The 144,179-nt window shown below is 35.9% G+C and overlaps 2 protein-coding genes across 3 annotated transcripts in view; both read left to right on the top strand.

Annotated features, from left to right (window-relative positions):
* The first annotated feature begins 28,700 nt into the window (after positions 1 to 28,700).
* LOC121424693 (disintegrin and metalloproteinase domain-containing protein 12-like) lies at positions 28,701 to 138,150 on the top strand. 2 transcript variants are annotated; one of them, XM_041620438.1, is made up of 21 exons: positions 28,701 to 29,103; positions 51,237 to 51,352; positions 78,298 to 78,374; positions 84,118 to 84,196; positions 84,797 to 84,873; positions 88,761 to 88,870; positions 96,444 to 96,580; positions 105,663 to 105,734; positions 106,130 to 106,299; positions 108,023 to 108,107; positions 108,603 to 108,745; positions 109,996 to 110,167; positions 110,841 to 111,011; positions 113,514 to 113,631; positions 114,146 to 114,248; positions 114,799 to 114,997; positions 115,561 to 115,638; positions 116,095 to 116,212; positions 118,062 to 118,130; positions 135,200 to 135,341; positions 135,684 to 138,150. In XM_041620438.1, exons 1-21 carry the CDS (start codon positions 28,926 to 28,928, stop codon positions 136,507 to 136,509), a joined length of 3,240 nt encoding a protein of 1,079 aa, XP_041476372.1. In that variant the 5' UTR covers positions 28,701 to 28,925; the 3' UTR covers positions 136,510 to 138,150. The 2 variants fall into 2 exon arrangements, with proteins under 2 accessions (XP_041476372.1, XP_041476373.1); XM_041620439.1 differs by lacking the exon at positions 118,062 to 118,130 and having other exon boundaries at positions 28,702 to 29,103.
* Positions 138,151 to 141,320: 3,170 nt separating this feature from the next.
* Positions 141,321 to 144,179, top strand: part of LOC121425348 (tripartite motif-containing protein 2-like) — a 5,591-nt gene continuing 2,732 nt past the window's right edge. Inside the window, exon 1 of the mRNA XM_041621376.1 lies at positions 141,321 to 144,179. This exon is cut by the window's right edge and continues 2,732 nt beyond it. Within this exon, the coding sequence (XP_041477310.1) occupies positions 141,489 to 143,576 (2,088 nt within the window). The 5' untranslated portion in view covers positions 141,321 to 141,488 and the 3' untranslated portion in view covers positions 143,577 to 144,179.

Below are 144,179 nucleotides of genomic sequence, written 5' to 3'. Positions count from 1 at the left end.
CATAGATTAAAAGAAAATTGGTCAAAATTAAGAAAAAGTTTGTGTTTTCAGAATTAGATTCATTTAAATTTAGATTATATTTTCTCCCTATTCACCTAGGGTTTCGTATGATTTGACTCGACTAGGAGTATGCAGATAAGGAATTATTTTAGCAGTCCATATAACTGAGAGATGATCCATTCATCATATAAAACTAGGATATGCAAGCAAAACTTGTTTACAACAAGAATGTAGTGCATCAATCAGATGAACACCGGTAACTCAAATAAATACACCGATGAAAGGATGAAAATAATAACAACAAATTGCATTTAATACATCAATCAAAAATCCAACAAAGGAGGATGACAGGTAAATACAAATAAATAAAACTCAAATGTAATTGTGCAAATAAATCTGCAAAGCAATTAACCTGAAGGGAAATCAATTACATGTACATTCCTCATTTAAGATCTGTCAAACTGACATTCACTCTTCGTTGACTTTGAAAAGATGAGAAATTGTAAATATTTATTATCTGAGTTGTTTATTTACAGTCTCGTTAGGAAAGACTGGCAAGATCGCAAGGAATTTCATCTCGTCATAAATTTTCTTTTGAGCGGTCTTGAAATATAAGTTTTTGTGTCCTGAAAAAAAAAATATTATTACTGCTACTTGAAAAACTACTGGTACCATACTGCAAAGAGAATGCCACCCCAGTCACCCACCCTCGGATACCCTTTTCATAAACCCATCCTCCAATTAGCCGCCTAAGAGTAATGCGGATAATTCAATAACAAGTGGAATGCCTCTGGCCGTCTCACCTGCATCACGCGGTTCAATATAGCAGCAGTGCTGACTTTGAAAACTACTCTAACTCGCACAAGATGTTCAGTGATACATGGTTACTCTTATGTCCACTTTTTATGAACTAGACCAATAAACTTACAGAGATATGGTGGTTATTCAACAAAAAAGCCCAACATGGCCAAAGTTCATTGACCTTACATGACCTTTGACCTTGATCATGTGACATGAAACTCGAACAGGATGTTCAGTGATACTTGATTACTCTTATGTACAAGTTTCATGAATCAGATCCATAAACTTTCAAAGTTATGATGGTAATTCAACAGATACACCCAATTCGGCCAAAGTTCATTGACCTTTGACCTTGGTCATGTGACCTGAAACGCGCACAGGATGTTCAGTGATACTTCATTACTCTAATGTCCAAGTTTAATGAACTAGACCAATAAACTTTCAAAGTTATGATGGTAATTCAACAGATACCCCGATTCGGCCAAAGTTCATTGACCCTAAATGACCTTTGACCTTAATCATGAGACCTGAAACTTGCACAAAATTTTCAGTGATGCATGATTACTATTATGTCCAAGTTTCATGAATCAGATCCATAAGCTTTCAAAGTTATGATGGGAATTCAACAGATATCCCCAATTCGGCCAAAGTTCATTGACCATAAATGACCTTTGACCTTGGTCATGTGACGTGAAACTCATGCAGGATGTTCAGTGATACTTGATTAACCTTATGTCCAAGTTTCATGAACTAGGTCCATATATTTTCTAAGTTATGATGACATTTCAAAAACTTAACCTCAGGTTAAGATTTCGATGTTGATTCCTCCAACATGGTCTAAGTTCATTGACCCTAAATGACCTTTGACCTTGGTCATGTGACATGAAACTCTAATAGGATGTTCAGTAATACTTGATTAACCTTATGGCCATGTTTTATTAACTAGGTCCATATACTTTCTAAGTTATGACGTCATTTCAAAAACTTAACCTCAGGTTAAGATTTGATGTTGACGCCGCCGCCGCTGTCGGAAAAGCGGCGCCTATAGTCTCACTTTGCTTCGCAGGCGAGACAAAAATTGCGTTCACAAACTCCGAAAATAAGCCGCATTATTTTTACGAGCACCCGTCCTGAAAAAGGCGGATAATCTTCATGACAACTGGACACGCCCCCTCCGATGCAGTTGTGTTGGAAAAGGGTGACCTTGTGACCGCACCATGGCAATTATCCGCATTATTTGGAAATGCGTTCATAAACTCAAAATCTTGTCCCGATGCTGCTTATGCTTATTATGCGGATAATAGCAGCATCAAAATAATGCGGATAACTCTTGTCCTCCTCCTCCAATTTTACGACCAAATTATGCTGCTATTAGCCGCATAATTGGGTTTATGAAAGGGGTATGAGTAACTACCCCTAATAAAAAGTACCAGAAACATGGTTTGGGATTGTCTATCAAAAATATTACAATGGAATCAAAAACCTGAATGAATATGCATAATTGAAGAGGGGTACTGTTTTGAATGATCCATTTTCATAAAAGCAGGGAGATTGGAATCAATGTGATGAGAGCATTATTTTTTTTTATTCATCAATTATATATTTTAGTTTTATTTACAGTGTATCATGTGATACTTGACTATTGAAATACCCAAAAACCTACAAACCACATCAGAACTTTATTCTATAGAATAATTATTCAGCAATACTTTTAAAGCAAAGGGAAAGTAGTAAGTCATCACGGAAATGATTTTTAACAAATAACAGGCCCACCAGATTACCCATAATCCTTTTCACAAGACCAACAATGAGAAGGCATTCTGAAGCAGTCCAGCCCATTACTATTCTAACCTAAACATCAAGGGGAGCATTTCACAGGAAGTCAGCTTTTTTCACAAACAGATGTTAAAAGCTACTGAAATCCTTGCATCTGATTGGCCAAGAAAAAAAAAGGCAGGGAAAATCACTGGCAGAGTGCTTCATGAAACACTCCCCTTACAAACATGTCAGGATGGTAAGAAAAGATATACAAATCTTGTGTCATGTCCTTCCGGAAGAGAGGAGACACATTCAAAAATAAACAGATGAAACATAAGGCGACAAGGTAATTAATGTAAGACCTTTCTCTCTTGCCAATGTCTACTTTGAGCACATTGTGGAATCCAGAAGGCTTGCAGCTTCAGACATCATAAAGAGATCATTTAAATTGTATTTATGGCTTGATTTATTTGTAAAGATCCAAATGAAAAAGGGGTTATGAAGTGAAAAGACACAGACTTCTTCTACTCTAGGCCAATAATTCATTGGGAACGGATGTCTCACTTTTTAAGCGGAGATTCTTGACAATAGTATTTTTCCTCTCTCTTGATTTCCCATGTTATTTCATGAAATAAGCAAAATAGGCCTATATGCTGTGAATTTATGATTGGTAAGTATATGACCAATAAGAATAGAAAAAGGTCCTCTAGGCACCATCCTCTTGAAACTTTGTAAAACTTTGAACAAAAATAAAAATACAAAATTCAGGTCAAGTCAATCTATCAAAGGAATTCATTGTATTTTCTATCATTATAGCAAAATTATTAATATTCCACTTTGTAAAAATGAAATGGACAATCAAGAGACAAACAAATTGATAACTCAATTTACTTGACTGTTAATTGGTCATATACACTAGAATTAAATTTTAAGAAAATCTCTTATAACTTTGCCTAGTTCTTGAAACTTCGAAAAAATGTATTTATTTTTCCATTGGAATGTGGAGTATTGGGGGGTTTGGGGTTTTTTTTCATTATAAAAAAGAACAATGTTTTGATTCAGCCAAAACAAAATACACAATGACATGCAAGCTTTGGTAAATGATTTCTCACTTCAATGTATAGCCTATGGGTAATGAAAACATTTTTTCAAGATAATCTTTCACAAGTTCCTAGTTCTTAGAACTTGGAGAAAAATCTGAAAAACTATTTTTTAATAAAGAAAGATTTTTTTTCCTGTCACTCAGTTAACAAAATTAATGTCTCATTGATCAACCAATTCATTCACTGGAATGGAAAGCATAAATATTTTTTCAATCATTGCAAAATGATTAATGTATTCCTTCTGCCAAAATAGAACCACCTTTTACCATGTAATAACCGAGAACTCATTTCTAACTTTGATTTTTAAAGGTCTATATTCAGGTCCGAAAAATCATTTTCCAAGAAATGTACTTGTACTGAAGTATTCTTTACTATTCATGCATGAATTCGTCTACTTGTTATTCTTTCACCAAGTTACATTAAAGCAAAGTAGGCCTACATACTTATAAGTTGCACCAATGAATGCTATTGTATCGAGATCTTGTTTATTTGCGGAAACCTTACTCTTTGAAATCATTTTAATGTAAGCTGAAAAAGTTCCACAATACACAGATACACTTATGTGGGGCTGATCAATCAAGTTTGTTTTTACTATTCCCTTGTAGGTGTTTTTTTTTCCCTTCATTTCTTTGACTTTGAGATTGCAAGTGAATTTCATACATTGGAAACAAGCTACAACTAAACTCCAATAATTTCAAGGATCTAAAATATATCAAGGGTTGCTTATAAGTTACCATAGGTAACTTCGGAATCCTTGATTTTGATTGGCTGTTGATTAGCGTTACCATGGTAGTGACCATTGGATGGCAAAGTAACCATAATAGTATTTTTTTTTATTTTATGCAATGGGGCCCAGATCGGCTATGAACAGTGACCAGCAGTCCAGCACAATATTGGATTTATTTTCAATCCAAAGGAATACCTTTTAAATCTGAAAATATTTAGTTTATTCTAATCAAATCATAAGATTAAGCTTAAAATCTTCTTAGGAAAAGTTTATTCGAGGGATTAGAAAGAAATCCAATGTTCAAATTGAAAAAAAATCAAAGTCAATCTGGATTCAGTTTTAATCAATAAAATTTATAGCATACATGTAGGCCTATGAGTCCGAACAATGAATATCAAGAAATTATATGACTCACTCCAATAGAGATGTAATGAATAAATTCCTCTATAACACCAAAATTGGCAACACTTTCCTCCTGTTTAGCTCATTACTGTGTCCTGATAAATGGAGTCATCTTGGTACCTGACTCACGCCATTTTCAATGTGTCACGTTGGTAACGATTAAACGATTTCTTCCATGTGGCTACCCTTTTAATCGTTTTACAGAATTTTGAGCGATTCAAAAGACAACTGTTTGCGAATATGCTGTGAACAAAAGAGTAATTTACTTTAAAAGCATGGTAAGGTCTTTATCAGAGGATCATAAAGGTCATCTTATCTTTAGATACTGATGAGAAAATAAAATATTATTACCTGAATGAGGCATTTTGGAGACATGATATAAACGCGTATTTTGTCTGTCTAACTGATTAACTCAACATAAACTACGTCACAATGGCTCGGTCAGCGATCAGCTGAATGACAAGTGACCATAATATTTGTACACCCCTCCTCAAAAAGAGTAATTTTCCTACTGCACTTACGTACAATAATTAGCGGTCCATAATATCCGTATTCCGAGCTCATCAATCCCCAGCGCATTTTTGGATGCGTATAAAGAGATACGCTTCATAAGGATCCGCGCACTAACAATATACGTCATAATAAAGACAACGCTGGATCCGAGCGCTTGTAAGTACGTCATAATGGTAAAGTGCAGAATCAACACTAGAGGCTTGACCAAGTAAGTCCAACAATTTAGTTATATAATCTATCAATATGTTAATTTAATGTACCAGAAAGTGTTGAACAGGTAATAATAATAATATTGACTGGTGTTACTTTCGGGAGATACCAAAAATAATTCCCTCACTAAACCCATATTGCCCTCGTCTTCGACAATATGAGATTAGTTTGGGAAATATATTTGGTATCTCCCTCAAGGCCAGTCAATATTATATAAATATCACAAGAGATGAAAAGTTACATGTACATGTATCTACATGTAAACTAAAAGTAGAATCCTCCTCACTCCCTGGCAAATTTTTGTAAATATTGTGCAGCCCAAATTTATTAAGAACCCAGAAATGTGCTCTGGGTTTGCTCAGCACAAAAAAAAAAATAATGGTGCAAATGATGAAAGATGATAGCAAAATCATGATCTAAAATTTATTAATTGAATAGTTTCAACTTCAACAACATTCAATTTCAATGGATCAAACAGAATGAATACAGAGAAGGGAGCTGTAGCGGCCAGGATTGATTTCATAAACATATCTCATTTCTAACTGTCATAATGTGGATGCTATGGAATTCAAAGATAAACATTCAGGAGAAAATATTATGATAGAAGCCTCAGTTGTATATTCTTTATTTATTCAAGCACTGGTTCCAAGATATTTTCTGGCTTATTTTTCAAATAAAAAATTTAATGTATAATACCCCTTTTATAAACCCAATTATGCGGCTAATAGCAGCATAATTTGGTCGTAAAATTTTAGGAGGACAAGAGTAATACGCATTATTTTGATGCTGCTATTATCCGCATAATAGCAGCATCGGGACAAGATTTTGAGTTTATGAACGCATTTCCAAATAATGCGGATAATTGCCATGGTGCGGTCACAAGGTCACCCTTTCCAACACAACCGCATCGGAGGGGGCGTGTCCAGTTGTCATGACGATTATCCGCCTTTTCCAGGACGAGCGCTTGTAAAAATAATGCGGCTTATTTTCGGAGTTTGTGAACGCAATTTTTATTGAATTATCCGCATTACTCTTAGGCGGCTAATTGGAGGATAGGTTTATGAAAAGGGTATAAGAAATCCACTTGTTGAAATCCAGCACATTATTCAAACTTCCTGAGCAAGCCTTCAACACTCAATCTTCCAAGACAAGAAAGGCAAATGACTACTTAAACAAATGCGAATAATGCAAAGATTCTGTAATTTGTGCACCAACAAATTTTTGAAAAATGAAACTGTCCGAGGTTCAATCCGGCCATGGTAACTTCATATGTGTAGGCCCTTGAGCAAGGTATTTGAATAATCAACAATGCTATTTTCCCTGAAATTATCACATGGAAATGCTATATGGTACTGATGAGTGCATGCCAGGTCTAAAAAATAAATGACAAGTTTATATAAAATTCTGCCAAACACATGTTATTAATTTATTCATTGTCAGATACTTAAGTCAGGGTGAGATCTTTTGATGACAGGGTTCTATAACTATCATTATGTGTCATTTCTCTAAATCCATTCCTGGCCAACTGTAGAAAAGAGGATACAAAACAGACAAAATAAACATATTATATCCTAATTAATAGTGTCTGGCAAAGCTTACATGTATTTAGGAGCGACTTGTGTAGATCTATTTTCTTTTTTGTCATCACACTTTTCATCATATAGGCCTACCATTTTTAACGTAGAAACGTATCCTATACATGTACTTGTACATGTAGGCTACATATAGGTCCATTTGCTCAAATCGCTTTTCAGAGCTGTACAAAATGATGAATCGGGATGAAACCAAGCAAAGCATATATTTTCATTAACAACAGATCTAAATTGTAAAGCAGAACAATTTCAATTTATTCAGATTACATGCAAAGAACTAAATGCTAGGTCAACATATAGCCCTTTATACGTGATATCAATAAAACAAAGAAATCTGTGCTCCCCTGTTGACTGGCCTCAATGCCCCTCTCACTGTCCTTTAGAGATGTGTTATGCCCTTTTTTTTATTTTTCTAATTTTTTGTTGTATTCAGGTTGTAATAAATACTCCTTGCCCTAAAAAATATTGCAATTTAAGGTGTAATCATACATGTAACTGCATTTAATCATAGATCTACTATATACTACTAATAATATTAATGAGGCACCGATTTTAATATCTAGTTGCCTATTCCATGGCGTACTATACATTTCCCGGCTGTAGCTCCAGTTGCTAATGGCGCTAGGTGCATTAAAGGAATTAATCCTGCCGGGTACCCATTCACCTCACCTGGGTTGAGTGCAGCACGATGTGGGTAATTTTCTTGCTGAAGGAAAACTAGCCAAGACACCTACTACAAGTAGTATGTCCATGATCTAATGAGCAAGCAATAATATGTACAGATGAGTATGCCCTGCAGTAATTTTTTTTGGGGGGATGAATCATACATTTTTAAAAATATCATGCCTGTCTCTCTTTAGTACATTTTTCATGTTTAATTGATCGTTCTTTTTTAAACAATGAATATAGCATTTCATGAGCAATGTTACTTCATCAATCAATATCAAGTTTCCAATACCAGGGCAAACACTGTATTTCTAAATGTGATTTCATACCTACCTAACGTGAAAAAAAATGAATAGATAACTTACACTCAGGCCTTAATCAACTATTAACTTCACATCTACATTGTAAACTATTTTTTTAACACTCCAAAATGTCTTTCAACTTTAGATAAATTCCTGCAAAGTTCTTGTAATTTTGACAAGTACTGAATAAAATAAACCTTTATTTCTGCATGAAGTACATTGCTTTTGACACTGGCAAAATGTTTTTTCTCTTTTTTTGAACGGGTAGGTGCAAAAGTACTCCACATCCCAACTAGCTTTTGCAGCACATATATCCAGTTACATTGTACATGTCCAAAAACTCTTCTGAATTATTAACAGATACCCTGGGATGTATGAGATGATTATCCTGTTAATGGCCTCAACAGATATACGATCATCTCAACAAAATGCTTCCAAATCAGAAAAGAACTGTCTAAATCTAGAAGCAGATCTATGAGAAGGCCTCTTTGTTCTCGTCAGTACATGGTCTATTAATTCCCGGTTTTGGGCCTGAATCGATGACGATTTCACCAGATGTATGATGATCCATCACGTCCAGACAAACTACAAATTAAACTTTGATAGTGGCTTGATTAAAGGACAAGTCCACCCCAACAAAAACTTGATTTGAATAAAACGAGAAAAATTCAACAAGCATAACACTGAAAATTTCATCAAAATCGGATGTAAAATAAGAAAGTTATGACATTTCAAAATTTCGCTTCATTTCACAAAAACAGTTATATGAACGAGCCAGCTACATCCAAATGAGAGAGTCGATAATGTCAATCACTCACTATTTCTTTTGTTTTTTATTGTTTGAAATATTAAATATTTTGATTTTCTTGTCATTGTTATGTGAAATGAAGTTTCATTCCTCCCTGAACACGTGGAATTCCATTATTTTAACATTTTGTGCTTCAGGAAAGGAGGTCCTATTTGTCAAATTTGTAAAAATTGAAATATTGTATAAATATAATTCAAACAATAAAAAACAAAAGTAATAGTGAGTGAGTGACATCATCAACTCTCTCATTTGGATGTAACTGGCTCGTTCATATAACTATTTTGTTAAAAATAAGCGAAACTTTGAAATGTCATAACTTTCTTATTTTACATCCGATTTTGATGAAATCTTCAGCATTGTGCTTGTCTGATTTTTCTCTGTTGATTCAAATCAACATTTTTCTGAGGTGGACTTGACCTTTAAGTGAGTTGGTGGTGCTAAGAGCAATACTCTACTGATTTTGAAGTATGAACATTGTCTTCTGGGAGAAGCATGGACCGTAATGCTGATTACCAAGTTAAATGCTTCCCATTTTTGCCAATACTAAGCTACTTTCGCAAAATAAAAATAAATGCCCTCTGACCAGTCTCTGGCCCTCCCCAAATAAAAAAAAACAATAACAAACCAAATAAAAGCATAAATAAGTATTAAAAAAAATAGATGAATAATGAATGAATTAATATATAAACAAATAAGAAAAAATACATACAAAGATATTTTATAAAGGTACTTCCACGTTTCTGAAACCATTTAGAAAATGATTTCAGGGAAAACAGTATTTTCAATTAATTCCACACGATACTTCAAAGTAATGTAAAAAGAGAACAATTATCTTTCATAGTGCTTAAGACAGAATATCATTTCCAATTCAAAAGATCATCATCAATACATAATTTTAATTGCTTCAATAATGGCAAGGTGATTGGATAACTGTTTACCGAGGCCTTCATGGATCTATAGATTTATATTACTTCAATACTTCTAGTACATGTACACGTAGTTAATGTTTTAAATATTCACTAGACCTAGACCTTAAATCAACCTTCCCCACACAACTGCTTTCTAATTAATCACCAAGCCTCATCAAAAGATCATTCACCCGAAACATTTGCTTCGACGCTCTGCCTACCGATCCCGCTTGCAACGCTAATAGACGGTGTCGCACCCTGGTTCGCATTCTTCACGTGTCCCTAGGAAGCACAGCGGGGCGCCCACACTGCTAGCAGACCGATTAACAGTGTCATTTCTTCCAAAGCTCACAGAATACGCTTTCAGACCATCTCGATCCTCAAAAATACACGAGTGGTGTTTCACTAATATTTAAATGAGACTTTTGGTCATGTTTAAATGTTTGCACACACAGCATTTAACGCTTGATTCTATCAATCAATAATGTACACGTATGTAGTGGCGTGGGGCCTCTTACCGTGATCTGAGCATAGCAGCGATGCCTTATTTTATTATATACCACACTCAAATTTGTGAAACCCTTGTCTGCTCAAGATGTTTTCTCTGATCTTCATGTACCCCGATCAGAAATACTAGGTATTTTTTTTCAAATGTGAAAGCAAATTACTTGTGATATTCCTGAAAGAAATTGCCAGCTTAAAAGTAGGTAAAGGTCTGTGAAATTTTGCAGCCTGTATTTTTTCTAAGGTTGTGGATATTTTCACAGTGTGAAAGCAAAGTTTGATGTACCGCTAACTCTCTCCATCCCAGCAAGTAGCTGGGTGTAGGCGCAATAAGGCGTTTGGGTTGCTAGCTAGCTGAGCTGGCAATTTTGAATCTTGTGCCTCGTCTGCTACACAGACCATACTGCCCTCAACACCCTTGCTCATAAATCTGAGACAAAAAAATCACCCTGAAAAGGTCTTGTTCATTTGGGTACGATATCATGAATCCATTGCATAATTATCAGGTATTTTAAGACCTGAAATTTTTTGGGGGGTATTTGGCAATTGTGTCGGTATGAAACAACCGATGGAAACACTCCTGGGGTAACAAGTCATTTAATTTGTAAAAGGTGCCAAGCAACGGACTGCATCATGGATCATGCATTTCTTAATAGGGAGCCTATAGAATACTTAACTCAGTTTTAATGAAAGGTCAGCAATGATATTGTTGAGAGTGATAGATCTTGCTATGAATAAGTTTAAATTTTTAAGTATTGTAGCCTTGATATACGCAAATCTACATATCATAGGCGTTCATCTGAACCGTCATATCAGTCAATTGTGATTAAAAAATTGATTTTGAGATTTTTGCAGAAAATAAAAGTACAAGTCCTATTCTATTCATAACTATCCTAGACAGGAATTTATTGTAGTTTCTGAGATATGAGGGGATTTTCATGACGATGCCATGCAAATTGTTGATAAAATTTGCGAATCCCTTACGAAACGTGTACAGATGCGCACTGAATACGCAAATGCACGGTCAGCTAAACCGTCATACCGGCACTGCATTAACTTTGCATGTGAAAATGCGATACAGCATTTTAACTGATCACACACATTGAAATCGCGGTTAGGGTTATTGTATCCCCTATGGTGCTTTTGTACAGGGGAAATCTAATACCCTTTTCATAAACCTATCCTCCAATTAGCCGCCTAAGAGTAGGCCCGGTTTGAAAGTCCATTTTTGATGCACGTGTACACGGCGTGTTTTTCGGTCGTGTACACGTTGTAAACACTGAGTGAGAGTGAGTTCAGAGTTACAGTATGTTTTCGGTGTTTCCTACATGTAGCCTAAGTCACGGTTTAAAGCTTACCTGAGAAGTTAGAAGTATCAATCCACAAAAATTGGTGCAATTAAAAAGTTTACTCAGCTTAGCAGCGCATTAAATTAATAAAGAATGCAAAAGTAAATCAGTGCAGGGCCCTAGTTAGCGCCGACGTTCGTTGCATGCGCATTTTGCATACTGTACCGTACATGCATGCACAGATCACTGCAGAATTAAGTGTAACTGAAGTTATCGATTGAATTTCGTTATTTTATTGCCAATTTGAGGAGCGTGTGTTTGTAGGCTTGTAGCATATGTTTATGAGCGTATAACACGTAACTGGAGCAATGATCGCTGTCGCAATTGGTGATTCTCAAATTGGCTCTAAAAGTGATTGAAGATCGCGAACGCTTTCGAGAGTCTCGTTAGGTGTTATACGCTTATACACATGTGCTACAAGCACTGATCTCTCCCCTACCTGGATGGGAACAATAACGCTGATTGGCCTATTCCGTGTTGAAGCACCGGAAGTTGGTACCTCCGCACGCCGAGTTCCCCCAAAAAAGCCAAAATCGGAGTAGAGTCTGGTACACGGCAATAGTGTCAATTCTTAATTATACTTACCAAATCAACTCTTATAACAGCACTTTTCAATGTCAATTTATACCTGATACAAAGTATAAGATGTCGTCCTGTGCCACGTATAATTGCACTTATTGTGACGACCGTGGAAACAGAGAAAATGGGATTACTTTTCACAGATAAGACAAGCTGGTGAACTGCATAGTTGTAAACTTTATGTAGTCCCATGTGCTCAAATACATGTGTGGTAATTCTAAATTACCAGAGCAAGTTTCCAAAACTTTAAAACTCCGGGGGGGGGGGTTATCGATTGTTGTGATTTCTCTGGAAGCGTGATGAATTCAAACCATGATTCAAATAAATATTCAGTTTATTGATATTCACAAATGTCACCAAGTTTTATGAGTTTATCAGTCATGTTTGGACAGAAGAATATCACGACTAAGACACGAAAATCATTGACTGACCGTGTATAGCATGTATTGAATCTGCCGTTTCGGAGGAGTTTTAAAAAAAATAAATTTGCAAAGCATATAGATCCTGACCGAAATAGACTGATTTTTGGAACAAGGACTGGATCTACAAGGTATTCTGAAAATTATTTATCTTTTATTTGTGAAAGGAAAAAAAATACAAGCTATAGGTACATGTACGGTATGCTTTAGGGGGCTTATGTAACTTGTGGCATGTGAATTTGTGATATTTCTCTGTCAACAATTTTTAGATCGAATTATTTTTTCCAAGAACACTTTTTTTTTAAGTACGTAAAAAAAGACATTAAGCTACAGAGACGGATTTACAGACTTCAGAAATTTCACAGAACTTATTTTGAGATGCCGAATGTCTTCAAAGAAAAAATGTCTCGGTGGAGCAAAAAAAAAGGGGGGGGTTATCAACCAGAAATTTATGGTGACGCAATAAAAATAATCTGACAAGCAAAAAAGGTTATCAACCCAAAATTTAGGAAGGGATGAAAACAAAAGAAATAATCTGACAAGCATCACAAAAGGGTTATCAACAAGAATTTCAGGGCGGACCACAACGATTTTAGGGGGGTCCATCTGAATTTAGGGGGGATGCAGGAAAAAAATTGACAAGCAATAAAAAGAACAAAAAAAAGTTGTCAGCATAAATTTTGGGGGGTTGGTCCCCCACCTAAAATTTAGGGGTACAGGACGCCCCCCCCCCCCCCCCGCTTCCGCTGCCGTGTATATGAACAAACTGGGTAGAGGATAATTGAAGAGGGTCGATCGATGTGACAGAAGGAAAGAGAGAGAGAGAAGGTCAAGTCCACCTCAGAAAAATGTTGATTTGAATCAATAGAGAAAAATCAGACAAGCACAATGCTGAAAATTTCATTAAAATCGGATGTAAAATAAAAAGTTATGACATTTCAAAGTTTCGCTTATTTAAAAAAAAAATTGTGCCAGTTACATCCAAATGAGAGAGTCAATGATTTTACTCACTATTTCTTTTGTGTTTTATAGTTTGAATTATACAATATTTCAATTTTTACGAATTTGACGTTTAGGACCTCCTTGCCGGAAGCACAAAATGTTAAAATAATGGAATACCAACCGAGATGTGCATATAACTGTTTTGTGAAATGAAGCGAAACTTTAAAATTCCATAACTTTCATATTACATCCGATTTTGATGAAATTTTCAGGGTTATGCTTGTTGAATATTTTTCTTTTTATTCAAATCAAGTTTTTGTTGGGTGGACTTGTTCTTTAAAGGGCGAGTCCACCTCATGAAAATGATTATTTGAATAGAGAGAAAAACACAATAATGCTCAAAATTTAATCAAAATCAGAAATAAAATATGAAAGTTATATTTTTAAAGTTTCACTTAAGCGATGAATTTTTCGGTGTTACACTTGTTTGATTTTTTTTTTTGGGGGGGGGTGGGGTAGACTTAAATTAAAGGGGGGTTCAAGACTTCAAGCCCAGTGTTATAAGCCTTCATAACCTAGAAAGTCCTCGCCATATCGATCGTTATTTGGAAAACCTCCAAAGTACCCCAAGACAAGTCAAGGATTTCATCCATCTTCCGTAGGTGAGAAAAACACCAACCCCTTCAAAATTATGTTTCCGAATTGTATACTGGGAAAGTACCATGGTTTCAAAAAAATTGCGAATTCTGGCACCTTAAATATATGAAGTTTTGTATAAAAGCAATGAGTGCTTCAGTGTGCAGACAGCTAGCGTATCGCTCACAATGCACATGCTAATGGAGCGATCGCGTTCCTTTTGGGGGAACTGGTATGGCGGACAATAGAACTCGCGGGCTTCAAACAAAGGACCCTCCCCGCATATCCAGTTAGGGGAGAGATCAGTGGCTACAAGCCTACAAACACACGCTTCTCAAATTGGCAATAAAATAATGAAAATCAATCGATAACTTCAGCTACACTCAATTCTGCAGCGATCTGTGCATGTATGTACGGTACAGTATGCAAAATGCGCATCCAACGAACGTCGGCGCTAACTAGGGCCCTGCACTGACCGGAGCATACCCATTTCGTGTGGTACAAAAACTTGAGTCTCCAGAATAAATGTGGATTAAATCGGCAATTTTGGAAGGTTAATTGAAATATATTGACATATTAGTGATTAAACATGTGCAGTGTCTTAGAACTAAGAAATAATGTGAGGCTGTGAGCTTGTTCACTGAATTTACAGTCCCACGCAAGCTTTATGCAGATGCTACCGTGTACACGGTGATGGAATTTAGTACACGTGTACTGACTTGACCGTGCGTGTACACGTGTACACGTGTACCCGAAACGGGCCTACCTAAGAGTAATGCGGATAATTCAATAAAAATTGCGTTCATAAACTCTGAAAATAAGCCGCATTATTTTTACGAGCACCCGTCCTGAAAAAGGCGGATAATCGCCATGACAACTGGACACGCCCCCTCCGATGCGGTTGTGTTGGAAAAGGGTGACCATGGCAATTATCCGCATTATTTGGAAATGCGTTCATACACTCAAAATCTTATCCCGATGCCGCTATTATGCGGATAATAGCAGCATCAGAGTAATGCGGATAACTCTTGTCCTCCTCCAATTTCACGACCAAATTATGCTGCTATTAGCCACCTAATTCATAGTAATTGGGTTTATGAAAGGGGTATAAACCGCTCAAACCAAAATTACAAGCATGGAGCTCTTTCCCAACATTTTCTCTATTCCTTGGTTTTGTATAAAACTAAAGTTCTAGCAATGAATATGTTGTATTAAATGCTGGGGAACTAAGTGTGAAAATTACAGTAAACTTTGAAGTAGATTTTCTCTGCAATGTGTGATACCACGGCTCAGATGACCGCCAACGATTTACATGTAGGAGCCTATATCAACGTGATGGGCAATTCCCCAACGCTCATTCTACCATACATCACTATACTTAATGAAGGTCAAGTCCAACTCAGACAAATGTTGATTTGAATCAATAGAGAAAAATCAGACAAGCACAATGCTAAAGATTTCATCAAATTCGGATGTAAAATAAGAAAGTAATTACATTTCAAAGTTTCGCTTATTTTTAACAAAATTTTTAACAAAATAGTTATATGAACGAGCCAGTTACATCCAAATGAGAGAGTCAATGATGTCACTCACTTACTATTTCTTTTGTTTTTTTATTGTTTGAATTGTACAATTTTTCAATTTTTACGAATTTGATGATTAGAACCTCCTTGCCTGAAGCACAAAATGTTAAAATAATGGAATTCCACGTGTTCAGGGAGGAATGAAACTTCATTTCACATGACAATGACAAGAAAATCTAAATATTTCATATTTCAAACAATAAAAAACAAAAGAAATCGTGAGTGAGTGACATCATCGACTCTCTCATTTGGATGTAACTGGCTCATTCATATAACCGTTTTGTGAAATAAAGCGAAAATTTAAGATGTCATAACTTTCTTATTTTACATCCGATTCTGATGAAATTTTCAGTGTTGTGCTTGTTGAATTTTTCTCTTTTTATTCAAAACAAGATTTTGTTGGGGTGGATTTGTCCTTTAAGCCTATACCTAGTTAATGTATACATTAAAAATATTACAATAGAGCTTGTTTTACTACACAACCTATAATTGTAGACATTGTTTTGAAGCATCCCCCAGGCCCAGACTACTTTTAGAACTCATCACCAGGCTTCAGTCAAAATTAATTATATTGTTTAAAATTTACAATGAACCCTACCTACTTTATGAGAATATACTGTACAGTACTCTTTTTGCAGGGCATTTTGGAGGGTGGGTGTGATTTGCCCAACCCTCCCATGTAATTTTCTGTCCCCTCCACCCCTCCCTCTCAATTTTTCTCCCTCTTTCTCCTTGATTTTTTATTTTCATTTTTATATATATATATTTTAATATATATATATATATATATATCTATATATCACTCTCAGCTCTCTCTCTCTTTCTCTCACTTTCCCTCCTCTGATATTAATACCATCATCATCTTCCTACAGGTCAAATCATCCGATCAGCATGACGTCTGTAAAACTGAAAAAAAGTGAGTTTTCTCATCACTGCTGACCTTGGGAATGAACATCAACACTATAAAGCCATTCCTTTTGAAATCATTTCCAGTTCATAGAACTATCTCCAACCATGCACCGCACCAGTTCATGATCGTCTCTACTTGTATACTTCATCACACGGTGTACAATATTCATTACCTAAATGATTAATACCCCTTTCATAAACCCAATTAAAATGAATTAGGCGGCTAATAGCAGCATAATTTGGTCGTAAAATTGGAGGAGGACAAGAGTTATCCGCATTACTCTGATGCTGCTATTATCCGCATAATAGCGGCATCGGGATAAGATTTTGAGTTTATGAACGCATTTCCAAATAATGCGGATAATTGCCATGGTGCGGTCACAAGGTCACCCTTTTCCAACACAACCGCATCGGAGGGGGCGTGTCCAGTTGTCATGGCGATTATCCGCCTTTTTCAGGAAGGGCGCTCGTAAAAATAATGCGGCTTATTTTCGGAGTTTATGAACGCAATTTTTCTTGAATTACTCTTAGGCGGCTAATTGGAGGATAGGTTTATGAAAAGGGTATAAGAAGCCCATTCATGAAAATAAAAATGACAATATCTCTGTACTTAGCATGTCGGCCTACTGTACATGTACGACGCCTACATTCATTGTAAAATCCTCATACAGTAGCTGATTCATACGGAAGGTGAAAGTGGGTACACATAGGCCTGTATATGATATTAACTTACAGAAAAGAGTAAGTGTAATACCAGCGAGAGGTCATTCATTTTGTTCCTCTGATCCCTTGTACTTCTATTGATATACATGTAGGCCTATATGGAAGCAATAAAGTTCTGGTGGGAAAACTACAAATCACAAATCCTTTTTTTTGTTATCACCAATAAAAGATGGAAAAAAGCAGTCAGAGTAGTTTTACAAATGTAATATAATGCCTTAACACCTATTTTAATATGGTTGCAATCATACCAGCTTGCCAATTGCATGTGTACAAGATCCATTTGGTTGAATTACAGAAATATTTTAGCACAGAATCTGATTTCAAATTTCATTAAATCATACAAATTGCAGTAATTGTTTCAAAATCATTATTCTGACTAAAAAGATAAAACTTTTTCAGAGAAATTTTAATCTTTAATTGCAGTAATTATGTTTCAGAATCATTATTCTGACGAGAACGTTAATGAATTAACTTCATTACAGAAATTTTAATCTTTATTGCTATTGTACCCGTATGTATACCCATGCGATGAACTTGGGTGATCAGAATGGAGGGAGGAAACCAACGCACATGCCTTGAGACCTGAGATGCACCTGATCTGTATACATTTAGCATTTCCTTTCCAGCTAATAAGATAATTGCTTATCGCCCTCGATGTGATCCTTGCACTGCTGTGAATTACTTCCTGTGAGCCGAAGAAGACGTTGCTAAGTTCAAGACAACCAACAAAGGCGGAGGAGACTTCCTAAGACTCTTTGGAGAATTTTAATTCTTGAATTGTGATTGATCATTGCAGCTTTTCTTGGGGCCTGTTGCAGAATGAGTTGCAATCAAACACAACTCAAGAAATCAAACATAAACTGATTATCAACCAATCAAAAGCAGGCATTTGGCACATGTGATTGATTTTTTTTTTTCATTTGTGTTTTAATGCAACATTTTAGCTGCAATGGGACCATGGGGCCTGTATCAAATATGTTTGCAAAGGATTGTCATTTGCAAAAATAAAAGAACGATTCTGATTGGCCAGTGATCACTATTTTAACATAATGTGTATGCAATAACCATCTTGATTGGTCATTGTCATCTAGCGATTGATTGCACACTTCTGTACAATGGAGCCCAGTGTTTCTTGTTAATTGTATTTCTTTAAAACATAGTTCTAAAAGTTAGTTTTTAAAAAGTTCCATTTTCATAGTAATACAACAGGAAATGTAGGACGTGGTGTGTGTGGTATTTGGTAAAGTAGAACATGGGTACCAGTGTGAATTAAACAGACTCACCGGCCCGTATCCTGAAGTCGAGTTTAACTTAAACTCAGGTTTAAAGTTGTTGTTTAAGTACTGATAGCCAATTGTTACATAAATCACTAACAGTAGAGATATCATTTTTCAGCTAATTTGGCTCTCAAACCAAGAAGTAACATCATGGACTGACTTTTAAAACACATACAAGTCTTGACTTAAAGGAAAGAAATTAATCCTGTCAGTGCAAGGAATCCATGACTTCAACAAACACAACATACATGTAGATCACACACCTCTAAAATACACCTGTGCCCCAAATCTTAGAATTGGTTACAAATGATTACAAAACAGGTTTAATATACTGTTCTAAAAGTTCATAACATCACCTGTTCTGAAAGAGAGTCTTACAAAATCCTCATACCATTTATGCTTCAATTGTTTTCAACAAAAGTCGGTTCTGCCTAACAGATACAATTTATTTACTCTGCTTCAAGTGGTTGAAGATTTACATAGGATTTGAGAGCAATGTCAATATTGGATCGCAATTGAGAGAGAGCAAACCCAGTACGAAGCATGCACTTATACCCCTTTCATAAACCCAACTAAAATGAATTAGGCGGCTAATAGCAGCATAATTTGGTCGTAAAATTGGAGGAGGACAAGAGTTATCCGCATTACTCTGATGCTGCTATTATCCACATAATAACGGCATCGGGATAAGATTTTGAGTTTATGAACGCATTTCCAAATAATGCGGATAATTGCCATGGTGCGGTCACAAGGTCACCTTTTTCCAACACAACCGCATCGGAGGGGGCGTGTCCAGTTGTCATGGCGATTATCAGCCTTTTTCAGGAAGGGCGCTCGTAAAAATAATGCGGCTTATTTTCGGAGTTTATGAACGCAATTTTTATTGAATTATCCGCATTACTCTTAGGCGGCTAATTGGAGGATAGGTTTATGAAAAGGGTATTATATGCTTTTCACACTGCATTTCCTTAACCCCATACTATCCTTAACCCCGGAATATCCTTAACCCCATACTATCTTTTTTTTTTAATTCATACTGTCTTTCTTAACCCCATACTAATTGGTTAGCCGGGGTTAACGCCTTAACCCAGGGCAATCACACAGCTCATATATATTGATGATTTTACCATACAAAGCGAGAGTAACGTGCAATTTCGACTTCTGTGATTGGCTAATGCTTAGCCCCACTTTTGCTTAGCCCTGTTTTGTTTCACACTGCACCTCTTAGCTAGCACCACAATAAGCTGACTTACCCTGCTTTTTTGCAGACTCTCTTTCAGAACAGGTGATGTTATGAACTTTTAGAACAGTATATTAAACCTGTTTTGTAATCATTTGTAACCAATTCTAAGATTTGGGGCACAGGTGTATTTTAGAGGTGTGTGATCTACATGTATGTTGTGTTTGTTGAAGTCATGGATTCCTTGCAATGACAAGATTAATTTCTTTCCTTTAATCAAGACTTGTATTTCTTTTAAAAGTCAGTCCATGATGTTACCTCTTAGCTAGCACCACAATAAGCTGACTAACCCTGCTTTTTCGCGGGGCCAGATAGTACCGTACTATTTACCATGCTAGCTCACTTTGCTAAAATGTAGTGTGAAAACGAAGTGGGCTAAGTTTAACCCCAGGAAATTGGTGGGGCTAAGACCTCCCCTTCGCCCCACCAATTTTCTTGGTTTAAGGGAAAAAAGTGCATTGTGAAAAGCACAATAGACACTGTTCTCGCTACCTTCCTAAAACTAGTTTAGTTGAAACTAGTTTAAGGTGTAATGAGAATGTTCGGTCGAAGCGATGTAGTTTTACTGGTTTTAGCGTAAGTGAGGACACAACCGTTCTTCGGGAAGCGATCTTCGCACATTTTGAGCTCCCTATTCCACAGGACAGATGTAGAATACCTACGCTGCAGTTTTAAAATTTGCGCGAAACGTGTCACCATACTGAAAGCGTTTCCATAGTAACAAGATCGCTTTTCGTGAAGTGATTTTTAAAACCACTTTTGTGTTATCACATGGGAACATGAGCAAAGCGATCTTCCGAACTGGTTTCCTGAACCGGTTTCCAGTACACCAGTTTTAGAAAGCGTAATGAGAACAGTGTCAGAGTCAATCAAAGCCTACATCTTGCTGTAAATACACTTCTAAGCTTTTTCGATATACCGGTATTAGTAATACCGTTCGGTATGAAAGTCATACCGGTATGGATACCGCCGTTGAAATTTCAATACCGAAATACCGTCATACCAAAAGTTGAAAATATCATACCGGTATTTTCTTCTGTATTGTCGTTTATGGGTATTTTTACAGTAAAATTAAGCCAAAACAATAAGTTCTTTGGTTCTCTCAATGTATTTAATGAAATCAGAATCCAATAATCTAACCTCGAAATGAATACATCGCCCCTAACTACCGGCTGAGCTCCGTTAGCCACTGCATGAGGCCTCGGCCCCACCGCTACTGATACTGGGGTGCATGTCGGCTCAGCTCCATGCACGAGTACACAGCTACAGTAAACAACGAAGTCGACCGAGACGGAGAGCATTTCATGAAGAATTTTTTTCAGTGATTTCAACAACAGATTTGCTTTCCGCCAATCACATGCGAGGGTTTGGTAGCTTGTAACATCCCTCTACACAAACAAAATCACTGACAAAACTCTTTTTGAAACACTCCCTAGCCTGCCTTTTGACCACGTGGTGTATTGCGGGCTTCAACAAAGTATCAACCTTGGCTTGGGGCGTTGACAAACCACAGGGATTAACACTTGTTTTTTCTTTATGCAATTTTTTTTTTCTCGGACTGCTCTTAACTTGTATCAATGGGAATGTCCACTGAGTTTTTTTTTTTTTTTTTTGGGGGGGGGGGGGGTGCTGTGCATTGACAGACAAACCACAGGGATTAACACTTTTTTTCTTTATGCAATGTTTTTTTTCTGGACTGCTCTTGACTTGTTTCAATTATGACAAGTTTACTTTTATACTATAAGCCTGCTACAAAAATCGTCTGACCCCCCCAAAAAAAAATAAATAAATACATAAAGAAAAAATAATACATTAATGAATAAATAAATTAAATATGAAAATAAAAAAAAGACAGAAAATGTTGATAACATTAACAGGAAAAAAATGTTACGCCATCCCTCTTTGTTTATTTTGATCTGTGAAGTGATCGTATAAAATGGAAGAAAGTGGCTGAGAATATTTGTGTGATTTGTGATGGGTGTTGTATCCGTTTTGTGCATGTGCGGTCATGAATGAAATAAAATAAACTATTGGATTGATTGTAATTCAAATTTATGATGGTCTCGTGGCGTGATAAGATGTTGATCAACTAAAATTTGGCATGTGTGAAAGATGAAATTGACAAAAAAGAGGGGAAGATCGAGATTCGGAGAAGAGGAGGATGTTGATTGTTCATGGTAAGAGAGGGGTGGTGACAGGGAGAGAATGGGCCGATGGGAAAGAGAGAGTGAAGAATTAAGGGGCTGGGGAGATAAAGAAAACAAAAGCAAGAAAAATGAGTGAGAAAGAGGCAGCCAGGGGATAAGAAGTTTAGGGGGAGAGTTTTACTTTTAGACAACGTGGAGATTCACAAGAGGGGGGGGGGTCAACACAATGGACATTTATGAGAAAAGTTATTTACGAGACGTCAAAATTTGAGGTCAACAAACTTTGAACCTTCGACGAACACGTGTTGATGTGAGTGGTAAACAAAAGGGGCGAATCTGAATGTGAATGAGTGGGGCCAGATCGATGAAGGGAAAATCACGGATATATCCTTGACAGTTTTAGCGGGAATTTTGGTGCTTGGAAGTTAGGGCATGTACACACGTTTAGCAAAGTAAGTAGCAGTGAGTTTGTGCGGTGTAGCATTTGGCAACTTGACTTATTGATTTCGTACCATGTGCTTGCTGAGATAATTTTGCACACATGCACAGGTAATTCACAGCTCTTATTGGGGAGAGAGCATGATCGTATAACATTTGGTAAAGAGAAAGTTTTTGTCAATGAGAATGGACCATGCTGAGCATTCCTCAGCTGACCACAAGCATCCCCTCTTTATCCGAGGCCATATCAGGGCTAAACAAACATTGGTCACTGTTTGCACAATAAATTGGGAATTTAGTCGGTATTAGTCGGTATACCGGTATTGAAGCTATTAGTAATACCGGTATTGAAAATATCAATACCGAAAAAGCTTATACACTTCTATTCAGTTTATTACAGTCAGTCACATATTTTAACTGAAGTAAAAACTATATCACATAATATACAAGGATGTGAAAACAAACTAAAGTAAAGAAATGAAACTGAGTAGGCCTATATGTTTCCTTTTTCGGATGAAAATTGCAATCTATTCATATCCTATATCCACCCTGTAGGTGAATGCATTCAACATGTGAGAAATGATTGCCAAGGCATCTGATGAACCATCCTTGTCATAAGTGGTTATTCCATGTAATTTTTCATGTGGAGGGACAAAGAAAACGAATGAACATTGAATATGGATATTTAGGGAGGCCCCACCCCTACAAAAATCAGCAATACAATAGGCAGTACATCAGCAATTAACAAAATGATGTGAGCCTTGGGAAGAAATAGGTCTTTATATCAATAATAGCATTTAAACATAAAGGAATATTTTTCATAATGCAGCAGTAGAGGAGAAAATTCACATATTAGCTCTTTTAAATTGTGAAATCTATATTTATTTCTTTTGCTATGTTGAACCTGATGACTGAATTTACTTCTGTACTGCTCAAGTGACTGAACAATAGTTTTACTGACTCAGACCATTATCCTAGCTTCACATTACCAAGTATGACCCTGACCTAAATCACAATGTTACTGTTCTGAACATCATCAAACACTGACCATTAATGCAGATGTTTGTTGTTTTTGCATTCAGTAAGGTTTGCAAAAGGCAAATGTACATCATGTTAAGAAGAATTTTAAGAAATGGAGGCTATAAAATGAAGATAGAGGAGAAAGGGCCAAAATTTTTGCAAGGGATGAATTAGAATTATAAAATAAGTTACCTCTCTTTGGCACAGGGCTACAAACCATTGTAAAGAGTGAAAGGGAGTTGAATACTGTGTCTACCACAGAAAAAAAAATCCAGTGACTTTCACTTAAATCATATTAGAAGTTGCACAATGTCAATAGCCTTACAAGAGAATTTGAACCAGGAATGAAGCATTTCCATTGTTTCACTGAGTGATCACCCCATAAATTGGGCAACTGCTTTTCATGAAAAAAAAAAACACCAGCGAATCTTTCCTTAGGTACTGTTCAGTCTGTTCCTAAAGGAATTTCAGAGATTAAAACACAGAATCATTTTGTCAAAATAGATGGTACAATCTCATTTTTTATCAGATTGTTGGTAAATGAACAATTGACCAGCTAGAAAATGGTTTTCCAGACCTACATATAACAACATGAGATGATAAAAACAAGTGCTAACGTTAGGAGTTCTGGAGAGTACTCTTCACTCAGGGGGGGGGGTAAATCAGTATTTAACGTGTGTACCGTGGTTGAGACCCCTTTTTCAACCTAAATTTCCATTCCAGAGCATCACCAATGCTGGCAGCCATAGAGATTCCCATTTTTTTCCGATTCCGGAGACCCTCAAATTTGTAATTTCTCACTCCAGAGAGCGCCCGTTGTGATCTACTCAGCCGGTAGGAGCTCGATCAGCGTGGAGCCCTTATGTTGGCCAATCTAGGCTCCCTGCACCCTAAGCTAGCTTGCGCTGGCCCGATATGAATCTAGCAAGACGTGCGTGCATGTTTTTTGCATAGCCGCAACCGATTATGCCTACGATCTAATCATTTAATGAGTTCTGGAGACCCATTTTTTATATGGTCCGTTTTTAGCAATCGTTGATCCAAGAGCCACTCCGGAGACCCTCATTTTAAGACCAAGATTAAATTCAAGAGCCCCCTTGTTTAAAGTTGGCGCAGCATACAGATATCGTGTTATAATTCGAGTACACCCCGCTCCGGGCTTGACTTTTGTTCATGATTTATTTTACTCTCCTGATTCCAGCATGGATTCCAGGCAACCCCTAATTCCAATGTTCAGCAGCTAGTGTACAGAGATGAACCAGCACATATCAACAATACAATCACTACAAAAGAAATGATACAATCAACATTGCAATAAAAATATAACACCACACTGCAACAATTCAGACGCATAGCCGCATAGAGCAGAGCCACATCGACGTCGTCGCCTAGCCCGCCGGCGGCGCAAATCATTCAAAACCCCACATACGTCCGGCGCACATCATTTACAAGTTCACTCGATTTACTCCCAAGAATCAAGCAGGACATTCATCAGAAATTGTTTTGAATTCTTACCTATACTTTGAACTTCAATAATCGGCATCCATACTGCCAAAATAAAGATGATTTGGAGATACATGGTGATGTTTATCTTCTTCGGCTTCGTCGTAGACCACCATTCAGAAATCAGCTGATCTTCAAATAAGGCGCGCGTGTGTACAATGCAATGCCAATGAATGCTAGCTAGCTAGCTAAGCGCTCGAGCAATGCAAATAAACAGACCGAACGCTCGCTCAAAATTGTTTCTGTGACACCAACGCCTCCACATCGATGACGAGCATCTCTTGAAGCAGCTCGCATCACTTCCAAGAATAATCTTGCTCATCATGACCTCACCCAACACATTTTTCTTTTATTTTATTGCGTACATGAGAAAAAACAATTGCAAGTAATTTGATAATCCTGTTTCACTGTTTTATCTACATCGACGCATTGGCAAAAGGAATCAAGTGACACATCAGTCAAATTTTAGTTATTGTTGTTTCCTAAATTAACAATTACACCCTTTGTATGTTGCACGTTCAGGCAAAATTTGGGGAATAAATGATCTATCTATGGAAAGATATTGAAGAAAATATGCTCTCTGTAAATGACGAACACATATTGCTCATATACAAGTGATACTTTTATAACTTGCTTCTATTTGCCAATGTACGTCTTGTGTTGCCGCTTCGAAGTGCAGGGACCATCCCCCCCCCCCTTCCGGAGAAAAGGTGTAACAATTTTGAAATAAAAAAATAGATCCATATCAGTTTATTACTAAAAGTAACCCAGCTATGAGGTGGATAATAATATTAAAGCAATCAGTAATAATCACCCAACGAAAAGAAAGTAGGAAAATGAGAAGGAATGTCTTGAGAGGAAGAAAGAAAGAAAGGACTTGAGGAAGGAAGGAAGGAAGGAAGAAAAAAAGAAAGAAAGAAAGAAAAAAAAAAAGAAAGAAAGAAAGAATAAGAAATAAGAGAATATTGACAGAGCGAAATAGAGTTGCCCAAAGTGCTCCATGAGGGTATGTGTCCAACCAATATTGAGCATTTCTTTGGGGCATTTTTATTTATCCAGTGTGATGAAAATTTGCCCATTCTAAAGTAATTGCTGCTTATTTTTTAATCTTACTGGACAATGCTTCCCGCATCAATGTTAAAATACTGCCCCAAATATCACCCTAGCTCTTGGTGGTGAAAAAATAGTAAATATTTTTTTTACAATGAAGGAATGAATGAAGAGAGGGGTGTAAGAAAGAAAGAAAAGAATACATAGTTCGAATAATGGAAAAATCTTCATGACTGAAAGAAGTGTGCAATAAAAAGAAACCCCAAAAGAAAAGAAATTGAAAGGGTGACGGATGAACTGAAAATAATATGTAATGCCGAAACATGGATCGACGCCCCTGGATTAGTCTGCAGGCACAGACACTGATTGAAACTTTGATCAACAAGTGGGTCTCCACGCAAAGACTATATATAGCACTACAAAACTTGCAGAGGGGCTTATACACAAGGCATGAATAGGCTGTACATTCAGACCCGTAACTCGAATGAAGGGTTTGCACAGCAGACTGAATTATGCATGGCCCTAATGGAACCATGTATTTCAAATGGTAAAAAGTTTGAAAAATAATAATATCATCATGATAATCAACAAAGGAATCAACTTGACAGTCATGAATAATAAATATTACCTCTTTATAGTGTATTTATTTTGAAATTTCAAGTGGCACTTTTAGAGAGTTTAAACGAAATGAAGCGTGAAAATGTTGAAGTACCAAATAAAGGATATAGGCCTATAATGGGTAAAAATGATAGTTTTTCATTGTTAATTCTTAAAACAAAATACCTTTTAATACATCAGAGTGATTGTTTGTGAAATTTTGGGCATGTGGACGAATATATAAATACGAAAGTTTTTACCCAAAAATTTCAAATATAGATTCTTGCATGTGAAGTGATTTGCAGGGAATTCGAATGTTTTTTAAAAGTATATACTCTATCTATTCTTGGATGTTTCATTGATTTGGTTTGTGATGTTTTTTCCAGGATGAATTTAAATTTGGATTTACACAACTATCTGCAATCCGAAAAAGGAGTGAATTCAATTAGCTTTACACCTTTCATATTGCAAAAAATACACCATTTAGAAAAAAAATGATGCATTTTTTAAAGATGCAAATTTTTTTTGTTTAAATGAGTATAATGATCGGGCATTAGAAGAGAGAGACCTTTGTGATCAACTTAAACAAAATAATTGAGCCAAATAACAATTGTGTTGGTGAATAATGTTATCTGATGAAAACTAATGAATAAACTCTACCAAGATGTTGCTATATTCTCACAAAATAATGATTTGGTAATTTTTTTCAGGGGGGGTCGGATACGTTTTGACAAGCAGATTGGTTGATTTTATCAATTCTTTTTAAGAGCGTAGATTTCAACAAATCACAAAAGTGATTTATGAAATTGACTCTTCACTCTTTTTTACATAAAAAAACGAAGATTGTCATATATTTCTCTCATTAATGGTTATTTTATTATGAACTATACGCATTTCTAAAAGTTACATTAGCATGTCAAACGAAAAACAATACTATGGATGTCAAGCCTTTTCTCTTTAAAAATTACATTTCACTTGTCTTGCAGCATGCATGCTTTGTACTTGCAAGAGATTCAATTTTGTTGGCCGAAAACTTCCAATTGATCCTCATAATATCTCAAAATGCAGGTCCTACAACTCTATGGAATGCTGTCTTTGAATCGTGTCAATTCATTAGGCGTAAATTACACACATTTTTCTTTTGATTGTCCATGTTTAGACATTATTTTCATAGTCCGCCCATACTTTTAATGATATACAGCCGTTGGATGTATGATAACATGCATGAGTAGGATTATTTTGTTAATTTATTATACATATATTTCAGTTTTTGTAAGTATTGTTCGCATGCTTGTGTGGCATATGTTTTGTTTGTATACCCCCCCTCTTTTTTTTTTGGGGGGGGTGACAAAAGGCCTAAAAATAGGTAGTTAACGAAAATAATATTCTCCATTTTGATTTATATCACGTCAGAGTAGGCGTATATTCAAGTTGAAGTGCCTAAACAATCAACCATGAAATATAGGTCAGATTTTGTTGTATTATGTAAGGTAGTAATTGATTTATCAGATTTCAAGGATTGTTTACGCCAACTTGAAAGAGCAAACATAGTCCTCTAACAAATATTATTTTCTCCACTAGCTTATTTAATTATAACAATATTTTGGCACTAGTATGGCATAACGTGGGCGGGCCAATTTTAATTTTTGACAAAGTGTTGTATATACGTGGGCATTGGAATATTTTGTTGAAGGAAAATTAATGATTTTGTACAAAATATCAAAATGTTTGGATTTTGTCGGCTCAGTTCTATCATGGACCTAGGTTCATGTATTGTAACACCTGTTCTTGAGACCGAACGCCCTCCGAACGCGTAAGACTTGGATCACATTGATATCAAGGAAACGCCGGCAATAAAACGATGTCACCTCTATGACTCACTTCCTTTCGTCCTGGTACCTATCTTTTAATGGTCAAAGAAAGGAAATAATTGTTTTTCTGTAAAGAGGTGATAAAATCGTTTCGCGGAGACAATTTGAAATCATTCTAATTGTTTAATTCTCTCCTGACCAGACTCATAAAAGTTTTCATTCCGAGTTTTGTCTTCGAAGAAATACTGTGTTGTTTTTGACGAAAGGTGGCGTACTTTCAAAGAAATAAACGGAGGATCAGCTGATTTCTGTTTACATTTCGATCGTGTGTGCTAGCTGTCCATTGAGCTGCTGCTGAGAGCATGAGCCAGAGAGCGTGGCGATCGTGATTCACAGATTCGTCATTCGATGTGTACACAGCACATGCGAGTTTTCTTACATTCTTTCCCTGTGCACTGCCATAGTTCTCACACAGCGACAGGTTACTCGGGCCTGAAAATGGATGGAATGAAACCACCATTTAAAGGATATCAAGTTGTGATTTATTTGCTGGTTGGAATACTATTGAATGCAGATAATTGCTCAGGTAAGTCGCAAACATTGTCATGTTACCAGTGCCTTTGAAATGAATGATTTTGTTGTGAATGTGAGTTCAAGAACGTCGGAAGCGAGTTCCCTGCTTTCGCGTGCCGAAGACGGAAGGGGTAAAGCCTTACGCAAATTACGGGAAACCGCTGGACTGGGCGATCGTCGACCCATGGTCGACCAGTGCAGTGGTGGAGTGGGTGGTCTATTGGTTGTATCGCTGGAAAGTTGATAATTTACTCGTTGCCACGTTAAAACTTCTCAGACAGCTTCAGGAGTGTTGAATTGTGGATAACATCGTGTTATAGAAAGTTTGAGAAAAGTTCTATTTTGTATTTGCAAGCTTAATCTGTTGTTAATTTCGTTTTCAAATTACAATTTATGTTTCTTGATTTTTTTTATTCGTAAATTTAATCCTAATATCATTTTTATACATATTTAAAGTTACTCTTATTTTTTTAGTATAGGCCTAATATTAAAATTACAGTTGTAATAGTTTTATGAAATAAGTAGGTTGCAAGCCCTACATGCAGATTCTGTAGAAGTGTGCATTTGTGAATAAGATGGTGCTTGTTAGATGAAAAAAATGGACTAAAATGTAAGTCAGGGAAAAGAGCCTAGGCTACATACATGTACATGTAGTACATGTACACTGACTGGTAATGTTTTTCTTATTGGCAAATGTTGCACACTTACATATACATGTATTGTCTTGACATCTTACATGTATGACAACTGACAATCCAGGAAAAACAAGCTTTGATATCAGGCCTGTTTGATATTATGAAGAAAAAAAATCTCACTGAAGAAAAGTTATGCCTCAAAATATTAAGGCAGTGCAGATTGTAGATGATTGTGTCAGACTGGACTCAACTGTAGTTGCATCAACTTCTTGGAAGTAATGAAGAATAGGATCATTCATTGATTAAATCATTTCTGAGCTGGACAAACACAAGATGGATACTTCGATAGGTCAGTTAGAAACAGGATGGCCTTTTCTGGCACTTTTTTGGTCACGGGTCATGTGGTTCAAACCCCAGAATTTCAAAGGAGATGAACCTTCATCCATTGACAGTATTCTTATCCTGTTATCCAAAATTCTTAATGCCTTGTGTGTCTAGTACAATGGAACAATTTGATCTCAGTCTGGATCATTATATCATGGACCTGGTCCATGATTATATCACCCTTCATTGTTTGTACTTCAGAGGAAACTAAAACCCCTTTATGTGTGCACTCACGTGGAAATCTAACCACTGAAAGCTTTGTAGGTAGTGTGTCTAATTGAGGATAACTGTGAAAAGTTAACTTCATTGTTTAAAAACCACAAACTTTGCAGTTAATAGCAATAAGAGTTATGGATGCTGTGGTTTTATGACTCATTGAAAGTTTGAAGTCCACCAACAAGTTATCTTTCAGAGAATGTCTTGCAATTAGTCAACGTCATGATATTCATGCTGGTCTATATTCACATTTTACAGAGACCGACATGTACTGTGTACATGTACATACATACTTTACAGTGTAATGCAATGGGTGATTTCAAGTTCGGTGTTGGTGTTAGTGTTGAAATTTCGGTTGCTTCCCCTAGCTCCAAAACTTATTCAGAGCTTGTAAAACTGATCCAGATCACATTATTGACATCTCAACAACTAGTGAGTGACTTTTGGGGACCATCCTGATTTTATGTTTGGTGATATAATCATGTAAAAATTGACCCAACACCAACACCAAAAGGTCAACACTGAACTTGAAATCACCCAATGTATAAATATTAATTTGCTTATTTTTTGTTTAGTGTGATGGTGATGATCTGCAGATGTTACATGGACATACAATCAAATAGCCAAGGGATTGGTTTAGTAGACCATATAAACAATAGTTAATTTTGGTTTTGAACATGTAATTTAATTCTGCCTTGTACCCATTCACCTTACGTGGACTGAGTGCAGCACAATGTGGGTACAATTTCTTGCTTAAGGAAAACACACCCTAGCTAGGATTCAAACCTGTGCCCCTGTGATTGAAAGACAATAGTCAGAACCACTAGACCATGGCAACCAAAGCTGACCCAAATCATGAATATGGATTTACAAAGATAATTTGTTTCAACTACATGTAGTATCAGCAAATCAATGTGTCAACTTTTTAAAAAATACATAGAATTCATATAATTGAGTTTTAACAAAATTCTTTAGACTTGTCATTGTAAACCATCTGTTATAATAGAATGGCATATCTCATGTTCAACTGAGCATGTCTTGCAAGCTTTAATAGTAATGGTAATGAGTCGATAAGGACCTACATGTACTGTACCAGCAGAAATGTTGTTATTTATGTTAACTTTGCTCTACTCAAAGTTTTTCTTTATTCAAGGATTTGTCTGTATATTTAGCTCTCAGTTCGTACATTTATTAATTTTTTGAACAGTTTGACCAAATGTAGGCCTCATGATTTAAAGTGACTATTTTTTAGTAGAAAAATAGTGAATAAACTGAATGAAGAATGGATGTTAAAAAGACAATGGTGATAAAAAGACAAATAGATGTGTGAGTTATATAAAGTAATTTTGTGAATAGTGGTCTATCTGAATATTCTACAGTATCTTGTCTGTAAATACTTTGAAAGTCATCCACCCAATGTAGTATGTCTCAACTAAACTTGTAATAAATTTAGAGCATTAAAAATTAGATGAGATGGATTGTACCTGTATTCATTACTTTTAATAAACAGTATAAAAAATATTGACAGCTTAGTCATATACGAGTACCCTTTTCAATTTGTTGAAGTACACTGTATGTCTCAACATTCTTGTCTTTCTGCCAAGCGTGTGCATGACATGATACTATATTTGCCAATTGATACATGTGCATGTATTCATGTATTGCTTAATAGTACTCAATACCACTACTTGTAGTCGTAAACCATTAATCACTCTTATGTCTTGACTCTTTTCTATTGTGTAGTCAAACATGTTGAACCAGGAGAATTTTTAAAAACTACATAGGCTTACAATTTGTTATGGAACAGTGATTGGTTGGTTGCATCAAACTCCTGAAGAAAATGACATTTCCAACATTTGTGTTTCATTAAAATCAATACATTACCAGTGAACTTGTGGTTTGAAATGGACCACACCTTCCCTCCATGGAATTTAATGGATAATTAATTCCTTACACTGTATCATTTATGGCTTATAAAGTCATATAGAATTGAAGTGATATTGTAATTGAAATAATCACATACATACAGTACATGTACTTGTACTGCATTAGTACTTGTGTGTCAAATTGGCCTTCCATAACACAAAAATCAATTATGTATTTATGTTACCTGACCCTTTTAAAAGTGAATTTCTTCACATATACTTGGTTTGTGCCTAAACCCAATTGTTACAAAGTTGAAAAGAAACCATTTTTTCAAACTCTGGGAGACCAATGAAATATAGTGCAAAAGACACTATTATCTGTGACCTCTTGGGATAAAAGAATATGCGATTCTCTGTCCTTACCTAATGTTTACCCTGACGTCATTGTGAGAAACTCCCAATGCAATGGCTTACGCATAATTTTCAACAATACATTATATTGCTTCAGCTGGCAGATACAATGAAAGGAGAATTTGCATTCATGTGTGTGTTTACTTTGAAAGAAAAATGGACAATACAGTATGTAGGCTACCTATCTGGTATTTGGTAAGTTTTGAAAAGTAGATTATAAATCTTTTCCGTTTGAGGATTTTGATGAAGTAAATTACTTCAAAATCAGTCAAACCCTTCAAGGATATTGGTTTGTATATATGAGAAAACAAAGCAGCATGACAATGAAAGAGCAGCTTCTGTCCAATGTACCAAAAGTTTGAAAGTTATTGAAATAATGTTAAACTGAATGAAGTTTTGAAACAGAACTGAATTGAATAACGCCATACATGTAGTAGCTCCCCGGTAATATTTTGGGTAATAACTTTCTGTCTTCTGTTTGCTGCTTAACCATAATTCAAGTAGAAAGTTGATGTAAAATGTTTGTATTGATGTGGTGAGTGACTAGTCCCCCCCCCAATGTGCTGTGTTTTATACAAGAACTTGTACAGTATGTTACGATAGATTATACAATGTTAAGTACGTCATCAGAGCACTTGTATTTCATGCCTAGCTCAATATTGATTCTACGTCTGCCCTTTAGGAAGTCAACAAATTTTAGGGCTGCCAGTTTTTGGAGTAAACATGTTTGGGACAGTTGGGGACCATACATGTATGAGTGCAAGAGAGACAGACAGAGACAGGGCGAGAGCAAGAAGAACAGAGAGAGAGGGGGGGGGGGTGCTGTTATTTTTAAATATTGTAAGAAATTAAAAACCAAGTCCATATCAACAGAACTATCTTAAAGTTGAACAGATGGAAAACAATAACAAGCATGAGAATTAATTGTACCAAAGTCGCCTTAAATTTTGGCTAATTGAGAAAAAAATGAGAGAGAATGTTTCAAATGATTGGTACAGGAAAATAGAACTAGGGTTGTGCATGAAGGCTGAAGCCATGCTGAAAGTTATTTTGAGGAATTTTTGAGCAGCTTTATAAGACACCACCAATATTGGTGTACACTCTTGGATGTGTCAATATTATTGAGTGGAAGAAAGTAACATTCTCAACTCTGTTGATAATCCTTCAATATTTGCTTGTGGCTTTTAACACATTACTTTAAAATAAACTCAGAATTTAAGACTGACTGGCACCATTGTACATAAAACCAGCTTTGGAACTCAAACATAGGGTGCAGTAATTTAGGATTATGTTTAATACTCTATGATGGCATGTATGGGGAGGGGGATGCTGCTCTTGTCCAGTCTCTTGTCCTTTTGAGTGACAAGCAAAAAAAAATGTTATTAAAAATTTTAAGCATGTTGTTGAAGCCCATCACTCTAACAACCAAACTTTTCAACTTTTCAACTTTTAAACAACTGTTTAAATTATTAAACAACTGTTAAAACTTTTAAAAAACTGTTTAAATTTTTAAACAAGTTGTTTAAAAAGTTTTAACAATTACAAAAAGGTTTAAACAACTTATTAGAGTGAAGGCTTAAACCATGTGTATTTTTTTACTGTGTACAAAAGCTCCTGAATGGGGTTGTGGGTTAAACCGTTAAAGTATTATTTTTAATAGGCCTACATTACAGATTTACAGTGTACATTGTACACTGTACAGTAGCGTTATTTTGAAATTGGTGCACTGCCAGGTCATGCAGCCAATTTGTGGGCCCAACAGTAGACTTTGTAGAAAATTGCATGTAGGCCTACATATGCACATGTATTTCCAGTCAAGAGCAGGTGGAATGGAAATTGCATGATTAATAAATGAACAGATCATAGTTTACAATTCAAAAAATGAATATTCTTTGATCCAGAATTAACTTACATCACATTTCTGCTTGGATGATAAGGCCCATTTTCACTTCCATAATATGCATGACATTCCCCAGACAAATATTTGTTATGGCTCTCAAGGGGGGGGGTCATGGGCTGGATCCACCACTCCCATTTACATACTACAGTGTATTTGAGTTTAGTGGGTAATGAGGCCATTAACATTTTTGAGAAACTATTTAGAATTTAGGTTTCATTTGGCTTTCTAATATTTACATGTACATACTCGACCATCCTTCTTGTGCATACATGGATGCTGATATGACACTTATGATGATGGTATTGATAGTTTAAACATAGAGCTATTAATAGCTCCATGGTTTAAAGCTTACAGTATGTACCGGTATACCATAGGCTAGATTACAATTGGACACTAAAAATATCACAACTTGGCATTGGCACTTGGTACACTTTTTTTTATAAATGGAATTCCTGTACCATCTCAGACCCTCAGTCTGTATACCCAAAATGCTTAATTTTCAATGGTTTCAATTAGCACTGTGTTCAGATTTTCACCAGTACTGACCGCACAGAAATGTTAGTGCTAACAACACGCTAACAGAGGCCCTGTTACAACCAGTATGTCGCAGCGATGCCTAATGTTGCAACAATGCATTCATACGTACGTACACATTGAAATAAATGTTTGGCTTCCCAATCCAAAAGATGTAACTGAGCTTACATGTACCATTAGGGCTTCTTCAGGCCACTAACATATCTTTGCGGCCGGCACAGGTTGTTTCATAGAACATGTACATGTATGACTGCCTTTCCTTTAAAAACAGACCTGTATTGACATGGACAATTATGAAGTTCGGTGTAACCCATGTCTGTTCATTGACAAAGCTAATTGACTGTTACTCTGGTATGAGTTGACCTTGTTGGTTTTTAATTATTCAAAACTAGTCTCACACTCTTAATACCAGTAGCAGTGACTGCATGCACACCAGTGGCGTACCTATGATTTTCCACAGTTGGGGCAAAACCGGTCCAAAAATTTGACTCGCAAAAAAAAAGTTTTCAATCAAAAAGGTCTTCAATCGTACCAGAAAAAATTTTGACAATCCCCCCCCCCAAAAGGTCTTCAAGCTTGTCAGGGGGGGCAGGGATATGTCTTTTGCATGGGTTGTGACTCGTCGGGGGGGGGGGGCAGACTGCCCCCTCTGCCCACCCCCCCATAGGTACGCTAGTGATGTATACATGTAGATAAAACTCTATGCAGAGAAACTCATACTGTATGAGCAGGCAGACAGGATACATTTGGTAAGTAAAATGAAAAAGGATATGTCAAACAATAAATTTTATGAAATCATTTCAACATGAATACATACATGTAATGCACATGTATTAAAAGAACAAATAATATATACACAAAAAATGTATAATATAGTTTGCTATTTTATCCCTCAATTGTAAATTTAATGATTTAATATTCCTGACTCACGATGATGTGCACATTGAAAAAGGAAAAATCAATAAATGAAATTAATTTGTCTTTCCATGCATTTCAACTGGCCCACGGGCCCATTTGTACTACTGTACAATTGATTCTTCAAATGCTTTTTGATTTTTATCACATCTTTGAGGCTAGCATATGATTCTTTTGTTTGAACACCTGCCAAAATTCACAGGCAGATGTTAGCTATTGTCACCTGCAGATTGTCCCTTTTATAAGATTTGTAAATATTGAATATAGAGGCAGAATATTAATTCTGTTGTATGGACAACCTCTTCTTTTTGCCGAGGAAATATATTAAAGGAATGTGCAACGTGATGTGCACATTATGATTCATACACTGTAAAAACTGTGGTGTTAAAACTGACACCAGTTGGTGTTAATAGGGGACCACACCCTGAGGTGTTAAAATTACACCATAGAGATTGAACATAACACCGAAGAGTGTAAATGTAACAACCAAAGGTGTTGTAATAACAACTATGGGTGTAAAACTAACACCACCAATTTAACACCGGTGTAAAACAACTGGTGTGGTCCTCTACATGTATGTACACCGGTTAACACCACAGTTTTTGCTGTTTATGCGAGGAAATCCACTGTGACATTTTATATTTTTTTTACTTAATGTCCTGTAAAGTTGTTATTGCTTTTAATTAGAAAATAAATGAAGCACAAAGGCTACTTAAGAAAAAAAAACAAAACAGCGTTTGTTTCATCAATACCATAATACTTTCGAAAAAAGAAAAGGATGTTTGTCTTTATATTATTAGTATTACACCATAATACTCGAAGGTTTCACCAAAATTTATTATAGGATAATTGTACATGTAGTCCTTGATATTGAAATGTTGTAATTTTGTATTGTCACATGGAAGCTTATTGATTTATGTTATATGTATTATCTGGAAATATTAATATAACCATGTTTTTCTATGTTAATATGTTTGAAGCTCTCAATAAAAACTAAAATTACATGAAAGAAAAAAAGTACTTGTAGTACAGGGGCGGTATTCTGAAAGCTCAATTAGCGGTCAATTAGCGCTCAATTAGCATTTTGGTATTCTGAAAAGTCACTTAAGTGCCCCTTTCCTTATTTGGCAGGGTTGCGTTGCGCGCACTTGCAATAGTACGCGTTATGACCGCGCGAAGACTTAATTGAGTAGTTACGAGACTTTTGGTATTCTGAAAAGTCTCATAGCGCTCAATTAACGGACTTTCCAGTGGAGAAAGATAATGGTGATAAGAGGTCCATTAAGTCTCATCATATCTTGCTAAATGTGGCTTTCATTTCGAATAAATATCATCAAATCGGTTTAATAGTAGGAGGAAGGAAGAGAATAAAGGAGAGAGAGCTAAAAAGGGAATAGAACTTAAAGAGAGAAAAGGTGGTGTACACTGTTAGAAAATTTATCCTTAAACTAAAAGAAGTTCCTGCAGCAGAGTCTCGAGAATACCTGTAATCTTACCAGATTGCGTAATCTTACAGGAAATTGGTATTTGGTGTGTGTAATCTTACAAATTTCCTTAAATAAAACACTCTTTTCCCCTTTTTCTAACAGACCTGTTCTGTTAAATTGCAGAAAAATTCCTGTTTCATGAATTTAAAGAATGATTCTGGTATTGCTTTCTGCAAAATCTTCTTTTATTTTTCTGTAAAATCAGGTTTTTTTTAACAGTGTATAAACAAGTAAAATAAGGAATGGCCTAGGGATTATATTTGGTATAAATTAGAAAAGGGGGAAAAGGAGACAGAAATATTTGTGTACGTATAGGGAAAACATGAATATTATTTTCTATATTTTCTTTTATTATTAGCATCATAAACTATTTTGTTTTCGCACACTTTTTACAATAATGAAATTGCCAAATCACGGTAGATGCAGCAATGTGCAGGGGTGAATTAAACCTTGTTTCTGACAATGAAAAAAGTAAGCATAGACCCCTTTAGTATTTAAACGAATATAGAATAAAATACAAAAGAAAAAAATAGTGAGTGATGCCATCGTTTACCCCACCTATAAAAACCTGTGTCATAACGTTTGTACTTCAAATTTCAATAAAATTTCGGCTTTTTTAAAATTATGCTTGTTTGATTTTTAAAATATGTTTATTCAAATTTTGTTGGAGAAGATTTCTCATACAAATGAAAAGTATGTAGTTTTTTTGAATAAGTAGGAATTAAGTTAAAGAAGAACCCCCCCCTATCATGGCCCCGAGACAGAGGCAAATAAAATATTGTAAAAGAAAAAGAACGGATAGCGGGTTGTGAAAATCAGAACGCGTTGGAAAAAAGAGAAAAGCACAAAGATACAATTAATGAGAGAGAAGGGGAAAAGACAACAGTTGATTTTAACAACATAACGAACCTCTAATCTCCGATGCAAATATGCTTAAGCATTATTTTTCAGCAAAAATTCTTTGTATCAAGATCGTGGTGCAGTGCACCTGCAGCAGCCGGGCGCTGCGCTGCAAGGCAGCAAAGTGAAGAGACACTGCGCGCTAGGAGAAAAATTTACGTTGTAAGAGCGCATTTGATTGGCTAATTCGGCTCAGTAGGGGAGTGGCCTAAAGGGACTTAATTGAGCGCTAATAGAGTTTTCAGAATACGAATTAGGAGGTACATTAGCGCTCCATTAAATGGGTAACTTAAAAGGATATTTAAGTGGAAACTTACGAGACTTTTCAGAATACCCCCCCAGGTATGTGGTTACTATAGGAGTCATTCATTATACAAGTACAGTGGACAGAAAATCCCATGGATATACAATGACCATTACCAGTAGAAGCATGTGGCTACCAAACTAGCTAGAAGTCTGTTTTGTTACTAGGCAGGAGATTTAATTGTCCGGCATGGCAATTTCGTAAGGCAATATTTGTTGCCATAGCAACGTCACAACCTACCTCTGCAGGCAGTTGCAATAATTGGATGAAGTTTTTTGTGGTCATTTATCCTCTAGGACATGTCATTTTTTCTTTGCATCGTACATGTGTATGCCTTTTGAGTATTTTAAACTTTTTTTCTGTCATTTCTACAAATTATAAGTACATTTACAGCGGAAATAGAGTTTCCTAAATTGAACTAAAAAAGTCAACTCCTCGTGTACTCCAAGACTAAAGAGACTTCTCATTTTGAATTATTGATAAGTACGACAAATGGCACTTAGGATTTTACTCTTAACACATCTTACTAGTCAATTTTGTCTTCGCAGATGCAGTTGCTATGGTAACATATTGGTGTGAATGTATTTTTTTACCTCTCCATGCAATTTACAATGCTTTCTTTGCTGCATTTTAAAGAGCTCTTGACAGTAGCAATTATTATGCTGGACATCCGGTCTGGCTACACTCAAGGGATCATTGTATAGCATCACTGTCACACCAACAAAATCGACTCCAAACTCAATACGTTATTTCCATTGATATACTGTATGATAAACCTCTTATCATACATGATGCACCATGGGATGGTTTGGATCGGTTTTGTTGGTACATGTACAGTACATGTATGACAGTAGCATAAGGATGCTCTCAGTTCCAATAATCTATCTAATAAGCTACATGTAGAGACCTTGTTTTCTGTTTTATTTTTCTAAAAAGCCAATTCAGTGTTCTTCACTATTCTAATTTCTGAACATCACATTTTGTGTTCTTCGTTGACACGTACAAGTGTACAAACTTACAATAAACCAATTGTAAATTATAGATTTATCTGAGAAAAACATGAGATTCCATTCAGATAAAGATTGGCAAACAGATAGGTTTGATGGGCAGATTTGTCTCTAATAATTAATGTGCAGTTTGTTTTATTGGATTTTGCCCTGATTACTATGATTTTTACTGATTGATTGAAATAGTTAGGCCTGAACAAAATTTCATGAAATTCTGTGAGTTCTGTGTCCTTCATTAATAATAATTATGTGAAATCACAGTAAACTAGTTCTCTGATATATTATATTCACACTTTAATACCTAATCAAGAAAATGACCCCAAATAACCCAATACAGTGTACATTCACACCTGCCTGATTTAGAAAAAGTTATGATTGACCTCAAATTATATCATTCTCCTTTTTCACACTTCTATACAATTTCATGAGTTTAATAATGCAATGACGTCACATCTTCAGATACATTCTATGGTTACTTGATACATTTACCTTGTGTTCTGGTTCTTGAATAATTAATAACAAAATCTTTGATGGTTTAAATTGAACTTTTAATGATAAGGCACTTTACTACCGGTACATACTGTACATGTATGTATGCTGCCTCTAATGTGCACGTGTGGGGCACTGTGTGGTATATGAACATATGGTAAACATACAGCTGGCTCATGATTGATAATGTCTTGTCAATGAAGAGCAAAATGATTAACTTTTGCTGTCAATGTACTTCTCCCTCTGCAAGTCACATATTCCTCTGTCATATTCACATGCACTATAGTCTATACACCCACGATTTCATACAGTACATGTACCTCAATTTTTGCTACACTGTGGTTCCAATTACATGGTATCATCATTTATCATATATTTTAAATTCAATTCAGTTAAAAATGGTCTTTATTGATAATCAAACATGTCAACAATCAAACATGAAAAAAAAAACAGCAGGAGTTGAAAACCATGTTTACAAGCTGGTGTTGGCACAATTAAATGCAGAGTAAAAACCATAGTAACATGCATTAAAAAGGCGATACATTTATAAGTTAATACAATTTAGATAAAGCATAAAAGCAATGAATGAATGAATGAATGAATGTAACATAATGGCAGACTTGAAGGAGAGGAGACTGACACTTCTCTTCTTGCATATTTAGGTAGGTACTACTAGGTAGACTAGCTTAGCCGGTGTTATATCCATGTAGGAGAGCCTTGAGCACCTAACGAGGTGGATATGTGCGCTATATGATAAATCCTATATTATTTTTATTCTAATGATTATTTTTTAATCGTCTTTTCTTTTCCTCATAGTTTAAATGCTGTATGAATAAAGGAAATGCTACACAATAGTAACAGAAGAAATATTTTTTCAATATCTATAATCAAGTTTTTGGGATAATACACTGTAAAAACTGTGGTGTTAAAACTGAAACCAATTGGTGTTAATAGAGGACCACACCCTGAGGTGTTAAAATCACACCCTAGAGATTGAACATAACACCAAAGAGTGTAAATGTAACAACCAAATGTGTTGTAATAACACCTATAGGTGTAAAACAAACACCACCAATTTAACACTGGTGTAAACTAACCGGTGTGGTCCTCTATGTACATGTACATGTACACCGGTTAACACCACAGTTTTTGCTGTGTAGAAAGCTCAAACATGTCCTAACTGCTTTTTAATTTTGCAGTGTATAGGAAATTTCCAGGGCTCTTTTCATAATTTCACCACATTTTAATTTTTTTCCTGCGGGCCTGATTAAAAATCGAGAAGATATACCAACTATGTTAGGACTAGATCTTTCTTGCAAAGAGGCAACACTCTATAAAGAGGATCTGCATGCAAGAGGGATGAATACCTCTTGTGTAAGTGGATTTTCAGTAAGGTGATACCGGTATTGATCAGTATTAATCGCTTCCAATGCGCCCTGTGTCCCGAACATTGTTTACATCTATCAGAACTAGAGTGGGAACTTGAGATGTTTGGGCGGAGGAAGGCACGATTGCGCTAAAGGTCACTGGGAATAAAGAGGACTTGGCAATTGTGACGAAGATACCCTTTTAATCAGCGTTTCTAGGAGTTGGAGTGAAACTTTAAAACGGAGAGAAGTTGTAAAATCCTATCTTTAGTTTTGGTGAATCCCCCCCCCCCAAGTGAATGTCGCTATTCTCTTTTATTACCTGTTTATCAATGCATGTGCCCCAAAATAGTTCAGGTGTGAAGGATATAAAACTAAATTGTGTTTTATTGGATAAATTTACTGAGTTAAAATCAGATTTTAATTCGATTGGATGCCCAATCAAAATAGAATATCTGAATATTTTTGTCTTGTTCGTAGAAAACACATTTTCATGCATTATACATGTAGGCTGAAATTTTAGGATACATGTATATTATTTTGTAAGTAGTTTTCTAACATCCATTACTAAATACATCTATGTAAAGTAAATTTTCAGACAGCTAGTATTTTGAATAAAAACATCAACAGAGAGACGATGCTAGATTTAAATTGAAACCCTAATGGCTGGAATAAATGTGATATTGAAATTATAATTGGTAAAAATATTAAATGTTTGATGATACTCGAAGATATTTCACATTACCGTACTGACCCTTTATACCAAAGCAAAAGAGGGAAATATTTAGAAAATGTTCTTTTTTTCACTGTCATGTAATTTTTATCAATATTTGGAAAGTTTTTCAGCAACCTTTTTTAATCAGTGTTTCTTTGACTTGGTATAGTGGGAGACAAATAGAATTTAAAAAAAATCTGAGGAGAAAATAGAACAATCCATTTTTTTTACCAGGTATGTATTTTGGTAAGCTTTTCTGTGACCTTTTCAATCAATGTTTATTTGATTTGGGAGTGGGAGACAGAGTGGAATAAAATGTATCAGTTGTGAACACGAAAGATGTACAATGTAGGAAGGTTGAGAAAATGTTGTTATTTCACAATTATGTAATAATATCCCGTCATGGTTTGCTTTTCAGTGAACTACATGTAAATGGAAAGAAGCTGAATGCTTGTCCAAGACAGAGAAAGAGAGGGGATGATTTAAAGATAAATTCCAGTATTGGTAACGATCTCAAAATGAGTTTTTACAGTTCTTCTAATATAATGACCACCCAAGTGTCTGTTTGTATGAATAAAAAATATGTGCCAAAGGATTCTGGAAGAAATTGTGTAATTGCTGAGAAATAAGCAAAATAAGCGCGGATTTGGTCACTTCCGTCGGGTCTTTATTCCAGCAATAATAATACACTGTCCCACGTGTGCCTATCTGTGTTGTTGATCTTCAGTGTGAATATTTTTCGGCGTAGATTTCAAGATTTCACAAAGTTCAGTTTAGGTAACTGTACCAGATCTAGATCCTCGATGATATACTCAGAGCTGCCAAGTAGTACGATTTTTTCCGTATTTCATACGGAAATCAATTTAAAATACGGCAGTACGCTTTTTCATGATAAAATACGGGAAAAAACAAATTAAAGAAGAAAAGGTATTCCGTGTGTTGCTGCCCTCTACGTTCAATGAATTATGCTTTCATCAAGGCTTTCCGATTAGAATTTTCGATATCCTCGCGAATCAGTGCGGATGACAAGTTCCGAGCGCACGCATGTAGTTTACGTTTACAAGCGCAAAGCAGCGGCTGAAATCGCGATATTTTGCGACTGGTATCGAATACGTCTGTAAGGATGATGACGTCATCCAAGATGGCAACTTACGTTGACCGACGGAAGGATCGAAGATGACGATGTTTCGATCATAATTTGAAACGAATTAGCCGTAACTGCGGTCTACGGTACGATATTTCTGAATTTCATACATTTTTCCGTAAATATGGATGCAATTTCTTTTTCATAATGTGATATTTTATGATTTTATGTGCAAAAAACGATCGAAAAAAAACGGGTTTCCGTCGAATGTTAGATCTAACGTTACTGCTAATACGTTGTCTGTACGTACGGGCCTCCAAATTCTTCAGTCTATGTATGGGTGAATCAGCCAACGCAGTTCAGCGGAACAACCAAAATCTAGACTGAAGCTTTCGGTCTCGTGTGCGACGGTGTGGGGCGCAAAATAATGTAAGAAGTGATCGAACTTTGCCATTATGCATGCATATTTATCTCATGGTAAAAATACGGATTTTTGGGTCAAAATACTGATTTTGGGGGATAAGAATACTGAAAATGCAAAATACAACTTGGCAGCTCTGTATACTGACAATTAAACCTGGTTTTACAGACTTTCTCATGAAATCAGTGTTTATTGCAACTAGTGGCATTTCTCTTTAAGTTTCAGTTTCCATTGTATTAGGAGCTTGATTACAGTTTTCAAAGTATTTAGAATCAATATGGCGATAATATTTCATATAACCAAGTCCTTGGAGAAATCTCCACACCTTCTCTTGTAATTTGAGCAGAAACTCGACTGTGCTGCTTTTTCCCCTTCTTTTTTCAACATTTGGAATCATCAAAACCAAGACAAGAATTGGGATTTCCCCTTATCTTTTAGAGGATGAGAGCGAAGAAAATATCAAGGATTGTGAATTGATCTAGTTCTAAGTGGTGAAACATCTACATTGAATAAATATTTCTCATTGATGTAACAGGAGACGGAAACAAATAATGCTCTTTGTTATGTTGTTTGGAATAGCTGCAGCATTGATTAGTCCCCGGGGGGGGCACTCGACCAAAAAAGTGGTGGGGGTGTGCCGCGGGCGAGACAAAAAACGGGGGCCTTGGAGCGGGCTTATTGTAAAAAGGAGGGTCCTCGGAACGGGCTTCGGAACGACAAATGTTTGTGAAAACGGGGGTCCTTGGAACGGATCGCCAGCGTGTGAGTGCGTATGCATCCCTATGGAACGGTCATGTGTGCATGATGCAGCTAGCGCGGCCTCCGCCGGGGGAGCTCTGCGGCCGCTTTTCACCAAAATTGCGGCTCATTCAATGCGATCGGAGCGGCGTAACGAAAAATATGCGAAGCTTTGGAGCGGATTTCTCTCTTCTTTTTTCTCGATAAGAAGAAAATGCTATGCCTTGGAGCGGCTTTCTTTGTTCTTTTTCTCAACAAGGCAAAAGTGCTATGCCTTGGAACGGAAATTTGAGTGTGAAAATGGGGGTCCCCTCCGCGGCACATACCCACTATGCATTATATACTGAGTGCCCCCCCCGGGGATTAGTCTTATCGAGTCTTGCATAAAAGAATCTCAGGAGATACATGTACATACTGTCATACTTATTGTACATGAAGCAAATTTGTTTAGTTGATATCCTCAATTATGCAATTTACTTTTTTTTTCAAATTCTTACATTCCTTTCATTTTCTTATTATTTATATATAATTATTCAATTGGTACCTGGTCATAATGAAATACATATAAAAACCAATTAATTAAATTTCATATAAATCCTAAATGTTTAATAAGATATACATGTGTATTCTAAGGCTTTATAATCAAGTAATTGTATTACAAATGATATTTTGTTTACAAATGATTTAATAAGGTATTTAATTTCTTACTTATTGAATATCAGACACCTCTTACATGTATCTTGAATAGCATTTGAAGGTGAAAAATAGTCACAGTTAGCGATCGGTCTGAGTGATAATTTTGCGCTTGATTCACAAGTTCAAGGTTCACATCACAATACAAAGGGACCACACTGCTTTAACCAGGATCCTCTCCTACTGGTACAGCATAATTATATCCATATTTGGAGTTTGTGAAAAATGATGTCATGTCCTTGTCATTATAAAACTTGACATCTTTTTTTTTCTGGTTATTTTCATTCTTTCCTGGCTTGATTTCAAGAAAAGGACGTGATCTACATGTACATCCTCTTCATGTTCAATATTTAGAAAATGAGCGGAAGTACATGTAGAACTTTAGCAAGTGAGTTTGAGATCTTTGATCGTTACACCAAACAGCCTGTAAGATTTTTCAGGTTTCTATAACCTACATGTATCTATGGTACATTTATAATAATAATTATATTTACCCAGGGAGCTACTTCAGTTTTGAAAACTGTATACCCAGCTGGCCTTGTTTAACATGATAATATGTCATCCCAGCTAATTGGCTTGGCTACCTATTTGCTCAAGCATTTGAGGAATTTATTCCTACTGGTTATCCGTTTACAACACCTGGGTGGAGGGTGGCAAATGTAGATAAATGCCCTGACAAATGATGGAAGTGCTGCAGTGGGCCAGGATTCAAAACTTGGATCTCCTGGTTCCCTCTGAAGATATGGTGTGAAAGTTGGGGTTGTGATAAGGTTTCAAAATGTTCTGAGGATTAGGAGTAAAGTTAATATTAGTTATGAAGTTTGGGTTTTTGTTTGACTTAATAATTTGTGGATATTTTGTTGGAGCAAATGTCACACATGTAGGAGCAAATTTCATGGAACCCTGCAATGTACATCTACAATGTATGTGGTTTGTACTTTGTTCCCATCTTGTGGACCCCCTTTTCAATGTTTGATGGTGAAATCACCCCGGGGTTTGTTCCATCTTTTGTCCCTGTTACACAAAACCTAGAAAATGATTGTAAGAATGATTTTTGCAATTGATGGCACTCACTGCAGTCAATGCATAAATTATCATTTGCAATCAAAAATTAAGTCTCTGATTAATTGCTAAAAAGTCAAAGTAGTTGTGGTGCCTTTATCTGGCCAGGGTTTGTTTTCTTCTTGGATATTTTCCTCAGGGTGCTGCGTAATATCCGTTGAATCAGCAGCATGTGGGGGTGAAAAACGGATGATTTTTTTTTCTTTTGCTTGCAGTAGATGCAGCTACATGTACATGCATTGTGACTAATGACAAACACGAAACGCTAACTACATGACGGGTCATGCCAATGATGACTCACGCATGAATGTGCTATGTTACTTATCTCTTGCTCTTTGGTTAAAGAGAAAGTCCATCCAGATAATAGCATTTATATAGGCACTAAAAGTAGATACAGCTACACATTTTGTTTTTAATACAATTGCATAATTATAGAGGATAACCTGAAGGGCCGTTGTAGAAATTAGGGTGAGAAGTGCCCTTTGCCCCTCGCCAGGTGTCCCTTGCAAACATTTGCGCTGCAGGTGTCTTGATCCATGCATGTATGTGAAAGGTGGAGATCTGCTTGGAGACCAAGTTCAACAGTTTCTAGTGCAGTCTAAACCAACAAAGCCTTGACTTCATTGTCACTTGAAAAAAAGGGATATCTGCGAGTGGCATCTTCAAGAGAAAAGAGAACAATGAGATTGTTTGCTATGAAGTTCTCCTTGCCAATACAGCCACTGCTTTCCTTGAGTAACATTTTCATAGCATTGGAAAGATTGGACAAAGATTTTTCTTTTGTCATCCCAAGACATCATAGCATTTGAAAGTATGGAAAAGTCAATTTCGAAAAAAAAAAAACGTATGTGATATTGAGCATGAAACTTAAAAATAACATCCATACTGTATTAAAGGACAAGTCCACCCCAACAAAGAGTTGATTTTAATAAAAAGAGAAGAATCCAACAAGCATAACACTAAAAATATCTTTAAAATTGGATGTAAAATAAGAAACTTAATAAAGTTTTGCTTAATTTCACAAACCAGTTATCTGCATATTCTGGTGGGTATGCAAATGAGGAGACTGTTAACATCATCCACTCACTATTTCTTTTTTAATTTATAATAATAATGATAATATAGGATATTTATATTGTGCACATATCCACCTTGTTAGGTGCTCAAGGCGCTCCTACATGTATATTACCCAGCTTAGCTAGGCGTTCACAGCGCATACAGCTTCTTGAGGAATTACTTCCTACCGGTACCCATTATATGAATTAGGGGATATTCTATTTTCTCCTCATTGTCAAGTGAAACAACAATTAATTCCTTCCTGAACATGTGAATTTAGCATTGTTTAATACTACTTGTATACGATTCAGTCAAGTTGGTCCTTTTTGTCAAATCTAGAAAAAATGAAATATTGTATAATTCAATCAATAAAAAAGAAATGGTGAGTGAGGGACATCATTGACTGTCTAATTTGAATTGTGCATATTACTGTTTGTGAAAAATAAGCAAAATTTTTAAAATGTCATAACTTTCTTACTCTGCATCCGATTTTGATGAAATGTTCAGCGTTTGCTAGTTTGATTTTCTCTATTAATTCAAATCAACATTTTTCTGGGGTGGACTTGACCTTTAAGAATAGAAGTTATCATTTGGTCATGTGTATCCCAATGCAAATCATATGACATCATAATTGTAGAACAAATGTGAAACTGATTATGAAACTCACCAATCTATTACTTTACTACATTTCAATTCGGTTGTTTTGTATGAATTACATAACGTATGAAAAAATACACAAAAATGTACATGTAGTAGAACCCCCCTGCCCCTTCATTTATCAATTTTTACCCCCTGTCACTACCTCTCACTTTCTCTTTCTATCTATTTTTAGTTTCAATTAACTGATACTTCTATGCATTTTCCCTCCATAATGCTCCTTGATAAAGAAGCCTATAAAATGTAATCATTTTGAGATATTATCATGGTACCACTGCCAAGATAGCAAGCACTCAAGCTTTGTCAGATCAAATATTGAAACGGTCTCGGCGGCAACGTCTGGGATCTCGGAGGAAATGTCAAGTGCTGTGAAGGAGCATTGGTTTGGTGATCAACCGATTTAGCTCACAAATAGAGAGCATCTCATGATCTCAGATATCAATACTGCAAATTCAAAGATATTAAATTTTCAAGATGAAAAGGAGGTTGGCATTTCTAAGAAAATGGTTACAATTACTTGGGAATACATTTCATCTCAAGAATTGAAGACACTTGAAACAAGAATTATGATTTCCCTTATGAACGGATCTCGTTTTCCCTCAAGAAATCTTCATATTTATGGCGAAGTCAATAAAAAGGTGGTGAATTTCAAAGAGTTCTTCAATAAAAGCTATTTTGAATGATTGATTTCCCCCCTTTGATATCATTGATTATAATGTATATTTTGAGAAGCTAAAATAGCTATAATCTATATTGGAGCATCATTGAAATTCAGTGTATTATTTCAAGGCATATGTAATTCAGAATATATGTACATGTACACACTACATGCATATTCACATCTTCTAGATCATATAATATTAGTGAAAACTTGTTCAGGTCCCAAATTATTATTTTTTTTCACATTCAAAGTTATCACACCTTTCTGAACCAGACAGAGTTCTTGTTATATGAACTTTTATAAGCCAGCAATATAACCATTTCATTCCTGTACAAAGGATCTTGCCTCACCTAAAAAGTTCTTGTAAATTGTGTTCACATTGCTAAAACCCCTGCAATACTGGATAAATCATTGTTTAACAGTTGTTATTTTTTTGGAATGAACCTACTTGTACCTGTGAGTAAAAATATACAGGATTTTATTTTGAGATGTACTTCAAGTACATCTCTTTAGCACTGTCAAAATGCCACCTGTTTTTTGTGATCTGTTGGATGCGAAATTTCTTCATGTTCGTAATTTTCTCCAAGTGAATTCCTGACATTGATGAGATCTGAGTGCTTGATCAATCTGAGCATGTTGTTGAATAGAGAAAACGACCCTTAATCATAGTCCCCTAGTCCAATCAGGTCATTTCAAAAGGTTGAAGGGAAGTCTACAAGACATTGTCATCATGTTCACATAAAACCGTTGAAGTTAAAGCTGACAAAAATTTAAGTTGACAGCTTTTGGCTGTGTAGTGCTACATTGCACAGTAGTTAAAAAAAAATGGAAAAATTATGTTTTGATCCCATATGCCCGGGGGGGGGAGTAAAAAAATGTGTTCAAAGGGGTGTTTTTTCAGTTTTGGCTGTGTGTGCACATAATGGTATCAAAAACACAGATTTTCAAAGCAAAGGGGTACGTGTAAATGTAGTTTTGAAAATCGCAGGGCCAAACATAGGATTTTTTTTTCCAAGGCTTTTAAAAAAAAAGCTAAATGAGTTTAGGGAAATTTTTTTTCCGAAGCTTTTTCCCTGGGGTCATATTCTGGCAACAGATTGTGTAAATAAAGCCTGCGGAAAAACTCGTTTTGGGGGTGTTTGGAAGTAATTTGGCCATGCGTGTGTACAGTAATACATTTGACTGCCCCGCCCCACACTTGAATGCTTGACTCTAATACATAGTAGTACATAGTTTTCATTACAATCCTGAAATCTGGTTCTGGTACAGTCTCAGTTTTGCATGAAATTCAAAACTGCAGCATACATGTAGGCATTCTACACACAACATGTGTGAAGATCGCTGGGTTGTGTCTTCACTTATGCTAAAATCTGTTCAAAGAGATCTTAAAAACTACTTTGCGAGGTGGTTTTCCGAACCAGTTTGGTAGATTGCTTCGACCGTTCTCATTACATGTTAAACTACATGTACACTGTACGTAGTTTCCACTAATCTAGTTTCTAGTAAACTTTGTTTTAGGATAGTAATAAGAACAGGGTCTAAGTGTTTGAAGGTACAATATTTTTTTCGTATAAGAGTATTTAGAGTAAAACGTTTAGGTTCCCAAGTGAACATAACTCACATTGGGTCTCTTGTGAATTAAGCATCTTCAGTGGAGCCATGCATGATGATGCGATCTTATCTTGGTCTCCTTTCTTGTCGTCATGGAAGCAAGTGGACTGAATCAGAAGTCATGGATTATTTGGCAATGGTGGCGATAGGCTTGATGGATTCTTGATCTAAACGGACTTTGGATAGTAAACTCTTGTCTGCTTTGAGGGACATAAAATGTACATAAATGTAAAGTCACAAGCGCCAAAGAGCTTTAAAGATTCTTGCAAGCAGAGCTGTACATGTAATGCATGTTTATTGAATCGTTTTTTTCCATGTACAGAAGAAATGTGTGTCATTTCTTACAGTGCACATTTTCTAACACAAAAAGGTAAGAAGAGTTAACAAAATTAAGATACAAAAGAGAAGAAGATTTGGGTCAAAAGAGAGTGAAGTGTAGTAATGATAAAAAAGCTGGATTTATGAAGTGCTTTTTGCCTGTAGAAACAAAGCGTAGCTATAAGTACCCTAAATTAAGCTTGAGTTCCCACTTCACCAGGTATCCATTCGCCTCACCTGCATTTAGTGCAGCACAACTTGGATAAACTTGGTAATGAAGACAAATGTGCCTTAGCTGGTATTCTAACCCACAACCTGTTGGAAAGATGAGAGTCAGAACAACTAGACTATCATGCATTATTCATTAGACTATCATGCATTATTCATGTAGGAACTGCTGCTTTATTGTAATCACATCAGGAAGATGAATGTCGCAATATATTAATTTACAAGTTATTCACCAAATTTTTATACAACTATAGCTTTCTTTTTATTCGATTTGGGCATTTTCTCCCCATTGCATGATCATGTGGAGTTGAGTTCAGACTTCACAGTGGCATGACCTGCAACAACGCTCTTGAGAATGCTCCCTAGAACGTTCCCCAGGCCTTAATCCGATCATTGCCTCTCATATCTCTCAGCAATCTCTTCTTATTTACAAGTTTCCCCATCTCATCAACCCCCTTTTCCTTTCTTTTCTTTCTCCTTTTCTACAGGTTACAGGCTACCAGGAGGACAAGAGGAACAACTGGGGACATTATTGAACTACGACATCGTCACACCGTATCGTTTAGCTGGCAGGGAGCGAAGGCAAGCCCATACAATTACTCAGGTACCATAGAGATTCCTCATCTCCGTTTCATTTAGGGGCATGACTAAGTGCAGTGGTTGATCGCTATTAAATACTGCATGTGCTGGCGATCGATTAAAATGGGGAGTACTTAAATCAAGAGTGCATGGTTGTCTTTGAGGGAGATCAGAGTTTATGCTGTGGTAATAATTAGAATATAATTATATAGGAAGTAGTATGAAAAGGCCAGCTTTAATTATTTTTTTAATATCATACAAACCTTTTCATTTCCTGAATGAATCAAGAAATTATATTGATTTTCTATTTCGTTCTTTACAGGCCTGGTACTTTATGCCTATATTTTTTTTCCAAAGAGAAAGGATTATATTGCACTAAAGCAAAACACTTGAATTGATCCTCTGTCATTCAGATACATTTACAGGCCTATTGTATCGCAATGAAACTGGAAATGTAGCAATCAATAATGAAATTCCTCAACAAATACCATGAGCCTGATACTCCAGTGAGTTAAAAGTAATATCTACATTCAGGAATTTACCCCAAATAGTCGAGATCACAAGAGTACAGACCCCACACTAAAAATTTTGTTCATAAATTCGGAAATAATTTGTACTATTTTTACAATCGCAGCAACAAAACTGCCCGTATTATTACCACGGTAACTGGGCGAGATGTGATCTTGATGTTTGGTAAAATCTTTGTGCACGCAGTGCAGTGCTGTGGCAAACATGAAAGTTTGTGGGCAGAGACCCAGCTATTTGAGACTCCCATTCGTGTATTTAAAGATGGATCGGGTATGCCTATAGCATACTTGCCAACCATTCCGATTTTGGCGGAATCATCCCGATTTTTTATTGCCAATTCCGCATTACGAATATCAACTCCATAATTCCGATTTTCATTAATTTTTACATTGATGATATTGAAAAAACGGCTGGAGCGAAGGTTAGACCAATCTGAAGCTTGCGGACACCTGGATATCGCGATATCCCAAATAGCATTATTTTTCCACTAACTGAACACACTCTTGTACGTAGTTTTTCACTTTGCCTATCTGACATGGCGCACACATTGCAGAAGCGCGTGCAAACACAGCTAGAGCGACAACACGTGCAATTACAATGCATGCTGCGACGTCGCGAGCGCGAGTATACCTCGCTGCTAACCCAGGGAGCTTCGGCCTGTGCTGGGTTACCGACGGGCCGGAGTTCCGTGGGTTACCGTGCTGCAAGTGCATACATGTACGTGTTCAAACGTAAGATCCAGCTCAATGATCGTCGGATTCCGTGAAATTTTGAAGCCAAAATTACAAATTTAGTGTGTGGAAACTGGATACCGTCGCCAATGCGGGCTACTCCCCAATGCGTCGTTTGGATTGTGAATGTGAGTTGTGACAATTCCGATCGTTATACAGACAGTGCAGTGGGCAGTGACTGAGTAATGGTACCTAGCCCAGTCGCGGCCCGCCCACTTCGCGGGTCGGAGCTCCCTGGGTTAGTGAGTACCGTACCGGTGCATTTGCAATTGCATAAGTTCATGTGTAAGTGATACCATGGTCACATTTGTTCTATGGCGGCCGTACGGCGAGTCGAAAACAGCCGTTTTATCAATTTTGATTCAAACCACCTATATGTAGTTGGACAAAAAATGTTAAAACGGCTGTTTTCGACTCGCCTTACAGCCGTCGTAGAACAAATGTGACCATGGCATTACATATGCATTTAGACTGTTAGTCTGTTTTCGTGAAAGCCAAAAATTATTTAGAAATACAAGGAGTATTCTGAGAAATATCCAGTTATTATTGTAATGGAAATACATGTTTTTGAAGTAAAAAATATGGTACAATTTCATGAAATGAATCTTGTTGGTTTTCCTGTTGATTTTCCTGTTTCATATTTCATTACTTTGGGACAAAATTAAGATATTTTTCTTCTTTGTGGACAGGTAAAAGGCACTTTAAAAGTGAAGGAAAGCCCTCCATTTCATGTTCTAAAATTCCCAAAATTTCTAACCGTGGCAGGGGGGTACCCCCACACCCTTCCCGCGCAAAATGTCACACGCTCGTTACTCTGCGTGAAAAATTGATTCCTCTTTTTTTTCTTCTAAAGATGGCAAGTATGCTATAGTGAAATGCAGAATGAGTCCTAATAGCAGCACTTGAATAGTCTGGACTTGGATCTGGACTACTGTGGTCCTCTCCCTTTCAAAAAATAGAAATAGGACTAGTTTCCAAACAGTCTGCACCCTTAAACCTATGAAAGGCATTCAAGAAGTCAAGACTTTGGATGTACATTGTAGCTATGTCAGGTAGTCTACAGGCACAGACCCCAATTAAAACTTTTATCAATTAGTGGGACTTCACACAAAGACTAGAACATATAAAACTTGCTATTTCAAGTATATGAGTCATTGTAGACTTTGAATTCAGACCCCTTAACTGGAGTGAAGGGTTTGCACAGCAGACTATACATCAGGAGGTGTGTGTTAAAAGAGAAAGGAAGGAGCTTTAAAGGGGAAGTTCACCCTGACAAAAAGTTTATTGTAAAAATAGCAGAAAATTTAATGAAAAATATTGCCGAAGGTTTGGGGAAAATTCATCAAATAATTAAAAAATTATTAGAATTTCAATTATTTGATTTGTGACGTCATATGCGAGCAGCATTCCTACATAGCGAATGGTAAAAAATCAATGAAATGTCATTTTCTCAGAAAATTGGAAATGGTTTTCACTGTAACTTTTGTATATCAATAGAAAAATCGTTTCACACCCGATCATGAAAAGAAAACAAAACTAAGTCATCAGGAACCATACAAAATTTGAAATTTATGCATTTTATATTACATAACACATGGGACAGCTGCTCGTTTATGACGTCACAAATCCAAAACTTTGAACTCTAATAACTTTCTTACTCTTTAACGGATTTTCCTCAAACCTTCACCAATATTTTTTACTATTTTTTCTGCTATTTTTACAAGAAAGTTTTCTTCAGGGTGAACTTCCCCTTTAAACAGCTCCTTGGAGAAAGAAAGTGAAAGTGAGGAAGTCACGGGTCTTTGACTTCTTCTTGAGACATTCCTGGCATGCTTGGTGGAAATATTCTTGTGAAATTTCCAAGAATCTCCTGACACCATGGCAGTGCAGGTACACTATATTTCAATACTTTCACACTAGCTGGATCATAAAAATTTTCAGAAAATTGTTCAGACCTCCAAATACCAGATGATTTACTTATAATTCATCACTTTTCTGAACCAGAAAAAAAAGTTCTTTTAGTCATGAGGCTGCAACAAGACTCAGCAATTCCAATTCAAAGGATAGGAATAATCAAACATTCTTTTTTCTCACATGTTCTCAAAATTTGCCTTCACCATTTGGCTATATCATCAGAACCTTTGAAAAATCTATGAGATTATTTTCAGGCATTTTCTTCTGGGGATGTAAAAATATTATAGGACATTTCCTTCCACATTAGCCTGGGAAGTATCTCACCTTCCTGAACTAACAAAGTAACTGAACTTTTAGTGTTTTGATTGGCACAAAATTCTCAAATCTGAAAATACCATATTTTTTTCAATGGGCTGGTGTTAATGCTTCTAGTGCAATGATATTTCTCTTACAAAAGTGCATTGTCAATACATTGTACACTATTGAATAGGAAGCTTTTAAAACTATGTCAGTGTCAAGGTTAAATGATATTGATATTTCAGCCTGTCTAAAGCTTCGGTAAAGGGTCAGTAAAGGGAGTCATACATGCCAATATTACAAAATTGTGGTGGTCATTGGATATTATGTTTTCTGCTAGTTGGATTGAAAATTCGACTAAAATAATTGATTTTCAGCACATTGTTGTGTGATATATAAATTTCATCATTCTGTGTTATATTTCTTATTTTTTTACTGAAACTGAGAAATATGTGTGCTTCTAAGATGTAGGCCTAGGCTTAGCCCAATCTTGTGCAAAATATAAAGGTACTTTACAATCTTTATTGAATGTAGTTAAGGGCATTCTGCTTATTGGAGTAAATTAGATTCCCTTTTCTTGGCCAGAAAGCCTCTTTACAGTTTTATCTGAAATGATCTGATATCTTAAATATGATTTATTACTCAGGAATGTAGGGTAAGTCCAATCAATTACAAGCCCCTTTTAAACTACCTTCACCTAGTTCCTTCAAAGCTCCTAGGCACTCCTCTGACTTCCAGGGAACATGTGTGGGATAAACCCTTTAATGTTTTTTTTGTGTGAAGGGATGTCTGTAGGACCGTCTGCACCATCCCAAGTTTTCAAATTAGCACGCTATTTCTGATCCGACAAATTATCCCGATCTGAACAATCTCGAGAATATTTGCAATGGAGACTCAATTATCACGCTAGTTCGTAGGATTAATCTCGAGATTGCAATCCCAAGTCAACTTGGGATTATTTGCAAAATAGCATGCTATTTTACGAATTATCGCACTAATTCGTAGGTGCAGATGCACTCAGGATTATTTATTCACGGCGTCAGACCATAATGAATTGATGCCTCGCTCGAGCAGGAATCGCTCTTCTTGCGATGGTGGAGACGGGGTTTCTTGAATCTCGAGATTAATTGTGAAGTGGGCTAATCGGGCTAAAATCTCGAGATTAAGCAAACTCGGGATGGTGCAGCACTGCCTTGTCACTTCTGTTTAGCCAGCATAATGGTGATATAGTAAGCTGTTTTCACATTTCGTCACATTTCTTGATATTAAGAATTAAAAGAATTTGATTACTTGTTTTGTATAGAACGCATTGATATCAAGAAATACTGTACAAGTATGATTGAATTAAAAATCAGCTCATCATACAGAATGCGACAAACCTTGCAATTTGACACTTGCAAAGTACCAGGAGGTTTTGTAAGATATTGCTGATTGTTCTTGCCTTTAAATTGAATGAAATAAGAGAATGACCTCAAATGAATATCAAAATCAAGGATGATTGATGTCAAGTGCACTTTTGTATTCAGAAAAAAAAGAATGCCCATGAGCTTAGATTTGAAAGCTGTCCAATGCAAATCAGCAGGACATTCACATTTTCCTTTCAAGAACCTAGCATGTTCCAGTAATTACCCCCTTGGCGGAAATCCAGTGGAATGCTTCTGTAATTTCTTCAGGAAGGTTACATGTATGTGCTAATCCGGTGGTCAAGTGATACTTCCCATGTTCTAATTTTATAGACTGAAAGGTAAAAGAGGCAAAGTTCAATAATCTTATTGAAATGCATTCCAATAACGACCAACAACTACACGGTAGGCCTACGTGTTGAAATATTCATTTGCCTGTTTTCTGAAACTTCATGCTTAAATTGCTTACATTATGGGAAGCCAAAACTATCATAATTATGTTTTATTAATACTACAGTGTATGCTACTTATGTTTACTGTGATCTTTTCTGGTAAATTGTCAATTCGTCCACTCACCACATGGTCTACCTTCATTTAGTCTAATGCCATTCCATCCATCAATATTTTGTCTTACAACCATTTGGTCCAATAAACATTTTGTCTAATCATCACTTGGTCTAATTACCAGTTGGTCTAAGACCATTTTGTCTCATAACCAGTTGGTCTAGTAGACAGCACCCACAATTAGACCATGTGGATATTGGAAAACCTGATGGTAGACCAAATGACAGGAGACGAGTTGGCAATTGGAATTAGACCAAATGATTATAAACCCTCCTTTTCCTTGTAGTTTAAGAGTGTGAAAAATCATTTTTATTACGACCATTCCCAGAAATTATGCATAACTTGAGTTTCAAGCATTAACTGATTAATTGAACCTGAACTTTTATAGTACATTAATGTTGCAAATGGCTATCTATATAACCACCACTTAATGAGACCACAGTTTGAATTTATCAGAGTTTGGCCATTGTCACTTAGGGACCTGGGAACGATTTTTTCAGTGGGGGTGCTGAAATCTCTCCTCAAAGGTGGAGGGGGGGGGGAGGATGGAACACAATTGAGTTTTCCATAATTACACACACACCTCTAAGGACACCACACACACCCAGCCCCCCCCCCCCCCATATATATGTACATACATATAAATGACAGTCACTTCTTAGCTTTTTTTTTATAAAAGAACATAGATATATAATTAGAGCGCGGAGCGCAAGCTATTTTTTTTTTTGGGGGGGGGATTCATGTATTTTGTCCTGAACAAATTGAACATTTTGAGCAATGTTTGTGGTCCTAAACAACATGCATATGTAACAAATAATAACTGCGAAAGTGATCAGTGCGAGCAGATATATTTTGTATACGTTCTGATAGAAAGGAAAGTGGTATAAGGACTGTTTGCAGTTACCCATTAAGACGATACATATATCAACAACCAAATAATGCAAGCGCGAAGCGCGAGCTGAAATTTTGACATTCAGACCTAAATACTGGACATTCTAAGCACTTTTCTAATAATGAAGAGGATAAGTATATAACTATACAATTGATGCGAGCGCGAAGCGCGAGCGGAAATAAAAATGAGATTTCAGACCTAAATACGGGACATCTTAAGCACTTTTTAAATTACGAACAGGGTAGGTATATAACTATACAATTGATGTGAGCGCGAAGCGCGAGCTGAAAATTTTGACATTCAGATCTAAATACTGGACATTCTAAGCACTTTTCTCATAATGAAGAGGATAAGTATATAACTATACAATTGATGCGAGCGCAAAGCGCGAGCGGAAATAAAAATGAGATATCAGACCTAAAAACGGGACATCTTAAGCACTTTTTAAATTATGAACAGGATAGGTATATAACTATACAATTGCGCGAGCGGAAACAAAATTGAGATTTCAGATAAAAAAAAAAACATTCAAAGCACTTTTCTAATAATGAAGAGGATAGGTATACAACTTTAAAATTGATGCGAGTGCGAAGCGCGAGCGGAAACAAAATTGAGATTTCAACAAAAAAAAATGAGACATTCTAAGCACTTTTCTAATAATGAAGAGGATAGGTATATAATAATACAATTGATGCAAGCGTGAAGCGCGAGCTGAAATAAAAATGAGATTTCAGACCTAAAAACAGGACATCTTAAGCACTTTTCTAATCATGAACAGAATAGGTATATAACTATACAATTGATGCGAGCGCGAAGCGCGAGCGGAAACAAAATTGAGATTTCAGACCTATAATTGGGACATTCTATTTATGTTTTGTAAATCAAGAAAATGATGGGTAATAATGTGAGCGTGAAGCGCGAGCAGAACATTTTTGATATTTGACCAGATAAAGAAAAATCAGATGATAATAAGAATAAAGATTTGATCAAAATCTGACAAAGAATATAAAAATTATTGCATTTTAAAGATTAGCATTACTCCGGTGAAACAGTTTTAAACATGTCTTCATTAATATTCAACAAGCAAACTGATGATGTCATATCCCCACTTGTTCTTTTGTATTTTTTTTTTTAATATTTTCCCTTCAAGAACCAAAAACAGTTGAATTGACAACTGATTTAGTCTATTAGATATTCTTTTCTGCAACTCATTATATGGGAGAGATATCATTCACACTGGTATGAAAAATGAAACGATTTTTTTTTTCACAACACAAGAAACATGATAGTGGGGATGTGACATGTTCAACCCACATAGGCAGAAATCCCAGAGGGGACAGGGGGACGTGCCCCCCTACCAAAAATACATTACTTCACAATCGAAATAACACCTTTTGGACTAAGTGATCTTACATTTTGGGTGAAAAACTTTTTTTTTTCTTTTTTTTTTGCTTGTCATATTTTCCAGGCCCTGGTCCCCTTATCTTTGTGGACAGATTTCCGCACATGTCAACCCACCTATTAAATATTCATGACAACATGCATATCACCATTTTCATAAAATATTGCTAAACTTTAGAATTATATAACTTAAATTAGATTTTCATAAAATTTTATTTGATATAAATATTTTCAGCCCAGAGTAGCCCCAAACAAGCTGCGTATAAAACATGCGTGTGTGTGTTTAAAGTTAGACTTAGTATCTGGGCAGTGTAAATACATTTTTTATTATAAAAATCAATAATGCGAGCGCGAAGCGCGAGCAGAAAATATTTATTATTCCGATCTGAAAAAGGATGAATTTAAGCACTATTTAAGCTTTGTGTCGGATAATTCTGAAGGGGGGGGGGTGGGTTCTACAAAACGTGGTTCATTTTCATTACATTTCTGTCATTTATCAAATTACCACTAGATTTCCAGGAGGTGCTGCCTATGGAAAATAACACATGCAGAATCCCCAAAATTTTGGTGCTTCACCCCCAGCACCCCCGCTTCCCAGCGCCATGGGCAGGGCGAAAAAGACTGAAATTTGATTTCTATTGTCTGACTTGTAATTGTTAATACAAAACACGGGCGGTCGAGCGCATGTCCTCACTTAGAAGTTTCAAGTCAGCCACACCTATGTCCCTCCCTGCTATCGAGTAGTGTGTAAACTATGGATATCACGTATCGCGCGCCACTACGTCTGTATCGGAGTGCCGAGCGTGATTGAATCGCGTCATAGAAGGGATGTTATTGGAGTATGTGAAAGACTATGTAAATAATTTGCAATTGTCGGATGTGATAATTATGTACATCATAACATAAATGAAAAAAACACAAAGGGAACCTGATTTCGTGGGGGTGCTGCCTATGGGAAATAATACACGCAGCACCCCCAGGAAAATTTATGGGGGTGCTTCAGCACCCCCAGCACCCCCGCTTCCCAGGTCCCTGTTGTCACTTAAATGAAATAGGGCACCTTACTAAACGTCCATATGTACCAGTTTTACCAGAATATTACGGGGCTTTAGTTTTCTGTGACGTGCCATGTGGACGTACGAGATTAAGGAATTTTGGGAGCACTGCGCATGCGCGAAGTAATCTGTGACGAGCCTTCTCGTTCACTGACCAAATCTGTGACTCGTATTTGAGGGTTTTGACGTTCGGTGTCATAGTGCTCGAACGAGCGCTAGTTCGTACATGATGACGTCATCCCAGCTTGGCAAAAATGAATGAAGCCGCATCAACACTCGAGTTTGGTTGATTCCGCAGGGCTGGTAAACTGCAAATTACTGCTTGTTACCAGCTTTTCCATTACATTTAGTGTGTCCTGTTTTCAGACACTACATATCCGATAGGTAATTGATGTTTTATTTCCAAACAACCGTGTTTTTTCGGCTTTTTGCGCAAGAGTGCAAATAGTGCACCCACAGTCGCCCCACTGGTTCGTAGCGTGATGCTACGCCTGATTCTCCGGCCAAGCATCGGCCCACGGCCCGCTCGCTATCACGCTGGTATATGCTGTGGCGTGGTACGGGTACGTCGACTTAAATCAAAACTGTTTTCATCAATGTACGAACGTGATACTGAACGAGCGGTGTCACCACTTCCGGTGAACTAGGAATACGTTGCAGTCGCAGACAATCTAAAGCCCCTTATTAATAATGGATCAGGTTTCAACAAGATACATGTACAGTAGAGGGAATATTTATGACACGTAAAAATGACTCCCATCTAACTAACTGAACTAGCTTTCTACGAACTTGTCATTTCAGTACCAGCAGGTGTACCTAAACTGTTCTATACCAGTTCTGTATCACATTATCATCAGTATTCGAGACGGGCAAACTTTGATTATTTGATATTGGTGCTCCAATGCATGGGTACATTCAGTTGTAGAATTAAGGTGAAATAACAGCAGAAAATCAATGATTAGGTGTACTTTTACAGTGAGTGAAGGGTTGTTCAAAATAAGTCGTAGTGCTTTAGAAACAAACACTTAATTTGTAATTTTGCTATTGATTCCAAGGTAGTTACATTTGATCGCACTAGCCACAAGCTAGTGAAGTCGATAAACACCCCTGAAAATAAGATTAATGTAAGTTTGAAATGATACAGTTGTAGTTATTTCATATCTGTGGTAGATAACCAATGACCCCATTCACTATTAAATCAGCGACATCATGTAGTATAGGGTTAATATTTAGATTAACCTTTGAATTAATGGGGTTTTTTAGGAGGGGGGGGTGTCTTTCAAAGGCATTTTTTTCACAGTTTCGTGTATGCATTGTAAAGGATACAGTAGAGAGGACTTGTTTCTACAACCGACAAGAAATTGATTAAACCATGATTGTAGGGTAAAATACGTGTTGATTAAAACTCAAGTCCATATTGTGTCGCTTTGGCTGGTGAAGTCTGCTGTGTTAATGAAGTCCATATGAACAGGGTTTGTGATGTTAGGTTCTATTCTCAAGTGTTTTGGAAACAGATTGAGATGAAAGGAGGGAATGGTAGGATGGATCATTGATGAGAACACCTATTGGGTGCTTTTATACCCTTCTGGTTGGGAGCAAATGCAATACATTATCAGGTACGTGTATTTTTGTCCGACAAGATGTCAGATCTGACATTTCTTCTTATTTTTGATTGGCTGAGAAGCACTGTTGCTGTGGTAACTCTCAGATAACATATCGGACAATTTTGTTCCTGATCCTGCAGGAGCTCTTGTTATTTATAGGTATTTTTCATTTGGATGGGTAGGAAAGCATCCAATGATTGGGTTTCCTCTCTAATGGTCAGGCCTGAGATTGAAGCAGGATGCATTCCCTTGAAGTCTTCTTCAAATGTTTACATGGTGAAGAAGCTGCAGCTGCAATGCAAAATAGGTCAGTTTGTTTGTCCTCATGTGTAAAAACATACATGTGCTACAAGGTACATGGTCCATCATGGATGAAATACCATGGGAATATGAGATGAAATAGATAGTCAATGAATTTCACCGTCAGCTGTTGTATGCTACTGAAATTCTTGCATATCATTGGCTCAGAACGAGTTAGTGTCTATTTTGTTTCATGAAACTCCCTTGTAGGTCAACATGTTTTATTTTTTAAACAGAATAAACTCCTAAATTCCCTGATCGAGGACCCTCTGGTTCGATCCTTTTATGTGGCATGCCAGGGTAGCATTTCATGAAACAAAATGGAGATTTTCATTGAAGATTGTTTTAAGCTACTGAAATCGTCGCATTTGATGGGCTCTGAACACTTTTACTCGGTGAAGATAACTGATGAGCTGCACTGCCCAGGCCCACACAGAGGATGCAATGTGCATCGTTTCAGTGAAATTGCAACATTTGCTCCTGCGACAATTGCTCCTCCACTTATTTCTCTGAAGGTACAGGATTAGGGTTGTGATAGGTTTTTTTCTGTGCGAAATGATGCGTGGACTATGATTACATTTAGGTCATATACTTAGCTAATACCTCAGTTAAATCTGCTGTACGGTGGCAAGTCGAAAACGGCAGGTTTAACATTTTTTGTACATAATATAAGTGGTTTGAATAAAAATGAATAAAACAGCTGTTTTGACTTGCCACAGGGCTGCCATTGAGCAAATATGACTAGGCGGTTTCAAACCGCCTCGATCACAAGAATCCCCGTTAAATTACGAGAACTTTTTAAGGCTAAAAAATACCTGTTAATTATTCCTGCATTCACACCGCCCCGAAACACATCCTTCGGGATAAGTTCCCGAAGTTACGAGCATGCGCAGTGTGGTCTGATAAGCAGGCAAGGCGGGAGATTCAAAATCACTTGCCCAGCAGCCACCCACACCGCCGCGCCCAACGACACGCTGGGATAAAAGTTCCCGTAATTTGCTTTCACATCGCCAAAATACCTGCGACCTTGGAAAAATCCCCACGAAAGTTCTCGTAATTTCGCCAAGTACCTACTATTTAGCGGGTATTTTCTTTCGGGGAAATTACGCGTAGTTTGCTTTCACATTACCAAAATACCTGGTATTTTCTGATCGGGGTAAATTTCCCGATCAGAGAATACCTGGAACTGGCGAACTTCGAGGCGGTCTGAAACCACCTACTGAGATATTAATGTGTGGGATTTCTACGAGAGCAAGTGTTGCAGCCTTGCAGGAGCAAATGTTGTGGAACTCAGCCATTTCAGCAGTAAAGGGTGTCTGTCTGGGGAGCAATAAATAGAATGCTTGAATGATATATTCATGGTTTCTTGATGAGAGTAGAAGTATGGAAGGCACTTGAACTTTGCTGCAGAGTCAACGAATCAATGGCAGAAGCATTCAAGGACACCGGGTTCATAAACAGTCCACTCATATTTCTTTTGTTTTTAATAAGCCCTGGTAATGACCTTAATGTGACTCCTTGATATAGGCCTACATGTATATACAGGAGGATTATACTGCAGCATTCAGCCTCATGATTGTGTACTTTTCTCAGTGTGTAACTGAAATGGCGATTCTACTTGAGTAGTCCTGAACATGGACCTACTCTGTTCCGGAGGAGTGGAGTTTATGTGCCCCAATTTAAAGTCCAAGTAAATAAAATGTAAAATGCGCATTACATGTACAGCCCTTGTAGAAACAATTATTCCATCTCTGATCTCTAAAACAAGAAGAGTATAGGTCTAACCATCATTTTATGCACAGATAATAATAATAATAAGTGATAATGGTGTTTTTTCTTGTTCATACTTACCAGATTTATCATCACTAGTTTCTGAAATTTACCAACCGATAATTTATTACTTGTTTTTTGTTTCTTTCCAAATTTTAGTTTCTATTGGAAATTCTCCATCTGGATTTTTAATTGCAAGTTGCTCGTATTTCAGCAACCAATAATTTCTTACATCTCCTTAGTTTCTGTCCAAACACACTCTTTTCAGACTTGATTCCCCCTTTACATCTACAGTCCCACCTACAGAACTGGATCCAAACTGACTGATGGCATGCCATTGAAAATAGCGTTATCGCTCTCATCGGTCTGGAGTCACTTTTATTGGTATGACTGGAGGTGAGATTGTTTTATCTCACATTACTATACTCCTGGAATTACCAGGCCTTGTTGGCTTCCTTCCTGTGCATTCATCATCAATTGTTCCAAGACCAACTGGATCAAACTCTGGCCTTCCAATCTTAACCTAGCCTGTAATCTAGGAAGAGGCCGCAGCTTTTGTCTTTACTTGTATGAATCTAATGCTGTGTAATATGCAAAATGTAAGCATTGCACGTAACTCTGATGCACCAAGACTCCAATGAGTAGCCCCTCCCATTAGTTGTTTTCTTATCAATGAGTGTCTGGTGGCATTCTGACCCATTGCCCAATATGTTATGCTATGCTAGTATGTAATGTCTCTTATAACAGTATACAGAGAAGCAAATGGAACAGGTACAAAACTCATTGCAGAGTCCCATTGGAAATTGTCTCACACTTTGCTCGTTATTGCGAGGTTAATATCACAATTAAACATTGAAAAAGTATTTGTAAAGAGAATCAAGTGTACAGTACATGCGCTTTACAAAAGTGGTGTTTACACTTTGCACACGAATGCTGCGATTTTCACCTAAACTAATTCAACATATAACGCCTTTAGACCAACTAAAATTTAAAAATAATTGAAAGTAACTGGTATTCAAGCCAGCATAAAAGCAAATTTCTTCTGATGCATGTGTTATTATCTCATTCATTGAGATAAAGTGCAATATGATCGAGATAACTGGTTGTGAGTCATACATGTAGAGTAACAAAACCACTGGCATTGTTGTGCATTTAGAAATGATAACGATTAAACCTCAAAGAGTATTAACTCTTAATTGACCATGTCTGCTGGAATTTCTGGTATTGATTTCAAAGTAAAAGACTGAGATTAAATAAAATAGGTCAGTCGTACATCTGCATGTATCAAAACTGTAATTTAATACAAGAGAGATTTGAATTATCTCTTTCAAAAAGTATTAAAACCATAATTGACCTTGCTAGTTTTAAAGGATATTGATAGGTCTTTTACTGTGTAGAATAAGATTAAATTGTTCATTGTCCTTCAAAATATGGGGATCATTGCATTAAAACAAATAGTGATTTATCATAGACTATTGTTACAAGCTACCAAATCCTTGCATCTGATTGGCTCTGAGCAAATTAGTTAGTGAAAATCACTATTTGTTTCAAGATACATGTACAATTCCCTGTAGACAGGAGACAGTAGTAGTGGGATTACTGTAATCCAATATAAATTCTTTGGGCTATAGGCCCTGTATGTATCTGGACTTGACCGTGCATGTCTACTGGAATAAGATATATTGATATCATGAAGATTAAAGACCCATCTTCCATTTAAAGGCTGCACGTATCTAGTGGAAGTACCAATTAGAGATTTGGGTTATCTGATTGACATACGGCATCACTAATTGGTCTGCTGCCAATTTGAGGATTGACATAACGAGAGGAAAAAAGGACACTTTTGTTGCTGTTTACATGAAGGAGTATGTAAGATGAATGGTGGCCATCTTGGCTAATTAGCTTCGGCCACATTTGTCATGGTGAGATGTTTGTTTATGATGGTTGCCATCATGAGGTCATGTGACACAAGCACGTTTACGTCAAAAACGAAGGATGCTGGATTGCTGGTGTATGTGTGGTCTCATCATGCTATCCCAAAGTGTGAATCTTAGGTTTTTGAAGTTTGAACTGCTGATGAAAACTTGTGCCTTTCTTTCATTCAAACACATTTTTAATAGGGTTTCTTATTTAAAGCAAATATCACAAAGTCTGATAAATATACACTTATCTGTCTGATTGACTTTATTATTGCATTTCATGTTTGAGTTGAGCAACACTGATAACTTCTGATGATTGGTTTTCAGAAAAGGTACGGGCCCCATTGCTATAATGATAACTATGCCTTCCGATGCTAGTTACTACATGTACGTAGTAGTAGTAATGCCCAACAGCCAATCCAAATCAAGGATCACATACAAGTTAACATTTTCAAAATAGTTAACACTGTATAGTTAATAGGTTAGAAGTTACTTTTATAGTAACTTTATCTTCAATGTTAACTACCATGTCAGTGATGCTCAACCTCCAATCAAAACCAAGGATACCACAAGCGTTACCAATCGATTGACAAAGTTACCTTAATTGTAACTTTTTGTGCAAACGGGCCAATAAGTGAGGTGAACTTCTACAAGTGATCAATTAGTGCTAGATCTGTTATGTCTCTCCTCACTGGTAGTAACGAGTCTTAGTTAACAAGCACAGGTTATTACAGGTTATTAACCAGATGTCATTAATTACAATTGATTTTATTGTGTACGAGTGAAAAGTTCTGTCTGGCACAAAGTGTTTCATTTTAATGATGTGTGAAGGACTCTTGGCACTCAAAAAAGGATATTTCTTGATTGTTTATTTTGTCTTTTAACAAATTTGGGGGCCATAGTTATAGTGCAGTGTTCTAGTTCTACTTTTATGATATATTTCAGCAAAATGGATTTGGAAATAAAGTCAGTACTTATTGTTTCGGAATTGAATTTGGCATCAAAATTATTTACAGGTTGATTCCTCATATAACCCAGTGAAATATCTCCCGTCTATACACTCTGCTGTAAACAATCAGAGAAGCTGTAAATTGTAGTTGTTATCTCCATCATAGAGGAGCTAACACTTCACTCTATCTAATTCATTCCTGGCAGTAAGGACTGTTATGCCGCTTGTCTATTTATTTCTACAAATGGTTCTTCCTTCCGGTAGTATCAGCCAGGTTTATTTGACCTGGGTTGGAGCTTTATCTTGTCTCGATTCATCCGAGAATTGCATGACGTAGTCTGAGGCTGCGTTTATGCGACCTCAACCCAGAATCATGATTGGAATCACGATTTGAATCATGATTCAAAACAGCAACATGAATCACGATCCGACAGAATCAGCGTTTATACGACCATCTTTCTAACGCTGTTTCTCCCTGAATTCGGGCCGATCCAGTGCGCATCACAGTGCGCAGTTTGACCCAGGAAGTATAGGTCAACATTTTCGCGCGTGTTTCTAACTTCACGTCGGCTGCTAGATTTTTGCTGCCACCGGAGCTAACGCGCGATCGTTTGTGCAAGTGCAACTCGGCTTCCGAAAAATAAATCTTATACTTCCAGAATTCCGTGTATTGTTTTTGTTTACTTGTATTCAATCTTGTCGGTTCATCAAAAATGGTGTTCGGTAGCCGTAGTACTGGGCACGAATTCTGTTAATTTTGTCCCGACAGGCGGTGCCACATCTCCGTTGAAATCCCTCCCTTGCAAGCGCCGCTGAAAGGGACTCGTAGATCGTCTTATATTTCTGTGAATCCCGGTAAGGGATGCTTGTGCTTCAGGCTGAGCCCAAAGCACAAGCAGAGCCCTGAGTTCGTCGTCAGTCCAATTTGTGCCTTTGGAACTTGAAGAAATTATTGATGAAAACAGTGAAATCAGGGTGACCAGACGTCCCATATTTCCCGGGATTGTCCCGTATTTCAGAATATTGAACAAAATGTAGTTAATGTAGTTAATACATTTAAAAGTTACGAATTTTCATTAAATAACCAACAGCTGACGAAGCAGGGACAACAATTAAATCGATAACTGTAAATTTTTGCAAGTTCTGCGATGATTTCTTCCTAATACATTGCAAACGAACTGGCCTCCTGCCTGTGTGTGGCAGGCTACTAGCTAGGCATGGAGGATCGAAGCAAATTCTCAATGGTGCAAACACCTCACATGATAAACAGTTTTTCCACCAAAATAATCACAAAATCGGCGGGAAATTCTTATAATTATACTATGGATTCTCAGTTTAATGATTTGGAGATGTAATCGGAGGAAAATGTTATTGACTTTTCATAGATCTAGTTGTTTCAGCTTTCGTTTTGAGTCTTGGTGTGCACGATGCCGCGATGTTTCATCTAATTTTTAAGTTTGACAATATGTTTCACTTTGAAATTTTATTCATTTCTAAAACATTTTATGTTTAAAATTTTAAAAATACATTTAAAAAAACACCAAATAAAGGTATGATTTTTATTAGATGATTGGATTTTTTGTTTACTTGAAGTTTGAACTTTTCCCTTTTCTTTATTTTATATATATCCTTTCTGCTTGCCCTTTTTTGTTCCATCTATCTTTATTTCCTATCTTTCTTTCCTCGACATTTTCTTTTCTCTCTCTCTCTCTCTCTGTTCATTTTTCTTTCTTTCCTTCTTTATCCAAGATACTTTTTTATTTCCTTCATTCTTTCTTTATAATTACCTTGGCTTCCTTCTCTCTTCGTCTCCTGTTTCTTTTCGTTCTTTCTCTCCTTCCATTATTTTCAATTTTTTCGTTCTCTTCCCCTTCATTCTTCCCTTCCATTCTTTATTCCTTTCTTCATTTTTCCCTTCTTATTCTTTTCCCTTATTTTTATTTTCTTTCTTTTGTTTCTTTCTTTCAAAGAATGAAGGAAACATGTTTATTTCCTTCATTCTTTCTTTCCTCCTTCTTTTTCTCACCTTCCCCCTTTAATTGTCTCCTTTATTTTGCGAGACATTTATTAATCTTCCCTTCCTTTCTTTCTTTCTATATTCATTTCAAAGAATGACGGAAACCTTTTTTTATCTCTTTTATTATTTCTTTCATCCTTTTATTCTAACTTTCTGTTATTTTTTCTGTTTTCCTTTATTTTCTTTCCTTCCCAATCATCTCTTTTCTTTCTCTCCTTCATTCTTTCGTTCACCTTCCCTTCTAATTCTTTATATTTTTTTCAAAAGTCTTATACTATGGATTCTCAGAAGCCCACACTTTGTGTGGGCTTCTTTGTTGATCTTCGTTTGTCAATTGTCCCGTATTTCATTTTGTGAAATCTGGTCACCCTGAGTGAAATATACAAATGACGCTACAGTACAACCCCGGGGTACAATACACAGAATGATAATTCCTAAATGCACATGACAATTGGCATATACCGGTACTAGTACACTGGCAATCTGCTACACGAAAATTAACCTGCACGAAACACAGCGCGCGCCTTTGAGTCGAACCCGGAAGAAGCACGACACAATGACGTCATAGAATCATGATTCAAATCACGATATCGTTTATACGACCCTTTTCGTTCGTGATTCTACAGAAACGTCTTTCCAAACGCCCCTTTTTCCGTGTTTCATGTTTGTGATTTGAAAGACGTTTATTTCCACTTTCGACTAAACGCAATCGTGATTCTGCAGAATCGTGATTTGAATCATGATTCTAATCATGATTCTAGGGTAAAAAAGTGTCGAATAAACGCACCCTGAATTGGTTGTTTGATGGCATGGTGTGAAATTCTGTGTGTCTGAGTCATATCTCTCTCAGGACTCTGAGATATACTGTACATCTCGATGCTTGAAAACTTATATTAAAGTTGAATTAAGAAGGGGGTGAGTTTCCATAAATATGGTTTCCACACATAATATAAAGTATATATCAGTTGTTCAAACAAATAGCATGTCACAAAAATCTTCTGCCTTCTCGATATTTTGCTTTGAAAGTCTATGAAATTAGCCACCTGTCAGAGCCCGAGAGACGAGTGTACAGAAAAATCACTCTGAGTGTGACGTCACCGGAGGGAATTTAGTGTAAGAGGTGCCTTGGTGTAATACAGAAATGCTATGCAGAGAGTGAAAGATGATTTTACAATTTTTTGTCAAAGCAACTCAAATCAAACAAATAGGAATCATATGTACAAATCTTTACTTTACCTGTATAAAGAACAGTATGAATAACTATCATGAACTCTTAAATCATGATGAAAGATTGAAAACAGTGAGTTATTGAATGATATTTTCACTATTTCTCATTTATTTTATCACGATGTTCCATCAAGTGAGTAGCTGGAAAGTAATTCCGGCGGCTAGCTCAGCTCTGCGCGCGCTGCATGCCTATATACAATACACTCAAGTACACCCAGGCATTGAGTGTACTGCACTGTAGTGGGAAATGTTCTGGTATGTCGACCCCCAGACCATCCCCATATATATCTCTATGGTCGAACCGCAGTTCATGACCATGCAGCAATCCCCTGACGTCTTTTTCTTCTTTCCTTTTGTCTTTGACTCCATTTTTATATCCTGTGGATCATTTCCACTCATGGCTCATTCCACAGAACAATCTTGAATCAACTTACTATTCTTCTCGGCCTCCCGAGTTGTTTTCTACATGTATATTTAATTACGCTAGAGGTCACCGTCAAACATACAAATGCAATTCGCAAGTGAGTTCAAGACAGCATGAAATGTATGCGGTCCGGCAGCTCGACAGCTAGCTGCGCCGGAGCGGGTGGCCGGTCGGCACAAAGCAATTCCGCAACCAACTGTGTTTTTTGCAAGAGCCGCGTCACACGCGGATAAATATATCATGATAACACGTCTGCTACGTTATCGACTGGTGAGAAGATCTTGGTCAAATTTCATATTATTCGTCTTGAAATTATTCCTTTAGGGTCTATGGTATCATTATGAGGGAATTTACATATTTGGAATAATAGTATGGCCATAAATATAATTTTAATCATTTCCTTTTTGCAAGTTCTCCGGCTCGAAATACAACTTCAACTGCAGTTTATTCAATTGTTTCGCCACGGACACAGTCCGGAACGAAAACAAGGCATTAAAATCGTCTAAAATTGCTACAAAGAAGAACAGTTTTAACAATGTAGGGTCATATTATTGACAATATGTCTTATGATAATTATTACTTCCTTTCAACATCGTTCACATAAAATCAATAGCGATAAAATGAAGTTTTGACACAAAAGTAAATATGAAGGCGTACGTGCATAGTACACAAAACAGCACTGCCTTGTTTACTACGATACCCCCGGTGACGTCACAGTCAAAGAACACCCGTCTCGGTAGGCATTGCAGGAGCGAACTCGAGGAAAATGAGTAGGGATAAATCGTTCAAATTCACTATTTTGAAAAAAGAAAATGGGGGGTTGAATCACCTCTTAGTGTTTGGTGGGTTGTAAGGTTGCTATTAATGTAAATATCTCAATATTTTGAATCGTCTTCTTAATTCAACTTTAATGTGATTATTTTTGCATTTTCAAGAAAGTATGAGCAATAATTTACCAAATGAATCAAAGTATGCTCCCTTCCTGGGAATGTAATTTATCCTGTTTGTAATGAAACTACAATATATGGAATCCAATTTGTATACATTATGCCACAGGTATGTCTGACAAGCCTCAATCAAGCTTTCACATCGTCAGGAACATATTTCCATGTTCGTTTTTGCTCAGGGGACTTCCATCTTTAAAAGATTGCTGTGTGACCCCATTTTTTACATCAACATGAAATTTAATTAAAGCATATGAATGGTCTGACTTCGTTATATCATTCATTATGTCTACCTCACTGCTTATATGGAACTGGAGCAACGGACTGAATTAAAGGCTCTGGCGTTTGAATTTACAATAATGTGACATGCAATAGCGTGAAGATCTATTTTGATTGATGCACTTTTTAGTCCAATTTCAAATCCAGTGTGGTCGCCATTTGATATAAATAACAATACTTGCCCCAAATTCATGATTCATTGAATATCCAATGCGTAATTTCAGTTGAATTTACATGGATATAAAGCATCTCTCTCTAATATCAAAGTAAGTTGCACACTCAATAGAGCCAAGCTTAAGGAGAAAATTTTAAAGTGGAAATATTTTATTATTTCATATTTTTGAAATTTTTTTAACGTTGTGAGTCATCTCCAGCTACCTAATTGACAATCAGTAAAGCCTTATTCACCGTAAGGCCAATATGGAACAACTTTTAAATGCTATGTATTTCAGTCGGTTCCATGACATTTGCTCCTGTGACAATTGCTCCTTAGTAAATTCCACACACTAATGGAATGGCCAACTTCAACCTTAGATTTAACATTACATTGTATACCTTATCCTATTGCAAACCTAACCCTACATGTATATCTTAGATGAAATAAAGTCAGGAGCACCACTGCAGTCATTTTCAATGTAAAAAATGTTTTTTCAAGCATTTTAAACTACCTAACATATAAATTGAAATTAATAATAGGACTCCATCATACATATAAAACTTAAAAGCCTCATGTGAGGGGAAGGGAATATTCAATAGTGTTATCTGCTCTCAATGTGTCAAATGATTATACACTTGACTGACGCACACCTGTACACCTGCATGTTTGACCATGGTTGTTTTGACCACTACAAGATGACCCGTCCTGTATTACACACCAGGACGGATGACCTAGACAGAACCCTATATTCCTGAGGCATGGACCTGTATCTCAACACCACTCTATTTGAGGTGCGAGGATGATATCTTGAAGAGATTGGTGTGTTTGGTGAAACAGGTAATCAGACACGATTTCCTGCGTGCTAACTTCATTTCCATCAATATCCTCTCCGTCCACCCCTCCTTCAAGAATCAGGGCCATCTTTCATGAGACTTCTCTACCGGTCAACACATTCTAGAAATTCATAATACATTTGCCCTTGGCCAATCAAATGGGGCTATTTCCATAGCTTATAACAAAAGCATGCCACTTGCCATTGATAGCAAGTTTTGTGAATCAGGGTCCAGGCATGGGGTCCATTGTACCTGTTCCTATATGGAAGAACTAGTGATTATTTCCAATGCCTTTCAATCACTAAAGACAAAACCATGTATGCTTCATCTGAATCTAATTTATGATGAAATATATATAATTTACATGGTTAAAAATTGAATGAGCTTTGCAAATTATGATGATGTTTTTAAGCTCTTTACCAAAATATTTAACGATATTGGAACAATCAAAACCAGAGTTGTATTCTTAGGCCATTCCTCGTGAATGCATTCAGTGCAATTTCTTTTAGCCCAGGCATTGCTGGCCTGTGTTGTGAAATGAAATGATGATAATCATTAAATAATTGAATTTATACTGTTGCGTCTTTCTAGAGGATATGCGTATAATGTGCTGTATTCACAAAAACACTTTTCGAAGCATGATTCTGGGCAGCTCATAAATATGTACATGTAGCTGTAAAATAGGCCTACTGTATACCATTGAACATAACTTATGACAGGAAACAATAAAGATTCAGAAAACAGATGCTTTTTTTCAAATAAAAAGTAAGACATGATGTGGCCTTGTACTTAACATGATAGCTCTCCTTCGCAGTTGAATGTTTTACCAGATGTGTATCCAGAGTTTCTTGTTCAAGGAAAGTGGTTTTAAAGGCATTGGTCATGTAGTTATTCCCATTTTTAATAATCATGTACTTGTACATGTAATACACAATCATGTTTTAATGGAAAATTATACACCTGAAGACCTGGGCCCGTTGCTTAAAAGTTTCCATTACAGTAATTCTGCCAAATTTACAAAAGTAAATTTTATGGAATCCTTGATTTTGCTTGCCTGTTGATCATCGTTACCGTGGTAGTTAGCATTAGATATAAAAAATACCATAATAGTAACTTTTATGTAACATGGCTCACTCAGGACCCAATTAAGAATCTAGAAACAAATAATTCTTGCTTTCCAAACTGTATGAAATATGGTTGTTTGATTCACATTTTTCTGATTATTATTACTATTTGTAATAATGTCCAAACTTTTTGTAATGTTTTGGTAAGCCATTATTTACAAGTTGACTCAAATGTACTGGGATAACAGACACTATGAACACATCAGGAAAGTGTTTTTTAAAATGCCTTGAAAAAAAAAACACCTACCTACATAGCAACATTTCTCATCTTTTCATGACTACTGGTTTTTGATCCCTCATCAATTTCACATCATGATGTAAGAATCTCGAAAGTAATTTTTACCTTTCAAAGACCTTTTAATATCTTTAGGCAATCCTTGACAATTCTCAAACTGGGGCAAAAAAATTTGTTTTAAAAATATCTATTATAGTTGCTACACAATTCATTAAGGAATTAGTATCAATCAACCTGTGCTTGCCTTGTGGATAACAAGATATTTAATAAACATCAGAAAGTAAAAACACTTAATAAACTACTTTGCCGCCTTCCTTCTTGATTGAAAAATTTCAGCGTTCACTCGATTTGTTTTCAAAGAACCAGTAGACATAACAATTTTTGTGTTGTTAAGATTAAGTTAAGATTTCTAGTCCCTTGTTTTTCCATGCAGTGTATCATACATTTCAGTTTAATTTGTCATGGGATTCCAATTCCATACAGCTCTCAGAATAAGGAGAATGGATGAGAGCCAGAATAGCATGGCCTCCCGCAATACAAAGCTTAGCGATTGATCGCAGGGATGATTTGAACAATTGACTTCATTGATTATTGTGTATAATTAATGGTAAAACTCAGCCCTGTGATTGATTACCAAGCTTCTTGTCGCAGGATGTTGGTTACAACTTGAGGTCATGTCAAGGGAAATCATATTGATCAGTATAGAGGGGCATTTACATGACAAAAATTATATTCGAAAACTCTACTTTTTTTCATTTTCAGAGTTTTGTTATACCTGTAAATGATAACCTCGTTAAATGCCTAGTGTACATGTACTCCAACACCAAGTTGATTTGAAAAACAGATAAATGCAACGAGCATAATGTGAAATTTCATATAATCATTGGGTGTAAAATAAAAAAAGTAGTCATATTTACAGATATCAGTAGATCAGTTAATTGCACCAAATTTAATGTGCATTATGCAAGGGGAAGCTGATGTGATGATATCAGACACTTATTCTTTGGTATTACAAAATGCTTTATTGATAATGAAATTTATTTTATTCTTTTGTAATGTAGAACATTGTTTGTCTGTTCCATGAACATTTGATATTTCCTTTAATTTAGCTTAATAATAATATAACATTCATGAGGCGCCGATTATCTACATGTAGATTCGTATTCATTGGCGCACTATGTATTACCCCGACTGTAGCTCCAGCTGCTATAGGCGCTTGGTGCATTCAAGGAATTAATCTTGCAGGGTACCCAATCACCTCACCTGGGTTGAGTGCAGCACAATGTGGGTAAATTTCTTGCTGAAGGAAAATATGCCATGGCTAGGATGTGTTTGAAGCTCCTTGCTACGATTCGAACTCAAGCCCCTCAGATTGAAAGACGAGATTCATAACCACAAGACCACCATGCCCCCATATGATATTTGATCTACATGTACAAAATTAAACTATTTGATTTTTTTTCATATTATAGACTTATCAAAATGTGCATGATAGCAAAATACAAAATAGTTGCCATTTACACTTTCTTTTGCTACTACAGTAACTGTTTTATGAAATTAAACAAAACATTACAAAGAACAACTTTCTGATTTTGATGGAGTCATTCCTTTTGGGACAGCCTTGATATTTAAACACCCCACCCCCCCAAAAAAAAGGGGGAGAATCGAAAAGTACATGTATATGTGTGATGTGTACCTTTGAATAAAATCCTTAATTTCCTTTTGAAACTTTTTCTGCATTGGAATTTAGAAACAATTGAATCGTTACAGCATGATACATTATTTCACCAATAGATAGTCTCTGCAAAATATTATTCATGTATGTACTTAGAATGAGGATGTTGAGATTTGTGAAGGAAGAAGATGGAATATTCACGCCATTGTATCTATAAATCGTTTGATGTGCAGATTTGTGAAAGAGGAAGATGGAATATTCATGGCCATTGTATCTTCTAATCATTTAGAAGTATTCTTATCAGACAGAGAATCTCTCAAAATACTGGATTACAACTTCAATCTTGAGGGAAGCCATCCAATTCAAACTCTAGTGTTCAGCCAGGAGCGTTGAAGGAAATGAAATGCTTAAGACACCTTTAGAGTGGAATTATTTTTTGATATTTTTGCAATGAACAAGGTTTTGAAAGTAGTGAAGTATATCAGGGAGAGGCAGGGTTGGGGTTGATAAGAATGAGAGGGGGGTGGGGAGGGAGGGAAGGAGAGAGAGAAAGACAGAAATACCGAAAGCATCAGAGAGAGATGAGAGGGAGAGGGAAAATAGAGAGGGGAGGGGGAGAAAGGGAGTAGCGAAATAGAGGATGCTTGGAAAGGGTCTAGGAGGGGAGAGAGAAGACTGTTGTGGAGGGGGAAGGGTAGGGTCTAAATGGGGGGGGGGGGTGGGTGAATGGGCATTTTGAGAGAAGAGTAAAATTGTACCTATCCCAAAACCTATATGGGTCATTGTGTTCTTCCCTGTCTGCATTTTCAGTACTCTGCAGAGTTGACTTGTTTTTTTTTATAATGTTACATTATTTCAGAATAGGTAATGTAATCATTTTGATCTATTCTGAAGAAAGTCAAAATCAAAACTGATTTTCCATATTCAAATGAAAATGGACTCAGTAACTTGGCTTATCATAATAGCAGTGTTTGGAGGGATTTTGAAAACTTGCATTTTTGTTTTGAGAGCTTTGTGCTCATGTCAGGGAAACCCCGGAGTAAAAGAACTGTCTGTGTCTCATATCCGGAGTTCTATCAAACAGAAGCGATGATTGCTGATATCCCCGAGTTGTCTTGTCTCCGTGAGGTCACCAGGGTCATCCTTTTCAGGGTGTTTTGGTTTCATATTAAAGACTGTTATCTCCTGTATATTCTTGAGCATACATCAAGCTCATTGTTATTCTTCAATCAATGTAAAATATGGCAATATTCTTTTTTTAGGTTTCTGTGCTCTGTATTTCAGCCATTGTCAATGAATTTTAGCCTGTGAAGAATTCAGATAATGCAGATAAAAGAACTACTAAATAAAAAGTAATGTCAGGGGAGGACCAGAATGATTGGAATTATTTTGATGCTGGTGAGCTATCGTCTGCATTATACTTATAGGTGCATCAGAGATGTCATCTTAATGCAATAGACAAAGCATCCTTAAAACATAATTCAGATTATTTCAGAATCAGTAAACACAATGTTTATTGATGTTTCTGCATTATTTCTGCATTATTCTGAAGTTGATCATTCGAGAATAAATGAATAAAAATGTAAATATCATCCACATTTATTTTGACTAGGTTAATAATGCACTGAAACAACAGAACACGAGAATTAGTTTTCTGTTGAAAACTTCTATTATTGGTGACTAAGTATGATAACAGAGATAAGGAGATAAAAAAGAAAGAAACTGTATTTTTTATTTTGAGGTAAGACTATTGCTATGTATGTAATTTATTAACATTTCATATTAGTAATATTATCCAAGTAATGAAAATTACGTATTTCTGTTATATATTTTTCTTATTATCAAATATTTCATTTTTGAAAACTATGTAAACATAAATCTTTTCCTCTTTAAATTACGGAACTGATTTCAGTTTTTTTTTTGTCTTCAAGGGGGGGGGGTGCGGCTGTCATTTGTGTTAGCTGAGGGAGACCCATTGAACTACAGCAAATATGATGTTGTATTCTCATCATGTCCAGGAACTGTAATGAATATGAGCGACCCATTACCGTTTCCATCCCATTAGTGGCAATACCGAAATTGGGGATTCGGTGAATAATTGCCTTAGCAGACGATATAGAATCTTTGTTACAGATTTTCCTTTTCCACTTTCATTGTCGGGGACGCTCTCACAGATGTAGGACGATGCTGTACGGGTTGACCAAAATGTTTGCTCATTCCACCTTGAAGGAAAAGCTTGCACTCTGTTCGACTGAATTTAATTGAATACATATCAGCTATGAACAGTCAAAATTTGGATTTAATTTTAATCATAAATGTATTTATTTTTTAATCTCAAAGGAATAAAATCCCAATCTATACAGATTTAATCTAATTCCAGTTTTTAATTGGTCACTATTCAAAGCTTGTCTGGATTTATTCTGAATCAATGAAATTTAGTGCCTGAATAAAGGGAAGGGAACTGAGAGTGACGAAGGTGATGTATTAATTGATATGCAAAATGCAAAAAACTAAATGCAAGTGGAAGGGAGAAAAGTAGAGACTGGATGGGGTCATTATAAATCTTATAGAAATAAAAGTTTGTTTGATCTGTGGTGAGTAGGTGCATGCGAAGGACCAAGTGTTTACATTATACCTTCATATTTTCCCACAATGCATTTAATTGTAATTGATATAAGCCTACCATGTGTTAATTAAATTTCCTTAATTGGTTTGTTTGTTTTCACAGGATGGTCACATGAGAGAAACATCATTTGTTCTATCAGCTTTTGGAAAACAATTTACTCTTGATGTCAGGCTAAATGAGTAAGTGTATTTCACTAATTAAAATGCAGTTATCACAAGTAGGTAAATCCAATTTTTGCCCAACATAGTTTCATGCACAAATTGAAATTACATTAGCAAGAATACTGGGACTGCAGTGAATAGAATGAAAGTGTCAAAAAGTTTTGTGAAGAATATGCATGCTTGTGTTAGGAAGAATCATGTGAATTTCTTTCAAAAGGCTGCATGCATTTATGTACATGTATGTAATTATGAAAGTGATAATTTGTGGCATCTAATATGCAACCATGAAAATTTGCACAATGAAATAAGCAGACTCTAAATTACAAGGATTTAAAATAAACCCAGATTTGCTGTGAATAATAACCAGCAGAATTTTGAATTATTTTGAATCTCAAAAGATTTAAATTCAAATCTTTAAATTTATATCTAAATCAACAAGGTTTAAATCTAAATTTGATATTGGGCTGGTCACTATTCACAGCTGACTCACCTCTTCCACCCCCTCTCTCTAAAAAGGAGAAATCATGCTCTATAATGTCAATTCCTCAAAGCTCATTTTACAATCATTTTTCAAGATTTTTTTGATAGGGTATTATAGGTTAAATCTCATATTCCTTAACTAATTTTGTGGGTTTTGAAAACTCTAAATGAATTATACATGAAAAGTATTATTAGAGTCAGTGGTTACATGTATCACTTCTGCCTTTGCTTTGGTAGAAATCTTTGGCTTTAACCTCAACTGATTTATCTTCATCAAAATACAGAATGTCAGCTAGGATTAGGATTAGGCAGAGATTAAAATGAAGATTAATTTCTAATCTGTAATCGGAGCTTTCATAATTCATCAAACCTTGGCTTCAATGCTAAAGAGAGATTATTTACGATTAGCATGTTTTTTCAGCTTTGTCAGGATCTCTTTGAACTCCAGGAATATGTCTCACTCTCATGCAGGAAAGGACCTTAAGGCCTGGTCACACCTCCCGAGCGTTGTTGGAGCGGTCGTGAAGCGCAGAAAAAAAATCATCACTGCTCGCTACCATTCACCATTTTTTATTTCGATTTTTTTTCCTGATTTTTTCCCCCAATTTTGGGAGCGAAATTCGACTCTTTCCCTTCCGCTCCAACAACGCTCGGGCAGTGTGGGCCTTTACTTTATTTCTCGATTTCATATTCTGTGATATATTTTAGTTTCACATATTATGCTTCAAAGATATTTCAATGAAAAGGTGTTATATGCCTGCCTTGTTACATAGACTCCACTTGTGTATATCCATATTAAGCAAAATCCTTTTTCATTAAATCTGAAAATGACGAAACATGAAACAATTATTCTTGTTATGTTACTAATGATGCATATTTTTCTTGACACAAATTTGATCTCTAGAATGTCCATGGACAGATCAAGAAATCAAAATCTGATTTTTATCCTTCCATATTTACAACATATTTAGTCCAGCAAATTAATAAATGCTCTTCACTTCTCTTTCAGCTTACACACTATCTACATGAGATGTGAATGCATTGGGAATGATTTTTTTCATACCCCTTTCATAAACCTATCCTCCAATTAGCCGCCTAAGAGTAATGCGGATAATTCAATAAAAATTGTGTTTATAAACTCCGAAAATAATCCGCACTATTTTTACGAGCGCCCGTCCTGAAAAAGGAAGATAATCGTCATGGCAACTGCACACACCCCCTCCAATGCAGTTGCGTTGGAAAAGGGTGACCTTGTGACCGCTCCATGGCAATTATCCGCATTACTTTCGAAATGCCTTCATAAAGTCAAAATCTGGTCCCGATGCTGCTATTATGCGGATAATTGCAGCATCAAAATAATGGGGATAACTCTGGTCCTTCTCCGATTTTACAACCAAATTATGCTGCTATTAGCCGCATAATTGGGTTTATGAAAGGGGTATCTGACTACTCTTTTTGAAAAAAATAAACTTTTGATTGTGGCTGATTTCTTTCGGTCAGTATTTATTTATTTTATCAAATATCCTGACCATGTAGAAAATTGGGCCCCCACTTTGACCATAAATTTTAATCATAAAACAATCCTCTAGTACTAAATCATAATTGATATATGAACTATAAGAGATTCCTTTTATGATTCCTTCAAGATTAACGTGGAGTCCTTTATTCTTGCTCAGACATCATACACCCCCTGACCATCAGTCTTCGGTGGAGGGGGGGGGGGGTAAACTACCTACTGAAGACAACTTCCTGTTAAATCTTTTGGGGCACATATTCTTTTCATCTGTCATGATTGGGAATAGATGTAGAATGTTAAATTACATTAGAACTGGGATGCCTTGAAGTGATTTTTTTTGCCACCAGAAATACATCTGATTCATCTTCTTCCTTGCTATGACTCCATTCATACTTGGAAATGTATCCTATGTAACTTGATGCATGGGTACTCCTTAGTTAAAAGTAAACATTATCCTGAACCTCTTTTACATTTAGTGTTTTGCACCTTGAGAAATCCCTCTGATTCTTCCTTTTCCATGTCTCCACTCTATCCATTTCTGGAAACTTATATTAAAGTGATTGGTTAACATTGGTTTGACTTTTAAAAAATCTGAGCTAGAAGGTCACACTTGTCACCTGTGTCTGTGATATGTTACAAAAGTGAAGCCCAGAAAAAATTGCGTTCGAAAATAATTATTTAGTGCTTCAAAAATTGAAATATAAAGTGACCGGAAACACCATCTTAATTTCATCCCATACACTTATGTGTACTATTTAGGTGTCTATAAGACGCCTATTTACAAAATCGGGGTTTGCCTTGTAGTTTTAGCTTTCCATTCTCAATAATGGTTGTTTTCAGGGTATACATGCACTTGTACACATGTTTCATCTTGGTTTGAGAATTTTTTAAATCAGCTGCTCACAAAGTTATACAATACCTTTAACTTGATGAAAGGTCTTTTCTAATAACTCAAAAATATCTTGAACCTCATTCACACTAAGTATCTTCTTTCGACATTTACCTTCGGCCTACAATCAGGGTAAATAGCATTCACTTTCAGATGAGTTTTTCAGCGATACGTATAGACTTCGGGCAATAAAATGAAACGTTGATGTTGCAGCAGTATTCTATGGGCCTAGTCATATTAGAAATTATTAGCTACATGTATATTTACATGGATATGAACATCAGTTTGCACCAAAGATTTTTAACAGATAAACTGGTGTGAACGCATCCACATTTTGCCAAGTGTGGAACAGTCTGACTTGGGTTCAACTCACATGTTCAAACTAAATTATGTTTTTGAGCCCAACTTTCAATCGGTGTGAGTGCATTGGGAAAAGTTTTTTTTATAGGGGAAGGTTAGAGATAAATTTAATCAGGAAAAGTATCGTTTTTAGTCACTCCCAATTCCCCAGCGGGGAGGGAAACTTGCTTGGAGAGAGCGATACTTAATTAAGTCTGGTGTTTCCAATTTTAGAATTGAGGTTTAGTCCATATACCTATAGAGACTCCCAGGCATTTGATATTATGCAAAGACCGCAAGGGAAATATTTATATTGTCTCACTTTACTTTACTTAGAGTGTTGTTGATAAAACAATAATGTGAAGAAAAAAACTTCAGATAAATTAGATCATGCATTATAGTGTTTTTAATGGTTTTCCATTATTCATTATCATTGGGATGATACTGGGATGATTTAGTGGTGTTATTTGTATGTTTCAAAACAAGGCAAACATACTTTTGATAATTGAATTATTTTGAAAAGTTGTCAAGTTTATTGTAATAATTTCATATTTAAAATAAGGACTTCCGGAGCGTTACAAGAAACACATTCAATTGCAAATCAAGCATATAGGACCCCAAATTGATGATATTGGGGCGCTGCAAGAAAGTTGACTCCCAACTGGATACTTAACCACAAATTTGTATTTTAATAAAAAAGGTCTTACCCCCCTTTAATTTCAGACTTACACTTCTTTGTAATCTCCATACACTTATGTGTGGAAAGTTACGTTTGTGTCAATAAGTCAGATTCAGTACAATTCTGAATTTGCATTTATTTTCCAAAAGCAGATTTTGTATCCAGGGTTCTGTGACACAAAGGTTAGCAATCAATTGTATGCTTAATTTTTACAGTTGATTATACACTAGTCATTGCAAGCAATTGTAAAAAAAGGGTTCTACAATGATTGCTAGGCTTCAGGATATCACCGAGACAGTCAGTATAACACTGCAAAACACTTGCTGCCAACACTAGACAGTATTTATGTATCACCACACAAGAGAAGTGTTGACACAACGCTAGATTATAATCAAACCGATTTGTTCGAACACTTTATGGTGTTAAACATCTATTTAGTGTAAGCCTAAATGAATGTGTTGTCACAGCACTTCTTTAATGTTGTCATACTGTAACAGGTTTGTGTTAAATTTGAACACCAGAGTGTCTGTGGTGTATTATACGTACCTTTTTGTAGGTTACATGCAAGCAAAACCCATACCCCTGTTATGATTTTTTAAATACATATTCTCATTGTTAAAACATGGTTCAGGTCTTGCAATTTTCATGTAATTGTAACACAAACAACTCCCCCCCCCAAAAAAAATAAATAAATACAAAATAAATAAAGAAAAAAGAATGAAATAACCAGAACCTCATGAACACATTAGTGTTCTCAGTCTGTCATGTTTATAATTAAGTCACAAATTTTCTACAGTAGTTGGTTTCCATTTGATTACATGCCACAATATGTTCGTGATGTTGGATTAAAGAATACACTGCTCAAAAGCAGAGTTAGAATTTCTGGGGGAATCACCATCGATGTTAAATTAGACAAATGTCATACGGCAAAAAACGCTTTGAAACGTTGACATGAGATATGATTGAACATGCTTTGTGTTGTTTGTACTTTACCACAAATCATGTGGTAGAAGCCGCAAGATAAATCAAATATTCTTCATACCTCTCTCTATAGAGAGTTCAATGACTGAAGAATTGTCTACCTCAATAGAATCAACTTGATTTTATGCAGAATTTTTAGAAAAACTAAGTGACAAATATTGATTACTAACCTACAAAAAGATTGTGTGATTTATTTCTCTCTGAAGCATCTCCACACTTTTCTAGCTACTAAAGTTATTCCAAATCCTCATTTTTGTTTTTCCTCTTTCATACAAATGGAGTGATTTAAAGTGTGTAAGGAAGAAAGGAGAAAAATAAGGGAGAAAAAGGAAGGGAGGAGATTAGAAAAGGGATGTCTGTGTCATTTAAATATATTGTTTGTTATAATCCAAAGGAGAAAAAATGGATATCAACTTTAGATCATCTCCCCCTCCTTGTGCTGTTATCGATAACCTCTTTTTCACTAGTCTTTTTGATAATCGCATGTTTTTTGCCACTGAGCAATATCGATAACCTTTCTCTTGTTGTCAATAACACCCATTAGTTTGTAGGGACATGACAGTGATTTTCCGCGCCGCGATTGCGGAAAACGTACGGAATTCACAGAAATGGCTTTTGAAAGTGGCTTTTCAAATGGAAGATCACAGAAATTACTCAAAAATCTCAACAAAATACGAATACCTACATGTACTTGCCACAAAACACATATTATCTTGACACCTCCCCTAACTAAAACCTATGAAAATTTTATTGGTCATTAATGTTTTAATTTTCTAAAGGAGATGGTAAAAATTCTTTCCTCTTCCTGAAGAAAAAAAAAGGATAAACTGAAATTTTATATAATTGTTAAATTCATATTTTTTCTCATTTCTGACAGGGGCTTATTTCCAGCAAGATACATTGAGATGTCATATGCACATGATGGTGAAGCTGTCACAAGGAAGCCACACCCACATGTAAGTTATGAATGAAGATTTAGGGGGAAGTCCCATATGATGTCATAAGGGAAATCCCCTCTTGATCCTATTCAGGGGCACTTATGAGTGATGAATGAATGAGTGTGTAGTTTGTGTACAATGTTTATATTCTATACTATGTCATGTGCCTTTTTTTGCTCCAGCTTTGTCAAATAATGATCGTAATTAGGATCATAATCATGTGGATAAAAACAATGATATGAAGGTTTCTTTTTGAATAATCAGGTTTTTATAAATGATAAGGCACTATATATCAAGAACATGCACTTTTAAGTCTGGGAATATTTTGAGCAGACTCAACCTTCCAAAAGTTGATTAATCAACTAAATAGAAAAAAATGAAGTATTACATCTGATCGGACTTTGTAAAACATGTGTTAATAACATCTTCTATGTCAAATTTTGCCTTAGTTTAACAAATTTCTGAGGTTTGAAGAGAATAAACTTAGGTAAAGTTACTTGTATTTTAAACAATTAAAAGCCAGAGTGTTTGGGTTTGTGTTTGATTTGTTATTTTTGTTGAAATTCTTGCCTAAGAAATTTGATTGAATGCAACGCTTATTTATTCGTGTTAATGTAGCATCACTGTTACTATCATGGAGAAGTAAGAGAAGCTAACGTGTCATCGGTCGCACTCAGTACTTGTAATGGAATCAGGTAAGCAACTTTATATTCAATTTATGCATGTATATCTAGGGGATATGTTTCACAAATCCATGTTATCAATGAAATATTAACAGCAACTGTTGGAAGCTACTTCAACCATTGCCATTTTACCATTCAAGAGCATATTTGTAATCGATGAACAAGTTGATATTGGTGAGAAGTTTCATGAAACGGAAACAATTCCTGATATTATCTCATTCAATATTAGATCACATTTTGTAATTGATTTATCCATTTGTTATTGGTGAAAGTTTTATGAAACAGAACCCATTCCTGGCAATTTCACGTTTTATATATTAAGTGACCAGATGCGTCATTTCACAGAGGAGCCAGCATGGGCATGAATAATTCATGTACAGTGTATTGCATTAACAGCACCTTTGCAATGGGAAGAGTGTCCGCTTCATCTATTTATTTAGGGTTACAACGCCATTTAAACACCATATTGAATGATATATACACCAATGTCCTTCTGCTATCAATGTCCTTATGATACCTGAAGGTTTATGTGCACCCCTCTTTACACAAGTAAAAAGGTAATAAAGAAATGTGTCCAAAGTTTTTTTTTTTTTTGACCCAAGAGGGATTATTAAAAAGACATGTTGGATGAGTCATGTGAGGTAGAAAAGGGGGGTAAATAAACTCTTTCATAGTTGGAACTGTGCATGAGCAGTAAGAAGTCTTTTGAGATAGAGGACTAATTCAAATGCACTGACTTTTGCATTTGATATTTTTTTGTTTGGATTTTTGTTTGGTCTTTTATTTCATATTCACACAAAAACCAGACCATTACAATATAATATAATGAATGCATTTATATACAATTTGATACAAATAAAATACATTTAATGAAATTACAGTGTCATTACAATGCCTTTCAATCGAGAAGAAAGAAAGGGTAAAAAATAAAAGAAAAATAGCAGTTGATAATGAAAGAGGAAAACTAAAATAAGGCAATGTGGCCCTGTAAAATAAGTTCCCTTATACATGTACGCAATACAAAGTATTATATTATAGATAATAATAAAAAAGATTAAAAATAAAGAAAACATAACAAGCTTTAAAGAAATATCAGTCAGAGGAACATCGAAAATAGAAGGGGGGATCTGGTAAAACTGCAATAAATGTGCGGTACATGCTTCTTGAATGATTTTTGGTTATTAAAAAGAATAAAATGATTTGGTAATGAATTCCAAATTTATTAGTAGATTACGTCATGGAGATTTTTCTTCATATGTAAATAAAACCTTCCAATGAAGAAAATTAGATCGATTTCTCGTATTGTATTTGTGAATATTGAGATTTGTAGAAGATAAAGTTGAAGTGTTTTACGAAAGGAGGTTATGAAAATACAAGTACCCTAGCACCTGTTGTGTGGTGCAGATATAAAGCAGAGATGTTCAAAAATTTAAGTTTAATGAAGAGAGGAGCAGAATGGGCAAGGTAATGGTTGTTTGTGCAAATTAGTAAAGCTCTTTTCTGTAATTTAAATGAGGTATTTATTTTCAGCTTAGCACAATTAACCCAAACACTTACACAGAATGATAGATATGGTTATACAAGTGTATTATATAATGACAATAAAGCATAATTAGATAGTATTTGAGCTTAAATAAGATACCAATACATCTGGATACTTTAACAAGAACATAGTGTAGTATCCCATTTCAGATTATTCATGTATTCCTCGTAAAATATTCCTTTTGTCACATGAAGATTAATAGTGTTCATGATCATTGATATTTGACAGTTGTGGAAACAATAGTAAAACTTGCCAACTAACGATTTCCAAACTTGATCACTGATGCACCGTTTTAGTCACCTCGTCTATACGCCCCTTTCTTCCTTAGAATTTGAATGTTTTGCCAGGAAAGCTTACGCAACATATCCGCTGTTTCCAATCAATCCCTAATCAAGATCAATGTTACATTTTCCTTTTGTTTAAGCTACTGTATAATGAACCAATCAGGATTGCTGTTTCATATTTGCAATCCATCACAAAAAGCAAATCTGTGTATTACAGCCTGAGGATTATTGTATTTTCAGATTAGTTTTATAAAGACCCCAAAAAAGGGAAAAATCAAGGTATTGAATTTATCCCAAATTTCTGGAGAAAAGGGATTGTGCACACTTTAACATGAGTCACAAGGAGGCCAGTAAGGGAAAAGCAGTGAGTGCAATGTACCTGGCAGTATTAAAGAAAAAAAAGGTGATTTAAAGAAATCGAAGGAAGCAGAGAAAACTTATGACTCAACGAGCGCTGCATTATTCATAGGAGGGTTGTGAAAATGTTACCTCAGCATTTCAAAACTCTATATTATTTTGGAGAATACTTTTATTGGGATTCCTCACCGAATTCATCCACATTTTAAATTCATAAAAATGTCTGCTTTGAGCGTGTTTTTGTTTTTTTTGTTTCTTACAAAAATTGCAAAAGAAATAGTGAGTGGATGATGTAATCAGTCTCTTCATTTGCATACCGATCAGGATGTGCATATAACTGTTTTGTGTAATTAAGCAAAACTTTAATATGTCATAACTTTCTTATTTTATATCCGATTTTGAAGAAATTTTCAGTGTTATGCTTGTTGGATTTTCCTCTCTTTACATGAATCAACTTTTTGTTGGGGTGGACTTGTCCTGTAACTCTTTGTGAAAGACAAGGCTATGATGGGATAAGATGTAGATTTCTCTTTGATTCCACAACCATTGGATGTTGATTCATTTAAGGCCGTGTTTATGCTTCCACTTTAAAGGCCAGAATCAGCGTTTCCAAACAAGATTAATCCAAAACACGGTTGCGTTCATGCTTACTTTCATTTAAACGCTGATCGTAAACTCACAAAAAGGTATGTTTGTAAACGTCGTTTGACCAGAATCAGGCTTTCTGGGGAAGTGTAAAAAGAACCACGATCGTAAACGTGTTTAAATGACGTCATTTGGTACATGCTTCCGGTGAGATGAAAATCCGCGGGCAAATACAGTCGCATTGCTCCATGTTATCTCTACGTAATAACAACACTCGGAAAAAAGGCGTGCCCAATTTGACCTCGCTTTCCTGCTCAATGGAAATTACGATGCTAAGCCAGCTGGTGATCGTAATTTCGCCTCTTAAAAGTTAAGCATAAACAGCACTCCCAGAACCACGTTTACAATCTGCATTTTGAATCGACGTTTGAAAACACTGATTCTGTCCTCGCAATGGAAGCATAAACACACCCTAAGTCATGTCTGGCTTAGATTGACTTTAAGTCACATTTAACTCTTTTTGTAAAATACCCCTGGGAGTTAACGACATATAGACAGGGCAATGATAGGGGATAGATTTTCTTTTTATTTTACACCCGGAGGGCTTTGATACATGTCTGTCATGTCCGGCTTTAAGAGCTTAAAGATAGATGGTAGCCATTGCAAATTACCAAGTCTAATGAAGGGTGTAGGAGTTCTCCAGTAGTTTTAAAACCATCGACTGGATAAGTGTGGTACGTCAAGTACAGACTTTGAACTCATTAATGTTTCATGAAGAGGGTGCAATGAAAAAAAAAGGAAAGACAAAGATCCCACAGGTGCAAAGATATACAGAGATAAATATGCAGATAGAAACGTAAAGAGACTCTAGAAATACTTGAGGAAGGCCTATGGTTGAAAATTTGTATAAAACTTTTGTCTACATAATTTTTTGTTATTGATTAAATTCTTATTCTACATACCAAATCAGAGCTTGCATCTCCCAAGATGTATACATAGAGAGAAATAGGTGAATGGATGGATGGATATATAGATAGACAGACAGACAGATAGATAGATAGATTGATTTTTGGTGGTTTGTAAATAAAGTATTTTTTCTCTTCCATCTTTGTTTTTCCTCTCGAAAACAGTGGAGTGTTCACGGCAGATGGTGATAGTTATTATATCGAACCACTACTCGAGGCGGACGAAGAACACCTCGTCTACAGACCGCAGGATAGGCGTGACAAGAAAACATGGGGTAAGCACTCTAGAAACTTAAACTTGAAGAGAGATGATGTTTGTCCAGCCCCCCCCCTCATGTGAATGATTGGATGCTATTGCCCCTTTCACACCTAAAATAATTATTCAGGGCTTTGTTCAAGGTAGTTTGAGTGTTCATCTAGCCATCAAATATTTACCTTAAATTGGCAGTTTATATATTAAAATCATTGCATTTGTACGGTATATTACTCATGACTCTCAGATATGACACTGCCAGCGCACTTAGCAATTATCCCGGCTTTAGGATATAATAGTACGTGTTGCCATAAGGGATCACTATTATTCTGTACAGCCATTAGAGTGTGAACAGTCTTTCAAATGTGGAGGTGATATGATAGCTGAGTGGGATAGAGCCGCCCGATCCCAACATGAGCTGGTTCGAGTCCAGCTCATGCTAAGAAACACCTATCAAAACCCGGGCCCGGTTGCGTAAAAGTTAGCGTTATAGTAACCATGCCGTCCAATGGTAACTTCCTTGATATCCTTGATTCTGATTGGCTGTTTTGAATTGTTACCATGGTAGTTACCGTTGGATGGCAAAGATACTATAATGGTATCTTTGATGCATCGGGGCACTGATGCTATAGTGTTCTGTGTAAGCGTGCCTCACTGCTGTATTCAGTGCAGGTGGGTGTTTCATAAAGCTGTTCGTAAAGTTACGAACGACTTAACGCACGACTGGAACATGGTCTTAGGTCATGTAACTCAATTACATAGGGATATCACATAGCACAAGATAAGATCACCAGTCGTGCGTAAAGTCATTCGTATCTTACGAACAGCTTTATGAAACACCCCCCTGGTGTGAATGCAGTTGGGAAACAGTGTCCATCGGAAAGGACGCTAATTTTGGTCTTGTGAATAGTATAGTCACAACCTAGATGCTCCTTAAAACTAAACTTCATGAAAGAGCAGGATGTTGGAACACCCAGTGTTGTGCACCCGCTGGTCCCTGGTACTATAATACTCCAAGAATCTTCAGAATTGAAGAAGAGAGGAAAAAAAGGTCATGACATCTCTGACTTTCAAGTTGTCACAATTTTGAGTGCGAATGATATCATGACATCACGATTTAAAACTCCTGACAGTCATCTTGATGAACTTTAACCAACCCAAAACAGCGAGGATTATTAACATGCAGTAATCACGAGAGGATATCAGTCCTGACGTCAAAAGGCTGCGGGTTGCAGCACCGTGAAGTTATCTTCGGACATTGTGTGGGCTACCCTTTTTTTTTTCTTCAAGAGCATGGATTGCTGCTATAAAAGGAAAGGTTAAGAGATGGAAGGATATATGATATGTGAGGAATAACCAAAAATGGAAATGTCAGTCAAGTCGTAAGAGATATTTCTATTTAGCCAAATATTGAGAGAGGATTGTATAACATACGGTGCAGATATGCGTATCCCCCTAAAAACCACCGAAAAATCTCTAGATACAAAGAAAATAAGATTTCCCACTTTGTGAGAGGATATAAATATTTTTCCTTTTTATGTTATGAACCATTCTTTTTCCTCTGTAAGAATAGTAAAACACTTTATGATTAGAAAAAGTATCATATTATGAAATTAGATACTGCAGTTAAAGGTAGAGAAGAACAGCATGATTCAAAGGAAATTTGCAATATTAACACTCAAGTCAATTAATAGCAAATTTCCTATTGATTTTTTAAAAGCAATATGTGGCTAATTACTCATAAATTAAAATGTGTGACTCAATAATCCGTTCATTACATTGAAATTTTGATGTAGCAAGAAAATATGATGCATTTTAATTTTTTTTACATAATTTGCCTTCCAGGATGAATAAGATAATAAATATGATAGCTTTATTTCTGAAGCAATCTATATGAATTTGTCCCTTTTTAATAAAAAAAATAATTTCATAGAACTGAGAAGGAACAGTATAGAAATTTAATAACTTACAAGAGAAAAACAAATCAACAACTCAAATCAGTTATTAAAGTATGTAATTCAAAGAGAGAGACAGAGTATGAATTGATGAGTCATTTGATGATTATAAATGGGACAGAAATGCATCTGATATTTTAGCTGGATTGGAAAGGAGGGATAAATGAGGGAGAGATATGGATTACGAGATAAAACTGTCTGCCCCACTTTCAAACAAAGACCATAAACAAAGCAGTAAGACAATGATCATCTCTCGAAAGCTTTTAAAATTTTGTCGAGCGAGCGACGGATATAACAATTGTAAGTGCTCCAAGACGTGGCTGCGCAGGCATACTGGATTTAGGAACGGATTTTCCAAATGATGTCTAATAATTTCCTATATCCAGCATGGAGGCAGGGAGCCGTCAGTTCAAATCTTTTCTCTTGTCATTCATAATACTCCTGCTACGTCAAGATAAGTCACTTGAGTCTGAATCCCATTCCTCAAGTTGATCCTGGGAAATGTTGGATTAACTCAGACCCTAATTACGACTGTCGCGCAACGTTTCGGACTCAAAACAAATTATGATTTTTATTCAGTTAAAGATGCATGAGCATGAATCAGAAATTATTTATGATTATGGAATGGGTAAACTACGAATACAGTGATTTTAACTAACACTACACCAGTCTGTATTACAAGAGGAATAAACAAAGTATTTTACACTAGTATTAGATTAATGGAAGTTATTTTACATCAATTGGTTCTACTTTTTTTCTAATAAACTTTTTGGTGTTAAACATCATGGTGCACATGTATTGTTAACCCCCCAGGATGAGCTTAAATATAAACAGTGCTTGATGTTAAACTCCATGGTGTACTGGTAACCCCTCGGTGAGCTCCTTCCATATCGACACTGTTTGACGTTAAACTCCATGGTGTATTATTTACACCTCAGTGAAGTCCTGTCATATTGACATTGTTTGGTATTAAACTCCATAGTGTATTATTAACACCTTTAGGGTGAGGTTCTCTCATATTGACACTGGATGATGTTAAATTGTATGGCATATTGTTAACAACTCAGGATGAGCTGCTCTCATATTGACATTGTTTGATATTAAGCTCCTTGGTGTATTATTAACACCTCAGGGTGAGGTTCTCTCATATTGACACTGTTTGGTGTTAAATTGTATCCATATTGTAAACACCTTAGGGTGAGGTCCTCTCATATTGATTCTGGTTTGGTGTTAAATTGTATGGTGTATTGTGAACACCTCCGGGTGACGTTTTCATAGTGACACTGTATGGTGTTAAATTGTTAGGTGTATTGTCAACATCTGAGGGTGAGGTCCTCTGACACTAACTGGTGTGTTTCACACCACAGTTCTTACAGAGCAGAGAAGGCTGGGCATACATTTCAAATTGTATGCAAATTATGAAAAAGCTCGTGGTATTACTTTCAAAAGATTATCAAGAAAAATCAGAACCTTAATATGGACTCCGGAGGGCAGGCTTCGGGGGAACGGATCTGACATGACTGTCCATTAATGTGTCATGTTATCTTCATCGTCCTGTCGTCTCTGAAGGGCATCTATGCTAGTGATGATAATAATCCATGGTGCCTGGATGATCTGGTTTGGATGTTAAGAGGGAAGTTGAGGGAAAGGGGAAGGATGCATTCATTCATCGGAAAAGAATTAATCACTGGTTCCCCTCTTTTCCTTCAGATCGGTAAAATGGCAGAGCAATTTGCAGGTACTGATCGTGAAAAAGCCTGGGGCAAGCTTTCTAGCATTGATTTATGTTCCATATGTTCATCTCGAATTAATTTTGATGAGGTTAAAATCATGTTTTTTTTTAAGAATGTCAATTTATATCATTATGGAATTCAGACTGAAGTAGGATATATTATCCAAAAAAAAGAGAAAGGATCTTAGCGCTTTTTACAGTTTAAAAATTGCAGTATTTGTTTTTCAGCAAACTGGATGTAGATGGCACAGTAGTATTAAGTAATAATATAATGCAGGTTATGCACTGAATTGTATGTTAATTATAAATAATTGTAAACTATGAAGAATTGAAAAATTTGAAGAATATGCCGAGTAAGAAAGATATATTTTACAGGTTTTGTTATTGTAACTGTCAAAATGTGTTTGTGTGACAAAAGGAAGTGTTCGATATTACGTTTGAGGAGTTTTTTTGCTGAAAATTTTTGGAGGTTTTTGTATCACACTTGCTTTGTGATATGGTATGATATCTTTTTCCTAAACCCATATACATGTATTTGGGAAGAGTTTATTCATACTTTTATATGAAATGAAGCATCGTCTGAATGATAAAGAAAAATGAATTGATACAACAACCCTTCCACACCCAAACACACATGCAATTCAATGAAGAGGATACACAAAGGCCTTGTAAGATGTTAGAATCACAAGATTGGAACAACATCTCGATTATGTCATCTGTCTCTATTTCCTCTCCATCCTATGGATGGTTGATGGAGTGATTGTGCAATCGACTTTTATCTGGTTTACTTGCGACTTTTCCTTCAAAATTCCAACTTAACATGATCCCTGAGATGTCTCTCGCCTCCGGGTCCTCTAAAAAGGGGGGAAGGGATTCTGCAGAGAGAGTAATCAGGTGGCTTTCGAAGATGCTGCGAAATCAAAACAGAATTTGACTAGATTATTCCAAGATTGTATGAAACCGTAGACGTGTATTTCCCCAAAGGTACATCCGCCGTTCTGGAAGCTTGCCTGAAGGGAAAGCAACTTCAGAAAAATTAGGTTAGAGCTTCCGAGATGGTTGAGGGCGACATAATAACCGATGCTTACATAAAGCCTTGTTTTTTACCGAGGCCGAGAGCCAACTGGTTTAAGATCATGGAAAGTGTTGCGGAATTTAAGATCGGAAATTCTGACATGATTGCGTTGCCTTTTGGGATGTTTGGTACTGAAATAACAGTGATTCTTTCGATGTATTAAAATGCCCTTACTCTGAGTAGATGACAACTCCTCTTTGTACAGTGCCTATTTCAGAATCTCAGGAGATTGACTCAATGATTTGCTGATGACATTTAACGATCTTGACCTGAAAACGACCCTTTTCAAACACCTCTACTGGTTAGATGAAATTGAATTGCATGTATCTGTAGTAAAGATAATATAAAATGAAAGGTAGCGCTTTCGTGAAACAAGGAAATTGATCATAATGGAGCCAGGCAAAGGAATAGAAATATTGAAAATAAAATCAGACCAAATTCTAGAACAATAAAATCGTTTATAGAGAGACTACATTGTAGTGCACAAGAGAATGGTGAATATAGATTTGAAAATGTGGTGGAATATTTTTTAAATGGTGAATTTTGAATTAGAAATAAGGGGGAAATTGTTCATGACAACTTCTACATTGATTTGTGGAAGGCTTTTATAAAGCAGCACCTTTTTTCATATTGTTCAAAATCCTTGTATGATGTAATTTACCACCAGAATGCCCAAAGCATCAATTCATTGCATGGAAGTAAGCTCAGCTGGTGATTCCGCATTTTAAAATTTCTAAAAATATTGCTGCTGGATGGAGATGAAGCAATTATGCACCATAAATCATTTCCTTGGGGTGTTTTGTTGTATTTAATGCAGATTGCATTTATAGTAAAGATTTACGGTTAAAAAGCATTGTTGCAGTAGGAGCAACATGAAAACCATAATTTCTTGGTTGCTACATTGTTCATGTACAGCAATAAAATATGCCTGATAGAAACTGAAACAAGTAATACCTTATAACTTATTGTTTTCATTTTTGAAATTTTTCATATTGGTTTCATTATTTCAAAGAAGAAATGTATGTTCTGATTTGGTTCTTAGATTAATTTAAAATTGTTACAAAATGAAGTTTTAGCTAATCATTGAAAAATATAAAGTCATTCTCTTATGAAATCAGTGATGTATTTTGTTTTAGAAATTCTGAAATGTACCTCTTTCCTAAATCATTTTTTTTTATTTGATAATCTTCATCCTATTGTTTCTTTTTTTTTTTTTGAAAACTCACGTTGTTACTCTTCAGACTTCTTGAGAGTTCTAGATAAAAACCAATTAAAATCTGAAACAATTTACATTATGGAATATTAAAATAGACATTGTAGCCAAACTTAGCAAGGGGTGGGGGCAATTGCCCCTTCCAGAATTTTTGGAGACTGTCAGTTTTTTTACTGAAAATTTCTACAAAATTCTCCAAATGTGTGCAAGAAATCCTTCAATTTCACTTCAGAAATGCAAAAGCGCACCCATGACAAGCTCGGTCACTTTGCCATCTCTCTTTTGAATCTCTTTGAAAATTGTATGCATCATGCCCCCTTCCTGGAAAAAATTCTGTATATGGCCATGAAGGACAAAGATATTTGTATCGTTCTTTTTAACCTCACTGCAATGGAAATGAATGTGAAGTATAAATAACAATGGAATATGGATATTATCTTTGCACTTGTAAACTCACCCTTCTGAGTTTTTGTTGAGAGTTCTAAGTAAACCAAAAATGAATGTGAAACAAATACAAACACAATGGACTTTAAAGGGAACAAGGACATAGAGCTCGCTTTGAGTTCTATGCCATAATTGTTTGATTGTCATTGATATTTTGGAAATCTTCTTATTGAACTTAATAATCATTACAGGATAAATGACAAAAAATTGTAAAAAGAATTGAATTCAGCCGAAAAAAGGTATCCAAAGTTTGAGGCAGAACGTAAATATTAAAAACTTTACCATGTCACCGCATGGTCTAAATTATGTTTAGAGGAAATCATAATTCATTTGATTATCTGAATGTGTTTTAGCAATTAATGCTTGATTGTTATTGATCATCCAATATTGCTGAGCACAGCTGCTCATTACATGAATTGTCAAATTGTCAATGTAATAATTTGAAGGGCATAATTTATTTCATTCATTGTCTACCATCTCTAACATGAAGTTGTTTAATCCTCATGTGCTCCCCCTTGCCCCCAATAGCCTATTTTTAGTATTGGTAAATCCTACTAAAAGTGAATGTCACTATTCAAATTCATTAATAGATTATATGAATGTGGATGCCCTAAAACAGTTATGATGTGGAATGTAACATCAAATTGCATTTAATTTGCTAAATTTTCTTGCAATTTTCCATGAATATTTATTTTGATTGTGTGCATGGTTAAAATAAATATCGGGTTTTTTATCTTTTTTAATGTAAAACCACTTCTCATGTATTGTATGGAATGAAAAATTCAGGAAATATCATTTGATGTATCTTTTCAATATCCAATCCCAAAGTGTGAGAGGTATGTTCTCAAATGGTTATTTAAAAAAAAATAAGATTACGAATTGAGGGTACGAGACACAATTTGATTCTCATCTTATATTTTCATAAAAACTCGACGGTTGGAAAGGAACAAAAATCTGGGGCCACTGCCTTTTTGTAAGACTGGAATATTACTTAAGTATTATTCATATTCTTGATCCTTTATCATAGCTTTACAGAGGCTCTAATGAATTAACTTATACCAAAGTTTTTGTATGTGTCCTTATTTATGTGTAAATGGGAGGGAATAAAAACGTTGCTTTTCATTTTAGCCTAACATTTTGTTTGTAATTGATTTCATTTACCATTTTTTCCTGCAGTGTACGACATGGATTCATCTCATGAAGAGCAATACAAGCAAGAAGCGTCGGAGCCAACCTTCGGGCATCGAACCCGGAGAGACATCCATTCCGAAACCAAATTTATCGAGCTAGTCATTGTTAACGACTATCAAGAGGTACGTATGGAGTCTGCAAATTCACAAACGAGGGGAAAAATGTTCCTTTTGAATGGGTTTGCTTTAAAGATGCTTATCGATCACATTCCATTCAGAATTTGGATTACTTTCTCTTGATGGAATTGGAAAGGAAAATGATTTGAGGAATAATGTCATTTCAAGAGTATAAGAAAAACTCATTTCAGGAATATGCCTTTTGCATTTAAAGTAAGTGATTTCAAGAATGTAGTGTGTGTGAAATTGGAAGAATAATTAAGTGTAAACAAATTATGGCAAGGCCTACAAATGTACATGTATGAGTAAAGCTATACTTACTTTTCTATGCATGCTGTTTGCATAAAAATAATTGTGTTACTAATTTAAAGATTGACCCTGGGCATGAGCTGAATTCAAATTGTATACAAATAAAATCTTCATTAACAAAAACTGCAAATGCTCTAGAGCATATTCATTGTTTCTTTCTTTAAAGAATGTGACTCATAATGGCGAAATAGCTAGTACTTAAATTTATTCAGTGTTTTGTTAAGAGGGAGTGGAGTAAAAAAAAAATCCAGTCCCATCTTAATTTATGAAAGTTATGTTATTTTCATTTAATTTGTTAACCTTTCCCTCAAAGCAGATTGGAAGTAGTGATATTTCTGAATCATCACAAGATTTTTGAAAGAATTTTAAATCTTATCACTTGAAAAAGTTTACATGGGAGCATGATTCAATGAGTTTCAAAAGCCTGTATGCTAAATATGTTTTGATTTTTCTGTTTTTAAAACAGCGACTTGTTTTTCCGTGCACACGTGATTCAATTATGATATTTAACCAACCATGACTTATCGACACATGATTTATATTTCATGTGCTTCAGGGTAGCAGTGTGTTCATGTTTATTTCTCTCCATGTTCAAACCAATACCGGATTTTGTCACATGCTAAAGATTAAAAAAATTGTGTCCTTTCTCATTTTCATTTTAGCACTGGTTTTAATTACTCATTCCTTAAACTTTTAATAATTACAAGCAAAATGTTATTTTACTATTAGTAATTCTCCAAAAAGACAATATAGGTTACATATGTACATGCATCTCCATATAAATTACATCATTATTAATGTGTTCATTATCGTTCCTCCAAGAAGACAGTTTAGGTGAAGCATAGATGCAGACACTATATTCTTTTGAGAAAGTGTGCACCCCAATATAACCTCTCTTCACAGACCAACACAGCATACACAATGCAGCTTTGCAAATTTACCTTGAATAAAACATAAACAGGATTCCATGTAAGTGTAACCATGATAAACGTTTAAAAAACTCATATCTGCCCTTGCAACCGAAACATTCTGAGAGTCTTCTGAGAAGTATTCTGAGAGTCTCTGAGAAGTATTCTGAGAGTCTCTTTACAGAATAAATTTTAATCTTGTTTTACATTTTCCCCTATTTACTGCTATGTTAAAACCATGAAAATTCATGTTATGAAATGTCAGACGGTGTTCGTACGGAGATGGTATTGATTGATTCGATTGGATTTCATATGAACATTTGCCCCCTGCAGCTGTATTGTTTTTAAAATCATTTGATACTTTCAATCAATGATTAACTGGGACAACTCTCACTAGAATAGAATTTTACACAGTTTTTGTATTAGTTAAAATGTATGAGAAACAAACAGATAACATTATAAAGAATGGCACTTTGAAAACTGTATTCTTGGCAAAGACAATACTGAATACTGTTTAGGACATGGAGATAAATTTAGTGTGCTTAATAAATATGTATTTTGATGGAAATCATTGAAATGGTGAACTTTCATTACATTACACATGATTTGTTTAGGTGTGCAGACAGCAATATAATTCACTGGAATATTGTTGTGTAAATCCGATTTTGCCACGTTCTATATTTGAGAATATAAAGCATGCAACTGGTTGGACATATTTAAGAAAGAATGCTCTGAACTGGGTTTATAGTATGTTGGGTCTTTTGACCTTTAAGATAATGATTTGGTACATTACCTCTTTTGAAAGGTAGACAAGCTTAAGATGGGATACTGGTGCATTAGCTTTGACCGTGTTCAAGCGATGAATCCCCCCCCTGAATCAAGGTTTTGAAACATGTAAAATATAGACAGGTACAGGATGGCACGGTGATACACAGCTTTGACAGTGTTCAAGCGATGAATCTTTTCCCCAAGAATCACAGATTGGAAACCCTACTACTGTATCATTGGTGCCAAATCCTACCAAAATATTAACATTCCTTTATTATAACAAACATAAGAGAAAATGGCTATAAAATTCTTCTACTATGAACCTAGCATTTTTAGTAATGTGTATTCCTTTTAAAAAAAAAAACCCAATGTATATGCATATATAATTAATTCACTTTATTTATTGATGTTATCAATGAACACCCTCATCATCATCACCACCACCACTACCACCATCACCATTATCCTCATCATTTTCATTAGTAATATGATTATTGATGGTAATCTGTGACTTGTAAGTTCAGATTTTGCATTAATTCATCCCTTAAAGCTACCATAGGAAACATTAGTTCATTAGTGCACCGTCTGCATACCTCTCATCATCACTCTAACACAAGACACACATGTAGATAACGTGCATGTAATGTATAGCACTAGGGTAGATAGACTAAACCCGCCGCACCGGACCCCGTCAGCTGGGCAATGCATTAGCACCGGCTAGAAGCCCTCCAAGTATTCGTGACATGAATAGTAAGCGACGTTGAACTCCTGTACTAACGCACTCGAGATAGTGTTGAGTGCTTCAGGTTGGACCTGCAAACATGCTATACTTAACAGTTATTCAATACTTTGTAAGAGATGCTTTTTTTCTGGAGTTGTATTACTAAGTTTGCATATTCTACATAATGTTATCTTATATGCATATTTATTTTTTAATGGAAGTAATGAAATATTTGAAATGGTTTGACATGGGACTCTTACTATAAACAATTAAATTCATTTCATGGTTGAATAAACATAGTAATCAGTTTAAGTCACTATTTAGGGACAGTGATTTTCCGTTTCAAAAAATGGCCTTTTCCGTTTCAGAAAATCACAAATTCCGTTTCAGCACGTCAGAAAACGGAAATTCCGTTTCCCCATAGACGTTGTACACACGGAAAAGTGACAATTCCGTTTACACATTGAATAGCAAAATCAAAGCGCATACACTCGCACTGGCCAAAATTTGTATCTGCTACTGTACCAACAACACAATAGAATCCGTTCTAATCGGATATATGCGGGTGTAAATAATATTTTTACAAAGACATTTAGCATGCATACATCCTCACCTCTCACATCATTAGCATTATTTCACGGTGAAATGATTTTTCATCGATAATTTGGGGTTTTTTTGACATCGTTATCATCAGTCAACGGCTTTTGCCGATCCGCCATCTTGGATTTTAAGACCACGATATCGTGCTGTTACATCTTCAAACGTAGAGGGCAGCAACACACGACCGTTCATAGTTGGAACGATCTTTGGTACAGTGCAGTGAAGCCCAACCCGGCCGGCAGGCCGGGTACGGGCGTGGGGTACTGTACAATCGAGTGTGCTGATGTCGGGTGCAGTCATGATTTGTGAATTGTCATGATTGTAGCGAAGTGAGATCGTGTTTTCTGGGGTTTTGTGGCCATTTAATATTCTCATTTTGTTGTGATTTTGGAGTAATTTCTGTTGCTATTCTGTGTATTTTGAGGGAAAATGCGTTTTCCGTGATTTTCCGTTTGAAATGCCACTTTCCGTTTCAAAAAGCATTTTCCGTGAATTCCGTCCGTTTTCCGCGATCGCGGAAAATCACTGTCCCTAACTATTCTGTCACATATTCAAACATAGCATTTAATAATGATGATATGATAAGTTGCATTGATATAAGTGCTTTACATCGTGATTTAAAAAGGCCATTATTTAAAAAACACTTTTTTATTTTGATGGATTTATACATTACATTTCTTTTAAGAATGTGTAACCATAAAATGAAAGATGAAAAGATCTTGATTTTTCAAATAAATAGAAGTACAGTTTTTACAATATGAGAAAGAATTACATAGTGCATACAGACATTTAATATGGCTGCAATGATTGGCAGGCATCTAAAGTCAAGCACTGGTTATTAAGTTTGTGAAATTTCTGAATATTGCTATACAATTTGATAAAATTTGCCATGCATTTATCCTGTGAATAGAGATCATAAACCCTTTTTTTTTTGGGGGGGGAGGGGAATAAGCATTCATCATATACCCTCTTTACACAGGATTTTCTTAACCCCGGACTATCGATAACCCGTACTATCCGTAACCCCGTACTATTTTTTTTCCTTTTCACACATGCCAAATTGTTATTGCTAACCCCGGTTAAGGAATGCTTGCTTTTCACACACGAAACTCGCTAACCCCGAACTAGTGGTTTTTGTCGATCATTCATAGTACAAGTACTTCACTCGTACACTTTATACACACGCTAAAATTTCCTTAACCCCGTACTTTAGGTGGGGCTAAATTGCCATTTAGCCCCACCTATAGTACGGGGTTAAGCTTAGCCCACTTTCGTTTTACACTAGCGATCTTAACCCCGTACTATCGCTCTTAGCACCGCAATTACTGGGATAACCCAGCTTTTTTGCAGGGCCAAATAATCCCGTACTATAGGTGGGGTTAGCCCACTTTGCAAAAATGCTGTGTAAAAAGAAAGTGGGCTAAGCTTAACCCCGTACTAAAGGTGGGGCTAAATGGCAATTTAGCCCCACCTATAGTACGGGGTTAAGGAAATTTTAGCCTGTGTAAAAAGGGTAATATATGCACATATTATAGTAAGCATTTATCACCAGAGAGTGAAGGTTAAATGATAATTGAAACCATATTCATATCCTTATATGACGTACATGTACAAGTACAAGCTAGCATTTATCATCGTAAAGTGAAAGTGATGACATCTCTGAAATGAGATTTCAAACTGCTTTTGTACCTACCCAATCACAAGAAATACCCGTTAGTTTGCCATAGTGAAAGCAAGGTACCTGTGATAGCCCTGCAAATAGAGGTACTTTTTAGGAACAGAACAGAACTTTTATAGCAATTTCCTCAAGAATAGTGTGATAAAAGCAGAAAGAAAAAAACAACAACTTTATATCATAAGCTGAGAAGAATGTTATTTCCTATAGGAGAAATGCTTGACTTCTTGCATGATTATGATAACATCTGCTCAAGGCAGATGAATAGTTGTAAATAGTTATAAAATAGTTAAACGGTTATAAATTAGGTATTTGGAGGCTTTAATTATTTTCATATTTTACTGGTATTTTTGTGAGCAAGCAGGTTTGAAAGTACCTATTGAAACAAGAGAATATCATTTGGGAATTCACATTTTTATTCGAAGTTTGCCACGATGGAGAAGAAGAAGAGAAGTCCTTTAAAAACATACTTCTTGATTTGTGACCTCGTATTAGAATTAGAGATGAACTTCACGTATATGTAAAGATGAAAATAGATGCCCCTTGGGGGTAATTAATTATCGAGGGTGCAGTTTTTAATGGAGAAGAGAATCTTATTTTAGTTTAGTTGTCAATTTCGGTGGAGGTATGGTAATCAAGATTTGCCAAGTTCCGAATTTGTATGCTAGTCTTTAGGAGGTACTTTCAACGAAGAACAAATGTTATTAAAAATATTTCAAGAATTGTTTTTCGTGGGATATTGTTATGAAGGTACATTCTAGGCAACAACAAAATATGGAAAGGGATTGGAAGAAAAAAGTAGAGAGGGGAAAACTACCTGGGATGCAATTAAAAATAGTCAAGTCAATAATACAAATTATCAAAAGTAAAAATGAAAAAAAAAACAGCTTTGAATTTTTAGTGAATGACTTTTTGAAATGATAGGAGAGTGATGGAGAGTAGAATGATTATAATTGCTCTCTCTCTATTCCTGGAATGGCAATTACCAGTTGCGGCTCGTCTAGTCTCATATGGACCATGATGCAACAGAAGGCGGTCCTGCATATCAAAAGGGTTGTTTACAAGCTACCATTCAAACTACTCTTCTTTTATTTACCAATGAAACTGTCGGCAAGTTTATGATTGCAACTGTGTCTTGTGCTGTGAGGTGTTGAGTTGATCCGGTGTATTGGTTTATTGATGTTAACTTTAAGAGACCGTCGCTGAATAGTGAATATAGAAGTGGAATGTTTATGGATTAAATAAAAAGATCAGGGAACCCAAAATACATTTCAAATAGATATTCTAATTTGAATTTACAATTGTAGTTACTAAACTTGAAATGAAATACCTAACCTGTAAAAGCGTTGTGGCCCAGTGGATTAGTCTTCGGACTTTGAAACAGAGGGTTGTGGTTTCGAATCCCAGCCATGGCATAATTTCCTTCAGCAAGAATCTGATCCACAGTATGCTGCACTCAACCCAGGTGAGGTAAATATGGGTATCGGTAGGAAGTAATTCCTTAAAAAGCTGTGTGCGCTATGAACGCCTAGCTTAGCTGGGTAATATAGGAGTGCCTTGAGCACCTAACAAGGTGGATATGTGCGCAATATAAATACCCTATATTATTATTATTATTAAAAGATAGATTTGTAGGAAAATATTTACCAATTGAAAACATACTATAAAGTGTTCATTTTTTTCTCAATATGATGCAGAATTTGCAGATCTATGCTTTTTTGCCTCTTTACATGCTTGCTACAGTATGCATATTTCTGTTGATAACACAGTTTGTTACATGTATAGTCATAATCGTAAACTTGAAGAAATAGCAAGAAAATTGCTGTCTGTCTTTGTCTTGAAGGCAACCTCTACAAATACAGTGTGTGATCGGAGATGGATAAATTCTAGGTCAGGTTCAGAGATCTCCTCTTCCAACTTAATATCGTCTTGAAAATATATATCCATCAGTTCAAGTATTATGCATTGATTAGGAAACCTTGCATCATGCATATGTAGGTCAACATCCCTTTTTTCTCAGTTTGGATATTACAAAGCATCGCTGGATAAGCTTATTAAAAATTATTTATTCATGAAAAATTATTTATTATTCAATGGAATCCTCAATAGGAAATTGTATTTTTATAAAGTTTGAGAGCAGTAGAGTAAAAAATGGAAGGTTTGGCTTATACAGTATAGAGAGTGCATTAATCACAAACCTATATCTTGATTATTGGTTGCATGTGAAGGAATTGGATGTGCAACAGGAGTTCGTTACTTGAAATGCTAAAGTGCCTTACTGACAGGTACGCTAAAGCCAGGGTAATATTGTGGAGTACCAGGAGTATCATATGCGACAAATTGCAATATATACAAACACACTAATTATTTGTTATCATTAACAAAACTATGTCTTTATATTTGCTTTTGTTAATTTGATGTGATTATCAGTATCTAGACAAATAGTATATTAGTAATGTGTTATTGAGCTTATATGACGAATTAGATCTGCGTCAATATTCATTCTACTTTGATTCTTGGTGAAAGAAATGCTTAAACCACACTACCGATCTCGATGTGGCCATTGTTAATCGTCTGGTAGATGTGATTCTGTTTGGAAATGAATTATGACCATGCAGCATGCAGACATCTCCCATGTTGAGACCATGATGGTATGGTGGCTTGTATTGCGGTTGGTCCGTGCTGCATTAGTGATGCAAACATGAATTGTGGTTGCTAGCAGCATGAATGGTTTGGTTCCACTTGGTCTACTAGCAGTTGGTCTAATTCTCATATTGTCTAGCACCATCATAGCTTGATCCATTTTGTCTCCCTATCAGTTTGGTCTCACTACCTTTTTGTCCAATTATCACTTGGTCTAAACCTCACTTGGTGTAACTTTCATTCCGTCTCCTGCCCATGTGACCTACCAGTAATTTCCACTTCTAATTAGTATTTTGCACTTTGTCACATAAAAAAATTTGGTTCACAAACTGCATATGTAATCATATTGATTAATATTTGACGTTAGACCTAAATGTAGAAATGATGAAAAAATGTTTATTGCTGTACTGGAAATTAGACAAACTGGTAAATTGGCTACATAGTAGATGAAGTGGTTATAGATGAATGCAAAGCAAAGTGGGTTTAGACCAAGTGGCAATTGACTGTATGAACACACTTTGTGGCTTATTGAATATGACATTCTCTGATAAGATAGACAAAGTGGGTGTAGACCAAGTGGTAATTCACTGTATGAACACACTTAGTGGCTTATTAAATATGACATGCTTTGATAAGATAGACCAAGTGGCAATTCACTGTATGAACACACCCGGTGGCTAAGTGATTGTGATGCGCTTTGATGTGGCAGACAGAGTAGGTTTATATCAAGTGGCAATTCACCGTATGAACACACCCAATGGCAAAGTGAGTGTGGTGCGCTTTGATGAGGTAGTATTCTGTTTCATCTTGGCAGTCGCTACTCTGGTCTTATCTTCCTTGGTTAAGGGCTAAGGGGCAGTGTAAGAAGAGGACTGGGTTATAAAGATGAATAATATTTATGACGCACAGATGAGCAACATGGGATTTTAAGTAATATCTCATGTTCTCATCCTCGTTGAATCAATACAAGACAGCCAGGATTTCATATTTCGGGAGTGGGGGTGTGAAGACTATTGATTCATAAGAAAAATAATTGTTTTCTCTTGCAAACAGGATATAATTATCTCGAAATCAAAAATATCCTTAAAAAATACATAAAATACAATATACATGTAGATCCTTACTACAGGAAGGAGTCTATTCCCTCATCATTACTCTTGATAGACAATTACTCCTCTAGTTCCTTTATTGATAATTCTATATGTACACTTCCTCCTATCTCTCTCTTTCTCTTTTATTGCATCTTGGGCAGTCTGCAGGGTGATTTAGTGCACCAAAAACATATCTATTTTATTATTATTGTTGTTATTACATTTTTATCATTACTTAATGTGTCCTCTGTGGGCCCCCTACTTCTGATCACTTTCTGAAGGGAGTAATTGTGTAAAGATGTTGGATGAATGCACAAAGTACATTTATATTTTATTATATAATTTCTCCCTTTTTCTTGTATCTTCTATGCAGTTTGTACGCTATAATGGGAACATTACACATGTAGAAGCCAGGAGCAAAGAAATTGCTAATGTTATGGACATGGTAAGATCCCATTCAATCCACCTTTATTTTTATTTTCTTTTACTATATTTGTCTTTTATTTATCTTAAAGCCATTTTTGTATCTTTGTTTATAAATCTGATCATCGAATGCTTTTAAAGATTTTAATGGTTGTTTTTCACCGCACAAACATGCCATGGATTCAATTGGATGAGAAAAGGTTTTTTTATTGCTGGATTCATGAATGCTCTTAATAATGCTTATACTAATTTTTGTGTGTTATATCTATATTTTCTATAATAAGTTATATGTGTAGAAATGAAAATCTACAGCACTTTTTACAGTCATGTTCACAATGAATATTTTGTTATTTATTATTATCTCTTGAATATAAATGATGATCATTGTAGCAATATTTCTCATCTTCACCCCCATAGATCTACCGTCCAATGAACGTGAGGGTAGCGCTAGTGGGCGTGGTCACATGGAGTCAAACCGATCAATTTATCGTCGAGTCAAACCCCGGAATCACCATGGGTGAATTTCAAAGATGGAGAAAAGACGAACTACTCAGTCTCATCAAGAACGACAATGCTCAATTTATAACGTAAGATTCACTCAAAAGAATATCTAAATGTAAAAGTGTTTTCTAAGTTTGTTTCGTGTAAAAATAGAAGCTCCCTGGTCTTATATGCTGATACATCATGTGACAATAATTTTTCTCAGATTCATATATTCAAACATCAACGTAAATGCATATGATGTGTATGAACGTAACATAAAACTAAACGTAACATATGGATTGGAGTATATGTATAACCAAGTAGGTGTTTCATAAAGCCGCTCGTAAAGTTACGAACGACTTTACGCACGAACGACTTTACGCACGACTGGAACATGTTCTTAGGTCATAATTCAATTACATAGGGATATCACAAAGCATGAGAAAGGATCACCAGTCGTGCATAAAGTCATTCATATCTTACGAACAGCTTTATGAAACACTCACCTGCTATGAATAAACTTTGTCTTTGCAAGAAGTCTCTTGCTCGTTTATAATTTTGATGTACTTGAGATGTTTTTCAATATATCTTTGACCTGGAATTTTATCAAAATAAATCCTGTAAAACCACAAAATTTATCTTGCAAAACATATTTTCATTTCATATCCTCCACATCATAAATGTTTTAGGGAATACACATTAATCTAATCTATTAATCATTTGGACTGTAGATAAATGCATTAGATGCATTAGGGGATTTACTAAAGCTTAAGTCATGCTTTAACAGTGGCAAGTAATGACAAGAATCTTTGTGAAATGCTCCTCTCATAATATCCATAAAGGATTTTTATGATGTGGTATTCAGACTGCAACTGCATATTGACCTTTTGGTTATTATTTTTAACTCCCTCCTAAAAAGGGGATATTATCTGTACCATATACATTTAGATGGAAGCGGGTAGGGAGAATGGCTTTTAAAGATGAAATATGACTGTTTATGGTCATTACGCTGTATATTAACATTTCAGTTATTGCTGTTCTTTTTGGTATTCTCCAATTTAAAATGATATCATAGTAAACAAAACCCCCTATAGATCAGTGTTTACTTGTAGAAACATGCTATTGATGGGCTGTTGTCTTCTATTCCTGTTGACTGCCCACAACCATGAAAATTTTTTTTTATTATTGTTTGTGAGTTGCTGGAAAGCCATAGAATACAATTGATATCTAGTTTATATATTATGCACATCACTGAGGGTATTTGTAAGAGTTACATGTGCACGGTACCTAAGGAACATTTCTAACACATTTGAGGCATAGTCGAGACCGTTTGGGCTGCTTCAAAGATAACAGTTTTGTGTAATTTTTCATAGGCCCAAGAAAAATCGTGTGTATTATTTGTTTTATAAGATACTAATCCTTTTTATTTGATGAACCATCCTCTCCTAAAAAAATTAATTAACGACAAGTAAATGTAACAAGTCATTAGCAAACTTTCCTGCTAGCTTAAATAATGGACTGGTCATTTGATACGTTTCAGCCAATCATTTGCTTAGAATCCATATCACTATTTTCTGAACCATTTAATTTATCCGGGGCTTCATTACAAGTATATTGTTTAGTATTACAGGGAAAAATATTCATTTTGTATTTTGCTTATTTTGGACATGGTGGGGGGGGAGGGGTTGGGGTGAGGGTGAGGGCTAATTACCCTTTTCCCCTAGATGCATTGTAGTTACTGATTTGTTATTGTGGCAATTATCTTTGTTATGATTGTTGGTGGTATTATGATGATTAATAATGTCTAGGTTGTGTCTTTCGTGACAGGGGTGTGTCATTCGATGGGAGCACAGTCGGGATGGCCTCGCTCGGGACAATGTGTTCAGATGAAAGATCGGGCGGAGTCAGTCAGGTTAGCATTGTGGATTACATCAGTAATTGATTTCTACCTAACTAGCTCTCTCCCTTTCTCTCTTTTTCTTTACTATATCTCACTCTCCCTATTCTCACTCTTCCTCTCTCTTGCTTCTCTAATTTCCCCTCTCTCTCTCGCTTTATCTTCTTGTATTTACTCTATTTTTAATTTCTCATTTGACTTTGCTTTCTATTACTACTTGTGTATTTCTTGACATTTTATGACCAGGGGTCCATTTCATAAAGCTGTTCGTAAGTTAAGAGCGACTTTAAGAACAACTGGTGATAATTTTTACACTCTAAACCATCGCCAATGAATCGACCATTTACAACAAGAAAGGATCACCAGTCGTTCTTAAAATCGCTCTTAACTTACGAACAGCTTTATGAAACACCTACCAGGTATTGATCAGATTGATTAAATCATGAAATATAAAATGTTTGATATTTCTAATGATTTCATTTATCAACTATTCTTTCCCATTTCTTGTAGGACCATGACAAGAATGCTGCTGTTGTTGCCAGCACGGTCGCCCATGAGATGGGTCATAACCTTGGCTTCATACACGACACCACCGATGGGTGCCAGTGTGATGCCCCGTCTAACGTTGGCTGTGTAATGGAGCCCTCTAGTGGGTGAGTATGTCCAGTTTGGCAGATGCCTTTGTCAGTGATATTTAGGGGACAAGAAGTATTGTGGATACACTAATATCTAATGCAGGGGTGCGAGAGTTCAGCAGATTTCAGTTTTTTCCCCTTCAGTTTCAGCTAATTTTTAGCCTTATTATGAAGATCCTCTGTCCAAAATTAAATGAGCTTTTTTATCTTTCAGCTCTTTTATTCCCTCATAACCCTGCAAATGATTAAACAAAGGTCATTCATATCTTTTTTCATACTGGAAGTACTATTCACTTATTCTTTTATTTAAAAATGTTGTGTATGTTGTTTTTGAAGAACTTAAATTCGTCAGACGTAAATATTCTTTTGGTGAATTATATCATTGCTAGCTTTTGACAACTGACATTTAATTGAATCGATTGCACCCTGACACATGAATTCAGATCATAGGAAATTAAGTCAATCAGTCATCTGGGATATATTATTCAATCAACTTCCAATAAAATGCAAGATCTCTGAAAGACACTAATTAGAACATCCATCACCACAAACTTGTCATCCTGTTCTCAGCACGACCTGGAAACTCCCCTTACACCTGTAAATCCTTGAATGAATAAATCCTGATCAATTAAAAATCAAACCAAATGTTCATATCTTTGAAAAGATGAAAGGTACCTATTATAATCTCTATTCACATACCAAAAACCCAAGTACAAACTTCTCATTCTCTTTATATGCATGTCTGGAGACCTTTCTCAATTTATTGCAAATCAAATCGATCATAGTAATTAAAATCTTAGTCCAATCACTGGCCGATTCAAACTACAACCTTCTCATCCTGTAACCCCTTCTGTCAAAACACGACTGACTTAATAACCAGTCAACTCAAATCAATTAATCCTCAGACTTTCGTCCTCTTCTATGAGAACATGGATACCTCGTTAGAGATAGGTCTAGGAGCGTGTCTCTTTTACTACCTTCTACTGATCTTTGATGGACCTGCCCATGATGTCATGTTTCACTTGATCAATTTAAATCAAATGAAAAAAAAAACTTTACAATGTCTATCCACCCTCAGATCGGTTCCACCTACAAACTTCTCATCCTGTTCTTACAAGTACCTCTAGTCCTCATAAGAGAAAGGTCTAGGATCTTGTCTCTTTGACTACCCTAAACTGATCTTTGATGGACCTACCCATGATGTAATGTTTCACTTGATCAATCCAAACCAAATCAAATACAAGTTTACAATGTCTATCCACCCTCAGATCAGTTCCACCTACCAACTTCTCATCCTGTTCTTACGAGTACTTGGAGACTTCCCTTGAGAAAGGTCTAGGAGCGTGTCTCTTTGACTATCCTGATCAGATCTTTGATGGACCTATCTGTGGCAACGGCTTCCTTGAGGTTGGAGAGGAGTGTGATTGTGGAACAGTAGAGGTTAGTGGCTAAAAGAGTTCCCTTTGAAATAATCATTGATAGGTGGGCTGTTAAAATCTCAAAATTTAATTATTTGAGGAGAGTTCATAGAACGTTATATTTTAGGATTGTGACAGTGGTAATAACCTTTTGTTTTTGGAAATCATCTCCTAATTCCTGTACAGAACTCTTTCTAGGCAAAGGAATGTTGCCATTTATAACTGCAATGTAGCTTTCTCTGAGCTTTCCTACACGTTTTTATTTCTTGAAAAATGAGGATTTAACAATTACCCATCAACGATTTTCACATATTTTATGTAATTTCATGTTGTGATAACTTAATATTTTAGAATTTTGAATATGTTTAGAAATTAATGTCTGAAAGTTTTTGATGAAGAAGGGCTTGGCTTGACCTGCACTTTAACTTTTTTTGGTTGCAATTCATTTATTTGAACCAGCAAATACTTTATTCAAAACCTGCAACCAAAATTATGCTTCAACAAATATAATTTGTGTACATTATTACATCATTCAAACAAAATATTTTTACAAATATATGTATATAATTTCCACTTAAAATTATGAGTATACTTTATAAGTATACCTTATGTTAATGAATGTGTCTTCCTTTTTATTTTAATGACATGTACAAGATAAATGAATTGAATTACAATGTGTTTGGATGTGTTTATAGGAATGTGACAACGATTGCTGCATTGCTGCAACCTGTCGTCTACATGAGAATGCAACCTGTGCTATAGGTGGATGCTGTGAAGACTGCCAACTCAAGAAAGCTGGTGAAGTCTGCAGAGATCTTAGTAATATGTGCGACCTCCCGGAATACTGTACCGGTCTCTCTGCTGAGGTATGTTGGAAGGGATTTGGGGGATTAATAGAGGTACGTGGAGATTAATTAAGGATTGGTGGCAGAGTAAGGTGTTAAGAGAGGAGAGATCAGCAACTCAAGAAAGCTGGCAAAGTCTGCAGAGATCTTAGTAATATGTGCGACCTCCCGGAATACTGTACTGGTCTATCTGCTGAGGTATGTTGGAAGGGATTTAGGGGATTAATAGAGGTACGTGGAGATTAATTAAGGATTGGTGGCAGAGTAAGGTGTTAGGAGAGGAGAGATCAGCAACTCAAGAAAGCCTGTGAAGTCTGCAGAGATCTTAGTAATATGTGCGATCTCCCGGAATACTGTACTGGTCTCTCTGCTGAGGTATGTTGGAAAGGATTTAGGGGATTAATATGGGTACATGTAGATTTATTAAGGATTGGTGGTAGAGTAGGGTGTCAGGAGATGAGAGATTAACTTAAGAATGCAGGTGAAGTCTGCAGAGATCTTAGTAATATGTGCGACCTCCCGGAATACTGTACTGGTCTATATGCTGAGGTATGTTGGAAGGAATTAAGGGGATTAATAGAGGTACAGGTAAATTAATAAAGGGATTATAGGGAATTAGAAACCAAATTTTGTAAAAATTGTAGAAATATTATGGAGTACACAAGGATCTCTGTATTAACTTGTAAAAATAACCTCCCAGAATACTGTACAGGTCTCATTTCAAATGAATAAAATGAATGAGTGATAAACAATCAGTACATATTTATTCACCCTTAGTATACATATTAGCCTGTTATCATCTACTTGTGATGTCTCATAAGTGCTCACTTTTGTTCTCATAAGTGCTCACTTTTGTTTTCAAATCAAGGGTGACACTCAAGAACCAGCAAATAAAAATGAAAAAAAAAAAAAAATTGGAGCTCAGGGCAAATTCACCCCCAAATTCCCTCAAAAGCCCTGCAAAAATATACAGAAGAGCCTGAGATAGTCACATAGTAATACATTTGAACAAATTTTGAATGGTGAGCTTAAAAAAGCAACAAAAAAACAGTATCCTCAGAATCTTCTAGTAAGAATTTTAACTGCAAAGGAGCTCATTTAGAAATTGATCTTGCCCTGTTTTGGCAAAACATTTGACATAAACATGATCATAAATTTAAACTGCGGGCAGACGAGAGAGTGTCATGTCATTATTTAATGTGGTAAACATGAAAGATGAGATCAATTATTTTCAAGAAATTGTCTTAAACATGAAATCCATCCATGTATGGTTTACTAAGATAACATTGTGCTGATGGTTGTGATGAGGAAGCGGTGTCGATCCGAACAGGATATGGTAGGAAGGAAGAGGTCACGCCTCCGAACAAAATGTGCAAAGAAATGCTTGTGGGTCGGTCAGGTGATGTCATGTGACATCGCCTGGCCGAAGATTCTATAGTTCATTCTGAATGCAAGGAAGTGTCATTGGTTAATTTGATTAAGTATGGTGATGAATGCAGGTATGTGTGTGTTCAAAATAAACACCAGTCTAGGCGCCTAACTTAATGCAAAGCTGGTGTTAGACTTAACACTACTTAGTGTTGATACATCCAGTCGAAAGTGAGTTGTTGTGTTAAACACAAACACCATTCAAAGCTTCCAAATTCATGCAATGCTGGTGTTGGATTTCACATCACTTGGTGTTAATTTTTCCATCAACAATAATGATAAATAGCAACATTTGTAATACACATAGTTCCATTCTAAAGTAAAGTGTTGTGTTAAACACAAACACCATTCATAGCACCCTACTTTATGCAATGCTGGTGTTTATGGAATAATAGACAGATTCCTGCATAAACACCACTTTCAATGGAGAATATTGTTTAAGGGAACCGAGCTTGTGATCTACATAGACAGGTGGCCCTTCCCAAGCATGCTTGACTGTTGTTAAGGAGGTAATATCAATAAAAGGAAAAAGTTCATGTTAAAGTCAAGGGCCCGTATTCTGAAGTTAGGTTTAACTTAAACTCAGGTTTAAAGTTGTGGTTTAAGTATGGCCAGCCAATTGTTACATAATCAATAACGGTAGAGATATCATACTTCCAGCTCTTTTGGCTCTCAAATCATTCATAATTGTGTAGGAAGTATAAATAGATGATTGTCTTCACCATCGATGAATCAGGAAAGAGCACAGTAAACATAAGAAACATACAACTTAATAAAAAATTTGATACTTTTTGCTTCCCATACTTAAACCACAACTTTAAACCTGAGTTTAAGTTAAACCCGACTTCAGAATACGGGCCAAGGAGTCCTGCTTTTACAAAGGACAAGGTAAATACCTGGGGGTGTTTCATCAACATTTTTGTCCGACAAGTTGTCAGATCTGACATCTTTCCTTGATTCTTATTGGCTGAGAAGCACTGTTACTATGGTAACTGTCGGATAAAACAGGACTTGTCGGATAAAACGTCCGACAAGTCGTTTCATGAAACACTCCCCTGATGTGATGATTAATCAATTGTTTCCTTCTGATTATAGTGTCCAGCTAATGTATACAGACAGAACGGTGAGTCTTGTGCCAATATGGAGTATGCCACCTGTTATGACGGTCAATGCTTGACCTTTGATGACCAGTGCAAAAAGATATGGGGAGATGGTAAGTGCATTGCAAGGATTATTAAAGAGAGGGGCAGGAAAGCATTAGGGCATTAAAGATATGATGATACATTTAAGGCATTAATAAAGGTTGGCATATTATAAGCAAAGTCATATGTGAAATGTGAAAACTTTAGTTCTTCGTTTTGAGTGCAATCAAAAGTAGCATATCCCAGAAGCAGATCCAATCATGCTTGAAGCAAAGGCTTTAGAAAAAGAGGGACAGAGAGAGAAAGAAGAGAAGGAAATTAAAAATGGAAGAAGTTTGAAGTTTGGTGTTGCTTTTTTTTTTTAATGTCTGAAGAACAACACTTTTCTCAGGTGAATGTGACATAACTATTTCTGTCATGATTCCAGACTATTGTTTGAGGAGAAATAGTGATTCTCATCAATCTTGTAGTACAATCAAACATTGGATAATTTTCTAGGTTTACCTCCTAAACTAAATTTTCATGACATTTGACCCATTTTCTTTTGTATATTTACACTTTTGTTTCTGTTTTTTCTTTCTTCAGGAGCCAGGGTAGCGCATGAAGACTGTTTTGATTTTAACACCCAAGGTAGCTCATTTGGTAACTGTGGAGGTACTAGTCCATCATTCCTGCCTTGTGAAAGAAGGTGAATATCTGTATGCCAAACTTGGCACTAAACCAATGTAGTTCCAGCAAACAATGGTTTTGTGTGAAATCCTCAAATATCAATGTTGATTTTCACGATATAATTATGGATCTTAATTTATGGCATTCAAATTTGTATAAATCTAACTTTGTGAAATCGGAATAATCTAACCTGAAAACTAGAAAAAAAAACCAAGCATACTGAAGATTGTAAACACAAAAAGTACCCACATTGTGCTGCCCTCAACCCAGGTGAGGTGCATGGATACCAGGCAGGATCCATTCCTTAAGGTTCCATGACATTTGCTCCGGCGACCATTGCTCCGATGGAAAATCTGCACATTTAGCGAAACATAAAACCTAACCTCCACAACTAAATAAACCCTAATCATTATCTTTACATTATTCTGAACCAAAAACTCTATGACAATGCAAACTGTAATCTTATGCCTTCTTAGATATTATTATGATAATGAATATTAATATTATCGATATCATTATTATTCTCATGTTATTATTATCAGTATTATTCATCTTGTTTAATCTCTTAGTAATGTAAAGTGCGGCAAGCTAATGTGCAGTGGAGGGGAATCCTACCCTGTCCTGAGTTCTCTAGCCAAGGCCAGTCAGGGTTACATCTGGGATCAATACAACAACCAGCAAACCTGCAAGTCAGCATCCATCGACCTCGGTCAGGATGTACCGGATCCGGGTTATGTCGCCACGGGATCGCTTTGCGCACCAGGATTTGTGAGTACCTCAGAAATTAGATTTCTAAAGTGAAGAATTAAACCTATAAGCATTGTGATGTATTTTTATCCCTCGCTCCATTTAAAGCAAATACTAACCCACAGTATTGCACTGCCTGAAGTCCTCAACTATTCCAATCTGGTCAGGTTTCCAACCCATAATTCAACATTCTAAGCAGAGTAGTCTTGTAATATAGGCCCACTTGATTGATACAAACTCACAAATCAATGTATTCATACTGTAATGATTATGTTACCAAGTAGCAAAACAAGTTTTATTCCACTCAAACATTCTCTATACAAATAAAATTTACTAGATTTTTTTAACACGAAGTCATTGAGGAAACAATTGCTTGACCCCACAACTCTATGTCTTAGCTCTAAGATCCAGTGCCACTGTGCCGGAAACCATGTTTTGCTAATGTACATGTACATGGAGATCCAGTATCTGAAAGTTTTGCAAACATTGTCTACTCATCTTTTGATGCAGTACCGGTAATTAATTTGACACTATTGTTTCTCTGATTTTAAATTGAATGTTGTATGATTCTTTTTTTTGTGCAGGTATGCAGTGATTTCAGATGTCAGAATTTGTCATCGTTGAATATCAGGGCGTGTCCACAGGGCTGTAATGGTCATGGGGTAAGCAGTGAAAGTGACTGGTCACTAGTCTAGTCTTACACGATATTCAGAGGAATCCTTATCAAATGATTGGTCGAAAGCATACACTGCACCACCAGGCATTAGTTTTGCCTAGTACTCGGTAGATATTATATTTTCCATAACACATTTACACATGACCTGTGATGACCAGTTATGACTTCATTATTATGACTAATCATGGTTCTGATGTGAAGGCAATTTTGCAAATAACAGGGATTTTGATTTATATCACCATCTTATGACCAGTTAATGCACAGTTATGACCCCATTGGGACACCCCATTTTGCTCAGGTATGGGTACAATTATACACGCGAAACTTCAAGGCTGTGTTCCTTGTGCCAGTAAGAATCATTTAATTTTATGTTAATTAAATTTGGATATAGTTCTGATTACAGGATGACTATTAATGGATTATTTTTCTATCATTATTGCAGGTATGCAACAGCAAGAACCACTGTCATTGTGACCCTCAGTGGAATCCACCTCTCTGTAACACACCTGGCTATGGGGGCAGTATTGATAGCGGACCTGCCAGAGCCACTGACCAACCAGGTAAGAACACGCCCCCCTTTCTTTGCTCGTTCGCAACACATTATATCCACTTCCCACCACAAGGTCTGTAGTGTTTGCTGGGACCTTCTTCCATATACAGTAAGGTCCCTCGTTTAGAAGAACAGTAGTGGACCTACTTCAGATCCCTGTGGAACCGTAAGTTTTGTAGAAAAGCATTGGACCCAGCATGGTTCCCTGTGGAACTGTGTTTGAGGATTTAGTAGGCTTTTTCATTAGGCATTTGTGCATTATATCTCTTGCTGCCCTTCATCTGTTTGAAATACTTCCTTCCCAATATGTCCAAGTTGTGATGTTCCTTCCTGCATCACCCCAAAAGCTTTTGCCTGAGCATTCTCTTGGATGATTTCTAGTCAGGTCCTGTAATTCTAGAATGGCCTAGCATTAAAACGTAGTTGAAACTACGAAAGGCTAGGCATTTGAAAGAAGGATTAATTTATTTTATATTTGAGTACAACTCAATTTATTTTTGCTTTTCATTATCATCATGTTTGTGATTATTTTGTATTGTGTATTCATTAATTTACATCATTATTTTACCTTTTTGTCTTGGTTTTACTGAGGATGATAGTTAAATTGTCATTTTTAGTTTTATCATATTTTTGGAAGTACATGTATATTAGTGTGTTTAATTGGATCATTTAATTTCACAGATACACTTCATAGTACTATTAGTTTAATGGAATTTGAATCATATGTTTACACTATGGTTAGATATGACTAATTCATGTATGCATGAGTTTGTTGTACATGTATTATAAAAGGAAGAATTATACCTGTTTTCTTTATAAGATACATACACTTACTTTGAAAATAGAATGTACACTTTGATGTTGTTCAAATTATACATAGATATATTATTACACTTATACATGTACATATTGTAGTCATTTAATCATGGTTTGGATATTATGAACACTAACATTGTATGTAATAATCTAATCACATTTCAAAATAAATTTCATCATAATTTCTTAATTGGATTATAATATTGAGAGATACGCTTGTACTTTTGGCTTTGATGCAAAATTGATTATTTGTCTTAAAAGGGTATTTGATTCAAATATTGATTAATGGAAAAAGAGGGAAATTAATTCTATATCATTAAGGGAAGGTTCGTTTTAATGAAACCCAAAAGCTTTTCAAATATATTGGCCCTGTGACAAGATCGATTTTAAGCTGATAGCTAATAATGCATGCTAGCTTCGCTTGCTTTGCTACCTAGGCTTGAATGAATTAAAATCTTAGCTTTTGTAGCTTTTGTTAGATGTTTTAAGTTCTCATTCATTGAATTTTTGAATGGAGAGTCTTAGGAAAGGTTCCAATACTTTGGTTATTGAGTAAGTTCTTTTATTTTTCAAGATATGATTTGATAGAACATTAATTAGGGAACATTTTTGACATACATAAACATGTACAAGACAAAATCTTAATGTTTTGCTTTTGGTACAGAAATTAAAATCTAGGGTAATTGTATACATGTACTAGGAAAAGCAGAAACCAAATGGTAAATTTTTTTATATAACAAATGGGAGTGTAATCAATAACAAATGGGAGTGTAATTTATAATTTGTGTTAAAGTCATTATTAGCACTTTCTCTCTTAAGCTAAATGATAACTGTGAATACCTCGTTGATGTTCAAAACATGTTTTCGTTGTTTAGGGGAAAAAATATTACTTACAAAACATGAAATTGAAAAGTCAAGTTCGGTTTTTAATCGTTATATTTTGGGGGGTAATTAAATGGTTTTGACACCTTTTTCTAACATTTGTTTTGACACCACATGGTCTTGTCTACTAGTCCAACTGATATTTTCTCTTTCCCCCACAGTAACTTTATATCCTAATACACTCTCGCAAAGCACCAAATCTCTCATCACAAGAAAAATTATTGTCCGAGGTAACTATGGAAACTCATCAACTCGTCATATACATGTTGCCAATTTCTGATCCTCTGTCTGCCCTTCAAAAAGCAGTGAAGGAATAGAAGATGGAGTCTCTGTTCTTTGATTATCATCCATCTACTTTCGCCATGCAGTTGTTTTTTTGCATCATATCTGTCAGTGACTTCATGAGTAATCCCTATTTCTTCATCAAATTGGCAATGTTGCCTGAAAGCAATGAAGGAATAGAAGATTGAGTCTCTGTCCTGTTCTTCGATCATCCTTTCTAATCCATAATTCATCTACTCACTTTCGCCATGCAGTTGTCTTTAGCATCATGCCTGTCAAACGACTTTTTAATTAATCTCTATTTCTAAATCAGATTGGCAATGTTGCCTGAAAGCAGTGAAAGAAAATAAGATTGAATATTTGTTTGGTTCTCTTATTTCACTTCTAATCCATCTATCATCTGTTTTACTTTCGCCATGCAGTTTTGTTTTGTTTTTTGCAACATATTTTACCTAACTGCTTCATGATAATCCCTACTACTTCATCATATTGGCAATGCTGTTCCTAATTGCAGCAAAGCATTGCCGTGTTCTACATTGCATCTGGCATAGACCACACTCACATAACAATTTGTTCCGATTTATGTGTCTTACAAAGGAGTTAATGATTAAGTTCTGATTTGCTTGTCAATATTCATATGTGGTCAAATAAGAGTTTATTTTTTTTTATCATTAATTCCTATTTTTGACAGATATCATTGTTATTAAAACAATTTTTTGAATTAATGTTTTCATAGTGGTCAAGTATCAATTACTTTTACATATTTTGATCCAAAATTACTATTTAATAAGTTATCATTTTGAGTTTTTTTGTGTCCACATTTCATATCATATGCTGTAAAGCCCAAACATTCACAAAGTAATGCACTTTTGCATATTATGAAATACGAAATAGACAATAAAAAGATTTAATTCTTTCACAACCCAGTCCATGTGCTCTTGGAAATTTCGTTTGTGAAACTGCCCTTAATTTAACAGATACCTGGAAAAAAATTTTTGTAAGCAACTTATACACTCAAGAATCTTCCCCGGGTTAATATGGTCAACTAAATAAAAATGAATGAAATTGGTGTTCATCTTTCAACTGTATCAGTTACCCTTCCTAATGTTTTACTGGATTATCAACAAGAAGGAATTTTTGAGAGGATTTGATGAGCAAATTTTAGATTTCAAGTGTTCCGTTACTAACATCTAGATTGGTGGATGGTAGAAAGAAACTTTGGAGATAAAGCAGGTTTTTAGTATCACACTTTAAAGGATTACTAATTTTCTATTTAACTGGGTCGTTATGGTTCTGTAACAGTCATTTTCATTATGTGCACTTCATATGCTTGTATAATTCATGTATAAGACTAAACACTAAAACTTATTCATATTGCTAATTCAACCAAACACTTAGGATTTGTGCAGATAATCTGATATTTTATAATATTTGTATGTGCTAATGTACCTAACAGAATGGAGGAATGTTTTTAAGCATGCAGGAAATTTTAGTCAACAATAGTCTTCATTCCTTAATAATAGCTCTAACTTTTCATTGAACATTGATGTTATACTAGCATCTGATACCATTAGTGAGTGCACCGCAAAATGTGATTTAAGTTTTTATATAATATATATGTGTGTGTATATATGTATTTTCACAATGTATCATTTATTTATGACACTAATTATCACTAGTATGAATCATAGCTTTGGTGATAAGGTATTCTAACAAATTACTGAATTAGTTCATTAGTACATAAAATATTTGTATCCCAAAGTTAGCAAATGGGAATTCAAATATTGCAAATTTGATTCTCCTTATAAAATGTGAACATTATTCATAGTATAGGCTAACATTGTCAGATAAGACAGTTGTTATGTACATGTACAAGGAAATGTTTATATTTTTTTACACATAAAAATGCATCATACATTTCTGAGGGTTTATATTTACTGTCATTTTTATCAACATATGAAAAGAAAGGTGCATATCTGCAATACCTATAAGTCTTTTTCATCACTTACACCCTGCTATTATCAGCAGCACGCAACACTGGCGATGGTCCGAGACCGGTAAAAATTGCTGTCGGGCCAGTAACTTTTCAGAAAAAGACAGATTTACTGGTCCGACATGACCAGCAAGATTATATCTCACTGATGAAAAAATGTGTTTTCTTCATTTTTGTAAATCATAAAAATGGCTTTGGCCGCCTGGCGTCTCCAAAAATGGCTCTCGTGAATTCCGTTGTGTGTACTGTTTTTTTTTTTGGGGGGGGGGGCGTAACAATAAGCAATAAAAGACAGCAAAGTAAATTCAGAAGACTTTTTTATATTTTCTTTATTTTTTTGGACCAGTAAATTGTAGGTTCAGTCCAGTAAAATATGGAAAAACTGGGTATGTACTGGTCCAACATGATCACGACTGGTTGTCATTTTTTCATATGTCTACTCAGTAGTACTCTATTATTACCACTATTATCATCACAAAACGAATTATAGTTCTTTGTTTGGACAGTAGGTTGAAAAAATGTTGTGAAAATAGCTGATTTTTCTAGCATGGAATCTCCCTATTCTTTTTGTCACTGTTATTTCTATTGCCGTCTCTGTTCATGGCTTTTATGATATGATGCATTTACATTACATCAATGTCTTGTTGCTTCCGCATCATTTGACTTTTGTTTCTATCTTTTCTCATTTTTTTCCCCATTTTATTCCACTTTCCTCATGTCCCTTCTCTATCTTTTTCTTCATTTCAGTATTTCTTGCATTTCCTCAGAAGCGATATTCTCCCCCCCATCCTCAAAGCTTTATGACTGACAGTAAAATATGTTCTTTACCAGTTAGCTCACACCCCCTCCCCCAACTCACCCTTCCTTTCCCCTCTATCTCCTCTTTGTTTCCCCCTCACCCCCTTTCCTTTTAGAGGTTGAATTAAAAAAGACATCCTATCAAAATCTAAAAGGATGAGATAATAATAAGGATAGCTTTTGAAAAGATAGGTTGCACAAATACATTTTCCCTTTCTCCACAATATGACACATCAAACACAACTCCTAAAGCACTTCTTCAATAACTGTACCAAACTTAAAAAAAAACCAAACATTTGTTTGAATACCAATACTCTTACATGCAACAAGGAAAAAAGCAACAACGCAATCATAAATAAAGAAATCTATTATTATTGATTTAGTGAATTGTGTGTATATTGCATAAAAGATGTTATTGTGAGGTACACAGTATACCTACCTCGTTGTTGGATTTTTAAGAAATCTATGTCTATTTGAGGTCAATCTTTGTACACAGAAGTGAAATTAATTAATCGTAAGGAGTTAATGTCTGCTCATTTCTCTGATCCAAAAATAGTCTCCAGTTGGAAGCAATCTAAACCCCCTAAAAATACTAAAAATGACACTCGTAAGTAGATCAAAGCAATTGCGATTGAATATTTATCACATATATATAAAAGGAGGTACTTTGGGGGCAAAAATTTATTCATATTTAAATATGTGCATGATATCTGATAGATGTATGTAATATGAATGTAAGCATGTACAAGTCCTTTTTAATGATCCATAACATGAACATGATACATAATTTCAGACTGAATCTTATTGATAATTGATGTATTCTCATACAAAAGGGAGAAATAGATCAAATAAGATTCTGAAATATTTGATAAATGCACTGGAATTGGAAGTATTTATGCTTGCTTGGAAAAGAGTGGGTGATTATCAACATTGTATTTGAATGATAAGATTGTATCATATTATATAAATAGTATATAATCTTGTACAATATACTGGATTAAATGTACAACAAATATAATTTTATATTTGGAGTTTATATAGTCCAGTAATATTATACAGATATTGACTAATGGGGTGTGTAATATAAACATTCTTTGGACCGCCGGATTTATATTATCCCGAGGGGTTATATTTTCCCGAAGCGCGCAGCGCTGAGGGAAAATATGATCACGAGGGAAAATATTAATCTTTAAGGCGGTCCAAAGAATGTTTTTTTTTTACACATCCCATCAGTCAATATCTGTTATATTAGATAGCCTTTAATGATGTAGATTAAAATGGCCTAACGATGCGTGCAGCCTGTTGTTTACGATAGTCACAGTGATTGATGGAACTGGTATAGATCTAGATGCAACTTTAGTCTACTACTACTCTAATGCAGTGAATGGCCCTTTTCTAATCAAATCAAGTTTGTTTTAGGCCTAGCCTTAGATCTAAGTTAGAGTCCAGTTCAGATACTTTAGTCTCACATATTTCATTTCCGTTTAGTTGGTAACATCTAATCCACAAGAGGGGGCCATACACGTAGAAAAATATATTCACGGACCGGTTGGTCAATATACAGTATTGCTCGGAATAAAGTTGACACCCTCCCGAGGGGTCACGCACCTACCGCGAGACAGGCGTGAACCAAAAAATTACCGCCAGCCAATTTCACGTGTGAAATTCCCGCGGTAATTCCCGCAGGCCGCTGGCTGAAGAGAGGCCCAATTATCACGTCAAACACGAGATTTTAGTCAGATCTGATCACCATTTGTCCATGTACTTTTCGCCTCAACACTAGACACTTTTTGGTAAAAACAAGACGCAATCTCAAGCGATCCCGATGCGATCCCGTCAGTTTACTGACGGATGTTCTATTGTCACTTGGTCTATTTATCAGATGGGCTAACAACATTATGGCTAAACCCACTTTGTTCAATTCTCTTAATCTACCATCCAGTCATTTGCACTTCAAAATATCAACCCGATAGACAGTAGGTTGAAAAACTGCCTCGAGCGCGCGCATCAGAAAAATTCCCGCTAAAAATCCATGTGCCCAGTTCCTGACCGAGTGACCCAGTTATTGTGACATCTTTGGCTTAAAGGACGAGTAGATTCCCTTTCCACTGTTTATTTATGAAGCTAGCTAAAGGTTTATTTTTCAGTGTATATGTTATCAATGACGTCTTCCGTTTAAAAGGAGTAGATAATAATTTATGTCTTTTATTTTTATCTCCTGTTCTTCAATTCTGTAATTTTAATCAGGTACGTATTTCATTCAAAGAACGAACATTTTCATCATTTTTCTATTCATCATTCAAAGAAGAAGATTCGCTTCCCATCATAGGCGGCGGAAGCCAACAAAAATAGGAGGGGTCCACCTGAAATCTTGTGATGGACGCAGTTAAAAAAATTTGACAAGAAAAAAAAAAGGTTATCAACTAAAATTTTAGAGGGGAACCATCCTCCCACCTCAAATTTAGGGGGATCTGTCCCCCCCCCCGCCGCCTATGCTCATCGTTTTCTGTTCATTGTTTTTTTTTTTTTTTAATCAGTAATACGTCGTTTATTTAAAGGACGAGTAGATTTGCTAACCATCATATTCTGTTTATCAATTCTGTGTTTTTTGTTTTTAATTTCATCACTTACGTTTTTATTCAAAGTAGATTCGCTTTCCATCATTTTTCTGTTCATGAATTCTGTATTTGTATTTTTCTGTTACGTCGTTCATTTAAAGGACGATTAGATTACCATTATTTTTCTGTTCATTGATTGACTTTTTTTCATGTAATCGTTACGAAGTCAATTCAAAGGACGAGTTTAATTCAGATTTGAGTTTTATTATGAAGCTATGAAATAGAGATTTAGAATTAAGTCAGAATAATCATACATTTAAATAAACAAAACAACCTATGAGATACGAGATCTACTCAGAATGGAACAGAGATTACTAGATTTGCTAACTATCATTTTCTGTTCATCAATATTTTTGTGTTTTTCCATTACTGACGACTTTTATTCAAAGAAGATTCGATTTCAATCATTTTCTGTTCATTTATTCTGTGTTTTTTTTCATTCAATCACTTGCGTCTTTTATTCAAAGAACATTCGCTTTCAATCATTTTTCTGTTCAATTCTGTATAGTTTAATTGCATCGTTCACTGCAAGAACGAGTTGATTACCTTCATATCATTTTTTAGTTCCATCAATTCTTTTCATTGTTTCATCAGTTACGTCTTTTATTTAAAGAAAAAAAAACGCTTTCCCTCATTTTTCTATTCAACGATTCTGTATTTTTATTTTATCTGTTACATCGTTCATTCCAAGAACAAGTAGATTCACTTTCCATCATTCCGACGTTCAGAGGACGAGTATATTTGCTTTCCATTTTCCTGTTCATCAGTTCTGTGTTTTAATTAGTTGTTTATTCGAAGAACTAGTAAATTTGATTTCCATCATTTTCTGTAAAATTCTGTACGTTTATCGGTTACGTCTTTTATTCAAAGATGATTCACTTCCCATCATATTTCATTTTATCGCTATCGATAACACATGATTTTATACCCCAAAAAGATTACTTTTCAATATCATCATTCGTATATTATTTATTCTCATTCAATTCTTATGTCTTTCACTTTGTTTTCTTCCTGTTCTTCTTTCTTTACCTTTATCACCTTCATTCGTTCATTCAACATATCATCCGTTGCTTCTCTTGTATCCTTATCTTCTTTATCCTTCATTCCTTCTCCTCGCCGTCGTCTTCTTCCTCCTACTTCTCCCTCTTTTCTCTTCGATCGGCCATCTTGAACCCCCCTTCCCGGAAAAAGAAAACCCGCAAGTGGCCCTGCTTTAAATGCCTAGCATCAGCACTTTCTGAAAAATCTTATTCAGTCCCCCCCCCCCTTGCATCTTCCTTAAATATTTTATATGCCTGTTAGTGTTACTCTGTTCCCTTTCTCCCCGTTCATCATTCCAGCAACAGCCTGCCCCTGTAGGCTATATCGTCTTTTTACGCCCGCCCGTATGAAGGACACACTCGGTGTCCGTCTGTCCGTCCATTCGTTAACTTTTCCTTCTCAACATGATAACTCCAGCTCAACTTACCCGAGGCTTATATTATTGGTGTGTATATGATCCGGGAATTCTATTCCTTTTGAGGTCAATTAAGTCACTACCTTCCAGTTTTCTTGCTTTACCAATATACTCCATTTTCCGTGGCACAAAACATTGACAAAATATCATAAAAATGTTTATGGGAAATGTTAAAATCATATAAAAATGGTTTTCTCATTACTATAAAACATTTCACTTACGTTATAGCTGTAACGTAAAAAAACATTTAAAACATAATTCCCTATAAATGTATTTCAGTAATATTAATAAAATGTTGCAATGGTATCTTTTTATGAATTGACTCGTTTTAATCCATGTGCATATCAATTATCTCTTGCTAATATGTTTATGTATATTCATTTTAATGTTGCCCTGTGTATTGTTCGTCTATATAGAACAGACAACCAGGAATTATTGCAATTGTTTCTCTTTTTATCGACAACAGATGATTTTTATCCAAAATATATGATAGATTTTCAATATCATCCTCATGACCATCATCGTCACCCTCATCAACACTCCGGGCCCCAAAATGCCAACTATATTGGACAATTTGGGGGTGGGTATTCATGGACTGTCTTAATACATGTTCTTTTCAAACAGTTACACAAAAGATCAGATGTGTAACTTACAGCCTTCTCATTGTTTGCTGTTCTATAATCTTCACACCTCTATTCATTGTCCACAAAAAGCGCGAGACGGTGTAATTAATTGACCCCAGTTAAGTTCACATACAGCTAGGGTTGTTCAATTCAACCACGTTTCAAGAGTAATTAATATACATGTACGAGGACATCATTCCTGATCTTATCTATCTGTCTATATAAATAATGTACACGTTCGATAGGGAAGATTGATACTGAAGAAATAAAACAATGTAAGAGTCTTGTACCGTCATATTATAAACCCCTCAAAAAAGTTCCGCAGCTCAAGTTTGAGTGCTAATAAATTTCTTAGTGTGCCATCATATGTAAAAGTGGTATCATTGGAAAGTATGATTATTCCTCTTTACGATCATGTGTCATTTGTAATGCCAGAGTTATCATGAAATACACAGACATGATATTAATATGCAGCAATGTAAAAAATGAAATGTTGCAAAATTCGTTGCCATGTCATGTTTGAGTTCTGCAACTCATACTGCAAGTTTTAGTGCTAATAAATTTCTTAATGTGCCATCATCATGTGTAAAAGTGATATCTTTAGAAAGCATGATTATTCTTCTTTACAATCATGTGTCATTTGTCATGCTAGTGTTATCATGAAATACACAGACATGATAATACGCAGCAATGTTAGACATGAAATGTTGCAAAATGCGTCGTTTGCAATAGCGAATTTCCAATTGTTTCGAGGATGGACCGAGTGCATTCACTGTCACCTGCATGGTGGAAATTCTATAGAAATTGAGACTCTTGTTGGAAATCAATGCATTTTGCAACATTTCACTTCTGACTTTTCTCGATGTTCAGGGTGACTGCATATTCCATGATTACATAATCACAGCAAATTGCATGTCATTGTAAAGAAGAATAATTCAGCTTTCCAAAGATACCAGTTTCATCTTTTATACTTCATTAACCAAAAAGATATCACCCCCAAAACGAGTTGCAAAACTTTTTTTGAGGGGTTTATATGTGTGTCTGATGGAAACGATTGAAGTTAAACAGAAGAAAAGGCGAGATCAGAAAGGAAAGAATGATCTGAATAAATAAAATACTTAAATTTAAAGGTACAAGCCTATAGGCTTGAAAGAGATTGAACAAGAACGGTAGACGAATACAAAGACAATAACAATTGATAGTGAAGACAAAAATAAAGAATAGAACATACATGTTTCGAGGTGTCGCACCTCGTCCTCAGCCTGAAAATTATTAACAGTCATTGGTATTTATACAGTTAGGATGTCAAGTATAAATTTCAAGAATGTACATGTAGTTACACACAGTCACTGTCTACCATGTCTGGAGACACTTGCAATCGTCACCCCAATGCTAGTTAGAATGCAATACCCATTGTTTCAAAATTCTCGATACTGCTCAAACAGATTTTCAACTAAAAATAAAAGGACTTTTCATCAAATGGAAACAACCTCAACTAAACCAACAGGTGTGCAATTTCCAAATAATGTTATCCATTTAATTTAACCCACCCCTATCTGATGAATCCATAGAATTTGTATTTTTTTAGTGCATTCCATTTAACAATTGAATTCACACCTTGTAATCCTGTGTAACTACATACTTGACATCCTAACTGTATAAATAGCAATGACTATGTTCCGTTTATTAAAATGTTATGTTCTATTCTTTATTTTTGTCTTCAATTTGGTATTGTGCCGTTCTTTTGGAAGTATCATAATTGATAGTGAATAAAATAGGGGATAGACATAGACAAGATATTCAACAAAAATTAAGAGCGATAGAAGAGGACAGGACCTATTGATATAGAGGAATAAAATAACGGGATTGACTTAATTGGCTTAATACATGTTCTATTCAAACAGTTACACAAAAGATCATTGTGTAACTTACAGCCTTCTCATTGTTAGCTGTTCTATAATCTTCACACCTCTATTCATTGTCCACAAAATGCGCGAGACGGTGTAATTAATTGACCCCAGTTAAGTTCACATACAGCTAGGGTTGTTCAATTTAACCACGTTTCAAGAGGAATTAATATACATGTACGAGGACATCATTCCTGATCTTATTGATGCTGAAGAAACAAAACAATGTAAGAGTCTTGTACCGTCATATTATATATGTGTGACTGATGGAAACGATTGAAGTTAAAGAGAAGAAAAGGCGAGATCAGAGAGGAAAGAATGATCTGAATAAATAAAATACTTAAGGGTATAGGCCTATATGCTTGAAAGAGATTGAACAAGAACGGTAGACGAATACAAAGACAATAACAATTGATAGTGAAGACACAAATAAAGAATAGGACATACATGTTTCGAGGTGTCGCACCTCATCCTCAGCCTGAAAATTATTAACAGAGTCATAGGTATTTATACAGTAGGATGTCAAGTATAAATTTCAAGAATGTACATGTAGTTACACACAGTCACTGTCTACCATGTCTGGAGACACTTGCAATCGTCACCCCAATGCTAGTTAGAATGAAATACCCATTGTTTCAAAATTCTCGATACTGCTCAAACAGATTTTCAACTAAAAAGAAAAGAAGGGCTTTTCATCAAATGGAAACAACCTCAACTAAACCAACAGGTGTGCAATTTCCAAATAATGTTATCCATTTAATTTAACCCACCCCTATCTGATGAATCCATAGACTTTTTTTTTACTGCATTCCATTGAACAATTGAATTCACACCTTATAATCCTGTGTAACTACATTCTTGAAGTTTATAATTGACATCCTAACAGTATAAATAGCAATGACTCTGTTAATAATTTTCAGGCTGAGGATGAGGTGCGACACCTCGGAACATGTTCGTTTATTAAAATGTTATGTTCTATTCTTTATTTTTGTCTTCAATTTGGTATCGTGCCGTTCTTTTGGAAGTATCATAATTGATAGTGAATAAAATAGGGGATAGACAAGATATTCAACAAAAATTAAGAGCGATAGAAGAGGACAGGAACTATTGATATTGAGGAATAAAATAAAGGGATCGTCTTAATAGAGATTAAGAGAAATTAAGATATAGATAGCAGGCGTATGTGTACGTGTGGTTACAAGAGAGGTTGATACTGACTGATGAAATCAAATGATGGATAAATTAGAAGAACTGATGATTGAAGAAATAGAAATAACCCACCCCTCACCTAGTCTGCTGGGCAAACCCTTCACTCGAAATAAGGGTCTGAATGTGCAGCCTACTCATGCCTTGTGTACTGAAGGCTCTCTCGCTCAGGATTGGAACAGCAAGTTTTGTATGTGCTAGTCTTTGCGTGGAGGCACACTTGTTCCAATGAGGGTCTGTGCCTGCAAACTACCCCTCACCCATGATGATGCCAGGTCGTCCTCGACTATACCCGATGTTCAAACTATAACTATGTTGTGCATTAGATTAATAAGGTAAGTTTATCTTTCCACATTTCTAGCTGATTGATTTATTTTAATTTAATTTTTTCATTCTTACACATTCATGAAAAACGTACTGCGAAATTTAATGTCACTTCATTGGATATATTTCTTTATTTAATTTATGTATACTGCCACTTCCTGACTCGTTTCCATTGTTTTATTGCTTGGTTTTCCCTCATTCGCTCCGTCAATCATTTTAATCACAGCATCACTATTGAAGTTTAGGGGTGGATCCAACTTTTTCAACGGGGGGGGGGGGGTATGCTTATTCAGTAAAATCTTACAAGTTGAAAAAAAAATGTGTTTCACTCCCAAATGAAGGTAATATATGCCACGAAAAGTCTGAACATTCTTAACAGAACGGAAACACGCAATGACAAGCTCGGTCGCTTTTCTCACTTCAATTTTTTTTTATTTTATGCATCTCCCCCCCCCCCCGAAAAAAATTCTGCATATAACCAAGGGTCAGGTCACTTACGTATGTCCGTTATTTTACCACAATAAATGTTTTAATGGTTCTCGATGGAGAGGGGGAGGGTGCTACCCCCCCCCCCCCCCGTTCCTCTACAGCTCAAATTCACTTTTTTTTATCTCGAAGTTTGTTTCGATTTCAAATGGGATTTTCAATTTCAGAAACATTTTCCTTAGTAATTGTTCCCATCCTTTATATTAAAAGCTCTCGCTATGCCTCTTAGAACTTTTTTTTGTCGTATTTCTCAGTGATATTAGGCATAATCTATTCAGTCTACTCCTAAATCATACCATAATTAAGAGAAAAACCCATCTCGTGCGAGTACTCGTTAGCGCTTTTGCAGATACCGTACCATACCAGCGAGCTCGAAAGAAAATCAGATTGCTCGAACTAAGTTACAACAAAATCACCAAATAGAAAGTATTTCGTGCTTTTGTGCTATCCCAGTGATTGTTACTGAACCTAAACTCATTTTCTTCAGTTAAATGATACAGGTATTGTATTTTTTAATGATGGACGTCCATTTTAGAGACAAAATCGGAATATTATGCACTGTCACTGTCTTCTCGGCCTCTGCTCACAATGTACGGTAACCGGTACCGTATAGTAGTAGCAGCTAACTTAACTCGTACTAGTGGTTTGACGTAGTGACACTGACAGTGATTGTAGCTAGCTACATGTAGTTACTTAGTACTAGCCTTGTACACTTCTTCAAAAGACTTTACTAAATTAGGCCTAACGTTGATCGTATACCCATATATGCTTACTCTCGGGCTTACTCTGTCGTTGTCGCAATGCAGATATCGCCGAGTGAGGGATAAGCACAAACAAGCCTTCACAAAGCACAAGCAAATGTTTATTCCGGCATTAAAACAACTGAAGACATTCATACTTACAGTTAATTGTCATGATGTTAATCAGGACAATTTAATTCATTGTCTGACTTCAGTGGTTCATCTTTGTGCCTTCAGGATAATATGATCCACCGTTGGGTCTTAGTTAAGACCAAATATTTACTTATTGACAAATATACACCTTTATTTGTTTATTAGAACATTCAGGTACAAAAGATCAGCATAAAATTGTTTTTCATCAATGACCAAAGGAAAACATAAAAACTATAAATCATCATATAATACATGAAAATATAGTCAAAATCTAAGTAAAAAAAAGACAAAGATAACAATACTTGGTAACAGACGGTAGATAAATATTGTGATTATACGAATCAAACTAATATCTATATATCAAATTAAATACATGTATCTAAGGAACGATAAGGTAAGGGAAAAGTGAGTCGAGCAAACATTAGTCTAAAATGTAGACCCACATCAGCAGTGTGTGTACCTCAGCTGATTCAACGAGTCTGCATAGCAGACTATGTCTACGGAGGCTGCAGAAGCTTCGCTCGACCTTTCAGGCTGGTTTGCTGTGCAAACCAGCACCTCACGAGCCATTATGCCATGGTCACATTTGTTCCACGGCGGCCGTACGGCGAGTCGAAAACAGCCGTTTTAACATTTTTTTGTCCAACTACATATTGGTGGTTTGAATCAAAATGGATAAAACGGCTGTTTTCGACTCGCCGTACGGCCGCCGTGGAACAAATGTGACCATGGTATAAGCAAGCATTGGCGTACCTACGGCGGGGGGGGGGTCAGATGGGAGAGAGTGCCCCCCCCCCCTGACGAGCGACACACAGATGGCCTGCTACTTTGGTCTTGAATTTTATTTTTTTTTGCTTGTAATTTTTTTTTCTGATACGAAATCCTTTATTTGTGGTTGAAGACTTTTTTTGGCTGGCCAAAATTTTTCCTGGTACGAAATCCTTCATTTGTTCTTGTAGACTTTTTTTGGGGTTGCTTGTCAATTTTTTTTGGCGGACGAATTTGCCCTCCCCCTTGCTGGAAAATCTGAGGTACGCCACTGCGAGCAAGAGAGATGACAGCAGACAATGACAGAGGTGACGTGAATCAGTGAGAGGAGAGAATATAAAAACAATTCTGAAAACTATCATTCAAACAATGAAAGATTAATTAAACTTTAAGAAGATATATGCATATTATGACGATCCGGTGACAATAAATTGACACTTAAAAATATTTTATCTTTGTTCATCCATTAACACCAGCTTGAACGTCGGATAATATTGAATATAGAGCTTTGCAATATTACACCAAAAAAGTCAAAAGGATTAAAGAATGGAGGAAAAAAAGATAGGTCCGATCGAGGGAGAAGTGACCTGAGATATTGATTCAGTAAAAATTTAATGAGTGAGACATGGGTCAAATGGAAATATATCAACATAAAAAACGATAAAAATAGAATATGAGGAAACAAGGGAAAAACAACACTGATTATAATTAAGCATGAGTAATCAATTCGTGGTGCAATCATTTAATATGCCTTGTACGTGCTGTGTTTTTGTGACTTGATCGAGTGGTGGGAGAAACAAAGTAGTTTATCATTCCTTATATCATAATAACGGCAGGAGGATTGTTGGGCAATAATGCACTGAAAATATTAAAATTAAATAATTATAGTTGCGAACAAGTGAGAGAATGACGATAAAGGAATGTAAGAAATTAAAGGAAATAGACGATAGGTCTGTTTTTTCCAGCCTCGGTGTCTCTTGCTCAATGTAACCACCCCGCCCCCACGCCCTCTCTATCCATTATCTAATGCTCTCTCCCTCTCTCTTGATCATTCCCCGTCTCTCGTATCTGTCGCTCTCTCCTCTTGCTCGACTCTGTCCCTCCGTTATTGGGTGCTCCCTTTTTCTTGTAACTATTTACAACTTATCCCAGAAAGTACATGATCTCATCTCGACCCGACTTTCGTTCAAAGAAGTTCAGAAAGATGACAATTTGAGGGCGATGACACGAGCGTGCATTAAAATTGTGCACTGGCGCAAAGCTAAACATCAAGCCATGACATTTTTGTTTGGGTTTCGAGGAGATCGAGACGGCATCTTACGGCAATAAGTTGCTGTATTGTAATTTCGAGAGAGACATCGCGGCAAGTCAGGAGGGCTAATTTGAACCATGTGAGTTGTCTAAATTGTGACATTTTATTATCAACATAAGATCGTCCCTCCTTCTGCGGTATTACCGCGGTAATACACGAGATTTTTATTAAAAAAATCTCGTGGTAATTACCGCCGTAATTTCTCTTGGCAGGAGACTCCCGCCGATGGGAATTTGCTGGTGGTAATCGCGCGGTACCCGATCTCCCGTCGACTTACGCGGTACAGCGCGGTAATGTGTCAACTTTATTCCGAGCAATACTGTATTCATCAAAGGTGGACCGGTTGGGAAAATACACGGATTTCGATCATATCACGTGACGCGCAATTGACCAATCGCGCTTGGCTATCTGTCTTGGCTATCTAATATTGTATTATATGATAGAACGTTCACTATTTATTATAGTAAATTGTACAATGCGTACTTAATAGCTTGTTGTACGCGAGCAAATGGAGGCTGAATGTCAAACATTTGTACCGTTGCACTTGTACCATTCAAAATGTACCGTCCATAATGTACCTTGCACGTGTCAGGAAAAGGTGACATCACTATAAAAATTAAGACTCAACGCATTGCATGCACTAAGTAAATGCAGACACATAGGGCTTACTGGCTAAATGTGCAGTGCCATTAATCAATATTCTACTCATTTAACACGGGTTTAACTCTTAAAAAATCTAAAGTAAAATTGTCCAAATATACAATGTAAATTTTTGAAGGGAGGTCACATGGTACCAATCTAGCCAATCACAGCTCTTATTTTACTACCACTACTTGCACCTCTGCATGATTTCAGAAAAAATATTAACTTTGACATAATATTGGAATGCACTGTTTCTTGAAGCATCTCATTAGAGTGAATAATTATAAGATTTGTCTTGATGAACAAATGTACTTCTTGGAAATTACTATTAAAAAATAGTCACTTGAAATTTGTTCCTGTAGTAATTACTTCCGTCTTCATTTCTGTGTAGATATAGGGCTAGGGTTGTATAAGGTTGTAGTCTTGGTCAGCAGCCTACAGTAGAGGGTTCCTAACCCCCCCCCCCTTGCTGTGACAATAAAATCTCACAAAATAGCTGTGCAATTTGGATTGCGGTTCATGATATTGTGAAGATATTATAATGCTATTATTCACATTTTAGTTACAGAATTTTATATTTCTATTTGAAGCAATTATTGCTGTAGCATGTAGCAAAGGACTATACCTCTGTGATACATTAGACAACCTTAGTCATTTTTCTTCATAAACTGTATAACATATTAATATTTATTCATTTTGTAAGGAATAATACTCATATTTATGATATTATATTCAATATTTACCATCAGTAACTTTTCATCATGTAGAATGTGTCCATATCAGATATTGGCATATGTACATCCTCATTTCATCAAAATAATTCTAAGACATTAGAGTAAATAATCATGAATGTAGAGGATTATACTGTAAAGTTGTCGGAAATTAGTTATTATACGATTATTGATGTAATTTCATGCATGTCGTAGATATCATTACATGTCACGCATGAAAATGGTTGTGTATATAACTATGTATTGTAATCTTCAGTGAATGTGATTTATTCATTTTTCATAAAACTGCAATTGAAATTTAAGTTTTTTTATATCATTGTTTAACTATGAGAATGTTCTGATAATTGATTCTGCATTGATTTTAGAGGTTGACAATAATTTGTTTGATGCTGATACTAGAATAACCTGGATATACTTCCAATACTAGAATAATATTTATTTTTTTGTGTGTGTTTTAATGTTTTTCCATTGTTACTCACTATTTGTTACAAAACACATTTAAAATGAAAACAAAAATGCATTTCCTGATGAAAGTTGGAAGTTCAGTATATAAAAAAATAGGACAACTCTGAATATGATGAAGAAAATATGGATTACTTTATTACAGTGGTTGTTCCGACTACATTTACTAGAACCTCTAAACAATTTGATACTACAGCGTCTCTTTCATACTTAAGATTTATTTTAATGAACATGTAAATGATCAATTTGAAGTATTGAACATTTCATAATATATGAGTGTGTATATATTGAAAAAAAATAGATTTTGAAGAAATTCATGATATGTATTATCTCCTTTAATAATTTTGAGAATCCCGACTTCCTTTTTTTCACAAATGTGGGTAATTTTTCAAAATTCAAAGACTTGGTATGAAAATAAATCATTTGGAGTTTAAAGTTCAAAGAAAATGGAAAATATTACAAAATTTCATGGAAGTCACAATTTTCAGGCCAAATATTTTTGAACAATTCAGTGAAAATTATGTGAAATTCAAAGCAAAATCCAGAACCAGTAAAACAAAACTAGGCATCAGTGGGAATCTATTTGCAGAATGTATTTTCCAAGCGTTTGTCTGCATACGCAAGTATATGATTGAATCTAACATTATTTTCTAGATTTCCTCAATTTCACATTTGCCTTTAATATCATATGTCTTATACAGGACAAGTCTAAGAACACACATGTTGCATTTTATAAAATAGAAAACTAAAGACCCCAGCCTAATCCCTCTGATTTCTTTTGTCGTCCACAATTTACAGGTGGTCCTAGCTCCAACATGGTGATCGTACTCCTGGTGATGTTCCTGTGCGTTCTACCGGGGCTGGCACTGATAGGGATCCTCGTCTACTGCAAGAGACAAACTCTTTCCAAAATGCTGTCCAAGGGAACTACTAAACAAAGGTGAGCAAAGATCTTAGAAAGGTGATATTTGTTTGTCAACTCGGTTGCAATGGTCTGTCGAACTTGGGTTTGATTTAAAGTCTGGGCTTCATCTTCAAAGCTTCAGTAAAAAAAAACATAATAAACACAAGGAACATTCAGTTAAACAGACACTAACTTTAGTGATTGTTGGTATGATCAATTTTCACAGATTGTATATTGTTGGAAATGCAATCAATCATAGATATGTGATTGTTGCAAAGCTATGTATAATGGGTACCATATCTGGTAGTGCTTGCAAACGGAAACCCTCTAGTTTAACATATTGTCAGATTTTTAATGAATAATTCACTTTTTTTCCAGCTATTCATCAAGCAACTATCGCAGTCAAGACAAACCTGCACCAGGCCCTTCGCGCCCTGCACCTGGCCCTACGCGCCCTGCACCTGGCGTTACACGCCCTGCACCTGTGAAACCTACGATACACCACACACATCTACAGGACTCATCCAATGTCTTTAAATTCCCTCCTTCAAGTGCTTCTTCCACTGCTATCACACCTGCACGACCAGCACCGGTACCGGCAAGAACTCATGAGACACCTATAGTCCACCGGCCTGCACCGACGGTAGCGCCAGCTAAAAAACCAACAGCAAGTATAGCACCGTTGAAAGCAGAGCCCGCACCAAAACCAGCAAAGCCTCCTGTTCCGTTAAATAAGCCTCCTAGCCCAGCTAAGAGTGCTCCTCAGGTATCGGCGCCAGCTCCAAAAGCCATCCGAGTACCACCCAAACCTCCCTCTGTACCATCTAGTGCCAAACCACAATTCAGGTTACCACCTCCTATAGAATCTAACACCGACAAACCTACTGCACCGCCAGGACTACCCACAAAACCTGCCCTCAAGCCAACGGTGCCAAAGGTACCCCTAAGACCGACCCCTGTTACGAGGCCCAAACCAAACGTGAATCGAAACAATTCCACAGAACTTGACGAAAGCTCAAACTTTTCACCAACGAGTAAAGTCTCAGAACCCCCCGCAAGAGAGAAGTCGGTGCCAGTGCCAGATAAACCTCTTGTAGCTCTTAAACCAGTACCACCCAAAAAGCCAGCTGTACCAAACAAACCAAGTGTACCATCCAGGCCACCTGCTCTTAAACCACCTGTCAAGAGGGACCCTGTTGTATGACGATAGCATCTCAACGATGTAGGCTTTTATTAATTAATGAACACTTTATCATCATCGGTACTTTAGGTCTTTTCTATGATTCCAGTGTATTTAAGACGAATATTGTATGTTTTTCTCGGTTGTAAGATATTACTGCCTGTGTTGCACAGAATGTCAGTTCCATTATGGCAGAAATCTTTACAAACCTTTAGAGTAGTGATGGAAAATAAATACAAATTTTTGTGTGTGCAATAGATATTTGTCACCAAATGATAGATAGCAATGTTCAACATCATTAACAAAATATTGACATTTACCTGCTTGGTTATATTCCATACCAAGTATAAGCCTTTGATTTCCGCCATAATGGAGTTGTCAAGATGACTCTGCTCTTTCATGTATGTGTATTTATAAAAAAATAATGTTTTTCTGGTTAGTAAACCTCTGTAAGGTGACAATTTGTAATGTTTCAAGCATCTGCCCAATGTTTCATGCTAGTGAGTTATCAAACCTTGTCTGATATTTTTGAAAATGTATTGTTATATTTAATTTATATTCATTACTGTGTTAATAATTGTGATGATAAATGAAACAGCTTGGTAAATTACCTGGTACAAAGTAGTCATTGAGTAGTCAAAAAGAAGATTGCCTAATATCCCTTTTTCTCTTTAACTTCATATTCTGGTTGGTTTAAAATCATGTGAGACTTTCCAAGGGACTTCACTAAACATCCCCAAGAGGAAGAAATACAGAATTAAGTTATCTGTTGATTTAATTAAGTAAATTGTACATTTCTCCCGTATTTGGTATATTACAGGGTATTTCTGTGAAGCTCACATCTCAACTTTTCCACCACTCGTATCTTTTTGTCCAAATTAAGATTAAATATTCTATGGCTAATTTCTGCATGTGAATAAAAAAATGATTAGGAAACTGAATACATGAATATGTCAATGTGGTACATGCGCAGCAAAATCTGTGAAATGAACAAGGGATGTAAATATAGTTGTATTTAATTTAACTTAAATAGAAAAATGCTGTGATGTGATTAATTTTTTTTAATGATTTGAAAACACAGTAACATTATTAAGCCTAATGCTCATCATCTTTATAACACCTGGCAGCCATTTCATAAAGCTGTTTGTAAGTTTACAAATGATTCTTTACACAGGACTGATGACCATTTCTTGTTATTAATGATTCATCTCTATATAGCTGACTTAACACTTAAGAACATGTTCCAGTTGACTGAAGTTGTGCGTAATTTTACGAGCAGCTTTATGAAACTCCACCCAGGTTGTATCATGCTGAAGCATGTTATCTATCTAAGGGACTCTTACATAAAGAGATACAATTAATATTTATATTTGATTGTAACTATTTGTGCAGGATTTGACATTGACAAACAATCATGCTCTATTGAACAATTGATTGCATCTTTTGATATCACAAGGCATAGCTGGTATTTGTGTGTGAGTAGGGAATAACGGTAATATCTCGTGCTGAAACAGGTAACTGCCGGGAAACAATGTAAGACAGATTGAGGCTTTTAAGTTAAATAGAACTGGAAATACTGCCCTAAAATGCATAGAATGAATAAATTCTACATTTATTATCGGGTCCAATATAAACTCTACTATTAAAATTGCAGCAAATTTTGGATGCTGAGCTCAAAAGGTCATCGTGGAAAAAAGAAAAATCTTTGTCTGCTTTTGTGGTATTCTGTTGGCCATGGCCGATCTTTAGAAAGTTGCTTTGCCGTTGTATAAAAAAAACCTTGATTTAATGATGTTTTTTTCTGGGGTTAGGTTTAGGGATTGATGGGGTCTTCTATTGATGGAGGATGCAACATGTGTTTGATTTTGTTTTACCCTATGTTTGTATTAGGAGTTCAAGGATAGTTTCAAAGTGTGTGCCAAAAGTGAAGGGGACTATTAGGCATTATGACAATTAATACAAAATGGTCACTAATAATTTTCATCTTGCATCATTGACCTGGTAAATGTTTTCAATTTAAGCTTGAAACAATTTTGAGAATGATGAATGTATTTAAAAGTTAATACCACATATTAATACCAGTGTCATCAGATTCAATAAGACTTGCCCATTCATCTAATACGCACATTTTCAACTCCCTGAGGAAGATTTGAGCTTTTTTTATTTTAAAGATTTGGAGATTTATTTCATTTGTATTACTGTTTTTGTTAATGTTTGCATACTATTTTTATTATGTACACTGTACAGTATATACTTAATATTTGTTAAGGAATGTTATATTTTATATACATTTTGTTCATTCCATTTTTTTGCTGCTTTTCAGTTATTTTCTTCAGTAATTTTCTTCAGTATCCTTGCTGGACAGGGTATACTTGTCTAAGTTGTCTTCATTTTAGAAACGAAAACTGGCTTCATTTCTAGTAATTTTACCTTGTGTAAAATTTAAAAGGCCTCTACATCTCAGATTTGTTTTTCCAACTCAAAATATATTTATTTCTAAATATATATTTGTTTTCAATATTCATAGATATAATTCATCTAATGTGCTATGCTTACTACATGAACTTAGAAATATCCAGTCCACTATTTAATCAGTTTATTCACTTTTTGTAATTTCCATATAAATCTTTTTGGTGGTATTAAGCATATCTGCCAGTATTAAGCATCTCTGCCAGATTTAACTCCATGTTTTACTTATTTCATTACAAATTTAGATAATGAAATAACTTCAAAATGTTTACCTGTTTGATCTCTGTTCCATGAGTCATGATATTATTTATACAAGGTATTATGTTGTAATGAAGGTTTGTTCTTTAAAGTTGTGTTTGTAATCCTTTATTAACCGATTGTACTTTGGTCTTGAAGAGGTCTTGAAACGATAAGCCCAAGGATATCCTTGATCATTATTAAAAGTAAGAGACAAAACAAAATTTTGTAAATAACAAACAAAGTCTTTAAATTTGTTCTCTATCCATTGTTAAGATATTAGACCAAGTTTTGCAGGTTTTAATTCTTGAGAACTGGGCTAATTTTGAGAACTCAGTCATCCTAAGATTGTTCCATTATTTATGTATTTCATGTATATGTCTTTGTTCTGTTCATAACATAAGGTACTACAGGAATGAAAGAGATGCATTTATACAACTAAAAGTTCATTCAAAATATGTCACTAAATTTCTGGAATATGTTTCAGTGATGAATGTTATTTTTTATAATTACCGAATTTCACTCGATCAAGATTTAACATTGTCTGTGGCGTTTCTGCAGATTTAATGTTGCTCTGTAAAAGCTATCAGAAATTTTTTGTCGAGATATCTGAAATGTAATATGTTGTGTCAAGAAACCATAGTGAATATGAATGGTTCGTAATGTGATAATATGAACATCTCATTGATAAATTGTTGCAATTATGTGATGGGAAGTGGAGAATAAAGCATTTTATATTTAACAAAATTACGGAAAGTGGTTTATCTTGGTTAGTCTTTGGAGCTGTATCTCTGTGAAGTCAGCGGTTGCCATGGAGACAATGTGGAGTATTATTTATAGTGGAGAGAGATAAAGAGGGAAAAAAGTTAGATGAAAAGAGTAATATGAGAAAGAGATAGGAGGGGTATAAAAGAAGATAGTAGAGAGAAATGGGAAGTTATGAAATAGACCAAAAGAGGGGGAGAGACGGGGAAGAGGGAGGAAGAAGGATAGAGTGAGAAGGGAGTGAAAAGGGTGAGGAGAAAAGACAATGTGGAAAGAGAGAGAGTGAAGATCTAATATGACATGCCTTTATAGAAAGCACTGGATGATTGATCTTTAATAAGTGGCATCATCAAAATGATTTTGTATGCAATGGCATCACAAGGACCAAGTAATACAGATCAATACTGAAACTTGACCTTGCCCCATGTTTCTACCCCTTTCACATACCTACCATCCTATTAAAAGATGACACTCGTGTCTGTTCACTTCTTAGTCTGGATATCCGATTATTTGTCCAGAGGTCAAGGCCATATTAATTTGTTTGAGGTGACTCATGCACCGTCACTGATCAATCCAGATCTATTTGACAAAGAACTAACAAGTTTTGTCACAAATACTGAACGACCCGTGCCAACAGTGCCATGTCAATTGTAGGGGTATGAAGAAGCAATAAAGGGATATACAGGCCATCGTCTACCCAAATTATTCCATGCATGCTTCTTTCTTTAAGACCCATGGTTACAACCAGTTAATCGAAAAGTGAACACTGAACTAATTTGCCTTTTCATTTGTTAATGCTAGGTCGGGCAACTCTATCTCACAAACTCTTATGCTGCCAAGAACGGTCTCGTTTTTTTTAAGCGAGATTCAGGATGAAATATCAATCTTCAACAAGAGCAAAAACTTAACACAGGGTACAAGCGTTGTGAGCCTAGGAAATGGCATCGGTGGGAAGGGGGGGGTAGCTAAGCAAGTAAATTTAAAGTAAAAAAGGTGAATGTCGAAAGTGAAAAACAAAAATATTGAGTCTTATCTGATAATATGGCTGATTTTGGCAGATACTGTGGCATTCATTCCCATAATTCTTTTTTTTAAGTAGACCTTATAGTGATAAGAACATATTGCCTGTTAATTTTGCTATCACATATTACAATTAGTAAACATAATGATGAGTTTCTGATTCGTATCACCAATCAATGCATATCATTGTAATCTAACCAACGTCTAGCTCTCTGACAGCCCGATCTATCATTACTTTTTGTCTGCTTTGCATAGCGCCACCTGTGTAAATTCCCATGAAAGGGGCGTGGTCATTTTCGCTGATAATGCAATGCATTGAGGTCATTTCCGCGAACGATAGCCAGGCAATGGGTATCGTGTCGTCTGCAAATCCGAGATGTTAATGAATGCACTGACGTAGCTAGCAGACGACTTTTAGCCATCAGCGCAAAAACCGGTTGAACGAGAGAGACACAAGCGAGCATCACTTCTACATTGCATGACCGCATTATGAGCAACGTACGACTGTAAAAATGGCGGCATCACTTTCACAGCTCTCTGTTCTCAGTCAAATCAGTGAAGAATTCCTTCTTTGTCAAGTTTGTTTCGAACGATTTAGCAAACCTAAAGTCTTGCCCTGTCTTCATAGCTTTTGTGAAGCATGTTTATTGAGATACGCTCCAGATGGAAGTCATACAGTTAGATGTCCTCTATGCCGGCAGGAATCGGAACTCCCTGAAAATGGCGTCTCCGGGCTGGCTGATAATTTCTTCATACTGAATCTATCGGATGTATTCACACCGCGCAAGGATGAAGGGCCGAGGAGGAAAGCCGTTTGTACCATATGCGTCGGTCAGAACCCGGCTGAAGCTCACTATAGATGCTTGGAATGTGTCGACTTTTTGTGTGATGATTGTGCACCATCTCACGATCACCGAATCGCCCGTTTCACTCGAAAGCATCACATAATATCCGTTCCCGCTTCTGAGAATAAAAAGCTTCTCAAACGCGAGATCATCTGCTCGAAGCATCAATCCGAAGCGGTCCGGTTCTACTGCGAATCCTGCACCGTTCCCATCTGCCGAGAATGTATACTAATCGAACATAAGGACCATTCCCACACATTTCTTCAAGATGAGGTAACCCGACATAAAAACACCATCGATAGTTTGATGAAGAATGTTCGGGATCGGATCGCAACGTTCGAGGAGGCTCTTCGGGGAGTGGATGAGGTGGAGGCTCAGCTTGAGGCAAATCGTGGTCAGGCTGAGTATGTCATAGAGAGGACTCTCCAAGACATCATGTCGCTTTTACGGAAGCAACAGCAGGAACTAGGACACAGGTTAGCAAGAATTTGTCAGGGTAGAAAGCAGCAGCTAGTCGCCCACCGCAGGAGTTTACAATCTGGACTAGATAACCTTCTCAGCGGGTTTGACTTCACCGAGAAGGCTCTTGGACATGGATCCGAGTTGGACATTCTGTCGATTAAGGACCAGGTTATTGAAAGATTACAAGGACTAGCCGTGGTTTCTCCTCAACAAGACTTTACAATGGAGCAATTGAGTAACCTGTATTTTGAGGCAAAGGAAAGCGCCGTTGACCACTCCCTCCCCCAGCTAGGTGAAATCAAATGTGGTGATAAGACTTTCAGTGAACTCTCCCAGGCCACTGATACCAGATCTATATGTTCCATCGATTCAGCTGAACTCGACGACAGTTCTTTATCTGAATGTGCTCCCAAATCACCAAAGAGAACTGCTAAGGAGTCCGTGCTGAAGAAACCCCAGATATTATTCCACCTGAAAGATGAAACAGACGAAGCTGGAGAGTTCGACTGGCCAAGTGGTGTTGCTTCTACTGCCGATGGTGAGTACACGGCCATAGTGGATCGCGACAATGACCGTATCCAAGTTTACAATCACAAGGGAAGGTTTGAATGTAAGTTCGGCTCGAGAGGGCGCCAGCCATGTCAGTTTGAGCTTCCTTTGGACATTGCCATTACAGCAGGTGATGACCCATGTGTGTATGTAACCGATGAATACAACCACCGTGTCCAGAAGCTGACCTTGTATGGCCAGTACATCCTTCACTTCGGTGACAACGGCCTCTTTAAGCAGCCATATGGAATAGCTCTCGCCGAAGATGGGCGCGTGGTGGTCACTGACATTGGGAAACACCGCATCACCATCCACGATCCTGACGGAAATCTCATCAGTTCCTTTGGTTCTCGTGGTGACGCTGACAACCAGTTCAACGAACCTCGCTACGTTGCCATCAGCAACAACCGTATTATTGTTTCCGACCATTGCAACCATTGCATCAAGATCTTCGACTTCAAAGGCACCCACCTGCACACCTTCGGATCATGTGGCTCTGGTAATGGACAGTTCATCGGTCCTACTGGAGTCTGTACCGACCAAGAAGGTAACATCCTGGTGGCTGATTGTGCCGACAGGCTACAGTTGTTCTCTCCTGAAGGAATGTTTATCCGTCATCTTCTGAATGAGTCTGATGGTCTAAGTGGGCCTCTTGGTATGGCTATGGCATCAAGTGGAGAGCTTGTAATCACTAATCTTGGTACTCACTGTGTTAACATGTTTAGGTATTCAAGCTGGGTTTGAAGTAAACATCCCCATGGTTATCTATCACAAAAATGCACTTAACATGCTTAATCATTACTGATTTATTCAGTCTCAGTTAGAAAACAAATATATATACACCATCTGTGACTGCTAAGAATTTATGCCACTGCTGTTTGCCACCAGATGTAATGCACCAAAATATAATAACTCCACGTTCCTACCTAAAATAAAGTTTGACATTTTAAGCATATTGAGGAAATTCAGGTAATGATCACCATTTTTTGGAAACAAAATTATTTTGGAAGGAAAAAGAGCAGACCGAAAATTTCGCAACTTTTTAGTCAAAGGGGACGCCTGTTACCGGTACAAGGGCACAAAAGTGATGTTGGAGAAAATAATTAGAAAAATAATGAAAAATATAACGATTACATTGAAGTTGATGCTAAAGTCAATGTACGATAAGTCAATCTGACACCATATCAACATTATGGGTGCTTTGTTCACGATAACCGCTTTGCAAGCCGGTTAAATAGGAACAGAGGTACTTGTAAATTTGATTAAACAAATATGAAATATTTGTTTCTTTAATTTTTCTTTGGCAGATATATTATAAATGAATTATTTTTTCAAAGCTTTTATATA

The sequence above is a fragment of the Lytechinus variegatus genome, chromosome 12 (assembly GCF_018143015.1).
Source record: "Lytechinus variegatus isolate NC3 chromosome 12, Lvar_3.0, whole genome shotgun sequence".
NCBI classification, from domain to species: Eukaryota; Metazoa; Echinodermata; class Echinoidea; order Temnopleuroida; family Toxopneustidae; genus Lytechinus; species Lytechinus variegatus.
The sequence above is the reverse complement of the archived record's forward strand: the minus strand, read 5'-3'. Positions and strand labels throughout refer to the sequence as shown.

Coding starts and splice junctions, on each gene's coding strand:
- LOC121424693 (XM_041620438.1), top strand. CDS start 28,926: ATGTGTACACAGCACATGCGAGTTTTCTTACATTCTTTCCCTGTGCAC. Junction 29,104..51,236: donor GAATGCAGATAATTGCTCAG/GTAAGTCGCAAA, acceptor CCTTTTCTACAG/GTTACAGGCTACCAGGAGGA. Junction 108,108..108,602: donor GATCGGGCGGAGTCAGTCAG/GTTAGCATTGTG, acceptor CATTTCTTGTAG/GACCATGACAAGAATGCTGC.